General features: G+C 43.2%; 2 protein-coding genes across 9 annotated transcripts in view; both read left to right on the top strand.

The window, feature by feature from the left end:
* Positions 1-45,641, top strand: part of RIPK1 (receptor interacting serine/threonine kinase 1) — a 151,065-nt gene extending 105,424 nt beyond the window's left edge. The window contains exons 9-12 of one of the 2 annotated variants that reach the window (XM_033934845.1): positions 10,760-10,850; positions 23,865-24,467; positions 26,670-26,813; positions 44,737-45,641. In XM_033934845.1, coding sequence (XP_033790736.1) covers positions 10,760-10,850; positions 23,865-24,467; positions 26,670-26,813; positions 44,737-45,035 — 1,137 coding nt within the window. In that variant the 3' untranslated portion in view covers positions 45,036-45,641. The remainder of the gene's footprint in view (positions 1-10,759; positions 10,851-23,864; positions 24,468-26,669; positions 26,814-44,736) is intronic. The other variant, XM_033934846.1, reaches the window with a different exon arrangement.
* Positions 45,642-73,624: 27,983 nt separating this feature from the next.
* BPHL (biphenyl hydrolase like) lies at positions 73,625-142,966 on the top strand. 7 transcript variants are annotated; one of them, XM_033934838.1, is made up of 7 exons: positions 73,625-73,753; positions 92,272-92,395; positions 97,240-97,406; positions 107,503-107,656; positions 114,235-114,366; positions 131,744-131,867; positions 142,472-142,966. In XM_033934838.1, exons 1-7 carry the CDS (start codon positions 73,661-73,663, stop codon positions 142,557-142,559), a joined length of 882 nt encoding a protein of 293 aa, XP_033790729.1. In that variant the 5' UTR covers positions 73,625-73,660; the 3' UTR covers positions 142,560-142,966. The 7 variants fall into 7 exon arrangements, 6 of the variants coding, with proteins under 6 accessions (XP_033790729.1, XP_033790731.1, XP_033790730.1 ...); XM_033934840.1 differs by lacking the exon at positions 73,625-73,753 and adding an exon at positions 75,301-75,448 and having other exon boundaries at positions 92,272-92,375; XM_033934839.1 differs by lacking the exon at positions 73,625-73,753 and adding an exon at positions 75,354-75,448 and having other exon boundaries at positions 92,257-92,375.
* Positions 142,967-144,179: the final 1,213 nt, after the last annotated feature.

The raw sequence follows: 144,179 nt of genomic DNA, 5'->3' as shown, positions 1-144,179 counted from the left end.
AAGAATAAGATATTTTAAAAGAAGAAGTCATAGCAGCTATTAAAGTTTTATCGAAAAACAAATCAACTGGTATCGATGGTATTCCAATTGAATTAATAAAAAGCTATCATGACCCTCACTCGACTGTGTCAATAGATTTGGAAGGAAAAAACATGGCCAATCGATTGGAGAAGATCACTGTTCATACCGATACTGAAGAAAGTTAATGCCAAGGACTGTAATAACTACAGAACAATTGCATTAATTCCACATGCCAGCAAAATATTGCTGAAAATAATACAAGAACTACCCAAAGTTCAGGCTGGTTTCAGAAAAGGTTGAGAAACAAGAGACATTGCCAATGTTAGATGGATTTTGGAAAGACATAGAACATAGAAACATGATGGCAGGTAAAGGCCAAATGGCCCATCCAGTCTGCCCATCCACAGTAATCATTATCTCTTCCTCTCTCTAAGAGATCCCATGTGACTATCCCAGGCTTTTTTGAAATCAAACATAGTCTCTGCCTCCACCACCTCTACCGGGAAACTGTTCCACGCATCTACCACCCTTTCTGTAAAATGTATTTCCTTAGATTACTCCTGAGCCTATCACCTCTTAATTTCATCCTATGCCCTTCATTCCAGAGCTTCCTTTTAAATGAAAGAGATGCAACTCATGCGCATTTACATCATGTAGGCAATTAAACTTCTCTATCATATCTCCCCTATCCCACCTTTCCTCCAAAGTTTACAGATTGAGATCTTTAAGTCTGTCCCCATATGCCATTTTAGTAGCTTTCCTCTGGACCAGCTCCATCCTTTTTATATCTTTTTGAAGGCGCGGTCTCCAGAATTGTACACAATATTCTAAATGAGGTCTCACCAGAGTCTTATACAGGGGCATCAATACATCCTTTTTCCTACTGGCCATACCTCTCTCTATGCACCCGAGCATCCTTCTAACTTTTGCTGTCACCTTTTCAACATGTTTGGTGACTTTAAGATTATCATATACAATCACACCCAAATCCTGCTCTTCTGTCGTGCACTTAAGTTCTTCACCCTCTAAACTGTACCGTTCCCTTGGGTTTTTGCAGCCCAAATGCATGACCTTGCATGTCTTAGCATGTCTTAGCATTAAATTTTAGCTGCCAAATTTCAGACCATTCTTCATGTTATTCACACCATCCTGGGTGTCTATTGTAAATTTTGGTATCATCTGCAAAGAGGCAAATCTTACCCGACAGCCCTGCAGCAATATCGTTTATAAAAATGTTTAAAAGAATAGGCCCAAGAACAGAACCTTGAGGCACATCATTGGTAACATCCCTTTCCTCAGAGCGATCTCCATTGATCATGACCCTCTGTCGCCTTCCACTGAATCAGTTCTTGATCCAGCCCAAGGGCACTCAGTTTATTTATTAGATGTCTGTGTGGAACACTGTGAAAGGCTTTGCTAAAATCTAAATACACTATATCTAATGCACTCCCTCTATTCAATTCTCTGGTCACCCAGTCAAAGAAATCGTTCAGATTTATCTGAAAGATCTACCTTTTTTTTTATAATTTTATATTTTATTCATTTTCACATCAAAGATCAAAAAGAGAAAACTTTGATACAGGCAACAAAATACATTCAGGAAATTATTATCAAGACATAAATTCCAGTACAATGATCATAGTCCACGTTAAGGGAGAGTGGAATCATACACAGTCAAGGGTAGTTGAATTAAAGAAAAACTAAACTCAGTCATATTTGCATATGCCTCAAATATACAGGGTTCTTTGGTTAATTACATTAGGGCCTAAGTAGTTATAATTATAGAGGGGTCAGGAGCCCTAATGGCAGCCTTACCTTCCAAGAAAAGTTGCAATTGTTCTGGATCATAAAAGATATACTTATTTGTTTGGTAGGTAATACAACATTTATAAGGAAACCTAAGTTGAAAGGTTGCTCCCACAGCCAAAACTGACTGACGAAATGTCAGAAATTTTTTACGTCTAAGCTGCGTCCACTTAGAAACATCAGGAAAAATTGCAATTTTGTGATTGTAAAATTCAACATTCTCAGTTCTATAATAAAGACGAAGAAGAGCTTCTTTATCTTGTAAGAAAACAAACGTTACTAACAAAGTGGCTCTCGCTGAAATCTCAATCCGTGAAGATTCTAACATCCCAGTGAGATCTAATTCTCCGGGATGGATAGTTGTCTTGTCCTTATCCTCTTCAACTATATTAAGATAATATAATTTTTGCAATGGTGGCATATTTGTCTCTGAAAATTTCAAAACTGAAGTCAAGAAAGAGTGAAAAAGTTATCTCGGTGATAGTATTCTTGATACAGGAAAATTTAAAAGTCTCAAGTTTAAATTTCTATTTGCATTTTCTAAATTTTCAATTTTCCTGATCATTAAATTTTTTTCCTTCATTTGAGAGTTTGATACAAGTTTTATTTCAGAGACAGTCTTCTCAATGTTATCCATTCTAGTTGATTGTTGTTGAATTTTCTCTTCACAATTATTAATTTGAATTGCAGTTTGTTGAGTTGAGGAAATAAATTGGGAGCATACCTGGTGAAGGCTCTCCATGGCTCCCCACAACGCCTCCATATCCACCACTTTCGGCTTAATCAGGGGTTTCAGAGGTTGTAGTGGAGAAAAGATTCCATTTCCCACACTCGTTGCTCCCTGAACGCCTCCTCCTCCCTCTGCCGATTGCTGGTAACCCGGCATAGCTTGTTCCACCTCCGGGGTCAAAGGCAGCATCATCGGGTCCAACAGGGATTCACTCCCCGACGTCTCCCGCTGACCCGCAGAACTGCCCGACATCATCCCGGGACGGGGAGGGATTACAGGACCCAGCGAGCTCAGCGAAAAATCACTGTCCAGTTCCGAGGTCTGCCCCCCTCGGAAAGCGGATTCGCCCTGACCAAATGGAACAGCAAAAGCTGTTATTGCTGTCTGGCGTGTTGTCGACGAGGCAGAAGAAGCCGGGAGATCACTCCTCTGTTTACCCCTGCGCTTCGGCACTCTTTTGATATGGAAACCGGTAAGTAAATCTCCAAGGTAAAACTAAGAACACCGATGGAAGGGGAGCCTCTTACAAAACGTCTGTCCCTGACGCCATCTTGATTCGCTCCCCCTGAAAGATCTACCTTTAGTGAATCATGTTGCCTATGGTCCTGTAATCCACAGGATTCCAGAAATTTCATTCTCTGTTTTAAAAGCGTTTCCATTAATTTGCTTACCACAGAAGTCAGAGCAAAGAATACCAAAAACCCCTATACCTTTGCTTCATCGACTACAGCAAAGCTCTTGACTGTGTGGATCACAGTAAATTATGGAGAACTCTAGTGCAAATGGGAATACCCAAAAATATGACTCAGTTGATAGAGAGCCTATATGAAAATCAAGAAGCTGCAGTGAGAACTGAATTCAGCAACACTGATTGGTTTCTAATAAAATGTGGCATCAGGCAAGGATGTATCTTGTCACCTTACCTGTTCAACCTGTACGGTGAAACCATCTTCAGAAAAGCAAATTTGGAAGAAGAATGTATCTGTTTCAAAGTTGGTGGCTGAAATATAAACAACTTGTGCTATGCAGATGATACAACGCTCATCACCAGTAGCAAAGAAGACATGCTGTACCTACTGAGAAAAGTCAAAGCCGAAAGTCATAACATGGGATTAAAACTGAACATTAACAAGACGAAGATCATGAACATGGAAAATGATGGAAGATTTTGAGCTTGAAGTTGATAGAATAGAAGTTGTAAAGGATTTCAATCTCTGCAGAATAGCACTTGGTAGCTCTTCAATGAAAGCTCTAGACAAAGTATTTAAGGCAAGGAGGTAACACTCCAAACTAAGATCAAACTTGTCCATGCACTCATTTTCTCAGTGGTCAGTTACAGGAAGTACTGTCTGTTAGTATAAGTCAGGTCCCATTATTTGTATTTTATATTTAACCGTCTGATTAGGCGGTATAACAAATTTTTAATAAACTTGAAACTTGATGCGAAAGCTGAACACTACGGAAACAAGACAAAAAGAATATTGACTCATTTGAGCTTTGGTGCTGGAGAAGAATTATAGGTATGCCTTTGACCACCAGAAGAACTAACAAATCGATTCTGGAAGAGATCAAACTGACAATGTCACTCAAAGCCCAAATGATGAAGTTACAACTGTCTTATTTTGCGCCCGATGCGGAGAACTGGAGAGCCTGAAGTGGCAAGTCAGACTCCTGGAGGGCAGAATATTGGAACTGGAGGCACTTCAAGCAGGGGAGAGGGAGACAGAGATGCAGAGAACGTCCAGACAGAGGAAGCAGAGGACAAGACAGAAGACACCATCGAGGAAGAAGTCCGAGAACTGGAGAAGTTCATAGAGGAGGCATACAGGGAGTCCATGGAAAATCACTAGCAACAGTGGAACTGCCGAAAGACACCTACAGAGAGTGTGGACCACCCGACAGACAACCACCAGGAAGAAATGGGTGATACAGTAGCAAGAACGAAGGATACGGGCCTGCGGCAGGAGAGATGGAAATACACCAGGGACATGGACCTGAGGCTGGAGAATCAGGAGAAGATAGAGAGGACAGCAATCATCGTGGGCGACTCCATCATCAGACAAGTTGACAGCCACATAGCAGGAGGAAGACTTGATCGGCTGGTGACCTGCCTACCGGGAGCCAAGGTAGAAGACATAGTGAGCCACATCGACAGGATCCTCAACAGTGTGGAAGAAGAAGATACGGCGGTGGTGATCCATGTGGGGACGAACAATGTGAACAATAGGAACTACAACAGGGAAGTACTGAAGGACCAGTTCCGGATGCTAGGAAGGAAGCTGAAGACCATAACGCAGAGGATAGCATTCTCGGAGATCCTGCCGGTACCCAGGGCAGATGAGAAAAGGCAGATGGAGCTGCAAGCAGTCAATGCATGGATGCGGCGCTGGTGTGAGGAAGAAGGATTCCAATTCATGCGCAATTGGACAACGATCTGGAGGAAGAGCAAGCTCTACAGGAAGGATGGACTCCACCTCAGCAGAGATGGAACGAGGCTACTTGCAAGCAACATCAAGAGAGAAGTGGACAAGTTTTTAAACTAGGAAGAAGGGGAAAGCTGACAGTCGACAGAGAGAGAGAGTCGGTTCGGGAACCGGTATACCCAGAGTATACAGTGCAAGAAGATAGAGGGAAAGACTCATCGGATTACAGGCAAGAGAGATCGAAAAGGACACAAAAGGGAAGGAAATGCAAGAAAGGAAAAAGCTGCAAACTCAAGGGTATGTACACAAACGCAAGGAGCCTTACAAATAAGATGGGTGAATTAGAAGCCATAGCACAAAAAGATAACGTTGACATCATAGGCATCACGGAAACATGGTGGACTGAGGAAGACGTCTGGGACACTGTGCTACCGGGATACAAACTATACCGCAGAGACAGAGTGGCTCAAAAAGGTGGGGGCGTTGCCATATACATCAAAGAGGAAATTGAATCTGCTAGAGAGAACACGCCACAACTGATGGATAAGTTAGAGTCTCTATGGGTCAAAATTCCAGGAACAAATGGCCTGGAAACGAAGATCGGCGTCTACTACCGACCCCCAGGGCAGTCCAAAGAAATTGATGGAGAAATGACAGATGAGATTAAACGCAACTGCAAGGGAGGCAACACAGTTATCATGGGTGACTTCAACTATCCGGGAATAGACTGGAACCTAGGCACCTCCAGCTGCATTAGAGAGACCAAGTTCTTGGATGCTGTAGGCGATTGCTTCCTGGAACAACTTGTCAAGGAAAATACTAGAGGAAATGCAATTCTGGACTTAATTCTAAATGGCCTGCGAGAACCAGCACAAGATGTAGAAGTAGAAGGGACGCTGGGAAGCAGTGATCACAATATGATCCGCTTTGATCTGGATGCAGGGGAGAAACATCGGTCCAAAACGACAGCCACAGCACTGAACTTCCAAAAAGGGAATTACGAAGGGATGAGACTCATGGTAGGGAAGAAGATTAAGAAGAGGATAAGCACTGTAAAAACGCTAGAGCAAGCTTGGTCCCTTTTTAAGGACACAGTCACCGAGGCGCAAAATATATATATACCGCGTATCAACAAGGGATCCAAGAGGAAAAAGAACAAAGAACCGGCGTGGCTCACTAGAGGTGAAGGAAGCGATCAGAGACAAGAAAACTTCATTTAAGGAATGGAAAAAGTCAAAAATGGATGAAAACTGGAACAAGCACAAACAACATCAACGCAGGTGCCATAAGGCGGTAAAAGGGGCCGTTCTTTCGATATATTAAGGGGAAACGACCCGCAAAGGAAGTGGTGTGACCGTTGGATGACCATGGAATAAAGGGAGCACTAAAGGAGGACAAAGCAATCGCTGACAAACTGAACACATTTTTTGCATCTGTATTTACCAAAGAAAATGTACACAGCATACCGGAACCCATCAGGCTATATGCTGGAAACGAAGACGGAAAGCTGACGTAGGGCTAGTCTCAGTTAGGGTGCTGGTCTTAGACCAGAGGGCCCCCGCGTGAGCGGACTGCTGGGCATGATGGACCACTGGTCTGACTCAGCAGTGGCAATTCTTATGTTCTTATGTTCTTAGATCACTGGAGAAGGATATCATGTCTGGGAAGATCAAAGGAAGAGGGCGACATGCAATCAGATGGCTGGACACATTGAAAACAACCATGGGAATGACGCTGGGAGACCTTTCCAAACTAGCACAAAACCAATTTCTTTTTAGATCTGCAATTCATCAAGTCGCTAGGACTTGAGCACAAGTTGATGGCACATAACAACAACAATGCGTTACAGCTAAAATCTTTTTCTGAAAACTAGACTAGAACTAAGGCTCATGTTGTTAACTGAGGTATGGAGGAAAGTAGGCTCAAGAACAATGTCAGGAAATAATTTTCCATTTAGAAGGTGGTATGTTTGAGAGGCCCAGAAATCTAAAGGCTCACCCAAACATAAAAAGCATTTCTTACAGATATGGGATTGCTACAGCCAGCATGTGAACTATTTATGGTAAGGAATAGGAGCCCATTGATTTAATGTTCTTCCTGCTGTGGGATTGGTGAGGGTATTTTAGAGGAGGGAGGGTTTAAGGGTAGTTTATAAGCTTTCTTAGTAGTGGAATTTATTCTTTGCCACTATTGGCTATAAGAAACAAGGCCTTTGGTGGCCAGCAGTGTTCCCTCTAAGCGGGCGGGTGTTGTGAGCAAACTTTTTTCACTGTGAGCTAAAAATATCGGGCGCCAGCAAGTTATGAGCCAAATAAATATGTTGCTTTCTACCACAGAACTTCCTTACGTTTGTATGGAATCTATCCCCTTTCAACTTTAGAGAGTGCCCTCTCGTTCTCCCTGCCTTAGCTACTAAGTCTATTCCCTTCAGTACCTTGAATGTTTCTATCATGTCCCCTCTCAATCTCCTCTGCTCAAGGGAGAAGAGGCCCAGTTTCTCTAATCTTTCGCTGTACGGCAACTCCTCCAGCCCCTTAACCATTTTAGTTGCTCTTCTCTGGATCCTTTCGAGTAGTACCGTGTCCTTCTTAAAGTACCAGTGCTGGATGCAGTACTCCAGGTGAGGGCGTACCATGGCCCGGTACAGCAGCATGATAACCTTCTCTGTCTCTTCAGTCCAGCATCTGCCCCTTCCATTCACTGTCTGTCTTTCCCTGCCATCTCTCCTCCTGCCCCCCCCCCACCCCCCAATTTGGTCTAGCATCCATCATCTTCCTTCTGTTCCCCTCATGGTCTGGCATCTCTATCCTTCCCTCCCCCCTGTGGTTTTTAGCATATCTCTCTTCTCATTTCCTCCACTCAGATCTGATCATTCTCTGCTCTCTCTTCCCTTTTCTTCTCTGGTCTTCCTTCTCTATTTTCTGCCTCCATCTAAATTAAATTCTTTCTTACTATTTAGTCCCGTTTCCCTCTTTTCACTGTGTCTACACACAGCTTGTCACCCCTTTCCCTCACCCCTCCATTATCTTACTATTTTCTTCCCCCTTTATTTATCTCCTCCTTCCATCCAGTGTGTGTTCTTTCCCCACTTCCATTCAGCATCTGCTCTCCCTTCTCAACTGACATCCATCTGCCTTCTGCTCTCTCTCCCTTCTTCTCACTTCCATCATCTGTCCCCTTCTCTCTCTCTCTCATCTCCTCCATTCCATCATCTGCCCCTTCTCTCTCTCTCTCTCTCTTCCCCCCCCCAACTTCCATCATCTGCCCCCCTTCCCCTCACCTTTGTGGGTCACTTTCTTTCCCCTGAGGGTGGCTCATGTCACAGGGGAAGCTTTGGCCGAGCAGAACCGCTTGATTGATAGTGGAACTTACTTGATTGATGTCGATGCTGGGGCCCGTTGCCGTTTGAAGGAAAAAAAAAAAAGGTGGAAAAAAGGAACCTGTAAAGGCGAGAGGAAGGGAAACCTCCAGGACAGCTGCTTTTTGCCCTCCTTCAGCGGCCCAAGAGTTCAGACCAGCAGCGGCAGCTCTGTATGCTTTTAACTTCGGCACAGAGCTGCCCCTAATCAATAGTTTAGCGCGGTTTCATGAGGCAGCCTCGGGGCCTTTGATAGCCGGCCCGCTTCGATGATGCGATGTGGGCCGGCCTAGCAAAGGCCCCGAGGCTGCCTTATGAAACCGCGCTAAACTATTGATTAGGGGCAGCTCTGTGCCGAAGTTAAAAGCATACACAGCTGCCGCTGCTGGTCTGGAGGTGCGGAGACAAGGCAGGAGGCAAACGCGGTGGAAGGCAGGAGTCCCGGCGAAGGCAGGAGTCCCGGCACAGCGACTGCAACAGGAAGTTGCAAGTCAGCTGACGCCGGCCTTTCGTTGCGGCGGGGACCGAATCCTTCGCGGACCGGCAAGATTTTGTTTGCGGACCGGCGGTTGAAGAACTGTGCTCTACACTGTGTGCGCTGTGACGAGAAACTTGTGCGCTGCGAGGTAATATTTTGTGCGCCAGCGCACCCCAGCGCAGCTTAGCGGGAACACTGTGACAGTCATGAATTCTTATTGGGAGAGAGGAAGGTTTTTTTTTTAGTGGGATACATAGGGTTTAGGGGGTTTGGGTATGTTTACAAGTCTTTTTATTGATACTAATGTTTGTTATAATAGTTGGAAAATACTTAATAAAATTGTTTGGAAATAAAGAAGCAGCTAGTGGGAGAAGAAAAGAAAGGGAGAGGGTCTCTTAAAGAGTGTATTGGCTGAGACGCTTTATGAACACAGGCAGTGTTCAGGAATTCCAAGCAATTAAAATCATAATTATTTTCAATTTCAAGATCTGTATTCATTTTTCATTGTTATATAGTCTTGTGACCCGCAGCATGGTAAATAACATTTGAATTATCTGATAGTGTCCTAAATATTTATTTTTGATGTACTAAGTGAAATTACTGTGGAAATTTTGACATTCTTTGTATAATTTTTTTCCTGTCATGGACTATTTATAAAGAACTAGTGTTTAAGCCCGTTACATTAACAGGTACTAGAATAGATGTGTAGATTTAGGCATTTCTTTCTTTCTTTCTTTCTTTCTATCTATCGTTCTTTCTCTCTCCCTGCCCCCTTTCTTTCTGTCTGTCTTCTGTCTCTCTCCCTGCCTGCTGTCTGTCTTTCTTCCTGTCTCTCATTACCCCCTGTCTGCTTTTCTTTCTGTCTGTCTCTCTCCTGCTGTCTGTCTTTCTTTCTGTTTCTCTCCCTGGCCCCCTGTCTTTCTGTGTGTGCATTTCTTTATTTCTGTCTCTCTCCTTGGCCGCTATCTGTCTTTTTTTCTTTATGTCTCTCTCCTTGGCTGCTGTCTGTCTTTTATTCTTTATGTCTCTCTCCTTGGCCGCTGTCTGTCTGTCTGTCTTTCTTTCTGTCTCTCTCTTTGGCCGCTGTCTGTCTGTCTTTCTTTCTGTCTCTCTCTTTGGCCGCTGTCTGTCTGTCTTTCTTTCTGTCTCTCTCTTTAGCCGTTGTCTGTCTTTATTTCTGTCTCCTTGGCCGCTGTCTGTCTTTCTTTCTGTCTCTCTCCTTTGCCGCTGTCTATCTGCCTTTTTTTTCTTTCTGTCTCTCTCTTTGGCCGCTGTCTGTCTGTCTTTCTTTCTGTCTCTCTCCCTTGCCGCTGTCTGTTTGTGTGTCTTTCTTTCTTTCTCTCTCCCTGGCCCCCTGTCTTTCTGTGTGTCTGTGTGTGCATTTCTTTATTTCTGTCTTTCTTTCTTTCTCTCTCCCCTTAATAACCTATCATACTGCCCTCCTTCTCCCCCATCTCAAATTACAAAAACACTTTATTATGCCACTCTGTCATTCTGGTGCTGAGTGCCCTGATGCTGGTAAGCAGTGCTGTTGCCTGCGGGGCTCCTAAAGATTTAGCGGCTTTCCTCACTATACATCTCGTCGTATACGTTGAGGATCACGGGCTGGTTGGCCATCCTCCTTCCCCATGGCTTCTTTTCCCGTGGCTCCTTGATTCAGTGCACGGTCCTCCTCATTGGCGAATACCTTTAGTATTAGACGGAGTGAGGGTGGGAGGGGGGAGTCGCCACCGTGGTGTTTACCACTTCAAACCTCGTGCCTCCACAAGAAGGAGCCAGAAAACCGCCGCAAGCAAAACGCCACAGGCTCCTTCTACTACTCATGCGGGGCCAAGGAGCTACGGATCAGGGATGCAGGGATCACAGAGTTTGAAGTGCACATGCGCGCTTAGGGTTTTATTATAGCAGATTATTTAGGATTTTGTTTTCTTTATACCTTTCAGTTTGCGTACCCAAGCCCAAGGGACTGTGTGGTAAGAATGGAGTCTCTCCATTTGGACTGTGTCACAGAATCTCCTTCCATCTCTGGAACAGGTAATCAGGTTTTTAGTTGTTACCCACAAGTAAGCCTCTTACACAGATTACATGCCTGCATACCAAGCCACTCCTATTTCAGGCCCAACTGCACCAACAAAATGAAATTTACTATCATTCTTACTAACTTAGAAATATAATTGGAAAAAGCAGAAAGAGGAAATTAGGCAACATATTTTTGGAATGTGCGAAAGTGTCACAATTGTTGTGTAGTCACTGTTGTATCTTTTTTATTGTGGGTCTATTTTGACAATTGACTTACAATCCAGGAACACATTTTGCATGTTGTTCAGGGAGCATTCATGCAGATGCGGGTGTTTCTAGGGTAAAACCGATGCTATCAGCAATGGATTTTCAGACAGTGATTCAGAGCCTTGTTATTAGATTTTTGCAATGCGTTGTTTTTAGGCATTGCTAAATCTAAAATACGGGCTCTGTAAGTAGTACAGAATACGGGCAACAAGAATGATCACTGGGGTATCTTGATAGCAGCATATTTCCCCAGTTGAGTATAAAATCTTGACAATTATGCATCAAGTAGTATATGGAGAGGCACCTTGGTATCTGACACACGTCTTGAGGAAATATTTACTATTTCGCTCTTTGTGATCACAGTCAGCAATGAGGTTATCTCTTGAACAAATACATGAGATACACTATAAGAAAACATGGGTGGCAGCAATTTCAGTGGCAGGTCCACAGCTATGAACTTCCCCAAAAGGCTCTTTAAGATAATGCCAAAATAATAATAATAACTTTATTTTTGTATACCGCAATACCACAAACAGTTCAGAGCGGTTTACAGAGGAAGAGACTGTACACAGACAGCAATGTTACAGAAAATATTTTCAATTACATTATTAAGCCAAGAGAGGTTAGGTATATCCAGAAGAATATCAGAGATACAACAAGGCAGGAAGGAGTCAGAGAAATTTATCAAAGAGATAGGTTTTAATTAATTTCCTGAAGGATTGGTAGGAGGGTGTTTTTGAAATGAGGGTGGTTAGGCATTTATTCCATTTGCCTGCTTGGAATGACAGTGTTCTATCAAGGAATCTCTTGTAGATACAGCCCTTCAGGGAGGGGAAGGCAAACATATTGACATTGTGTGTGCAAGTGGTGCTTGGAAATACAAAATGGTGCGACAGGTAGATTGGGGATGAACCCGTGATGGTTTTGAAGCAGAGGCAGGCAAACTTGAAGATGACCCTTGCCTCCATCGGCAACCAGTGAAATTTTCTGTAGAATGGGCTTACATGGTCTGACTTTTTGAGACCATAAATGAGACAGACGTCAGTATTCTGGATGATTCTCAGACTTTTGATGGTTTTCTTAAAGGATCCCAGGTATATGATAGTGCAGTAATCTAAGGTGCTTAAGATTAGAGACTGAACCAGCAAGCGAAAGTAGAGGAAGTTGAAATAGTGTTTGATGGTACGGAGTTTCCAGAGGGTGCAAAAGCATTTTTTAACCTGAGCATTGGTATGGTCTTCAAAAGTCAGGCATCAGTCCAGGATGACTCCAAGGATTTTGGTGGTAGGATTGATTGGTTAAATTAGCCCATTTAACTTCAAAGAGGTATTCGTTAGCCTGTGGTTAGGACTTGCCAGGAAAAGCTTGGTTTTTTCAGGGTTCAATTTTAGTTTGAATTGTGTAGTCCATTGCTCTACCTTATTGAGAACAGATGAGGTGAATTGTTCAGTTTCTTGTGTCAGTGAGGTTATGGGGATGATAATTATAATGTCATCTGCATATATGAATGATTTCAGTTTTAAGTCAGATAACATATGTCCCAATGATGCCATGTAGATGTTGAACAGAGAAGGAGAAAGAGGGGAGCCCTGTGGAACTCCGCAGGGATTGCACCAAGATTGGGAAGAGGTTCCGTCGCTGTGGACCTGGTAGGTGCGGTTTTTTAAGAAGCCTGTGAACCAGGTTAGTACCTGTCCAGAAATGCCAATAGAATCAAGGCATCTGAGCAGAATGTCATGGTCGACAAGGTCAAAGGCACTGCTTAAGTCAAACTGAAATACCAGTATGCTTTTTCCCAGAGAAAACAGATGGAAGAGGTGATCAGTCAGCAACGCTAAGACGGTTTCCATACTGTAGTTTATGTGAAATCCTGACTGAGAGTCATGTAGAATGTTGAACTTCTCAAGATTAACTAGACCTTACATTAGTTTAAGGAAAAGAGGTATTTTAAGCAATGGGTCTGAAATTGGAAACCAAAGAGACTGGTTCCTTGGAGTTTTTGATAATAGGAGTCCCAAGAATGTGGCCGAGTTCCAACGAGAAGTAGCCAGTGGACAGGCAAAGAGAGACCCAGGTGAAAAGTTCAGCTTTGAATGAGAAGGGAACTGTTTCATGATAATCAGAGGACAGTTGTCTAGTAGGCAGTTGGATTTTGCGTATTTAGAGTAGAGCTTGAGAAATTGGTTCCAGTCTGGATTTTCGAAAAGATTCCAGATCATGTCAGCAGTTGAGCCTTCATTTCCTAGAGCAGACAGATTGATTGATAGGTCTGTGCTAGTAGCTACAAGAGATGTTTTCAAATTACGAATTTTTGTGGCAAAGTAGTCGGCTAGTCGGTTTGCAGCAGAGGTGGGAGATCTGTGTGGGAACGTTTATGTAGATTAATATCAAACAAGGAATTGACTATTCTGAAGAATTCTTTGCTATTCAGCGAAGGATAATTAATTGTTTGGGAGTAATGTTTACGCTTTTCTTTAATCATTGTTTTGTACTCTTTAACTTTTAATTGCCAAGTGTATCTGTCATTATCTTTTCCTGAAACCTTTTAAAATATTATTGAAAACTTACTTATTTGTTAGGGCATTCCATTAGACTGAAGGATTATTTTTTTCAGTAGATCCTTATGGTTGATTTGAGAAGGTTTGTAATTTTGTGGTGTGTTAATGTCTTGTTGACTGGATTTATGTACAGTAGAATCTCAGTTAACCAGTACTCGGTTAACGGATACTCTTACCCAACCAGCAAAAAAATAGCCAGGGGGGAAAAAAATCCCCCAAAGCTGCAGTGGCCCTGAGCTGCGAACCCCCCTCCCCCCATTGAGCCCCAAAGCAGTAGAAGCAGTGGCAGTCCTGAGCTGTAAACCGCACTTCCTCCTGACCCAATGCACCAGCGCAGCAGCAGTCCTGAGCTGCAAATCTAATCTAATCTAGGATTTGTGGATCACTCTGTCTATAAAGGTTCAAGGCGATTTACAATTACATTTGAATGCAATCTAACATTAAGTGATTACAGTTGCATATGAGCTCAATCAAACATGGAGAGATTACAGAAGAAGACGTGAATGAAATTACAGTGAGAGGAGCACATTCAAAACAAGAGCTGAATATGCGGGGAGCTAACAGAGTAAACGCTGCAGTAATCTACAGACTCGGAACCAAAAGAGGAGCAAGAAGTCATTGGGATTCTGCTGAACAGAGTAAACGCTGCAGGAATCCCTCCCTCAATCCCTGAAACAGTAGAAGTGGCAGCAGTCCTGAGCCGCAAACACCCCCTCCCTCATACCCTGAAGCATCAGCGCAGCAGCAGTCCTGAGCTGTAAAACCCCCTTCCCTCCCTCCCTCAAGCCCCAAAGTAGCAGAAGCATATGGCAGTCATGAACCCGCAAATCCCCTCACTTCTCCCTCCCTTACCTGAAGCGGCAGCCAGTCAGCAGGGGGCAGAGCTCAAAACAGGCTGCTCGTATCCAGCCCCAGCAGGGCCTTTCCTCTGACACATTTACAGATCAAAAAGATCATCCTAACTAGTATTATATACTGTCTGTAGTCTCTTCAACAGCCCCTTGGCACATCCCACTATACTATATTACAATAATTCATCAAAAAGTATAAGTGATTGAACTATAATTGCAAACATTGCTATATCAAAATATTTACTTACTGCCTGCAGTTTCCTTAAAGGCCAAAAGCTTTCCTACTAACCAATTTAATCTGATGTTCCATACTCAATAAATTATTGAATTGAACTCCTAAATTTGGGGTTTTGACCTGTTCCTGGGGTTATTTGGGGCGCTTCATTGGATAGACCGCATCAACTCTAGTTTCTTAGATATGGTTGAATTTATTAATTTTGGGATAGTAGAGCTTAATTGAACATTGTCCCAAAAAAAATTAGCCTCCGAGGGAATATATTTATTTATTTATTTTAAAAATTTATATACTGTTTAAACCTAAACGGTTTACATATCGCTACATACATAATTCAGTAAGACAAAATCAAACATTAACATATAATCATCGGAAAATCACGTAAAGTGCCCATCAAAAGAACAATCGCAAAGATCATTTAACAAATAACTGCATTTTTAATAGGTTTCTGAAATTACGAGATAGAATCATACTGCTACCACTACATATAAAGCTAGGCCTGATGAAACAATTTGTAAAAACTTTGAATAAAGACTGTTCGTGCATTGAATACATAGCGCATATGTTACCTGAACTTACAATGGAAAAACTGAAGGCAGGAATTTTCGATGGTGTACAGATCAGACAACTTATAAATGACCCACATTTCATAGCACCAATGAATGAAATCGAATCATGTGCATGGTCTTCATTTGTTCTTGTGAAAAACTTTCTTGGCAACAAGAAGGAAGACAACTACACACAATTAGTAGAGAATATGTTCTTTCAGTTCAACTAGCTTGGCTGTAACATGAATGTTAACCAGTCCATTATGGCCACTAAGAAAAAAGTTGGACTATTTTGGAGTAAATTAAGTGGATAAGAATCTAGCTTACAATAGGACTTAGCATATTTATTGAACAGCCTTTTTACTTCTTGATTGGTTGCTACCTCAAAAGTGTTCCAAATTCTATTTACAATATCCATCAAACTCTGCTATGAAATTTTCTAAAACCTGCCTGTATGTTGACTGCTAAAAACACATCTGTATTTTGCCTTTCTCTGTAATCACCAGAATTAGTGTTATTTTACTGGAAGGACACGGGGGAAACAGGAGAGGATTATGCCAGTTTTTGATGCCATGGTCTGAAAACATCTTTAAAATATCTTCTCTTTGGCAGCTCTGAAATAGAGACCTATGATTGAGTCTCAGTTGAAAAGGGAACAAAGAGTAACACCATCTCCTTTTTCACAAAAAAATACAACAGTCATTCCTTTAAAGTGGTGTTGCACTAAGTGGATTCATTATGATGTATTGTGTTGGCTGAAGTTTGGAAGAGGATAAGGGGTACGCCCTCAAACTGTGTTTCTTGGTTTGGTTTTCTTCTTGGCTCAGCTACTAAGCCCTGGATTTTGGAGTGTGGCTGTGCAGGACACAATGACTAATAGGATTCTGCTATAGTGATGTGCCACCCTCTTATCTTTCCATATCATGTGGGCCAGGGAAAGAGTGAGTGAGGGAATAATAAAGCTTGGAAGAGAATGGAGGAGAAAGAATGGAATGTTTCATAAAAGAAGAGAGAGAGAGGGATGTTGTGCTGGAGTTCACCACTAATCAAAGAGGGATATTGTGCCAAAGCTGTTACCACCAAGTGAGGTGCTAATTTCCATTTCTGCAGGAAGCATTAGAATCAGTGCTAACTCATTTCCCCAAGCCAACCACTTACTTTGTGACTACTAAGGCTTTAGCAGGTGGGCAGGCATAGAGTAGATTAATATGAATATGTTCCTTTGGATTCACTGATTTCATGCTCAACATGTGATCTTTGGGGTTTTCAGTCAAAAGGCAGGAAGCACCACATGTAAATGTAGCCTTGGGGGCTGAGGAGCAATTGATTGCTGAACTTCCAAGGTTTGGGTATTCAAGTGGAGGTGCAGCTCATAGTGCCTTTCTGGATGTAGAATTGCTATTGTATTTCACTCTGTGAGTTCCGGATATAAATGGGATCTGGGAAGGGGGAGTAGGAATATGATCTTTGCCTGGAAGTGTAGGGATTTAAAAAAATGAAATGTGAAATGAATCTGCTTAGGAGATATGAGGAATTGGTGAGCCTAGTCTGCAGGGAAGGGGTGCTGATCAAACTGGAGTAAGAGGGAACCTAATAGAGAGGAGGAGGAATTAGTAGGGAGCAAGGCAGGTCATGTCAGGAGGAATTATGGAGCAGAGAAATAGAGAATAGGGAAATAGAGTAGATATGCAAAGGGAGATACTAAGTACCCTACTCAAAACAAAAGTCCCCACCGATCAATTTGGCGCATCAGACCATAACGGGGAGTGCCCTTGCGGGCCGGCGAGTCCAGTGTTCAGGCAAAGCGGTTCCTCCCTCAAAAAAAAAACAAAAAACAACAAAAGTCAAACTATGCATTAGGAAAAAGTAGTAAAGAATAAAAAGATGAGTAAAATAAGACATTACAGCGGGGAGGGACTGAGAAAGAAGTGGAGATGGTCTGAGAGAACAGAAGGTATATGGTGTGCACAGGTTAAGTAGAGAAGAGTGACTAAATTGAGGACTGGCTGGGAGGGGGAGAATATGGGTTGGATAAATAGGCCAGGATAGACGGGAAGGCATAGTTTGAGAGCAATGTAGATGGGCTGGGAATAGGATAGTAAATTGTGGCAATGAGTTGGGGTTCAGGAGGAAGAGAGACTAGTGAAACTTAGTGCTACCTCTAGCATCTCTTTTATTCACAAGCAGAGAAGAACATGGGGATGAAATTTGTCAACACTAAAAAAGTATTGAAGATGAAAAGTGAGGCAGTTTAGAAACTCCAACAACTAGAGGCACTGCATGTAATGATAAGTAAAAAATGAAACATATGCTGTTTTCTAGTCTTTATTTATTTTGAAGAAAGACAACAATACAAGTTACATATAAATAGAATTGATGGCTTATATGCCACATTACAATCAGTGAGGTTCGTAGTTGTTAATGAAATTTGTCCCCATCTTTATTCCCACTCTGTCCCTGCAAATTCAGACTCCATCCCCACCACAGTACAAAATCTCATTTGTACAAAAAGCAAGTGTGACAGAGGTTATGAAACCCTGTCACTTCCCCTACTTGACACTGCTTCTCAGACTCAGAATAAGCCTCAGGAAAACCTGGCACTCCCCCTCCTTGCTAAATTGTCTCACAACCACAGCAGCCTTGAGAAAGAGTTTGCCTCAGGGAGGGGAGAAAAGTAGGAAACCAGGAAGCGACTCAGGGGGGAACTTAAAAGGCTGAGCCAGACCCAGGAGGAGAGGTGTTAGAGGGAATCTGGGAGCTGGAGAAGCTGGTTGGAAGGGCCTGGCACTGATAGAGTTTGTAAAAGGTAAAATTCTACTGCATGTAAAAATCTGCCTTTGCATTTGTTCTAGTGCCTGCTAAGACCTGGGACCAAATGCTACCTAACTGTTTCATAAGAACATAAGCAATGCCTCTGCTGGGTCAGACCTGAGGTCCATCGTGCCCAGCAGTCCGCTCACGCGGCGGCCCAACAGGTCCAGGACCTGTGCAGTAATCCTCTATCTATACCCCTCTATCCCCTTTTCCAACAGGAAATTGTCCAATCCTTTCTTAAACCCCAGTACTGTACTCTGCCCTATTACGTCCTCTGGAAGCGCATTCCAGGTGTCCACCACCCGCTGAGTAAAGAAAAACTTCCTAGCATTTGTTTTGAATCTATCCCCTTCCAATTTTTCCGAATGCCCTCTTGTTCTTTTATGTTTTGAAAATTTTAAGAATCTATCTCTCTCTACTTTCTCTATGCCCTTCATGATCTTGTAGGTCTCTATCATGTCTCCTCTGAGTCTCCGCTTTTCCAGGGAGAAGAGCTCCAGCCTCTCCAATCTTTCAGTGTATGAAAGGTTTTCCATGCCCTTAATCATTCGTGTCGCTCTCCTCTGGACCCTCTCAAGTATTGCCATATCCTTCTTAAGGTACGGTGACCAATACTGAACACAGTACTCCAGGTGCGGGCGCACCATTGCCCGGTACAACGGCAGGATGACTTCTTTTGTTCTGGTCGTAATACCATTTTTAATAATACCCAACATTCTGTTTGCCTTCTTCGCGGCTGCTGCGCATTGCGCCGTTGACTTCATTGTTGTATCCACCAGTACACCCAAATCTCTTTCAAGGTTACTTCCCTCTAATACTAATCCCCCCATTTGGTAGCTGAACATCGGGTTCTTTCTCCCTATATGCATGACCTTGCATTTCCCTACATTGAATTTCATCTGCCATTTATTCGCCCACTCCTCCAGTTTGTTTAGGTCCCTTTGTAGGTCCTCACACTCTTCCGTAGTTCTAACCCTTCTACAGAGTTTAGTGTCGTCCGCAAATTTTATAACTTCACATTTCGTCCCCGTTTACAGGTCATTAATAAATACATTGAACAGCAGCGGTCCAAGTACAGACCCCTGCGGAACTCCGCTCGTGACTTTCCTCCAGCCCGAGTAGTGACCCTTCACTCCAAACCCTAGAATAAAAACTGTTTGGGGCGTGTCAACCCCTAAGGAGAACAAGATTTGTGTTTGGGAAAAGTCTGGGGAAAAGCCTGTTTCTTTGAAGAACCCAAACTTATAGGAGCCTGTGAAGAAACAGGCTCTGCACTACTGTCTAATTAGAGTGTTTTTCCTGAATGCCCAGAGTGTGGTCTGTCTGTGCAACCCATCTCTTGAGCACGCTGCCCAACTCTGTCACAGCAAGTAATAGTCTTTTATCCAAAATGATGGAGTTAGTGCAGTGGCGTTTGAGTTTGTGGGGATGGGGACAAACTTTGTTCCCATGTCATTCTGTACCCACAAGTTCTTCTTGTGTGTGTGACACTTGCTGTGCTTTTCATTTAAAGACAGCCTGGCCTTTTGTGTTCAGAATCCATTGACATTTAATTTCCTTTATATGAACTTGGTAACTTGTACCAAGTTGAGCACCCTCAATCATTTTGAAAAATTGGCATCTATGCATGCATGTGCTTCTCCTTGATATACAAATATGGTTATTCATTGTGGATATCCTGAAAACCTAACTGGCTGGGTGTGCCTGAGGACTAGGTTAAAGCATTGTCTTGCATTTAACTGCATACAGCATTGCAGATTTTGAATGTGGGAGGAAGGGGTATGAGCAGGATTATGCATCAATTTTATTGACCTTGATTCAATTTTTACAATAGTCACAGTTTAATATTCCTTCATTACTTTGCAGAGTACTGAGCCTATGTGAAAATAAATAAAGTATCTAACCCCAAATAAACATAAATTTCCTGTAGGTGTTCAAATAGATGTTAAAGAGCATGGCTCGATGAATAAATCAAGAAATAGTACACAATATTGTAAGTGCATAATCTAAATATATATATAATAAAACCCTAAGCGCGCATGCGCACTGTTATCTGCGTGTTCTGTTTTCCGTGAGCTCCGGCAAGTAGGAGTGCTCATGTGCGCTTAGGGTTCTGTTTTCTGTGCTGTTGTTCGGTCTGGCCTGCTCCCTGCTCGCCTTGCCGTAGTGTATTTTTAAGTTGAAAGACGCGGCAGTGGCTCTTCTCACGATCCCCGCCTGTGTTGGACTTCTGACGCAGGTGGGGATCATGAGAGGAGCCGCTGCCGCGTCTTTCAACTAAAAAATACACTACAGCAAGGTACGCAGGGAGCAGGCCATACCAAAGCTTCAAAAATCCCAAGGCTTTACAAAGGTGAGCAAATCCACTGCCTGACAGAGGGCTCCGTTTTGAAGCTGTGGCTCTCATTGAACTGCCAGTTGGCCGGCTCCCTTGCCGGAGTTATTTTTCAGTTTACAGGTGCCGCCACGGCTCCTCTCACGAGCCGCACCTGCGGCAGAAAAGACTTCTGATGCAGGCGGGGATCGTTAGAGGAGCCACCGGGGCACCTTTAACTTAAAAATAACTCCGGCAAGGGAGCCAGCCAGCGGGAAGAGTAGGGGGGATGGAGAAATCCTGCTGCTGCACAGGGAAATGGAGGGGGAGGGAATGCTACGGCTGCTGCACAGGGAAGTGGGGGAGGGAAAAAACTGCTGCTGCACAGGGAAATGGAGGGGAGGGAATGCTGCGGCTGCTGCACAGGGAAGTGGGGGGGAGGGAAAAAATGCTGCTACACAGGTAAATGGAGGGGGAGGGAATGCTGCTTCGGCTTCTGCACAGGGAAGTGGGGGGAGGGAAAAAAATGCTGCTGCACAGGGAAATGGAGGGGGAGGGAATGCTGTGGCTGCTGCATAGGGAAGTGGGGGGAAGGAAAAAATGGTGCTGAACAGAGAAATGGAGGGGGAGGGAATGCTGCGGCTGCTGCAAAGGGAAGTGGAGGGATGGAAAAAAATGCTGCTGCACAGGGAAATGGAGGGGGAGTGAATGCTGCGGCTGCTGCACAGGGAAGTGGGGGAGAAGGAAAAAATGCTGCTGCACAGGGAAATGGAGGGGGAGGGAATGCTGCAGCTGCTGCACAGGGAAGTGGGGGAGAAGGAAAAAATGCTGCTGCACAGGGAAATGGAGGGGGAGGGAATGCTGCAGCTGCTGCACAGGGAAGTAGGGAGGGAGACAGAAAGACAGACAGACAAAGGGGGCCAGGGAGTGAGACAGACAGAAAGAAAGACAGACATATATTCTAGCACCTGTTAATGTAACAGGCTTAAAGACTAGTATATCCTATATAATAAAAGGCTAACTCGCGCATGCGCAGTTCTATTTGCGTGTTCCGTGCGCTGTAGGTCTGTGGCCGAAGGAGTGCGCATGCGCGCGAATACGTCACCACCCGATCGCCTCCACAAGCCGGACCGCAGCCAGACGACGTTCTCCGTTTCTCCTGTCGCCGTCGCCGATCTCCGTTTCGCCTTTGCCGCCCACCCCCTTCTCTTCACGCGGGCCCGAATGGCGATTCCAGCAGCGTGTACATCAGTCTCCACACGCTGCTTCGGGCCCTTCTGCCCTGATTTGCTCTGCCGCGTCTCTGATGATGTCATCAGGGACGTGCCAGAGTAAATCAGGGCAGAAGGGCCCGAAGCAGCGTGTGGAGACTGATAAAAGCGCTGCTGGAATCACCACCTTTGTAGTCCGGCCCGCGGGAAGGGACAGGGGGGGTAGAGGAAACGCTAATGCTGCTGCACAGGGAACTGGTGGGGGGGGGGGAAGGGAATGCTGCTTTGGACGGACAGACAGACAGAGAGAGGAAGGGAAACACAAAGAAAATAAGAAATACACAGGGGCAGGTGCTCTGGGAACTGGTGTGGGGGGTGGGAAATGGAGGGGGATGGAATGCTGCTTTGGACAGACAGAGAGAGGAAGGGAAACACAAAGAAAATAAGAAAGACACAGGGGCAGGTGCTCAGGGAACTGGTGTGGGGGGAGGGAAATGGAGGGGGATGGAATGCTGCTTTGGACAGACAGAGAGAGGAAGGGAAACACAAAGAAAATAAGAAAGACACAGGGGCAGGTGCTCAGGGAACTGGTGTGGGGGGAGGGAAATGGAGGGGGATGGAATGCTGCTTTGGACAGACAGAGAGAGGAAGGGAAACACAAAGAAAATAAGAAAGACACAGGGGCAGGTGCACAGGGAACTGGTGTGGGGGGAGGGAAATGGAGGGGGATGGAATGCTGCTTTGGACAGACAGACAGAGGGAGGAAGGGAGACATAAAGGAAAGAAGAAAGACACAGAGTCAGGGAGATACACAGAAAGACAGACAGGCAAAGGAGGCCAGGGACAGAGACAGACAGAAAGGACAGCGGGAGCCGCGTCAGGAGGGGTGCGGGATGCGGCAGTGGGAACTTTTCCAATGGGTGCAACTGGGCAGCTGTCGGGAACCTCTGATCAGGGGCAGAGCAAGGTAAGAGTATCATAGGGATAAGAAGGAGGAGGGAGGATAAAAAAGGAAGGGATGCCTACTGCTGGACAGGGGGAGAAGGAAAGAGATGCTGATGGACAGGGGAGGTGAAGAAAAAACAACGGAGGACTAATGTTGGACAGGGGGAGAAGGAAAGAGATGCTGATGGACAGGGGAGGTGAAGAAAAAACAACGGAGGACTAATGTTGGACAGGGGGAGAAGGAAAGAGGTGCTGCTGGACAGGGGGGAGGTAAAACAAAGGGAGAAGGGCTGCTGCTGCATAAGGAGAGCAGTGAAGGGGTGGTGGTGGACACAGTGGAGGTAAAAGGAAGGGAAAATGGACAGGGGGAGCAGGCAAGGGGTGGTGATGGACAGCCAAGGAAAAAGAAAGGCAGAAAGAAAGAAAGCGGCTAAGGAGAGAGAGAGAAAAAAAGACAGACACACACATATGTTCTAGCACCCGTTAATGTAACGGGCTTAAAGACTAGTATATATATATATTTATATAACGTTAAGAAGTAACAAAAGACTTAATCACCAACAAAAACAAATCGCCAACAAAAATGAAAAAAAAATCTTAAATGTTCATTAAATCATAAATGTTTAATAGTGAACTCAGTATTAGGGTCCCCACCAATTTAGGTAGAGTTCACCCCCATGGTACTATAAATGGCTCATTGCAATAAACAAAGGCCACCAGACCACCCTTTTACATCATGTTACACATGGTGACAGCATTGACCTTTTCACTATTTTATAAGTGAAGGTCCGTGGAGAGGGTAATACATTCTGAATGATAACATAAAGATTTTTCTACCACAGAAGACCTAAGCCAATCTACCGCTTATCTATCTCTGCCACCTGGCCCTTTTAGTAGGGTATATAAAACTGTTTCTGGACCAAAAGTTGATCTAAAACCAGATTGAAAAAGGTCTAAACTATCTGCTTCGTCCTAAATATTTTGAAAGTAGAATTATCAAATGGTTGGTCTATTTTCAAAAAGAAATACGTATTTGAAAGGGGTTTGATTTTCAGGGTAGTTTGGCTCTAGATAAGGCTCTTAGAAGGAAATGATTTACTACCTGGGTAGTCCTAATTGAATTCCTTATTTGAATAAGAGTGATCTAAATAATGGGTTCTCTTATTTGGTTCTGTTGAATACTATATTATTTTATTATAATGTAGATAATATATCATTTTAAACTTGTTTGCTTTTGATATTGAAAGGTTTATTATCAGGAGCCCTTATTTTTGTGTCCTTTCAAGTTGTAGATGGGCCACAGTCTCTCCACAGTTCCCCAGGTTTGGCGGTGGATGCTGTGGATGAAGCCTCTTTTCTTCCCTGTGCTCCAAATGAACCAGAAGAGAGTGAGATTTCTGAGGAAGCTGCTCCTTCAAGCTTGGAAATAAAGCTGCAAGATGAGCTTGGCTATCATCAGCATGGCAGCCGCATGGACCAGCTAGAAAACAAGCAAGACAGCAGCATAGCCAATGAAAGAAACCGAAGAGTATTTCATGAGATGGCTTCAGTAAAACCTACTCCTGCAAAGAGCCAGGAGTTGCATAAGAGAGTCCCATTCAACCAGCATGAAGATGCAAGAGCCACAAGCAGCCCCATGTATAAAATGCCAGATTTTAAAGAAGAGTTGTTTAACCAACATCCACATTCTTCAGAAAACTTGGGCATAAGTTATTGTGCAGGTGACATTTCCAGAACTGGGAATGAACCAAGGGGTATTTCAGGGACAGCAGGAAACATACATTCGTTCACACCTAGGACAGCCGACATGACCAGCATTCCTAAACATCCAGTCCCTGAGTCATCAGGAGGAGCACAGCCATACAAACAGACCTTGCCAGCTGTACCAGGTATGCCACTCTTTCTTGTCTTAAGTAAAATATTTCATTACTACTGAAAACAGCAAATAGAACAAATTTGTGACTGTTTCTGGGAAAGGTGACTAAAATCAACAGAAACAAAAATTTAGGTTTTTAATGATTTATGTTGGAGCAAACAATTTTTTTTCACATCAGAGAATAGGGTTTGGACTATTGTATTACAAAGTTACTGAAATCCAAACATGTAACTTTTCAAACTGCTTATGGACCCTTGACCTGAAAAATCAGCAATTGTCAACATTTTGGATGTATTACTTTAGTCACTTTTTCCTAGTGATGGTCACTCAATTAATTGTCTTTAATAAACAAATATCTGCTTTGGTTAAGATGGGGTTTGCTACCCTTCATTTTTTCCATTATTTGTATAACTTTAGATTTCTTGTCTCTTCACACTACATGCCAGGCACTTTTGATTTCTCGCATTGATTACTATAACATAATTTATGCAGGGCTACCAAAAACTCAGATATGTTGTTTGCAAACCATGCATAACTCCACAGCAAGAGTACTCTGTAAAGCCAAAAAAATTTGACCACCTTACTCCTTTATGTAGGCTCCCTGTCACTTATCGTATTTGGTTCAAAATCTTCATCCTGACTCAGAATTTTCTACTCAGATGAACCATTATACGTGGCATCTTTGATCACACCTTACATCCCTTCCATATGCTGTGATCTATTGATTCTAACAAGTTGGTTCTACCCAGCCCAAAATTTGCTTCTTATGGAATCAACTCATAACTTGGCTTTCTGGTGCAATGTGTCTAGGAGTCCTGAATGAGAGGGTTATGTTCCTAAACTAGTGCTGCCTGATTCAGGAAAAAAATTTCAATTCATTCCAGTCTGCTGAATCCATTTTTCGATTCGATTTTCCTGCCCAGTTGGGTGTTTGTTTGTTTTTTCAAACATCCGGGTGGGTTTATTTTATAGCCTCTTCACCCCCTTTGCCTTCTCCTAACCACACTGGCGCTGTGGTATAAACAAAATAAACAAACAAAAAAGACTTTTCCTCTCTGTTAAATCCTAGCTCACGTTTGTGGTCTAACAAAAGCTCTGGCAGGATACACATTTCAAATCTGACATATTGTAATCACAAAACAGAAAATAAAATTATTTTTTCTACTTTTTGTTGTCTGGTCATTGTTCAAATCTTGTTGGTCCCAGGCTCTGGTTGTCTTCTGATAGCTTGCTTGCCAGGGTCTCCTTCTTTCTTCTTTCTCCATGCTAACCATCCATCTGCCATTTCTATCCTCCCCTTCCCTCCCCTGGAGGTCTGGCATCTTTCCTTTTTTTCATCTCTATCTACAGATCCACCTTTTCTCAACTACCCTTTCATCTAGCATCTCTCCCTTTCTGTAACTTTCATCCCTAAATCCTATTGTCCACCATCTCTCTCCCTCTCCTCTGTTTTTAAATCCCTTATTTCTTCCCCCCAAAGTCCGGCATATGCACATCTCTTTGAACCCCCCCCTTCCTTCCCTCCCTCCCTCCATGTACTTCTACACCAGGACCCCCTCCCTTGAATGTCTGCACCCCCCTGAAGGTTCTTTTTTGAATTTACCTAATTTCAGCAGCCTGCCCTGCAGAAGTTCGCTGGCTCTCTAGCGATCTTTGCAAGCTGCCATATGTCGTCCGAGTTGTCTTCTCTCTGCCGCGGTCCTGCCCCGCCTCTGATGTCAGAGAAGGGGCGGGACCGCAACAGAGAGAAGACAATTCGGACAACGTATGGCAGCTTGCAAAGATCACTAGAGCCAGCGATCTTCTGCAGGGCAGGCTGCTGAAATTAGGTAAATTGATGCGGAGAAGCCGGACAACAGCGGGGAAGCCACTTCCCAACTGACCCTCCCCACTCGCCCTCTAAAGCAGGAGCGGCAGGCCAGCAAGAGGCAGCACTGCCGCTCCTACTTTAGGGGGGAGGGTCAGTCAACGAATCGGGAGTTGTAGTTTTATGTTACATTTTAAGAAAATAATATTAGCAACAATGTCTTTAACTGTGCCTGGTGAGCAAGATTAAAATGACACATTGTCAGCAAAAAATCTATTTTTATTAAGCTTGTTAGAGAGATCACATTTTCCTTTCGCGCAGTAATTTTTGGGTTTGTTGGGGGGGGGGTTCTTAGAAACCTTTTTTTGAGCAAAAATGTTTACTTTGCTTATCTTTATATTTACACAGAAGAACCTGTAACTTATACTATTTCTGAAGGTAGTTATATCCAGATCGGAAACTACAACTATATGACTGTAGCAAGTGACTTGCCTGAAACCACAGAAATCCCAGAAAACAGCTATACACATTATAAAACTCTTGGCATATTTGGTAAGGAATTTATTTATCTTTGTTTAGAGAATGTCTATGCTTTAAGAATTTGTTTAGTTGAAATTACAAGGTTGTATTTATTCACCAAGGACCAACAGGCCCAATATATTCACATGTGGATGACATCATCTGACGGAACCCATTGGGCTCTGTTGGATTACGTCACCCTCATGTGAGAATATTGGACCTATTGTCCTTGGAGAACACCTGGTACAGATCAGTAACTTCACTTTTTTGTTGTTTTATTCTAGTTCTAATTTGTTTAATTTACTAATTAGTCTAGTAGTATTGCCTCCTATGGCCTAAAATTTATGCACACATCCTCTCACAAAGTGTGAAAATATCACTGATCTATTTGTAGCTCTGAGAACTTTGAAGCTGTTTCAGTATCTATTAGAATCCTCCTATGAAACTACAGACCTATTTTCAGTGTAAAATTATTTTCCTGAAAGTGAAAACCAATAAAACAAGTCTCCCAAACCTGTCTCTGACCCCATAGCTATTCAGGATATCCACAATGAACATGCATAAAGGAACCCATATATATATATATACAGTACAGCTTTTTTAGTAGTTGCTATGCATTCTAACACTTAACGACTGAACCATGTGGCTTGCTAATAATAGGTATGTGTCCTTATTCATAATGGTGAAGAACCACAGCAATATCTGTTGTTTTGAGACTGTGGCACCCCTGTAAAATCCATTTTTTGGAATCTGTTGACTACTGCTTCTCAACCCAGTCCTTGAGGCACACCAAGTCCCATCAGGTTTTCAGGATATCCACAATGAATATGCATGAGATAGCAAGGAGGCAGTGCGTGCAAATTTATGTCAACATTTCTCATGTATATTCATTGTGGATATCCTAAAAACTCTGATAGGACCAGGTATGCCTCAGGAACTAAGTTTAGAGCAGTGTATCTCAAACTGTGTGCCTCCTGAGATTTTAGGCGTGCAGCGACACACTGGGGGGGAGGAGGAGAGGCACCGGTGAAAGGCATGTCCTAAAGGCAATCAGCCGGCACCTCTCCTCTCCGTGCTCTTCCCTGCTGGCACCCCCCACTGGCGACTCAGAGCCCGTGAGGGGCCTTCGCACATGCGCAGATGTCAACATGATGACGTCATGCATGCATGTCATGTCATCACAGTGACATCCGTGCACTTACAGATGCCTCGAACCAGAGCCACTAGGTTTAGTGTGCTGCGGCTTGACAAAGTTTGCAGGACACTAGTTTAGAGGCAGTGCTCTAAAGGCTGGATAAATTATTGCATTTGGTTTCATTTTGTTTTGAGGGTTTTTTAAACCAGTGGAATGTTTAGAACTGTTCAGTTCACACCACTTTTCACCTGCTTTCCAGGTCAGAGACACACACATATATATATATATATGCAAGTACACACATATAGAAGGGTTAGACTTGCTTTTTCATCCTTGTTATTATTTTCCTTGAGCCCTCTAATATAGCCTGTTTCACACTCGATATATCTTTCTTGGGGAGGGAAGGGTTTCCTGCTCCAAAGTTGGTTCCCTTCCATTTGTTTCATGGAGAGTTATTTCGCCAAGCAGAATATTTATTATGGATACAGTGCGTTCTTATTATTTGCGCATTCCCACTGCATGATTTTGCATATCCACTGTTACATCCATTGTGGCCAATATTCCCCATTCGCGCTGCTGTGTTTGTGTATTTGTGGTCCTGCTCTTAAAAAAAAAAAATCTGCTTTCATTTCACTTCGTGAATGGCGTTCGCTTCCAGATATGGCCCCCATGTGTCCAAAGAGTGAATTACAAGCATCTACAATGCTATCCCATGCAGGAACTTAACCCTATTTTCTCAATAGGATCCACTGTTCACTTTCTGCGATTTTGAGACGTAACATATACTGCTGGAACCTCACCCAAAGACTCATTGTGAGTGAAGTAAACACGCTGTCTTTGGGGGCCCGGAAGCTTTCCCTCTGCTGCTACTTCTTCTCCCCGCAAAGGCAGGAAACAGTAGCAGTATAGCTGGGAAACATCATGTCACCAAAGCTGTTGCTCAGGTTATAACTTCTGTCTCAGAGGGAGTGGTTCCATGTGCAAGCTGTCTTCAGCTTGAATCCCTCATGAAGGAAGTAAAGGGAGAGGAGGTGGCAAGACTGAGAAGCATCCGTGAGAATGAGAGGTACATCAATGAAATGCTTCATGAGGCATCAAAGATTTCCAGCAGTGGGGAAGAAGAGGCCGTGCTGAGAGAGGACAGCTGGTCTCAAATTACGGGATCCTGTAGGATTGATACTGTGTCTCTACCTGCCATTGAACGGAAGAACCGGTATGCAGCCCTGGAAGTGGAGGAGATGAGAATATCCCAGGGAGAGAAAAGACCAAAGCTTGAAATTCCCAAAGTTATTGGATCTGTGACCACCAGGAAGTGTAAGGTACTGGTGTTTGGTGATTCCTTTCTGAGGGGTAAAGAAGCATCCATCTGCAGAACAGACATGATGTCCCAGGAGGTATGCTGTCTGCCTGGTGCCAAAATCTAAGATATTATAAAGAGCTTGCCGAGACTCATCGAGCCTAATGACTATTATCTGACGCTGTTCATCCTTGTTGGCACTAATGATACTGCTAGGTACCCCTCCAAATGTATCAAAAGTGACTTTGTGGCTCTGGGAGAAAAGGTGAAGCAGTCAGGTGCGTAGGTGGTATTCTTGTTGAACCTCCCTGTCGAGAGTAAATGCCAGGGCAGAGAAGATCACATCCTGGAGATGAATGCATGGCTGCATGGATGGTGTCGTTGAGAGCGTTTCAGCTTCCTAGATCATGGGTTGATTTTCCAAGGGCTGGTGATCAGGGATGGTGTGCATCTATCAAAGAAGGGAAGACGTTTTCAGCAGTTGCAGCCACAGCAAACTGGCTAACCTACTGAAGAGGGCTTTAAACTAGAATCACTGTGGCAGGGTGATCAAAGCCCCCAGGTGAGTATAAGCCCTCGTGTAAGTGAAACACTAAATACCTCTACACAGATGGTAAAAGGGGGCAATGTCTGAAAAGCAATACTAATGCTCGAAGTATGGGAAACAAGGTTCTGTTTCTAGAAGCTGTAATGGAAGAGGCTGAGTTGGATTTAGTGGCACTCACAGAGACATGAAGAACCATGACTGGGATACACAGTAGTTATACCGGGCTATAATCTGTTTAGGAAAGACAGGGTAGGAAAAAAAGGAGGGGGGTGATGTTATATGTTAAAGATCATATTAAATACAAAAAGAAAATATAAACGAGAGAGAAAAAACATAAAACAAATTCTCAAAAGAACACAGTCCAAATAAAGAGAATTTAAATAAATTTCTTATGAACTAAATTAAATAATTAATTATAACTAAATTATAATAAATTATAACTAAATTAAATAATTAATTATGTGCTCAGTGACGTGAACATCCGAATATGCCAGTAAGGGGCTAAAAGATGTTCAACTCCTTACATCATTGCACAGCCCTCCCTACCTCCATTATGAGAACATAACTTAGACAATATACATGTACTAGTATTTTAGCCCGTTACATTAACGGGTGCTAGAATACTATTATTTAGTACTATTATACTATTATTTAAATTCTCTTTATTTGGACTGTGTTCTTTTGAGAATTTGTTTGATGTTTTTTCTCTCTCGTTTATATTTTCTTTTTGTATTTAATATGATCTTTAACATATAACATCACCCCCTCCTTTTTTTCCTACCCTGTCTTTCCTAAACAGATTATAGCCCGGTATAACTACTGTGTATCCCAGTCATGGTTCTCCATGTCTCTGTGAGTGCCACTAAATCCAAATCAGCCTCTTCCATTACAGCTTCTAGAAACAGAACCTTGTTTCCCATACTTCGAGCATTAGTATTGCTTTTCAGACATTGCCCCCTTTTACCATCTGTGTAGAGGTATTTAGTGTTTCACTTACACGAGGGCTTATACTCACCTGGGGCTTTGATCACCCTGCCAAATATATATGTCTGTGTGTCTTTATTTCTGTCTCTCTCTCACTCCCGCTGTCTGTCTCTCTCCCTGGCCCCTTTGTCTGTCTATCTTTCTGTGTCTCTCCCTGCCCCTGTGTCTTTCTTCTTTTCTTTCTATCTGTCTCTCTCCCTGCCTCCTATGCAGCAGCATTTCTCTCCCACCACTTCCCTGTGCAGCAGCCACAGCAGCATTCCCTCCCCCCACACCACTTCCCTCTGCAGCAGCAGCGTTTTCCCTACCCCCTTTCCCTTCCCGCGGTTTGGCTGTCTCCCTTAGTCCCTTCCTGCCCCCCCTTCCCTTCCCGCGGTCCCGACAAACCTTCCGATTCCAGCAGCATCTGCAGCATTCTACACACGCTGCTTTGGGGCCTTCTACTGCCCAGCAAATCAGGGCAGTAGAAGGCCCCGAAGCAGCATGTGTAGAGTGCTGCAGACGCTGCTTGAATTGGAAGGTTTCAGGACCCGCAGCCCTTGCCGGACCCGAAGCGAGCTCTAAGGATTTTGGGGTATTTTACGCGGGCCCAGCCGGAGCAGGAGGAGAAGCCTGGGAGCCAGGAATTAAAGTCCGTTGGAGGAGGGGAGGAGAGCAGCTCCTCTCCCTTCCAGCTCCGGTCCGGCCCCCGCTGACAACGCCCTGGCCAGTTCACACTCCGAAGCCGCAGGAGACGCGGCACTGTACGGCCTCTTCTTTCTGCTGCCACGAGTATGGGCCATGCGCACGCACACTCCTACCTGCGGATCCCTACAGCGCATGCAGGTGGGAGTGCGCATGCGCGCTTAGGGCTTTATTATATTAGATAGTAAAAAATTACTTAGCTCAATAGATCTTGTAAGTTCATAGAAGTTCTTGTAATTTCCAAGCCGGTGGGAACTGATGCAGGAAGTGCAATGGCGTTCTTAATCAGCTGGCATCCAAAATTTGTATGCTCCCAAATACCCCAAACCACAAAAGGTGTACAAAATAAACAGTCCAAGAACCAAAAAATGTAAAAAATAAATTACTTCAAATCCTCGTCAAGGTCGCAGTGTTTTTTGCACATTTTCATTTCTTTAAAAAAGACTTTAATTTTATTTCTTTTGTCATGGCAGGGCCTGCTTTGCGGCCTCTGCCAGCAGGTTTCGATTTTGCTGAGGCCATCTTTCCGTCTATGTCCAGGCCGGTCACAGGCTTCAAGAAGTGTAGCCGTTGCCAGCGCACAATCTCCCTCACTGACCCACATAGGTGGTATATTCAGTGTTTGGGACCTGACCATCGTCCAGAGTCGTGTGTTTGCTGTGCTACCCTTCAACCTCAAACCCGCAAGCATTGTCGAGTTCAGGTGGAGAAACTCTTTGGCGGTATGGATCCCCTTGCCCCGGTCTTAACCTCGCATCCAGTCAGACTTACAGGGGTTCTGCCTTCTGCCTCAACCTCGGCCTCGTCTTTGATCAAGCCTGCCTCGTTCGACAGGGCCTCGTCCTCGAGTAAATCTGCTAAGTCTTCTCCTGACGAGAAGCTTGCCTCGCTGCCTCCCTCAGGTCAGGTGCCAGCAATGGTTATCAAGCTGCCTAAGAAGCATGTCTCCAAGTCGAGTCGTACTTTCTCGGAGACAGTTGCTACACCAAAAGTGCCAGATCCTTGAGTCTCGCAGTCACTTTGGAGGCTCTGATCCAGACCATTTTGGATCATCAGTTGGGTAATATACTTGCCAAACATACTCCTGCCTCGACTCTGCTTCCTGCAGTCCAGCCTGAGCACTTAGCATAACACCTGGAGTCGAGTCCTTGGCAGGGCCTCGAGCTGAATCTCCTCACGGTATACAAGGAGTCGAGTCCTTGGGAGTGCCTCGAGAGGATTCCACACTGATTCTTTGCAAGTGTCTCATCTGGAGCATAAGCACACTATTCAAGGAGCCGAGTCCTTGTCAATGCCTCGAGATGCCTCGACATCAAGAGCTCAATCTCTTGTGGTGTCTCAATCTCAATCTCCAGGCCTCATTCCTCACATAAAGCATCGCCCTTCCCAAGGCATAGGGCAAAGACTCCTCGACTTTCTTCTCAGCAAGACCTGCCTGGTTCGAGGCATAGTTCTCCACATCAGTCGAGGCATCCATCGAAGCACAGATCCTCTTTTCGAGACATGCCTCGTCTCTTTACACCTCGAGGCTATTCGAGGCTCTCTACTCCGAAGTCGAGGACACCACCTCCATCTGCTTCTCCTGCGAGGGATTCTTCTCCCAATAAGTCATCTTTACCTGCATATTCAGGTCTCAGATGTGAGTCCTCCAGGGAATCTTCACCCTCGTTCTCTGCTCTTCGAGGCGCTTCGAGGTCACCTTCCCCTCGAGGTTAGCCTACCTTGGAACAGATATCCTTTTCTTCTTTCCTACATCAAATGAGTAAGGAACTCAATATTAATTTGGACTCTGATTCCAAATACACTACTGAGCATTTAGAAAAAATGGATATGTCTCGACCTCCTGCGGAGTCTCTTAAAATACCCATACCCATTAATAAACTTCTTTCTCAAACTTTCAAGAAGAACCTTGAAACACCTTATTCCATTCCTGCTTTACCAAGCAAGCTAGAATCCTGTTACAGAATGGTCCATTGCAAGAGCTTCGAGAAGTCTCAATTATCCCATCAATCCCTTCTCATGGAGTCCTCTTTGAAAAGGAACAACCCTTCCAAGGTTTATGCCACTGTCCCTCCTGGAAGAGAAGGCAGGACCATGGAAAAGTTTGGTCGCCGTTTGTATCAGAATTCTCTGATGGCAACTAGGGTTTTGAATTACAATTTTTTCTTCATTTCTTATTTCAAGCATTTGGTTGGCACACTGCCTGCATATTTCAAATATGTTCCTCAACATCATCTTGCAGGTTTTCAGAATACCATTACCACTCTGAATCAACTCCGCATGCATCTCCTTCAATCTTCCTATGATGCATCTGAGCTTTCCTAGAGGGTCACTGCCTTCTCAGTGGCCATGCGCCGGCTTGCCTGGCTTCACACTGTTGACATGGACCCTAATCTTCAGGATCGCCTCGCCAACATTCCTTGTCAAGGCAATGACTTGTTTGATGATTCCGTCGAGGAAGCCACTAAGAAGTTGTCTGAACATGAGAAGTCATTTGCTTCCATCATTCGTCCTAAGCCTAAGCATTCCACCTCTAAGGGCTTCAGGCGTCTAACATCATACCAGCGGCGTTTCCCACAGAGGGCTGCTCCTTATACCAGAGTGCCTCCTAAGAAACAACCACAGCAAGAGAGGCAGCAGAAACCTCAGAATCCTGCTGCTCCTAAGGCTTCTCAACCTTTTTGACCGTCTAGTACATAGCATGACCTCCATTGTTCTGTCTCTGTCCTCTCCCCTTCCCATTGGAGGTCGTCTCCATCATTTTTACCATCACTGGGAGATGATTACATCAGACCTCTGGATGCTGTCTATCCTCAAGGAAGGATACTCTCTTCATTTCCTCCAGATTCCACCAGATCTTCCTCCAAGAGAGTATCCTTACAAGCCATCCCAGATCGCCCTTCTTCTTCAGGAAACTCAAGCTCTGCTTCATCTCTGTGCCATCAAGGAAGTTCCCTTGGAACAGCAGAGCAGGGGGTTTTACTCCCGTTACTTCCTGGTTCCGAAGAAGATGGGCAATCTGCACCCCATCTTAGATCTCAGAGCACTCAACAAATTTTTAGGCAAAGAAAAATTCTGCATGTTGTCTCTGGCATCCTTATATCCCCTTCTAGATCAGAACGATTGGTTATGTTCTCTAGATTTCAAGGAGGCTTACACTCACATTCCCATTCATCCAGCCTGGCGACAGTTCCTCAGATTTCGGATGGGAAATCTGCATTTCCAATACAGAGTGCTACCCTACGGCCTGGCGTCTCCCCAAGGGTGTTCACCAAGTGCCTGATGGTGGTGGCAGCAGCTCTGCGGAGCCATGGTCAAGAGGTATTCCCGTATCTGGCTCATCAAAGCTTCATCATCTCAGGGGGTTATTGTAGCGACCCAACAGACTATTTGGGTCCTTCAAAATTTGGGGTTCGAGGTCAACTTCCTCAACTACAGCCCTCTCAAACATTGAAGTTCATCGGAGCTGTCCTGGACACTATCCAGCTCAGAGCATTCCTTCCTCAGCAACGTCAGAATGCTCTCCTTTGTCTCTGTCACAAAGTGTCTTCACTGCCAACAATTTCAGCAAGACACATGATGGTTCTACTAGGTCATATGGCATCTACCATTCACGTGACTTCTTTTGCCAGACTTCACCTCAGAATTCCTCAGTGGACCCTGGCATCCCAGTGGGCGCAGGCTTGCAACCCACTCTCTCAACACATCAAAGTGACTCCTTAATTAAGACAGTCTCTCCGTTGGTGGATGCTCTCTTCCAATCTCTCCAGAGGTTTACTGTTTCAAACACTCCCTCATCAGAAGGTCCTCACTACAGATGCCTCGACCTATACTTGGGGGGCTCATCTCGATGGTCTCCGTACTCAAGGCCTTTGGTCCAGCATAGATCGTCAGTGTCACATCAATCTGCTGGAACTCAGAGCAATCTTCAGTGCTCTCAAAGCTTTTCAGCATCTTCTTCACAACCAGATAGTCCTCATTCGAACAGACAACCAAGTCACCATGTATTATATCAACAAACAGGGAGGAACTGGATCTCTCCCTCTTTGCCAGGAAGCTCTGAAGATTTGGAATTGGGCATTATCCCAGGACAAGCAGGCAGCATATTCTTGACTGAAGGGTGACGGCACCGACGGAGCCCCGGTACGGACAATTTTAGAGTGATTGCACTCTAAGAACTTAGAAAGTTCTAGCTAGGCCGCACCGCGCGTGCGCGAGTGCCTTCCCGCCCGACGAAGGCGCGCGGTCCCCAGTTTCTTAGTTTCTGCGGAGCTAAGAAGACGCGTGTTTCCAACGGTTGTTGGATACTCTTTTTTCGCCTTCCCGCTCGCGTATTTTTTCTCGTGAATTTCTTCACGTTTTATTATTTTCTTTTTTTCTTGATAAAATTAAAAAAAAAAAAAAAAAGTCTATTTTTTTTAGACTCTTTTCGGTCGGCCCCGGCGGGGCCTGTTGGCACCATCGAAGCCTCGGGCTTCAATTTTGCTACAGCCATTTTTCCCTTCATGCCCCCTTCACCGGATTTTAAAAAGTGTCAGCGGTGTGCACGCCCTATTTCTTTATCCGACCCGCACAAGTGGTGCCTTCAGTTTTGGGTCCGGACCATAGGGCAGAAACATGCACCCGCTGTAGTTCTCTTCAAAAGAGAACTTTGAAGAATCGCCAAATTCAACAGCGGATTCTTTTCGGTACCGCTATGGAAATCCCACCAGCATCGACTCCGGCAACTTTCTCTAAATTGACACCGGTGATTTCGACACCGCAAGATGTATCGTCTGTGTCGCACCCTGTAGGTAAGCCGGCTAAGAAGCCATCCCCTACTGTTCTTGGCCCGCCAGTCGAACAAGCAGTGAGCCAAGTCCTGCAGACTGCGCGCCGGACCCGCAAACGCTCCACTCCCATAGAATTCACTGTCTCTTCATCGGCATCGACTTCGCCTGAGCGTCGAGCTGCACCGCAGGTACCGAGCAAGAAAAAAGCGGTACCGGTGCCATCGGGATCGTCTCTGGATGAGCGTATAGCATCCATCCTTCAGGTCCAGCTTAAGGAGCAATTACAACACCTGCTCCTGGCTCTGCTAACTCAGAACCTTCCGGTGTCGGTTCCCACTGAGCCTACGGTACCGATCGTCGACCAGCCTATGTTGTCGGCATCGACGTTATCGGCACCGCTTAAATCTGCCTCTTCCATGTCTATGCCTATTTTATCGGCAGAGCCGAAGTCTCTTCGACGTACGGCTCACTCGGCCTCTGATCCGGTACTGCTCTGTGACACCCGTCCCGCTTTACAGTCACCGGGTACGGTGTCGATGCGTTCAGGCAAATTGGTACGCAAAACTAGGCATACCGATTCCTCTACTCCTCTATCTCAGGGCCGTCTTCCATCGGTATGTGACCCTGATTTATGGGATGACTCCGATGATCCCCTCGGTACCGAGGAGGATTTTTCATCGGATGAGGCTGACCCATTGGTGCAGGATCCTGCTAGTAAGCCAGAGCACTCTTCCTTCACTAAATTTCTGAGGGAGATGTCAGACACCCTTTCTCTCCCCTTGGAGTCTGATTCTAAAAAGTCAAAAGCATTCCTGGAGGCTTTGGACTTTGACCAACCTCCCAAAGAATTCTTAAAGTTACCCCTTCATGATATATTAAGGGAAACTTTTTACAAAAATCTGGAAACTCCTCTCACCATTCCAGGAGCTCCAAGGAAATTGGAATCACTTTATAAAGTAATTTCTATTCCAGGGTTTGACAAACCTCAGCTTCCACATTAATCTTTGCTGGTGGAGTCAACCCTAAAAAAATCTGCAGGCTCTAGTGTGTATGCCTCTGTCCCTCCTGGCAGAGAGGGCAAGGCCATGGACAAATTTGGTAAACGACTTTACCAAAATGCTATGCTGGCCAACCGTTCAGGTAACTATGCGTTCCACTTCTCCTTTTACCTGAAACATCTTATCCAGCAGATGGCCACTTTTCAAAAATATATTCCTGACCGCAAGCTTTCGGCTTTTCAACAATGCACTGCCAGTCTCTTGCAACTCAGGAAGTTTATGGTCCGTTCCATCTATGACACTTTTGAACTTACATCCCGAGCTACTGCTATGTCTGTAGCGATGAGACGATTGGCATGGCTTCGCGTCTCAGACCTTGATGTGAACTACCAGGACCGCCTTGCCAATGCTCCCTGCCTGGGTGATGAGCTGTTTGAAGAATCTCTGGATACCACCACTCAGAAGCTTTCTGCTCATGAGACGAGGTGGGATACTTTATTGAAAAACAAAAAGAAACCCCCTCCTCCTCGTCCTTTTAGACAGCAAACGTCGTATCAGAGGCGTTTTTCTGCTCGGCCGACTCAGCCTCAGCCTCCTCAGCCTCGGAGGCAATGGCAACAACAACAAGCTCGCCAACAACAGCCGCCTGCCATAAAGCCTGTTGCTCAGCCTAAACCGACTCAGCCCTTTTGACTCGCTTCTCCAGGGCATTGCCAGTCTTCCTCCCTCATGTCCTCTTCCACAGCCCATAGGAGGTCGACTAAACATTTTTCTGACTCGATGGGAAATAATCACCACTGACCAGTGGGTGCTCTCTATCATAGCCCACGGCTACTCCCTCAATTTTCAGACTCCTCCGCCGTTAGGCCTTCCAAAAGAGTCTGCTTCCAACAAGTCTCAGTCCCTCCTTCTCGCTCAAGAGGTTCAATCCCTCCTTCTTCTCAATGCCATCGAATAAGTTCCTCAAGATCAGCGAGGTCAGGGTTTTTACTCCCGGTACTTTCTAGTTCCCAAAAAGACCGGAGACCTCAGACCTATATTAGATCTCAGAGATCTCAACAAATGTTTGGTCAAGGAGAAGTTCAAAATGCTCTCTCTTGCCACCCTCTACCCTCTTCTCACTCAGGGCGACTGGCTATGCTCCCTCGATCTAAAGGAGGCTTACACACATATTCCTATCCATCTGACATCCAGGCAATATCTACGCTTTCTCATCAATCAAAATCATTATCAGTACAAGATGCTACCCTTCGGTCTGTCCTCCTCTCCCAGGGTATTCACCAAGTGTCTGATTGTGGTAGCGGCCTATCTCCGCTCTCACCATTTTCAAGTCTTCCCTTATTTGGACGACTGGCTGATCAAGGCTCAATCTCCTCAGGCGGTTCTGCTTGCCACCAACCAGACCATTCACTTCCTTCAACTGTTGGGTTTCGAAATCAATCTACCCAAGTCGCACCTCATTCCGATTCAGCGACTTCAATTCATTGGAGCCATTCTGGACACTGTTCTGATGAGGGCGTTTCTTCCTTCCAACCGCCTTCAGACCATCCTTCATTTCTGTCAGCAGGTGTTTCAACAGATTACCATCTCTGCAAATCATATGATGGTGCTATTGGGGCACATGGCATCCACAGTACATGTCACCCCCTTCGCACATCTCCACCTGCGTACTCCTCAATGGACCCTAGCAACCCAGTGGTCGCAAGCGACGGATTCTTGCTCACAACACATATCTGTGACCTCGTCTCTTCAACAGTCGCTTCTTTGGTGGTTGACATCTTCAAATCTATCCCGAGGTCTACTGTTCCATCTACCTCCTCATCATTTCGTGATCACCACAGATGCATCCCCTTATGCCTGGGGAGCTCACTTGAACGAATTCCAAACTCAGGGGTTTTGGACAGTCCAGGAAAAGAAATACCACATCAATTTCCTGGAACTCCGAGCGATGTTTTATGCCCTCAAGGCGTTTCAACATCTTCTCTTTCCTCAAGTACTACTCATTTGCACAGACAATCAAGTTGCAATGTACTACATCAACAAACAGGGAGGGACGGGCTCTCGCCTGTTGTGTCAGGAGGCCCAACGGATTTGGTCTTAGGCGACAGCTCGTCATTTATTCCTGAAGGCTGTCTACATTCAAGGGGAGCAGAATTCCTTAGCGGACAATCTCAGCAGAATTCTCCAACCTCACGAATGGACTCTCGACCCCTTGACTCTCCAGGCCATTTTCACTCAATGGGGCACTCCTCAAGTGGACCTTTTTGCAGCTCCTCACAATCATCAGCTGCCCCTGTTTTGCTCCAGACTCTACTCTCCTCACCGTCTGGCACCCGATGCATTTCTCCTGGATTGGACCAATCTCTTCCTTTATGCATTTCCTCCTCTACCGCTCCTGCTGCGGACGTTGTTCAAGCTCAGGAGGGAACAAGCCACCATGATTTTCATCGCTCCACGGTGGCCCAGGCAACATTGGTTCTCCCTTCTACTTCAACTCAGTTCCAGGGAACCCATAATTCTTCCACTGTTTCCTTCTCTGCTTACTCAGCATCAGCAGACCCTTCTACATCCCAACTTACAGTCTCTGCACCTGACAGCTTGATATCTCTCGGGCTGACTTCGGCTCACTCACTCCTTTCTCAGCCTGTCCGTTCTATCATTGATGCTTCCAGGAAACCGGCCATGCTTCAGTGTTATCGGCAGAAGTGGTCTCGGTTTTCTTCCTGGTGTCTTTTGCATCACCATAATCCCATGTCTTTAGCAGTGGGACTGGTGTTAGACTATCTTCTTTCCTTGTCTGACTCTGGTCTCAAATCTACTTCTATCAGAGTTCATCTTAGTGCCATTGCTGCCTTTCATGAGCCAATTCATGGAAAACCCCTCTCGGCTCATCCTTTGTTTTCTAGGTTCATGAGGGGCCTTTTCAATGTGAAACCACCTTTCAAGCCCCCTCCTGTGGTCTGGGATCTTTCCGCTTTAATGAAGCCTCCTTTTGAACCTTTGGCCACAGCACATTTCAAATTTCTTACTTGGAAAGTGGTCTTCCTTATAGCTCTCACTTCTGCCAGAAGGGTCAGTGAGTTGCATGCACTAGTGGCCGATCCACCTTTCACTGTTTTTCACCATGATAAGGTGGCTCTCCGTACACATCCAAAGTTTCTCCCTAAGGTTGTGTCTGACTTTCATCTTAATCAGTCCATTGTCCTACCTGTATTTTTTCCAAAGCCTCATTCTCATCCAGGAGAAGAGGCTTTGCATACCTTGGACTGTAAACGTGCTTTGGCTTACTATCTTGAACGCACTAAACCTCACAGATCATCTCCTCAACTATTTTTGTCCTTTGATCCTAACAAGTTGGGTCATCCTGTATCTAAACGCACTCTATCCAATTGGCTTGCTGCTTGCGTTTCTTTCTGTTATGCTCAGTCGGGCCTGACACTGGAAGGTTCTGTCACGGGCCACAAAGTTAGAGCTATGGCAGCGTCTGTAGCTTTCCTCCGCTCCACTTCCATTGAGGAAATCTGCAAGGCTGCTACTTGGTCCTCAGTTCATACTTTTACATCTCACTATTGTCTGGATGCATTCTCCAGACGGGATGGACACTTGGCCAATCTGTTTTACAAAATTTGTTTTCCTAATGGCCAACCTTCCCTCCATCCCTCTTTTTGTTAGCTTGGAGGTCACCCATCAGTCAAGAATATGCTGCCTGCTTGTCCTGGGATAAAGCACAGTTACTTACCGTAACAGGTGTTATCCAGGGACAGCAGGCAGATATTCTTGCGTCCCTCCCACCTCCCCGGGTTGGCTTCTTAGCTGGCTTATACTAACTGGGGACCGCGCGCCTTCGTCGGGCGGGAAGGCACTTGCGCACGCGCGGTGCGGCCTAGCTAGAACTTTCTAAGTTCTTAGAGTGCAATCACTCTAAAATTGTCCGTACTGGGGCTCCGTCGGTGCCGTCACCCATCAGTCAAGAATATCTGCCTGCTGTCCCTGGATAACACCTGTTACGGTAAGTAACTGTGCTTTCCTTCACAACACCTTCCTGAAAGCTGTCTACATTCAAGGAGAGAAAAACTGTCTGACAGACAAATTGAGTCATCTTCTGCAGCCTCTCGAATGGACACTCAATTCCTCGCCCTTCCATCACATTTTTGCTCAGTGGGGAACTCCTCAGATAGATCTCTTTGCATCTCCCCATAACAACAAACTGGATTAGTTTTGCTCCAGGATATACTCTCCTCACCGCCTCGAGGCAGATGCTTTCCTTCTGGAGTGGACGGCTCTGTCCCTCCATTCCCTCTGATTCTCAAGACTCTTGTCATACTCAAACAGGAGCATGCCACCATGATTCTGATAGCTCCTCGGTGGCCCAGGCATCCTTGGTACTCCCTTCAACTCAGCACCAGGGAACCTCTGCTTCTACCAGTATTTCACTCTCTGCTTACACAGAGTCAAGGGTCTCTACTTCATCCCAACCTGCAGTCTCTACACCTGACAGCTTGGTACCTCTCCACTTGACTGACTCTCTACAGTTGTCTCATTCTGTACAGGACATTTTAGAGGCTTCTAGGAAGCCTACCACTAGATAATGCTACAATCAGAAATGGGCTAGATTTTCTGCTTTCCATTCATCACAAGGAGACTCAATCTACCTCCTTGTCTTCAGATTTGGAATATCTGTTCCATTTGTCTCAATCAGGCCTCAAATCCATATCCATTCGAGTCCATCTCAGTACAATTGCTGCTTTTCATCAGCCTATTGAAGGGAAACCCCTTTCTGCTCATACTGTGGTTTCCAGATTTTTTTCAGTGTCAAACCACCTCTCAAACCTCCTCCAGTGGTTTGGGATCTCAATGTTGTTCTTGCTCAATTGATGAAGCCTCCTTTTGAACCAATGGATAAGGCTCATCTTAAATATCTCACTTGGAAAGTGGTTTTTCTCATTGCTCTCACGTCTGCTCGCAGGGTCAGCGAGCTACAAGCTTTAGTTGCAGACCCACCTTTCACGTGACAAGGTGGTCCTCCGTACTCATCCTAAACTCCTACCTAAAGTGGTTTCAGAATTTCATCTCAATCAATCCATTGCACTTCCAATGTTTTTTTTCCAAAGCCTCATTCTCATCCTGGAGAAATAGGTCTTCATACTCTGGACTGTAAGTGTGCAAAGAACCAAGCCACACAGATCTGCTCCTCAACTTTTTGTCTCTTTTGATCCAAACAAGTTGGGACATCCGATTTCCAAGCGCACCATCTCCAACTGGTTAGCTGCTTGCATCTCTTTCTGCTATGCTCAGACTGGACTGCATCTACAGAGTCGAGTCACAGCCCATAAAGTCAGAGCCATGGCGGCATTAGAAACATAGAAAGATGACGGCAGATAAGGGCTACAGCCCATCAAGTCTGCCCACACTGTTGACCCTCCTTATTAAGTCTAATGACCCCCTTAAGTATAATTGTAACTACTGCCACTCTACTGACCCGTTCTTTCAAGTCTGTACCCTGGAGACCCTATCCCTTGGCGTGACCCTCGTAGGGATCCCACATAGGTATCCCATTTATTCTTGAAGTCTGAGATGCTGCGTGCCTCGATCACCTGCACTGGAAGCTTGTTCCAATGCTCAATCACTCTCTCTGTGAAGAAGTACTTCCTGGCGTCACCACGAAACTTCCCTCCCCTGAGTTTGAGCGGATGACCTCTTGTGGTCGAGGGTCCCTTCAGAAGAAAGATATCATCTTCCACCTCGACCCGTCCTGTGATGTACTTAAATGTCTCAATCATGTCTCCCCTCTCCCTACGCTCTTCGAGAGTGTAGAGCTGCAATTTGCTCAGTCTTTCTTCGTACGGGAGATCCTTTAGCCCCGAGACTATCCTGGTGGCCATCCGCTGATTTACGGTAATGTGGCCTCCAAAATTGCACACAGTATTCCAGATGAGGTCTCACCATGGTTCTGTACAATGGCATCATGACTTCAGGCTTCCTGTTGACAAAGCTTCTCTTGATACAACCTATCATCTGCCGTGCTTTAGATGAAGCCTTCTCCACTTGAGTGGCTGCTTTCATGTCAGCACTGATGATTACTCCTAAGTCTCGTTCTGCCATAGTCCTGGTTAGTATAATTTCTTTATAATGTCACTGGGGTACTAATAGTTAAATATTAGTGGAAGTCAGAAAAATATTAGAGTTCAAATAAAAGAACTGTCTTCTCATTCAAATTGGTAACCAAACTTCAGGATTGCAACCGTCACGTTTGAAAGTCACTCAGAGGTATAGAGTTCTTCAAGAAGAGAGTTGCGCCCTCTAGTGATGAACCAAAGTATATTTTTCAGTCGTTGCAACTTTATTAGTTCTGGTTATGCTCCAAGTTTGATTACAAAAGTAAATAAATAAATAAATGTCTTTACAGTCTTTCAAACATTTGTATGAAAATACTTTGTTTTTTCTTATCTTTACAAATCTTTTCAAATGAACATCGCTCTGTGAGAAAATTGAGAGCAGCTTGATAATTCAGTTTATAACAGGTTCGGGGTCTCTACGTGGCCCCGTTTCGATTCCTTCTTCAGGAGACCCTATTGTATGTAAATTGAAAAACCTTTTCAATGCTGATAGAATGCTTCAAGTTTGCGATGTGGTAACATCGTCAAAAGAACGCTGTCGGTTCTGTGAATTTAAACTGTCAGAGAAAACATAGCATCAGCTGTCTGGTTTAAAAGAGTACAGGGGGAGGAGTCCTGGTTAGTAGCTTTCCTCAGATCTACTCCTAATGAAGAAATCTGTAAAGCTGCCACTTGGTCCTCGGTTCATACTTTCACCTCTCATTATTGTCTGGATGCTTTTTCCAGACGGGATGGCTATTTCGGCCAGGCAGTGTTACAAAATTTATTCTTCTAAATTGCCAACACTCCCACCATCCCATTCTAGTAAGCTTGGAGGTCACCCACATGTTGAGAATAGGCTGCCTGCTTGTCCTGGGATAAAGCACAGTTACTTACTGTAACAGGTGTTATCCAGGGACAGCAGGCAGATATTCTCACAGCCCACCCACCTCCCCTGGTTGGCTTCTCTGCTAGCTATCTGAACTGAGGAGGCATGCGCGCACCTGCGTCAGGTGGGAAGGCACTCACGCATGCGCGCTGCGGCAGTCGTGAACTTTCTAAAAGTTCTTCAAGCAAGTCTGCTTGCGAAGCTGTCCGCATCCGGGCTCCGTGGATGACGTCACCCACATGTTGAGAATAGCTGCCTGCTGCCCCTTTCTAACACCTGTTACGGTAAGTAACTGTGCTTTATACTAATGCATTTTCAAAGTATTTTGAAATTATGTAAGGGGTTCCATGTTTTCCAGACACTGTGTAGATCTGGGTAAGCTGCTATATGTTTTCTTCATTGTTTATTTAGAATGACTGTTTCAAGTTCTTATTCACACTCATTAAATATTTGGGTAGGAAAACATTTTAAAGATATTGTTGAATTTCAAAGATTTTAATTTCAGTCAAACAGTGTAGGACCTTTATATCCTGTGTTTATTTTGTGTTTTTGCAGACTGCATCACTGTAGTAACCAGACAACACCTGGATCTTATCAGGAAAAACTTGTCAAAAAACTGGAAAACATGTGCACGCAAACTGGGCTTGAGTGAGCCAGAAATTGATGAGATAGATCATGATTACGAGAGGGACGGTCTGAGAGAAAAGGTTTACCAGATGATGAATAAATGGATCATGAAGGAAGGCTCCAAAAATACCACTGTGGGAAAGCTGGCGGTAGCCCTCTATGATTGCCAGAGAACAGACCTTCTGAATTCTTTGATAGCCATGATTCAGGGACAAGCTGAACTATAGATATTAGACTATAAAATTATATGAGATGTGTTTGAGGGTTCTCTGCAGGCTTTGCAGAGCAATGTGAAATGCACATTATGATCCTAACTTTGGACCCTCAGAGACCATGTCCTTAAATACCATTTCTCTTAAGGTGGTATAAATCATGACTGCCTGTCACATGGAACTTGATTTCTAATTAAACTCTTTGCAAGACCATGTCGACTTTCCCTCTTGGAAAAGAATCCTAGATTAATACTCTATTCTGTTGAACTTTGCACTTTTTGCCCATCTTATTGCTTCAAAATAATTGCTAAAAACTGCTTAAAGTTAGATGGGCATCCTTACATAGCTGAAAAGATCTATTTTGGCTTTTAAAGACTTTCGTACTACAAGTTTACACTTCTTAAACTTTATTTTGTTATGAAATGGACAGTGCTTTTATAATGACTTGTATTGATTCTTTGGAAAGGGGGAGGCTTGTACTTAGCATACCTGTAGCCTTTTTAATGCTAATGTCAAAAATCTCCAGCTGGTACCTGAAGACTAAATGATGATGTCATCTTCCTAAGGATGTAATTTCAGATGTCCCTTGCTTAATTTTTAAATAAATAAGGCTTTACAGTAGATTTGTCTGTGAAGGAGGTGGGCACGTTCTGCTTTCAAGTAGTGTTTCAGAGTTCGAATGACAGACTTGCAGCTTTTGGGAGCAACTAGAGCAGGGATTAAAGTGGATAAATTCAAGTTTTGATATGTCGCCTAATCGGGCTTCAAGGCGGTTTACATAGTTAAAAAGGGGAAACATAAAAAATGTATACATAATCAATAGGACAGACAGCAGGTAGTAATGAAATGCATAATAAAACAAAGATAAAAACTGAGATGTTAGAGAAAATGGGGAAGAACTACATTATTTAAAGTGAAAAGAGGAAGTATGGAAGAACCAGGGGGAAGGGAAAACACAGAAACCAGCAATAGTGTTGGTCTAAAATGCATGTAAAACATCCTTATATGCATTTTAGACTTGCACTATTGTCTGTTTCTGTCAGAGGCACCCAAACAAAAAATTTATACGGGACTCCTCAGTGAGATGGATGGAGTCTGGAAATAATTGTAGGGTGAAAAGTCATTTGCATTCCATGTTCCTCAGCTTGCAGGAATATGTTAAAAAAAATTACCCGAGTTTGTCCGTCAAGCCCCTTCCCTTCCCTTGTTTAAAAGCAGACTGAAAACCCACCTTTTGATATAGCTTTCAATCCTTAACCCTACTCCTCTGCCCTCCAACCCAGCCAGCTGATTAACCGTTCCCCTTAACTGTATCCATGACATCTTTGTTTGTCTGTCTTGCCTGTTTAGATTGTAAGCTCTTTAGAGCAGGGACTGTTTTCATACTCTTTGTGACTCTGTACGGTGCTGCGTGCGTTCGGTAGCGCTATAGAAATAATAGTAGTAAAAAAAAAAAAAATAAGACAGGTTAGAGAAATATAAAAGCAAATCAAGAAGTGATAAACATTTAAAAGTAATTTAAGGACCAGGTGAGAGAGATTTTGGATTGAGGGCCAATTCCATGTTGCGCTCTGGAGTACTCGCTGCCTCACAAAGCACTGACATTTGTGTTCTCTCAGGGTTTCCAGGTCTCGCTGTGCAGCGAGACCCAGAAACCTGCAATAAGTGCTGACATTTGTGCCTGAAAAATGGTTCAGGAAAGATGGTTTTAGCTACTGTGATGACCAGGGATATGTGTAGAAGGATAAGGGTTATTACAAATGGGATCGTATACATGGTCTATAGTGCTGGTGCAGGTTAGGGTGATACAGTGTCAAAGGAACAATACAGATGAACCTTTTTGCATCCTGCCTAATTTAAATAACTCCAGTGATCCATTTGGCAGAATTGTTATTACTGCCTCTGATGCAGATTTAATATTGAAAACATGACAGCCTATTAGGAGTGATAAAGATTTGTGAATTCTGCTGGCTGCAAGAATGAATTGTATTGTTTATCTTTTATGGAAGGATATATTTATGTTCAAATAATTTTATACAATTATTTGCACTTTAAACAACTACGAAGGTAAATCAAAAAGTAAAGGCAAAATGCATCTAATGGCTTTTAACAGAAGTAACTGTGCACTTGAACATATCACTTTTCCACATAGTCCCCATGCAAGATGATGCATTTGTTGTATCGTTCAACTAGCTTCTGCCTTCCTGCAGAGAAGAAGTTTTTCAGCTGCTCCTGAAGCCAGGTGAGCACTGCTTCCTTTTCTTCATCATGATCTTTTGCTCTCCGGGTTGCAGTGATGCACCCATGTCTCGTTATGGGTGACAGTTCTCTCCAGAATACCCGGATCTTCTTCATACCGTCTCAGGAACTGGGTCGAAACCTCCACACACTGTTACTTGTGCAGATCAGTAAGTTGTTTGGGAACCCATCGTGTGCAGAATTTCCTGTATCCCAAATCTTCATGCATTATGACAAATGCAAATCCATAGCTGATATCCAAATCTGTGAGATTTCAGACACCATTATCCAACGGTCTTCCCTAATCAAAGTATCTGCTCTGTCAATGTGCTCTTGTATATGCGATGTTTATGAATGACCTTCATTGGTTACACCTTTTCTTCCCGCTTTAAGCCTTTTTACCCACTCATAAACCTTTAGTTGATTCATGGTGCTGTGTTCATACTGAGTCAATATCCAGTGGTGAATTTTCACAGGTTTCACTCCCTCTGCCCAAAGAAAGCACATTTTTCGATGATGCAGTCTTGCAATGGAGCATCCATGTTTCTAACCTCATGGCTTTTACACAACTAAAGGCCAACGTGGACAAACTATCCAAAAGGTAATGTACGAGTACATATGTTGCATTTCATTAGCTCCATTTTCGGTTTATCGCATAACTTAACAATTGCCTTTCATTTTTTATTTCACCTTCATCTTTATACAACAAACACTCTCTTCCCCCAAAAAAACCCCCCCCCAAAAAATAAAAAATCCTCACCCCAGTCTGGAAGGATATATTTTTGTGCACCCCGCTTACTTTAGTGCTGTTCGTTTGTTATTGTATAATAAATACTTCTGGTGGAAATGTACCACTGCAGAATTTGCACAGCATTCCAATTCAGTGCAGGTATGGGCAGCAGTGGCTCTGCTCAATCTCTTTTTCCCTCCAGCACTAAGCTCCTGTGGCAAGAAGAGAAGGCAGTGAACTTCTGTACTGCAGGTCACTTCCTCCTCCTGTGCTGGCTTAAACATAACTGTTTAGGTGAACTGAATCTTAACACAGGAGGAAGAAGTGACCTATTGTGAAGCAGGTAACTTCTTCTTTGTGGAAGCGGGGAAGAGAGCATTAGCAGAGCTCTTGCTGTGTCTGAAAATGAGAAGAGGCCAGACAAAAGGTGAGTGTGCGAAGGGAGATTAGGGCAGAGTAAAGGGGTGACTGTGCCATGGGGGTTAGAGCAGCAAATTGAAGGCTTGCCATGGGGGATGGGGAGGAAAGATAAGTGATAGCTAGGGAAATAAGTAGAAAGAATGAGAGTTTGGGGTATGGGAGAAGATTTTAGGGGCAAACAAAATTAATGGGTCATGTTGGGATTTTGAGGAAGTCAGAACTGCAGTTGGAGTGAGAGAGAGAACTGAGGAGGCTGGAGCCTGAGAAAGGAAAGGCAGGAAGGGATTTCAGGCCTCATGATGGAGGAATTCTTTGCAAAACACAACAAATAAACTTTGCAGAATTTTAAAATATTTTGTGCAGAATTCCACCTCTCTTGTGTATACAAACTGCTCACCCCTCACTTTCAAAAATGGATGAGATAAATAACAGAGGCCTGAAAAGAATAAAAGCTCAATAATAAATCAGACAGCAAGCAAAAGCAGAAGTGAGAGAGATGCCATTGGACTTCATGTAAAAATACAAGAGCAAAAGAAAATAAAAGGGATATGAAACATGATCTTGGAAGAGGCATATGTGCAAATGCTGGGCATCTTAATGAAATGACAGTTCTAGTGCAAAAGGCATACGAGTCTTGAATCAGTGGGTTAGTTATCTCTGCGAGTTTGTGTAGAAGGTATCATCTACATTTTTTGGCTCTACCTCTGCTGTATCTTTGCATTCTGCTCTGCTCCTCAGTTTCTCCTACACGCGAACTGAAGGTGTGTTTCTGATCTGCTGTGCTCAGTTTGTTTTCACTATATCATGCCTCTATATAGTGTATATTAACACACGTGGGGAATCTCAGAATGCCACCTGTATAATAAAATGCGCTACAATACAGCATGGCAGCACTTGTCACCGACTCACCCAGTCGTGTGACTAACCTAATCTACATTCTTTTTATTAAGATTTTATCATTTTTTGTCGTTTATAAATATAATTTCCTACTTTTATTTACCTATTCAATAAATATTTTAAGAATGCCATATCAATTATTTCCTCATATTAAATATTCTTCAAAAGAGTCAATTCATCACTTCATCATAAATTTCCTATATGCCTCTTATCGTTTTCAAAGTCATATTCTATAGTTTCATTGGTTTTCATATTTTCATTAATTTTCATTCCCCTGAATATCAAACACTTTGAGGGGCATAATAAAAAAAAAAAGTCTAAGTCCCCTTTTGGCCTAAAGCCTTAAACATTGAAAGTAGAAGAAGGGAAAATGTCCATTATCAAAAAAAACTTCCAAAAGGAGGTTTTTTTGATAATGGCCTGCCTCTACGTTCAGCTGTGAAACACCCAGACAACCACTACGTCTAAACCTATACCATATAATCAACCTAAAAAAAGCCTAAGCCCCAAACATCCAAAACAAGGGCTTTTAGGCGAAGGAGGAGCCAGTCCTTCGCCTAAAAGCTGGATTTTGTAACCAGTGCCTGTCAAAAACAACACTGGTTACAGAATCTATCCCCCCCCTACAACGATCCGGGCAGGAGGGAGCCCAAGCACTCCTGCCCTGTCGAACTGCAACCCCCCTGACAACATCAGGGCAAGAGGGATCCCAAGCCCTCTTGCCCGACGATCCCCAACCCCCCCCCCCCCCGCCAAGTCCGATGGGGCCAGGAGAGAGCCCAAGCCCTCCTGGCCTGGCGGTCTCCAACCCCCCTCCCCCCACACGATCCGGCCAGGAGGGAGTCCAAGCCCTCCTGGCCTGGGGACACCTAACCTCCACCCCCCACTAAAATACGGGCAGGAGGGATCCTAGGCCTTCCTGCCCTCGACGCAACCCCCCCTATGACCGCCCCCGACCCCACAACCCCCCCACCCCCCATACCTTGAAATCGTTGGCTGGACGGACGGGTGCCAAGCCCGCCCATCTGGCAGGCCAGCCATCCCAGCCGGATTGGCCAATGGTGGCTCAAACCCCGCCCACTGGTGGGGCCTGAGGCACCTGTGCCAACCAGAATAGGCTCAGGAGCCTTAGGCACCTCCTGTGGGTGGGGCCTTAGGCACATGGACCCAACCCAGCCCATGTGCCTAAGGCCCCACCCACAGGAGAGGGCCTAAGGCTCCTGGACCTATTCTTTGATAGGACTAAAGGAAAGAAAGTAATCAAGTCAAGTTTCAAGTTTATTATGGGCCTTGATAAATCGCTTAATCGGATATTCTAAGCGATTTACATTTAAAATTTACAATGTAAAATCAAAGAACAATAATAATGCAATACATAATAATACATACAATTTAAATAATGGCTAAAATATTCTAAATTTAAACAATATAAAACACTAGGAAGGGAGGGATGAAATATAATTTTAAAGTAAAGAAGAAACATTAAGGGCATATACAAAAAGGATAGACAGTAATTAAAACATGTTCAACCAAATGATTAATTCATGAAATATAAAATTATGTAGAAAAGGCATCTTTAAAAAGAAAAGTTTTTAACTCAATTTTAAATTTTCCAAGGTCTTTCTCCTCCCGTAAAGAAATAGGGAGGGCGTTCCATGTTTGAGGTGCCGTACAAGAAAAAATAAGTTGTCTTCTTGTATTAATAATTTTTAAAGATGGGATCGAAAGCAGATTTTGTTCACTAGAACGTAAAATTCTCTTTGCAGAGTATGGAATCAGTAATCTATATAAAAAAGCAGGGGTCTTATTAATTAAAGTTTTAAAGATAATTAAACATAGCTTATAAGTGATTCTGTAGTTAACAGGAAGCCAATGAGCCTCTTTGAGAAGTGGTGTTACATGATCAAATTTTTTAGAGTTATTTATTAATTTTATAGCTGTATTCTGGATAATTTGTAATCGTTTTATTTCATATTGTGCAATTCCTTTGAATAAAGAATTGCAGTAATCAAGTTTAGAAATCACCAAGGAGTGAATCAATATAGTGAGTGATTTAGCACAGAGAAATTTCGAGATAGACATCAGCGCTGACATCGGGAAGACTTCCGGTTGGCTGTGTGCTGCGGCAGGGCAGGTAGTGAAAGGCAGTGGCGTACCAACGGGGGGGGGGGGCGGGGAGGGAGGTCCACCCCGGGTGCAGCCTTAGGGGGGGTGCACAGCCGGCCAGGTCCCCTTACCTTTGTGGCGCTTCCCCCGACCGACCGACAACACTTCAATACTCCAGCTGCTGTAAGAAGGTAATTTAGATTTGCGGCTACAGGGCAGGGAGGTTTGTCGGACCGGGCCTGTTCTGTTGTCGGGCGGGCAGGGAAGCGCCACGAAGGTAAGGGGCAGGGAGAGAGAAAGGGAGGAAAGGTGGAGTGGAGAGGAAAAGACGCTTAAGGGAAATGGGTAAAACTGAGGGGGAAGAAGGACGCTGAAAGCATTGGGGAAGACAAAGGGGTGGAGAAGGACGCTGAAAGCACATAGGGAAGACGGGAGGGGAGAAGGATGCTGAAAAGACATGGGGAAGATGGGGGAGGGGAGAAGGACGCTGAAAGGACATGGGGAAGACAGAGGGGGGAGAAGGACACTGAAAGGACATGGGGAAGTTGTGTTGGTAAAAATTTATAAACATTAGAGGCTCTGGTAGAAACCCGTTTACAAAGTATATATTCTTCCCAATTAATATTTCCAAATTAATAAAGTCTTTTTGCTTATTTGTAAATGGGTTTCTACCAGAGCCTTTAATTCAGTAGCATAATTAAATGAAATAACTATTTCTGAAGTTTAAAGGGACGGGCAGGGACGGAAGGGATTCCTCGCGGGGACAGAGTGGATTCCTCGAGGGGACGGGTGGGGATGGAGGGATTCCTCATGGGGACGGGTGAGACTTTGGCGGGGACGGTTGGGATTTCTGTCCCCGCGCAACTCTCTATTCTGCATACAATGCAACACCACAGAAACAGCAATGCATCTCCCCTAAAGCAAAAAAATAAATAAATATAATTTTTTTCTACCTTGTCTTCTCTGGTTTCTGCTTTCCTCATCTTCTTATCACTCTCTTCCTTTCATCCACTGTCTACCCTCTCTCTTCTCCTTCTATATGGCATCTTCTCTCCTTCTATTCCCCTTCCATCTCTTCCTTCACCCCCATTGGTCTGGCATCCATCTTCTTCCCTTCCCTCCTCCAATAGTCTGGCTCTCTCCTCCCCTTCCCTCTCCCACACCCCCATGGTCTAGCATTTCACTCTCTCCTCTCCCTTCCCCCCACTTCCATCAGCATCTGTCCCCTTTCTTTCCCTCCAACCCAATTCTATCCAGTATCCTTCCCCCTTATGTCTATCTCCCCTTTCCCTGCACACCAATTCCATCAGAATCTGCCCCTTTCTCTCCTTCCACCATCCTTCCATACCACCCTGACCCCCTTTTTCACCCTCCACCACCCTTCCATACCACCCTGACCCCCTTTCTCACCCTTCAGTACTACCGTGACCCCCTTTCGCATCCTTCACCACCTTTCCATAGCACCTTGCCCAACTTTCTCTCCCTTTACCACCCTTCCATACCACTCTGAACCCCTTTTTTTCCTTCCACCACCCTGCTATGCTCCTTTCTCTCTCCATCCACATCAACAAGGTCCTACGATGGCTGCTTCTGCTGCCTCTGCTCCAGAAGTGGTAAGTGACATTGGAGGGGGGTGGGCCAGCAGATGAAGGGAGTTGTGGCAAGGTCCCGCGATGACTGCGGCTGCAGGTCCACCCCCCTCTGACGTCATTTACCTCTTCCGGAGCAAAGGCAGTAGATGCAGTCACCGCGGTGATAAGGCCCGATTATGGCCGTACACACTCTGTCATTTGACAAGCAGATGCATACGGGGACAATATCTAAGAGAAAACAGACACCTATTATCTCTCAAACATGTCCGCTTTATTGAATATTCTGTACCTCCTTTTATATCATTTTACATGGGTAAGGGTCGTCAACATATGACGTAAATGCAAACCATATCACATGGTAAATGCAAACCATAACAGATCACATGCAACTTTAAAAGAAATAACAAATCTTTTACTTATCTAAGACCAAAGTCTAGAGGTGCTTTGGCCAGCAGAGTCTTATCTAAATTTTCTTACAAATACAGCTAAGAAAACAATTAGATTCACTTTACAACAGAATAAGAAAACACATCTCCAGCATATAATGGCCTTGTAATATATCAGCAAGAGAAGGCAAACAATGTCTGGATTAAACATAGCATAAGAACACACATCTTTTCAAACATAGATGTCCTTACATTATTACAGAGAAGGAAAAACAAACAGGGCCTGGTTTTCTTACAGCTTCAAAACACATTCTATGGAAAACTACAAGACGTGTCCCTTCAATCCCCTCTTATGTCATGTAAATGACATCATAAATGTACAGCATGAGCTTGGAGGGAGAGATATTCCAAATATGTCTCTCGAGGAGGGGTTTTAGGAGCTGTAATACGAATAACACAGCGCATGAGCAGTCGAAAAATTACATAAGAGACAAGAATGCAGATAATAATTGAGATTATAACAATAAGAAGGTCTTTTACCCAGCCCTGCATCCAACTAAAATACTGGTCCCAAGGATGAGATAAACCAGAGTTACGTTTGAGCTCAGCAGAGAGGTCTGCTAATTTCTGAATGGCCATAGTAACTTTTCCTGTAGGACCTGTATTGTCAGGAATAAAAGTACAACACGATAAAGTACTGGGAAGAATTTTACAAACACCCCCCTTCTCAGCTAAAATCATATCTAGGGCCATACGATTTTGAAAAGCCATCTGAGAAGTGGGGCCTAACTGATCAGCAATACCTTGCAAGGCATCTCTAGAGTAATTCACAAAGCGTTGCTGATTATAATAAATGTAATTAATCCAATCAACATTCTTATTGATAGTAATAAGGGGAATAAGGGATTCAAACCCAGCCTTAACCTGGTCTCGGGCCTTCATCTGGGACCCCTCTTGGGACCCCTATAGCATCTATATATACATGTGGATCAAAACTACCAAAGAGATCACGTCTATGTCGAGACAGAGGAGAGGAAGAAAGTGAATAGGAAGGGTGCCCTTCAGAAAGGATATGCAGAGGCATAATAACCTTAGCTAAAGCACACTGGCCTATCCACTGGCTGGGTAGCTTAACACGGAGCCTAAAGTCTCCACAGAGCCAGTAAATATCACCTAGGGTGAAAATCTGATGCTGTAACAATGGGGCATACCTATAATCCAAGACAGAACAATAACCTGGGGGAAAGTTGCCCACAAAACTACCCTGTGTCAAATTAGAAACATGACATGTGTAATTACCCTTATAGATAGTAACGGCTATGTCAAGCTTTTTCTGTCCTGGCAACAAAGGATATTTAGAACGCCACAGCGCACAAAGGGGATCGGTAAAATTAGAGGAGATATTGGTAAATAACCCAAAAAAGCATGGTTGGATACCAGGAGGGAGGTACGGTTCCTAGATGGGGTCTAGCTTGAGCACATATTTAACAATTACTCTTATTATGTTGATCAGCAGTGAATTTCATCCATTCTAACCAAAGGTTACGTTCTGAAAACCCTACCTCAACAGCCATAGTATCTTCAAAAGTGGGATTGGCAATAGCCATCATGTCAGTAAGTTTATTGAATGTAGGGGCCAGTGGGTTAGTATTTTTGGGGCCCCCACAAAATAGCGGGAGAGGATGAGTGGAGGTAGATCCCGTAAGAAAAACTGATGGGTCGGATAGCTAGATCCACCCTTAAACCATATGCCCATAATGTACATACCTTCATCAGTAGGTCTAGGGTTGTCAATAGTAAGAGAAAGCTTAATAATTTGTTCAGGAGCCCTTCTCCTATAACAGTTTCCAATCTTACGAAGGGTCAAACGAGTAAGCAGAGATTTACCATTTTGATCCACTTTTTTTAGAGCACTTTCTGGTCTATAAGCCCAGTCAGTGCCAGTATTCCACCCTACCGCTCCCCAGGATGCACACTTATCCCCCCAACGTGAGTCAGTAACACATATATATATATATCTTTAGTTTTAGGAATCTCTGAGGACCAATGGCATAGCCTTGGGATATCAATTGATGAGCAGTCCATAATGTCACAATACTCAAAGGAGAAGGTGGCAACATGCACACTACTGGAATTATACCAAAAGGTAGTATACTGTCTATCTTTCTGAATTCCAATTGAAGGACAGCCTTTGCGAGGGAGTAGTCCAGCTTGACGTCTTAGTTGCAAAGAGGTGCCGGGGGTGCTGTTTACAGATGAGTACATTGTTGGAGTGTCATTTACAGATGGGTATGGGCAGAAAGTGTCGTGAACCCAGGACACATCATCCCTGTAGACACAGTTAGAAATGATTCATACAGGAAAGATAAAGTTGGTGGAATGCTGTGATGAGATCATCATGTTGTTCCTCTGAAGGGAGTGAAATCTGCGCAGAGACGGCTTGCTTCTGGGGTTTTAGGTTAACCCTCTTCAAGCGACTTGCGTGGATCCAAACAGGAGACTCCTCAGTGAGTACAGCGGTCCTGGTCACAGCGATCACAGTAGTGGGAGGGCCAAAGGGGAAATCCGTCTGCTTCCGATCCTTGAAAAGCTTCTGGATGATGACTTCATCACCAGGCCGGAAGGAATGGGTAGGAGTCTGTGGAGAGAAAGGAGAAGTGCAAGACACAGTTCTTTCAACATGCCCTAATGTTTCATTGAGCTTCCGAACATATTCTTGTATCAAAGGAAGATCACTACTCTCAACTATGGAGGGTCTGTCTACCCATGGGGCGGGGAAAGGTCGTCCCATGAGAATCTCAAAGGGAGAGTAGCCAGTGGTGCAGTGAGGCTGCATCCTGATTTCAGCTAAAACAATAGGGAGGAATTTTTTCCAATTTACAAACGTGCCAGCTGTGGCTTTCCTGATTTTGTCTTTAATAGTCCTATTCATGCGTTCGACAATACCAGAACTCTGTGGGTGATATGGAAGATGAAATTTCCACTCAATACGGAGTGCGGTAGCTAAAGCTTTGCATACTCTGGCAGTGAAAGCAGGACCATTATCTGAATTGATGTGTGTGGGACATCCCCACCTAGGGATGATTTCACGAAGTAAAATGTTCACCACAGTCTGAGCAGTTTTATTTGTAGTGGGAAAGACTTCAGGCCATCGGGAAAACATGTCAACAATAACAAGAGCATAATCCTGGCGGGTCCCAGTGGCATGAGGAATGTGAGTAAAATCAATCTGTAAGTGTGAAAAAGGAGAAGTGCGGTAGGTAAGGTGCTGGTGTGGTGCTTTATGGGGTATGTTGGGATTAGCACGGAGACAAGTTAGACATCGAGCTATATATGTCTGTATCAGGGAGCGAAGGTCAAGAATGAAAAAATCACTGGCAAGGAGCTGGAGTGTCGAGCGAGCACTACGATGACCAATGCCATGATATTGAGCAATGAATAAGGGGGAACTAGCGGCTGGTATACAGGGTTTCCCCTCTTTGCACCAAAGTCCGTCCGAAGGGCGGGTTTGGGCACCGGCTATTTGCCAGGCATCAAGTTCAGAGGGGGTAACAAAGGATTGAAGCTGGGAAAAAAGAGAAGAAGGGGGAAAAGCAGGAGGAGAAAGAAGAGGAAGGAGGGGGGACCAAAGCAGCTTGTTTAGCAATGCGGTCAGCCAGAGCATTACCTCTGGCAACTTCAGTCTGAAGGCCAGTGTGTGCACGACAATGAAGAATAGCAGCAGGCAGGAGTAAAGCGGAGAGAAGATCCGAAACAAGGGAAGAATGAGAAATAGGCTTACCATCAGCGGCCACAAAGCCGCGACGCTGCCAGATAACACCATGGTCGTGTACAACACCAAAGGCATATTTAGAGTCGGTATAAATATTAACACGTTTACCAGAGAAAAGGTGATAGGTGCGAGTAAGAGCAATGAGTTCAGCAGCCTGTGCCGAAAGATAGGGGAGGGAAAAGGCCTCATGGATGATATCAGGGAGTTCAACCACAGCATATCCTGTGTGGAAGGTGTTGTCACTAGGACGTAAGCAAGAACCATCAACAAAAATGGAGGAAGCATCGGGGAGAGGGGTAGAGGACAAATCAGGGCGAGGGGAAGTGTCTTGATATATCAGAGAGACACAGGAATGATCAGGAGGAAGCGCATCCTGTTCACCCTTAAGACCCAAAAGACCATTTAAAAGTAGAGCGGGGCCGTATGTCGGGGCAGAATATCTGATGGTGAGATTGGGATTAGAAAGGAGGATGACCTCATAACCACTAAGGCGCTGAGCTGACATATGCTGGGTAGGAATATTGCGAAGGAGGGCTTGGACATCGTGAGAAGTATGAAGGGTAGTGGGGTGACCAAGGGTTAGAGGAGTAGCCATCTCTACCACCATAGCACATGCAGCTAGGGCCCTCAAACTGGAGGGCATGCCTTGAACTTGAACAGGGGTAACTTTAGAAAAAAAGGCAACAGGGCGTAACTTACCGCCATGATCCTGAGCCAGGACGCCCGCCATAGTTTTACAATTGTCACGAGCAAAGAGATGAAACATTTGATCATAATCAGGAAGACCCAAACAGGGGCTAGAAACCAAAGCACATTTCAAATGTCCAAAAGCGTCCAACATTTCTTTAGTCCATCTGATAAGATCAGTCATTTCAGGACCTAGGGTCTGTCTCAAAATCTGGTCATAGAAGGAACAATCAGGGATCCATTGGCGGCAATAACCAATCATACCAAGAAAAGTAAGCATGTCTTTTTGAGTAGCTGGGCGAGGCAAACCCAGAACAGCAGCAATGCGAGAAGTGCTAATTTTCCTCTGACCATGAGACAGGACAAAACCCAGGTATTCCACTTCAGATTTACACCATTGTAGTTTCTTTCGTGACACCTTGTGACCACACACAGACAACCATTGTAAAAGGTGCAAACTATCAGCCTGACAGGTCTCCTGAGTTATGGAACACAAAAGAAGGTCATCCACATATTGAATGAGGACAGAACCATGGGGGGCAGTCCATGGCTGTAAAGTAGCCCGCAGGACAATGGAGAAAACCACAGGGGAATCAACATAGCCCTGGGGCATTCTACACCAGGTATACTGCTGTTGCTTAAAAGTGAATGCAAAAAGGGGCTGGGTGTCCTCGTCAACAGGGACAGAAAAAAAAGCATTCTTCAAATCAATGACTGAAAAAATATGAGCTGCAGGTGGAATGGAGGAGAGTAGAGAAGGGACATCCGGGACAATGGGTGCAATGGGAATCACCAAAGCATTAACAGCCCTAAGGTCTTGAACAAAATGGGGGGTGCCATCAGCTTTGACAACAGGATTGATGGGCGTATTGTAGGAAGATATGGTGGTTTTAATAATACCAGAGGAAAGAAATGAAGCAATTAATGAAATCATGACTTTCTCCTTCTCTTGGGAGATCGGGTACTGCTTAATGAAAACAGGAATGAGTGATTTCAGAGAAGCACGATAGGGGGTACATGAAATAGAGCCTACATCAGTGTCAGTAGAAGCCCAGACCGGAGAGTCTGGGGGAAGGGCAAAAGTGTGTCAGGGCAAGTAGAAAGGTAAAGGGTGGACAGAGGGCGAATGGGAATAACGGAGGAAAAGACATGCAAACCTCCTATATCATCTGTAGTGAGCTGAATGAGGAGAGGAAAAAAAAGATCTCGACCAAGAAGGCTGACAGGGCAATGGGGAATAATAAGAAAGGAGTGCTGAAAAAGAGTAAAGCCTGTATCGGGATGAGCTACAGACAGGGGTGTAGTACGATAGGATTTAGTCAAAACCCCATTAATTCCCATAGAAGGTTCAGCATTCATGCGTGGGCCCCGATAGTAATCCTCACTGATGGTGCTACAAGTGGCACCCGAATCTACAAGAAAAGGCACTGGACTCCCTTGTACAATAAGAGATATCATAGGAGAATCCTTAGCAAAGGCAGAGACCAAAGTGAATGCTGGGGTGTAAACCTCCGGGCCCCTTCATTGGGGAGTAGGGGGGGCTGTGCCAAGAGATAGGAAAACGAGGAGAAGTGGCAGATGGTCTCACAGTAGAGGGAGGGGTAGGCACCACCGGTGGGGCGGACTGAACTGATAATGCGGGGGGTCTGGGATGAGGGCATTGATTAAGCCAGTGACCAAGGTCCCCACAATTAAAATATCCAGTACTTCTGGATGGATTATTACCACCTCGACCGGAGACTGGAGCCCTCCCCCTGCGAAACCCGTGACCCCTTCTTCCACGAGAGGTAGACAGGTGCGGTCCCCAGGTGGGTAGCTGGCCCTGATGCAGGATTTCCCGAGGTTTAGAGATCTCAAAACAACCTGCTGCCTCTTTTTCCATTAATTTATTTTGAAATTCAGCACGAGAACTAGTGGGTCATTCTGAAATCATTTGTTTGACCAGAATTTGCAAGGGAGAACGGAGGTTAGAAAGGAAAGTCTGAATAAGTAGGGAATCCATATTTGCATGGGAACTGAGACCCGCCTCTTGGGTCCAGGTTCCATAAATCTACAACAGTTTCACCTGATTTCTGTTTGCAGGCTACTGCAATAGGAAGGGAAGATCGAGACTTAAAACACCGATCAAGCTCTGCCTGTAATTCATTCCACATAACAGCATTTCCTGCTTCAGTATTAAGTCTATAAGCAGTAGCTGTGACAGTAGCAGGCTCTAAAACACTAATACTAGGGACGTTAGACCAGTCCCAAGGGGAACTGTGTCCAACAATGCCATCTATAATAAGGCACATATCTTCCTGTGTATAATTTCGACCCTTGCATGCTCGTTTTAAATAGTGAAAAGTCGCACTAGCAGAGACAAGAGGCTTGGGGCAGTGTTTAATAATCTTGTTAATGTCTTCTAACTCAATGGGTTTCTTCAAAAGAGTATCCCCCACTGTGAGAAAGGGCATCTGTTCTTGCATCAGCTCCTGTACTTCCGCAACCCTTTGAGTACCGCTACGAGTGTGGAGGGGTGAAAAAGAGATTATCGTCCCCCGAACAGTGGGGCTGGTCGTGGATACAGTGGGAAATGTAATGTCTTGGGGCAAAGTGTCAGCAACCTGTCCTGATGCAACTGCACCGGACAGGACGGGAGGTGGAGGAGGAGGAGGAATAAGAGTACTACCGATAAGGAGGTCAATATCATCCTTAGATAAAGAGAGATGAAGTTTAAGAGGAGCACCGGGTGAAGGAATTTGTAAATGATAAGGAGGAGGGCTAGCAGCACAGATAGATTGTTCTGCAGCATGTAATTGAGCAGGGGAAAGAATGGACAGCTTGGATGTTTTATCTTTAACAGTAGCTGACCAATAAGGAGCATATGTAAGCCAATTAATGCCTCCCCTTCTCATATATTCTTTGTCCCAGTGCGGAACCCCTAAATAATATGGCCATGCCTCATGATCCCCCAAACACAATCCCTTTATCATATCCATATGAAACGTATCATTTGCCCCATCTCGGGGAAACGGACTCGAACTATGAAGTCCTTCAGTCCAACCAGCCATATTATCTATCCAAGGATCAATAAGATAATATCCAGTGTCACATACACGGGCAACATAAGCCTTACAAGTCTCAGCTTTCTTAGGGGGTGGAGAACCTTACTACCGTTCTGACCCATTACAAAAACAATATAGCAATGCAGGAATCCCGCTTATCTTACCTTATAAGCGAGATACAGAACAGTAATATACAATATAGTCTTATACTCTATAAAATCTTATCTCTAAGCAAAAGAAAAGAAAGCGATAGAAGAGAGAAAGCACGTACAAAAAGTGTTAACCCCACAAACGACAGAGTGCGCAGGCGGCTCTATAAGTAATATTGTTCTTCCCGAAAGAACGATAGGAGTTTTTTTTATTGTTATAAACTCCGCTATAGACTTCCCAAAAATCTATATTTAACAAATAAAGGGTGGGAACAGGGCACCTAATACCCGTGAGTATTAAAGAACAGAATTCAAAATTCAGAAATACTCACAAAATACCGGTGATATCAACGTCCCTCCCGGAGGAGCCCCCACTGATAAGGCCCGATTATGGCCGTACACACTCTGTCATTTGACAAGCAGATGCATCCGGGGACAATATCTAAGAGAAAACAGACACCTATTATCTCTCAAACATGTCCGCTTTATTGAATATTCTGTACCTCCTTTTATATCATTTTACATGGGTAAGGGTCGTCAACATATGACGTAAATGCAAACCATATCACATGGTAAATGCAAACCATAACAGATCACATGCAACTTTAAAAGAAATAACAAATCCTTTACTTATCTAAGACCAAAGTCTAGAGGTGCTTTGGCCAGCAGAGTCTTATCTAAATTTTCTTACAAATACAGCTAAGAAAACAATTAGATTCACTTTACAACAGAATAAGAAAACACATCTCAAGCTAAATCGGAGGAATCCGGGGCAGCGCAGAGGAAAGGCAAGGTCGGAGAGGGGAGGAAGCCAAACCGGAGAGCAGAGGGGAGATAGCTGGATCGGGGTAGCGGCGAGAGGTAGCTCCGCCCACCCCCACCGCGTCAGAGGTCGCGTCGGAGCCCGGGCCGCCCCTTTAAAAGAAGGGGGGCCAATGGCGCACGGCCGTTCGGCGAAGGCGAGAGCGCCTTCGCGAAGGAGCCTTGAGAAGGAGCCCAGGCAGCCCAGCAGCAAACCTAACTTTAACCTAAAAAAATATATATATATATATATAATTTCTTCTCTCCACTTCTTCTTTCTCTACCCTTTCAGCTTCTTATTCTTCTCTCTTTCTCTACTCTTTCAGCTAGCTGCACGCCGGAAACCACTCTCAACCACCGAGGGACCATAGGAGCAAGGAGAAAGAAATGGAGGCTACAGGAACCCAGCAGAGCTACCCAGTTTACTGCATCGAGTGTCATATGTATGACTACCTCCCCTCCGGGAGGCGGGCATACATATGCAGTCGATGTCAGGAGCTGTATAGCCTGAGGATGGAGGTCGGCAGACTGAGGGTCAAGGTCCAGGAACTGGAGGGACTACGCAACACAGAGGAGACGAGCTGGTCAAACAAGGACACAGACGGAGCAGGCCTCATTGTGGACCAGGTGAGGGACCTCGAGAGATTCATCGAGGAGGCCTATAGGAAGGTGGAAGGAGAGGACCAGCAGCTGTACAGACAGATGTCGGCAGACGAGACCCAGGATCCACAAGGCGACACCGGGGAAGGACCTAGCGGAGGAACCACACAAGAGGAGGAGACCGTGACTCACCGAGACCCCGAAGGAGAGACACCGCACTACACAGAGGACACGGACCTGAGACAGAGGAGGTTGCTGAGGAAAGGGAAGTCTGCTATTGTGGTGGGAGACTCGATCTTGAGAGAGGTAGATAGTCACATAGCTGGAGGAAGGGAGGACCGGCTAGTGACTTGTCTCCCAGGGGCCAAGATACGAGACGTCACTGATAGGATCGAGAGGATCCTGGACGGAGCAGAGACAGAGGAGACTGCGGTGATAATCCACGTCGGAACGAATGATGTGAGCCGGAGGAACTTCAGCATGGCCACGCTGACTGACCAGTTCAGGGTCCTGGGACGTAAACTGAAGCGGAATACCCGGAAGATAGCATTCTCAGAGATCCTGCCTGTACCGAGAGCAGATGCAAAGAGGCAGGCAGACCTCCAGGCTGTGAATACATGGTTGAGGAGATGGTGCCAGGAGGAGGGCTTCCACTTTGTGAGGAACTGGACATCATTCTGGGAAAAGAGTAGGCTCTACCGGCGGGACGGCCTGCACCTGAGCACAGAGGGAACTAGACTACTGGCCACCAATGTGAGGAAGGAGATCGAGAGGGCTTTAAACTGAGGAGAGGGGGAAAGCCGACAGCTGATCTGATGTTGACGCTTCGGACAACAGTATCCAGAACAGATGCTGAACGGGCTGACTGCATAGAGGAAGTAGAGAGACCGATGGATCTTATGATCAGACATCGAGGGAATCAACAGGTAAAGGGAGCTTGCTGGGAGGAGACTAAGGGGCATGGGGACACAAGGGGACTGGGTGGCACAAGGGCGAAAACGGAGGGCAATATAGGGGTGACACAAGGCGAGGGGGATCAAACAGAGGCCAGGGCCCAAGAGGGGGCAAGAAAACCCGGAGGAAAAGCGGGGAAGTGGGGTGACGGGAATGTGGGGAAACTGAAAGCTACGAGGGTAAAAGCTGAGGGCAAAGCAGAAATACAGGGAACAGGAGAGGCGGCCCAGGTAAATGCAGAGGTGGAGGAAAAACGACGGGACCTGCGATGCTTTTACGCAAATGCAAGAAGCCTCACGGCCAAAATGGGTGAACTAGAGGTCGTGGCCAAGGGGGAAGACCTGGATATAATTGGAATTACAGAAACATGGTGGACAGAGGAGAATCATTGGGATGTAGCGCTGCCGGGGTACAAACTCTACAGAAGGGACAGGACCCACAAGAAGGGGGGAGGCATAGCACTATATATAAAGGACTCTATCTACTCGGTCGGGATGGATATGGCAACGAAGGCAGAGGGGCTGGAATCGCTATGGGTCAAATTGCCAGGAAACAATGGTGCAGGCATAAAACTGGGGCTGTACTATCGCCCACCTGGTACACCGGAAGGAGTCGGACACGACTTGGAAGCTGAACTGAGACAGGAGTGCAGGACTGGAAGTGTGACAGTGATGGGGGACTTCAACTACCCGGGGATAGACTGGAGTATGGGTCACTCCAACTGCACTAGGGAAACAGGATTTGTAGAAGCTGTGAGGGACTGCTTCATGGAGCAACTGGTCAGGGAACCGACGCGAGGGAATGCTACTCTTGACCTCATCCTGAATGGATTAGGGGGGCCTGCAAGTGGGGTAGAAGTGGGAGGACCACTAGGCAACAGTGACCACAGTGCGATCAGATTCACATTAGAAAGGGGGACACCCACAGTAAGGAGGACCGCAACAACTGCGCTCAACTTCAAGAAAGGGAACTATGTTGCTATGAGGGAAATGGTGGGGAGGAAGCTCAAAAACATCTTTAGGATGGAGACTGTGAAAAGCGCCTGGACCCTATTCAGGGACACCCTGCAGGAAGCACAAAGAAGGTACGTCCCCAGTTTCAGGAAAGGCTGCAAGAACAAGAGGTCAAAGGACCCAGTTTGGATCTCAACAGAAGTAAAAAGGGCAATAAATGACAAAAAAGTATCCTTCCGGAGATGGAAAAAGGACCCAACGGAGGAAAATCACCAGGCGCACAGGAATTGCCAAAAGGAATGCCACCGAGAGGTTAGAAAAGCAAAAGGAAAATACGAAGAGGGGCTGGCCAGGGAGGCGAAAAACTTCAAGGCATTCTTCAGTTACGTAAAGGGGAAGCGACCAGCGAGAGATGAGGTGGGGCCGTTGGACGATGGGGATAGGAAGGGAGTGATTAAGGAGGATAAAGAAATAGCTGAGAGGTTGAACACGTTCTTCTCGTCGGTTTTCACGAGAGAAGATATATCTAATATACCGGACTCAGAGGAGCTCATGAGTGGGGAACAGGCTGAAAAAGTGGAGCACATAGAGGTAAGTAAGGAGGATGTCCTCAAACAGATAGACAGGTTAAAATGCGGCAAATCACCGGGTCCGGACGGGATCCACCCAAGGGTTCTGAAGGAACTAAGACAAGAAATAGCGGGCACAATCCAGCATGTTTGCAACCTATCCTTAAGAACTGGAGAGGTACCAGAGGACTGGAGATTGGCGAATGTCACACCTATCTTCAAAAAGGGATCGAGGGGTGACCCCGGGAACTACAGGCCGGTGAGCCTGACTTCAATTATAGGGAAGATGGTGGAAGCTATAATCAAGGACAGCATTTGCGAGCACATTGAGAGAAATGGCCTACTGAGAAAAAGCCAGCACGGATTCTGTAAGGGAAGGTTGTGCTTAACGAACCTTCTGTACTTCTTTGAGGGAATAAGCAGTCGGGTGGACAATGGGGAACCCGTCGACATCATTTACCTCGATTTCCAAAAGGCTTTCGACAAGGTTCCACATGAAAGGCTGCTTAGGAAGCTGTGGAACCACGGGGTGGGAGGGGATGTGCACAGATGGATCGAGCACTGGTTGTCGGGTAGACTGCAGAGGGTCGGAGTAAAGGGCCAATTTTCTGACTGGCGGGGAGTCACGAGCGGTGTGCCACAGGGATCGGTGCTGGGGCCGTTACTCTTCAACATATTTATCAATGACCTGGAAAAGGAGGCAAAGTGCGAGGTTATAAAATTTGCAGACGATACCAAACTGTGCGGCAGAGTTAGCTCCAGGGAGGAGTGTGAGGACCTGCAAAGGGACCTAGACAAGCTGGAAGACTGGGCAAACAAATGGCAAATGCGCTTTAACGTGAAAAAATGCAAGGTCATGCATATAGGGAAAAAGAACCCGTTGTTCAACTACAAAATGGGGGGGGGGGCATTGTTGGGAGAAAGCAGTCTTGAGAGAGACTTGGGTGTGCTGGTGGATGCATCACTGAAGCCATCTGCACAGTGCGCAGCGGCCTCGAAAAAAGCCAACAGGATGCTGGGCATCATAAAGAGGGGCATAACAACCAAGACGCGGGAAGTCATCATGCCATTGTATCGATCGATGGTGCATCCTCATCTGGAATACTGCGTTCAATATTGGTCGCCGTACCTCAAGAAAGACATGGCGGTACTTGAGAGAGTCCAAAGGAGAGCAACGAAACTGGTAAGAGGGCTGGAACACTGCCCATACGCCGAGAGGTTGGACAGGCTGGGGCTCTTCTCTCTGGAAAAAAGGAGGCTCAGGGGTGATATGATAGAGACCTTCAAGATCATGAGGGGCATAGAGAGGGTGGATAGGGACAGATTCTTCAGGCTGAAGGGGACAACAGGTATGAGGGGGCATTCGGAGAAACTGAAGGGAGATAGGTTCAAAACAAATGCAAGGAAGTTTTTCTTCACCCAAAGGGTCGTGGACACTTGGAATGTGCTACCGGAGGAAGTGATCGGGCAGAGTACGGTACAGGGATTCAAACAGAGACTGGACAGATTCCTGGGGGATAAAGGGATCGTGGGATACTGAGAAAGTATAGTGGGATACTGGGATACTGAGAAAGTATAGAAACCCAACCAGGTCGTGCATGTGCAAGACCGGAGGCCTAGGACTTCGATGGGAAGATAGGACTCTTCAGGAAACCAAGGTGGCATGGGGGCCCCTTCTGGAGATTTAGACAGGTCATGACCTGTTTGGGCCGCCGCGGGAGCGGACTGCTGGGCGTGATGGACCTATGGTCTGACCTGGCGGAGGCACTGCTTATGTTCTTATATAATGGCCTTGTAATATATCAGCAAGAGAAGGCAAACAATGTCTGGATTAAACATAGCATAAGAACACACATCTTTTCAAACATAGATGTCCTTACATTATTACAGAGAAGGAAAAACAAACAGGGCCTGGTTTTCTTACAGCTTCAAAACACATTCTATGGAAAACTACAAGACGTGTCCCTTCACGCGGGACCTTCCTGTACTTCAGCGCAGCTGCCGACTCTGCTCCGGAATAAGAACAGCAGCCAAGCTGAGGTGCAGATGCCATTTAGAGTTACATGGAAGGTTCTGGACCCAGCCAGCTATGCACCCCCCCTAGTGCTGGTACCCGGGGCGGTCCGCACTCCCCCCCCCCCCGCCCTTGGTACGCCACTGGTCTATGGAGCTGAAACAAGAAAAAAAAATCACAATCCAGCAGCACACTCCTTTTTAACAAGCAGATTCATTAAAAATACACATTACATACAAATCACACTATTTGCAACTTCATATAAGAGCTATACCCAAGTACATCTGAGTTACAAAGTTCTGGAATGCAGTTAATTATAAAATGAATTTACAGCTCTCATCAACTAGATAGCTTTACACCCATCAACTAGATAGCTTGATACATTCATTAAAAACGACAGCTTTTTAAACTCTTAAAAGCAGTTTTTCATTTTCATGCAGATTGACATAAGCATAACAAATAAAACCATTTTTCCTTCAGTTTGCATAGTTTGAAGCATCTTGAAAGCACCAACATTTACTATTAGTATTCATTCTTTCTGGTTTTTCCTATGTTCCTCTGTACAAGGTGAAAAAAAAAATACCACATCATTGTAAATGTTTATAAGCTGCCAGCCTGTCTCTATCCCAGTGTATACCAGGATAGGGAGAGAAAACAGTAATATTTTAAAGCTGTGATACAGAGAAAGAATAGCTGATCATTTACATAGAAACATGATGGCAGATAAAGGCTATCTAGTCTGCCCATCCACAGTAACCATTATCTCTTTCTCTCTCAGAGAGATCCTACGTATCTATCCCAGGCCCTCTTGAATTCAGACAGTCTCTCTCTCCACCACCTCTTCCGGGAGACTTGTTCAGCTACCATCACAATTGTCATGCTCCAGGATATTGTCACTATCAGGATTTTTTTTAATGGGAATTATTTTATACAGTGGCGTAACAAGGGAGATTGGCACCCAGCATCGTCCCCCTCCCCCCTCTTTTTGAGTGTCCGCCCCCCACATGCCTCTTGAAATGTTCGTTGACACAAGCAGCATCTTCCATCTGCTGCTCTCACCAACCTCTTCCCCCTTCTGACATCATGTCATGGTCCTGCGACCAGGAAGTGACGTCAAAGGGAGCAGAAGCTGGCACAATCAGCAAGTGCAAGACGCTGCTTTTGCCAGGGAGTGTTTAAAAAGGGTCAAAACTGGCAAAAAAAACAAACCTGTGAGTCCCCAGGGGTGGCCCCTTTGTACCTCCTGGGGGCGGGTCTACTAGTATCTTAGAAACTTTGTCGACGAAGAGGCAACATCCTCGCACGCAGGGCTGTTCCGGTACCTTCCGGCCGAGTCCCTCCTTTCAATGTAACTTTCAGAGGATATTGTGAATAAGCATGTAAGTTTTCAATCAGCTTCTAGTCAGTCTAGTGGTGATGGGAATAGTGATAAAGACTCTCAGGGTAGTACAGCTGGGGAACGCAGCTTCCGCTGTGGTGGCTGGAGAGGGAGAGGAAAAAAGGGTTGGGGGAACAGGGGGTTCAATCAGAATCGACATGTAACTTGTTCATACAAGAATCAGTAGTGTTTAATTTATCTACTTACAGGTTGAATTCTGATGAATTGTCCCTTTTTCAAAGGGGCTCTCTCATTTGTCCCTGTAAAACACTCTAACTCTTTCCAGGCTAGGATTGATTTGGAGAAATTCATACAGAAATTACAGATACAATCCTGGGGCTTCCCGGGTTAAAACTTCTACTTGGAATCCCCCTGGTCCTTTGGATTCCCCTTGGTCCTATAGTTTTTGCCTTTAAAGAACTGGTGCAAAAAGATATATACACCATTGAAGAAAACCTTAGTACTGTACTTGATACATAATTTAACTTATCAAGAGAAATTGGCTCTGTAAAATTTTTTAAAAAGGAGCCGTCTGTTGTCATTAGAAAGGCAGACAAAGGTGGGGGCCATGGTTAATTTGAATAGCAGTGATGTAAATAAATGTTTGAAACAACTTAGTGATGTCACTACTTATAAGCTACTGCATGATGATCCTTCAGATTATATTATTTCTCTCACCAATAAAGTACAATTGATGGAATGAAAAAAGGTTTTGTATCCAAAAAAGAACATGGATTTTTGAATTAGAGAGCTTTTCTGGTTCTGATTTGTTATATACTTCCAAAAATCCATAAGTCAGGGACTCATCCTCCAGACCATCTAATTGTTTTAGACCGGGATTCATTATTAGAAAGGTCCTGCAAATATATTGATACCTTTTTACAACTAATGGTATCTTCTATGTAAAAAATGGTGAATAAACAAAGTTGAAGTCAAACTTCTGTAGACTTGCTAAACTAGAGAAAGCTGTCCCGTATTGGGTTCTACTGAATGATATCAATTCTGAGGACTTTGCTTGTCCTCTGAGAAATCATATATCAAGATGTCAGTGCACTTACCTCTAAAAAGTCAGCAGGTGGCAGCGTAATGTTAAACATGGAACAGAGTTTAAGCACAGAATAGTAATATAAATAGGATTTCTGATTCTAGAGGTTTATAAATTGTAAATTTAGGTGTCTGTTTTCAAACTAAGTGCTTTGGGGGACACTAAAATTGCTGTTGTTTTAATTTATATTCCTCTCATCTGCAAGTTCAAGTTTCAAGTTTTCAAGTTTTATTAATTTTGATATATCAACCATCAAGTTAATATCTGGCCGGTTAACAATAAGTTTAAAAGAAAGAGAAACTGAAAGAATTAAAAATATTGTGTGTATACAAATAACTTTTACAGGACAAACTAGACAGTGAGGGTAGAGGGGAGGGGAGGGTGAAAGTTACATATTTGAGAAGAAAAAAGGAGATAGTGGGGTTTGGATAAAAACATAAAAGGAAGGGTCGCTTTGTCAAAGCGGTTTGTTGTTGATAAGTAGAAAAAAAAGATGATGGCTCTAAGTGTTAGCGAATGCATCACGAAATAGGAAAGTTTTTAGGCCTGTCTTAAATTTGTCGAGTCGTGGTTCGTCGCGGAGTTGCTGTGGTAGGGAATTCCAGAGGGTAGGAGCAGTTACTGCGAAATTTACTTTTCGTGTATAGTAAAAATCTTTTATGGAGGGGATGAAAAGAAGTTTTTGATCAGTTGATCTTAATGTGTGTGGGGAACATTGGGGAATGAGAAGTTTATCAAGGAATGAGGGCAGATGAGAAAGTTTTATTTTAAAGGAGAGTAAAATGATTTTATAGGTGATGCGGTGAGTCAATGTTCTTTTTTTAAGAAAGGAGTGACATGGTCATATTTGCCTATTTTATAAATAAGTTTTATTGCTGTGTTTTGTATTAGTTGTAAGCGTCGAATTTCTTTTTGAGGAAGACCATTGAGAAGAGAGTTACAATAGTCGAGATGAGAAATTACTAATGAATGTATCAGGATAGTGATTGAATTGATCTCTAGGACAGAAGTTAAAGATCGAATAATACGTAATTTGTAGAAACAAGTTTTGACCACTGAACTTATATGATCGTGAAAGGTAAGATCCCTGTCGATGTTAACACCTAAAAGTTTTATTTTAGTGTCCATTTGAATTGGTGTAGATTTAATTGAGATATTGTCCAGTAAGAATTCTGTGGTTTTGATTGGAAATAGCAAGCTTCGGGATTTGTCTAGATTGAGGGAGAGTTTATTTGTGAACAGCCAATCATATATAATGTCTAATTTGTTATTTATGTCTTTTATGTCAGAAATGTTTGATGAATTGATTGGGTGGAGGAGTTGTATGTCGTCAGCGTATGCGAAAATGGTAAATCCAATGGATTGAGCTAGTGTAAGGAGAGGAGATAGGAAAATATTAAATAGTAGTGGGGATAGGATCGAACCTTGAGGGACACTGTAGGAGTGTGTTGTGGCTGCAGAGGTAGCAATGTTTACACGAACTATGTTGTAGCATTCGTTAAAAAAGGATGTAAACCATAAGAGAGCTGAACCCGAGATACCGCAGTCTTTGAGTCTATTGATGAGAAGAGAGTGATCAATGGTGTCGAAGGCTGCTGCTAGGTCTAGGGAGATAAGAACAGATTTTTGATGGTCATGGTAATATAGAATGGTTGAAATAAGACCTAATAGCGATAGTTCTGTTGAATGGGATGAGCGGAATCCAGTTTGACAAGGATGTAGGGCATGGGTTTTTTCGATAAACTCTGTGAGTTGAGAATGGATGATTTTTTCCGTTAATTTAGAGATCATAGGCAGATTAGCGATGGGGCGGTAATTTCTAGGTAATGAGGGGTCTAAATTGTGTTGTTTGAGTTTGGGAAAAATAAGGGCTGTTTTCCAGGCTTTGGGTACGGTACAGTCGGAGAGAGATTTGGATATCATTTCTGAAATGAATGGGCCGAAGAAAGAGAAAAATTTGTTGAGAATGGAAGGGGGGATACTTTCCATGGTATTGTTGGATGTGTTTAATGATTGTAAGGTAAGATGGAGATTTACTAGTGAGGGCATTTTGAAATTTGAGAGAGTGCTGAAGGAAAGTTGTAAAGAGTCGTTGGAGTTTTGAGAAGAGGAATCAGGGAGTAATGGTCCGAGATGAGATCTGATATTTTTAATTTTAGTGTCAAAGAAAAATGATAGTTCATCTGCGTTAGGTTGGGTAGAGGGAGGTAGATTTTTTTCTTGGAATATTTGGAGAGTGACTGGGCTATGTTAAAGAGATTGGAAGAGTTACGAGTGGAGGTAATGAGTTTTGAAAAATATTCTTTTTTAGTTAGTTGAATGGTTTTTTTTATAATGGGAAGCTTTTTCCTTGTACGTAATGAGTAAGTTATTGAGTCGGGTTGTGCGCCATTTGTTTTCAATGGAACGAAGTTGTCTACGGAGTAAGGCCAGATTTTGGTTGAACCAAGGTTGTTGTTTTTTATGAGTTTGTTTTGAAGATGAGTGTATTTCGACTTGAGGTGCTAAGGAGTCTAATAGTGATTTGGTGGCGGTTTCCCAAAGTGAGAACTGTTCTGAGGTAGAGAGAGTAGAGAAGTCTTCAAGGTTTAAATCAAAAGAAGATTGGATTGCAGACAGGGTTAAATCGTTGGTCTTGCAGATATAGTATTTGTTCTGTTGTTGTGTTTGACTGGTTGAAGCTGGGAAATCTTGGTGCCATGTAATCAGGGTGTGATCGGACCATGGTAGAGTATAGAATTGGAAGTTTTGGAAGAGATGTTTATTCAGTGTGGGACAAAGAACCATATCTAGAGTATTTCCTGCGGAGTGGGTAGGCATTGAAATGAGGGGAGATAATGATAGGTCGGAGATTAATGTTAAGAATTCAGAAGTATTAGGATGGTTAGGGGAATTAAAATGAATATTAAAGTCTCCTAGTATTATGGAATTAGGGTAGGCAATGTTAAAATCTGATATGGTAGAGATGAGTGATGAGAGTGATATTTTTGTTACTGGAGGGGGGAGGTAGATAAGTAGGAAATTAAGGGAAAGGGAATGTTTTATGGAAAATTGAAGAGTTTCAGAGAGGGAATAGAAGGTTAGGTTGGAAAGATTTGGTTGGAGGGAAATGGAGTTGTGATAAATGACTGCTAAGCCTCCTCCTTTTTTATTTTGACGGGGCTGGAAAATTGCCTTGTAATTTAGAGGGCAGGCTTGGGTTATGTAGGCTTCCTCTCCTTCAGTTAACCATATTTCAGCGAGGCATAGAATTTGTAGATGATGTTGGATAATGGTGTCATGAATCAAATGGTGTTTACTTTTTATGGCTCGGACATTTATCAGGCCTATATTGAGTTTTGTTGAAAGGTCATTAGTGTTGAAATGATAGGTTGGATTAGGATTGGTAGAGATAGGAATATAATATCTTGGTTGAATTTCAGTTAGAGCAGTATAGAGGTTTTTCTTTGGGGGTCTATGGCCCCATATAGTAGGGATAGAGGCCATTGGTTTGAAATTAAAGAATTGAGGAGTGGAAAGATTGTTTTGAAGAGAAGTATAAGGTAGAGGAAGAGAAGATATAAAATAGTAAGAAAGGAGTAGGATTCTAAGAAGGGGGCAGAGATGATATAGTGTTCTTATGCGGGTAGTATTGAGAAGGGAATAAAATATGGCAAGAAGTAGCTGCATGAAGGAGCGCATAAAGGAGCAGGACCTGCTCCTTAGGTGCGCTCCTTTGCGGCGTGCGCCGCAAGGCAGGCAAATAAGTAGATGACTCTACCGGTGGTGGTAAGTGGGCGGACTTGTTGGACAGTAAGAGAGCCTGTTGAAATCAGAAAGGGCAAACATTAGGGATTAGTGAGAAATTGGAAAGAGGAAAGAAAGAAGTAAGTATATTATTGTTAAATGAAGGCACAAACATAAGACTTACAAGGAAGAGAATACGTACAAGCAAAGTGAACAGTGAATATTCGTTAAAAGCAAAGACAATATTATGTATTTAACACAATACTTAACTGTTTAAATAATAAATTAAATTTAAACTAAAGACAGTTAAAATGATTAAAAATAATATGATAGCAAAGTGATCCAAAGTATAAAAGAATAGAACAAATGAGAGGAGCAACGAAGTAAAAACCAAGTGGAGAGGCTGGTAGAGTTGTTAGGCAGGGTGATGTAAGTCAGCATGCATGCAGACTACAACCTACACTGCCAATAGAGAAAACCTATTTAAATAAAGCATGAGTCCTACCCCCTATCTCCCTAGTGTCTACAAAGAAAGGCGCCTGAGCCAATTAGGGCCTTAGGCTCCTCCCTGTGCATCACATGATGGGGTGGGGCTTAAGGCCCAGGCAGACACGTCACTGGAGTCGGGAGGAGCAGGAGGGACTGAGCATCCCTCCTGCTCCCAACTTTCAGGTATGGTCAGGGCTGGGGTGAGTCACGTGCCAGTCGGGGGGTAACTCGGTTGATGGCAAGAGGGAGTTGGCATCCCTCCTGCCATATTTGCACGGACAGGGAGGGCAGCATCAGGTGGTGGCAGGAGGGAGTGGGCATCCCTCCTATTTGTGGGTTGCCGGGGGGGATTGTATTTGTCAGGGGGGCCCCTCGGCCGTTTTTTGACAGGTCTGTCTGTCTTTTCTTTTTTTATGGGGCAGAAATTTTGCATGTGTACCCCTCCCTATTTGTTCTTCCTTTACACTTCTCCCTCCGTATTCACTGTGATAGGGGATTAACAGAACCACAAATACAGAAAAACCACAAATAACTTTTTCATGTTATTCGCTGTTTTCTATTAAAAACCATAGTGAATATGGTGAAACTGCGACTAACACGGTGGGAGACCTGGCCTGTTCCTGAAAGAGAGGCAAAACACGGTGAAGAAAGTGCTGGGAATCAGTGATTTTCTCTGTAAACGCTTGGAATCAGCGATTTCTCTATGCAAGCTGATGTAATTTTTTGGGGGGAGGAGCCAGCAAGCTAAAAACCGTGAATAATCAAAACCGCAATTGCTGAAACTGCGAATACAGAGGGAGAAGTGTACCTGTTCTTCTGTACTATATTTTATTGTAGTTATTTCCCTTTTCTTCCCTGATTGTTTAGTAAGTCTAGTGTACTTTTGATTGTATTTGTTCATGGCTGTGAATTTCCCTATCACTTAGATAACTGATAAGCATTCATATCAAATTTTAAATAAAACTTGAAACTTATAACTTTTGGAGGACATCTTCAGCTTACAGAACCCGGGTTCATTAGCTACCATTGATGTTTTGATTTTGAAGATGCTGTGGAGATAGTTGTCTGGCTTGAGGACTCAACATTGAACAAACCTTTTGACTGTATCTAAGGAGAAGTAATTTCCATTGCATTTAGTACCCTCAATCAGGCCTGGATTAAAGGGTAGGCCTAGTAGGCACTTGCCTTGGGCACAAAGCCAACAGGGGGCCGTGTCAGTGTGCTGCTTTGATGATTGGTTTACACCCCTGGCTCTCCCGACTCCTCCCTGCTGCTGCAAATTAATCTGTGAAGCACAAAACAGGAAGACCCAATATTCCACAGAAGGAGCAATCCAAAAGTAAAACTGGATGAACACAATGTTCTTGCTTTTCCTTTGTTCCTTTAAAGATATCTTCGGGCAATGGTAAAATAGGACACATCAAACATGTGAAAAAAAACAACAACAAACTACCGTGTCACGGTCGCTGAATCGGCGAGTCCGATTTCCTCTTACAACAAATCGATTCGCCGAAGTGAATCTGCAGGATTAGCCTAGGACCCATCAAATTGCTCAACTACAGCTTTGTGTAGAAGTGCGTCGGTTGCACCGTTGTGCCTCTTGCTAGCCCTACTCCAGTTTCTTAAGGCCGTGACCATGAATAGTAAAAAAAAAAAAAAGTTATAAACTAGAGGCGGATGCAGCCGTGGTACGAAATTGGACAGTCTATCCTTGCATACGAGCAGCCTCCCAGTAGCCTTTTTACCGCCCCTCCGCTGCCGGCAGGGGGCGGGGCTCGCCAGGTCTCTACATTCCAACATGGCTGCAGCTTCTCGTCGCCTCCGCACGATCCTCGGTGCAGTTCAGCGGCCGAGACCCGCAGCGCTTCTTAATCACCGGTAAACGCTTTCGGGGAGGGGAAGAGGTCGCTGCTGCTTCTGCAGCAGCAGAAATGCATCGGGAAGCCTCCAGCTGCTCGGGATCCGCACGGAGGGGGCCACATTCTCAGCCCCCCCCCCTCCATGATACTTTTAGGTTCCATAATGAATCAGATGGGGGATGTCAGAAATACTGGACGGGTATAATATCTGCTTCTTGAACGAGCATAGCAAGGGATCTTGTTTTTTTGCACAAAGTTTACATAGAGAGGTAACTGGGTTATTTCACAGTGCACTTTGATGTCACCTGAACAAACAAGACTGAATTCAGATTCACATAGGTGGGTTGTGAAGTAACTAACAGGGCAAGCTCAGGTAAACTTTTTGCTGTGTGTTCTGATCCCTACCATTCCCTCACAGTCCAGTATCTCCTCTTCCCCATCTCCCCCCCAGGGCAGGATTAACCAATAGGCCAAGTAGGCACGTGCCTAGGGCCCAAAATGTTCAGGGGGCCCGATGAAGGAGGGCATCAACATTGTTTTTTTCCAAACGGCGATGGGCCCCTCCAGCATCGATCAGCAACATGCCCCCCCCCCCCGATTGGCAACATGGACCCCACCCCGATTGGCAACGCACCCCCCCCCCATCAACGGAAAGTAAGACAAGCAAGCAAAGCGGGTAAGAAAGGCAACGGGAACTGTAATTGTGCAAGCGGTGCTGCTTGCCCAAAGCTTCCCTCTGACGCAGCTTCCTGGTTCCGCCTGGGCGCATGGTGGGGCGGAGCAGGGGGCCCAGTGTATTTGTGTGCCTAGGGGCCCTTGACAAATTAATCCTGCCCTGTCTCCCCCTCCTTCAGCATCCCTCTTTGCACTCCTCCACAAGTGGCCAACATCTCCCCACCCCTTTCTCTTCCCTACCCCCAACATTTCTTCCTGCCCTCCAACCTATGTCCAATTGCAGATCTATTAGCACTACAATTGTTACAGCTTGTTTTGACTCTGATTTACAACATCCCACACCCAAAGGGCTCAAAGGGTTTCTTAAATGTGCTGTGCTCATGGGCCTTAAAGGCATCCTCACTAAATGGGCTGCACTCGCCAGCCTTGTTTACTCCCACTAGAGAATGACACGGTGGCGGTTTACCCGCGGCCACCGCATTTTAGCCGCGGGTCACCCGCCGAAAACGGGGAAGAAAACTAGCAGTTGCTGCGGCGACGGAGACAAGGCCATTCACCGCCCGCGGGGCGGTGAATGGTCTTGTCTCCGCAGTGAGGTATCAAGGATCGCGCAGTCCCCGCAGCCACCGCCCGCCCGCCCGTAGCATTTAGCCAGCTCCCTCCCTCCACCTCACCTTAAATTTCGAGTTTTCCGGCTTCCTTTTTTCCGAGCCGCACGTGTTCAAAAATCCGTGCACGCGCGGCTGCGCGAGTCAATCAATCTTCTCCTCTGACGCAACCGGAAACAGGAAGTTGCAGGAGAGGAGAAGTTTGATTGACTCGCGTAGCCGCGCGTGCATGGATTTTTGAACACGTGCGGCTCGGAAAAAAGGAAGCCGGAAAACTCGAAATTTAAGGTGAGGTGGAGGGAGGGAGCTGGCTAAATGCACGGCTTTTTGAACGCGTGCGGCTAGGGAAAAAGGAAGCCGGCAAACTCGGAACGAATATAAGGTGAGGTGGAGGGAGGGTGGGGGCTGCTGGACCATTCTTCATTACTTTGCCATACTAATTCCATTCTATGTTAGGTGCCACGGACTCAGATTCCAGTCCTAGCGATGATGAGTTAAAGATCCCAAAAGAAGCCAACTTCTAAATCCAGTGGTTAGAGCTACACTACACTCCTTGTGACCCTGGGCAAGTCACTTAATCCCTATTGCTTCTGACACAATGGGCAGTTCCAAAGACCAAGACTGGCCAGTGTCAAAGACAGGATGCTGAGCTTGATAGACCCTTAGTCTCCACTGTTTTTAGTGATCAACAAAGTTCTATGTTTCTATAATCACCCTAATTCTGTTATCATTGGACTAGATATTCAAAATGATTTAAATGGCCAGGACAGGCTCCTGGCTGTTCAAATCATCTGTCCAGGGCTAACCAGGCATTTTCAATCTTCATGTTCAGCCCAAATGGTGTCACACAATTCAGCAAAAATACCCAATGTTGTTCCTCATAATTTAAATATTGCTCATAGAAGGAACAACATTGGGTATTTTTGCAAATGGAAGTTGGAGGGTTAATTCCCTTGAAACAGCCAATTGAGTGAAACATGAATTCATGCTGGGACACAAGATAGGTTGAATTTGTTTTGAATTTAAAAAGAAAAATGATCAATGAAGAATACTATAATGGCAAGAAAATATAATGATAAAACAGCAACTAATTTTGCCTATTTTTATATATTAAAAAAGTACTACATAAGGTGAATGTCCATATTGCTGTCTGTTGTTCTGCTGAGCACTGGCATTGAAACAGCAAAATGCATTTATTGCATACTTGTCCTCTGTTGCAAACATTATGGTGGTATATTAGTTGTGTTAATAAAAATTTATAAACAAAGCCCTGCCAGCTGAACATCTCTTTCTCTAGTTCAGCAGCAGGAACTTTGATTTATAAGAATGGAATATGCTAAATATTAGAGTACTAAGGCTTATATGGATGCTGCGGGGACGGTGACGGGGCGGTGAATGGGATGGCAGTGGCGGTGACGGGGCGGTGAAAGGGATGGCAGTGACGGTGACGGGGCGGTGAATGGAATGGCGGTGACGGGGCGGTGCAGAGGATGGTGGGCCGGGGACGGGGCGGTGACGGGGACAGATTTTTTCCCCGTGTCATTCTCTAACTCCCACTGACTGGTGTTCTGCGATGCTTCATTTTTTAATGATGGAAAGCATGGGCCTGTCTGATTGGGACTCCGGGGGTGGGTGGGAAGCGTGTTGCCTACTATTTGGGAGCCCTTTATGAGCATGTTGACCTCTATCATAGCTGGTTCTTGGCTGGCCAGTTTTGATTTTAGTGATGGTACCATACTGCCCCATATCATCCCCACAATGTATGAGGGTGGAGGGTGGATAGATTTTGTGATGGTTCAGCATTGTTGACATGTTTATGCCGATACTATTTTGTGTCGTGTCTACTTCATTTGCAATGCTGTATTCAACATTGAACATCTGAATAAATATATTTGAACAAATAAATAAATGATTTAAAAAAAACTTTAAGGCCCATCTAGGTTAGAGTGAGAGCAGTAGCTTAATGGTTAGTACAGAGGCCTGGATTGTCTTTCAGGCATGAGTGTAGAAAAGAACCTAAACTATGTAGTGTATGAACAGGAAAATGCATGTCTATTAAATGTTTGAAATGTTCTTTGATGCCAGCAACAATGGATGAATCTGTTGCAGTAATAATAATAATTTATTTTCTTAAATACTGCCCAACCAGCAGTTCTGGGCGGTTCACAACAGAAAAAACTGAATCATTTCAGTGAAAAGTACATACAATTTTATAATGACATTACTACATGCAAACATCAATATAACATTGGTTAAAATATAGTTCCAAACTGTTATTCTTTTCAGTTCATTCATTGGCTTGTCCCACTTTTGAGGTCTTCCAATGAAACAGTTTCTACACTTATCTGTTTGTGTATTTAATGCGCATGTGTTGGCGTCTCAAATTTACCGGCACCATTTTCATGAAAATTGTCACTTAAGCTGAGAACAGTGAGTACTACATTGCTTTGAAATATTTGTACAATTAAAAGTTGTTCCGTGATTGCTCCGCTCATTCTCTATTCTTTATAGTTTTCATAGAAAGACCCCCGAAGAAGCCATCAACCGTTGGCAAAACGGGGCCCGTCGGACAAATAAAGCATAGCACTGCTGAAAGCACTTTTTGCACAGAGGCACTTTTCTACATAAAGTCTAAAGATAAGTGAAGTATTTATTTAACATATCATTTTATTGACTCCAATGCCTTAAATAATGAGTGAGAGAGTTGGGTCGATGAATGAGAATCCTTCCTGCATTACCATCTTGGCGTTCATATATTGAACGTTGCAGGATTTCTGAGACCCTTTCTCTCAACTATACCACAACCTTTAAGTTGGTTTAGAAACGTGTTCTTCCAATTTTCGTATATTCATACATTGAGGTTTCATTGAGCCTTGTTTTACATAGTTCACACTACTATTGATTATGGCTACTAATGAATGGAAAACTGTTTTCAGCTTCTCAGCTGAGCGGGCTGGCCCTTTGTTAGCAGTACCGACTCAGTTTGACACTTTACAGTCTGGGACTATAAATTCCAATGCATTAAATGACATCACCAAATCTTTTAAAAGTCTGATTGGTTTAGAGACCAATAGTGGTATCCTCATAGAATATTGTAAATTAGAACGAATTCCTAGAGGTCTCAGGGTATCCAAAGCACCTCAAATTTTTAAGGAGGATACTGAATTTGTGGACACATGGAATCGTATATTGAACAAATGTTCTCGATCTCATGCTACTCATTATAGAACGGAGTATGAAAAGCATTAATGATCATAAGAGTCAACTTGACAAACAAATTCAAGATTTAAAAGCCTCTTTGACAACAGATGATTTTGATTCCCAACTCAAAAAACTTAATGATAATATGGACAAGTTTAGGGAAAATCTGAAACGTAATAAACTTAAAAAGTTTAAAAGAGATGAGCAAGACTATCTTAACAACAGAGTGTATGCTTGGATGATTAAGGACATTACTGCTCAAGGTCAAATCAGCACTAATAAAAGCATGTCAGACCTCTCCACCTCCTCTTCAGGTACTAGTACTACCAGTCAACCTTTTTTAAGGGGAGGTTTACCACCTCGCAGAGGAAGAGTCAGAAGACAAGCAGGCAATCAAAGATCGAGACCCCGCACCAGATCGCAGACATCAGGCCAGTGGTAGTAAATTTATCCGATAGAATTTTGACACCTCAAGAGATTTCTGTCTAAACAATGGACTGTCTTTTGTACCATCCAGCAAATTTGATTTCTTTCAATTTAATATTGATTTAGAAAAATTTTTGCGTAAATTGCAATTACAAATATTTTTTGCAGATCAAGAAAAAACATTAGATAGATCAATAGTAAAATTAAAATCTACTTGGTCTCCACCAATCCCGATTGATCCACTGGTCAACGCTTTTAAACAATGTATTTTGAAAGATATTTCATCCTGGTGTATGGATAAACGGAAATTTCAAGATAATTTATCCATGGAACAGAAACTATCTTTGACTGCCCTCAAAGAGGACAAAACTATTGTCATTAAAAGAGCTGACAATGGTGGTGCTGTGGTAGTTTTGAACAAAACTGATTATCACGCAGAAATTTGTGAACAGCTTAGTTGCAGCGAAACATATGAAAAGCTAAGATTGGATCCTACAACTTGTTTGCAACGTACCATTCTTAGAATTACCAACCAAGGTTTGATTGATGGTTTTTCAACTAAAAATGAGCATAGTTTTTTGAATAAACCATTTCCGACCACAGGAGTATTGTATACCCTTCCCAAAATTCATAAAGATTTGGATCACCCTCCAGGCCGTCCAATTATGTCATCCCGGGGGTCAGTACTTGAACCATCATCCATTTTCATTGATCAATTTTTGAAGTGGGAAGTACTTAAAATACCATCTTACATCAAAGACACAACTGATTTTTTAATCAATCTCTGAAATCGACAAAGAGGATTTTCCATTCATTTTGGTCACTTTTGATGTCAAGTCCCTTTACACATCTATCCCGCTACAAGAAGCTTTGACAATAGTCAAACACACACTGGAATCACACACAGGACCAGCACTTATTCTGACTGAATTTTTACTCACTTTAGCTCTGTTAGCTATGACAGAAAATTTTTTTCTATATAATGGCCAATTATACAAACAAAAATCAGGAGTGGCCATGGGAGCTACATTTGCTCCCTCAGTTGCTAACCTTTTTATGGCACATTTTGAATCAGAATGGGTGGCTCATTCTCCTTTTGGGAACAAATTATTCAAATGGTTTCGATTCATTGACGATATTTTTGCACTATGGAAAGGTTCCAATGAAGAATTGGATCTATTTTTTCAGTGGTTGAACTCGTGTAATGCAAACATACAGTTCACCATGAACAATTCCTTTGATTCAATTTCTTTTTTAGATCTAAATATTCGTCAAGTTTATGATCATTTTGAAACTGATACGTACACGAAACCGACAGACTGTAATACCTTTTTAAATTATCGGAGTTGTCATCTGCCGAAATTGAAGGACAGTCTTCCGTTTTCCCAGTTTCTATGTTTAAAAAGGAATTGCTCTTCGACAAGAACATTTAAAGCCCAATCTAAAGTACTAGCTCAAAAATTAAGCAACCGTGGTTATCCCGATGCTGTTATTAAACGGGCTTTTAAACGTGCTAAATATCTGAACCGAGACCTTATCATGCATAGCACTAGTAAGAAGAAGGATGATAGTAATCAAATTCTCACTTTTGTTATGAGATATACAGTAGATGCTCAAATTCCTGCTTCAATCGTGAAAAGGAACTGGAAAATTCTACAGACGAATCCTCTGTTTCAAAATGTAGCACTAAGATTAGCATTTACAAGAGAAAGAAATTTAAAAGACATTCTTTGCCCAGCTATTTTTAATATGCAAAGCACAGATAAAAGTAATATCTTACCCAGCAGTTTTTCCAAATGTGGTAAATGTAGTATATGCGCATCCACAATACAAAGAAAGGATTTTTCCAACCCACTTGATAATAAAACCTATCAGATCAAGCATTTTTTGACTTGTGATTCCAGTTTTATAATTTACATTATTTCATGTCCATGCAAAAAATTTTATGTGGGCAAATCAATTCGAGCATTCCACACAAGAATGTGCGAGCACAAATCAAATCTCAAACGTGGCATCATCACTGCACCGATAGTGGAACACTGTTAACTTATGCAACACACTTTCAGTCAATTACAATGTTGGTGCATTGATAGAGAGCCGTCCAATATCAGAGGCGGTGACCGACAAAAGAAGCTGTTACAACGAGAGGCGAGATGGATCTACAAACTTAATACACTAACACCGAATGGATTAAACATCAATATAAGTTGGAAAACATTTTTTTTGAAACAAAATGATATTGTTAATAAAAATTCTTTTCTGTTCATTCATTGGCTTGTCCCACTTTTGAGGTCATCCAATGGGATAGTTTCTACACTTAGCTGTTTGTGTATTTAATGCGCATGTGTTGGCGTCTCAAATTTACTGGCGCCATTTTCATGAAAATTGTCACTTAAGCTGAGAACAGTGAGTACTACATTGCTTTGAAATATTTGTACAACTTAAAAGTTGTTCCGTGATTGCTCCGCTCATTCTCTATTCTTTATAGTTTTCATAGAAAGACCCCCGAAGAAGCCATCAACCGCTGGTGAAACGGGCCCCCAGGGCAGGATTAACCAATAGTACTGCTGAAAGCACTTTTTGCACGGATGCACTTTTCTACATAAAGTCTAAAGATAAGTGCAGTATTTATTTAACATATCGTTTTATTGACTCCAATGCCTTAAATAATGAGTGAGAGAGTTGGGTCGATGAACGAGAATCCTTCCTGCATTACCATCTTGGCGTTCATATATTGAACGTTGCAGGATTTCTGAAACCCTTTCTCTCAACTATACCACAACCTTTAAGTTGGTTTAGAAACGTGTTCATCCAATTTTAGATAAAAAATAGTTCAGCCTTGAGCTTTAGTTTCAGCGTTTAAACTGGAGGATATTAGTGTTGTGTTTCTGGATTTTTGCTCCAGTTCCTCTTGATTTTTCTTTTCAGTTCTGGTGGTATTCACAAAAGGTTCTTCTAAATATAGAATCTTTTGTAAAATATTGTACCTATAAGACCAGGAGTAGAGAATGACACGGGGATGTGTACCTGTGATTATCTGTGGGGCGGGGATGGGGGCAGAGCCCGCAGGGACAAACTTTGGATTTCAATGAACTACTGTTAAATGACATCCTTTGTGTCTTGTCTTCCATCTGCAATGTCCTTCCATCATGTGCCCAGCTGCTCAAGCGTTTTACTGTTACTGCAACAGATACATCCATTGTTGCTGGCATCAAAAAACATTTCGAACATTTAATAGACACTTATTTTCCTGTTCATCTACTACACAGTTTAGGTTATTTTCTACACCTATGTCTGAAAGACAATCCAATTACCTTCCCAGATGATTTAAAAATATAGGCAGCTGAATCTTTGAGAATGGTATACCAAAACCAGATTGAAATGGAAGGCTTTATTTGTGATTTATAAACAGTTGTACAGAATATTGTTACTTTTTATACTTTTATAAAAAAAGATTTAAATATAAAATCACAAAATCTTCTTTATATTTTGTATTTCCCCATGATTTTACATGGGCCTATTAACCTGTAAATCGCCTTGAACCAGTTCTGGAAAACTGTGATTAAGAAATCCTGATTAGATTAGATTAGGTTTGTGCAAATGAGGACAGAATCCGCAGGGAGAGGAAAAGGTGGAGACAGAGACGGAATCTGCGGAGATAGGGCGTGAATGGGGCTAGAGATAGGGCGGGATAGGGCGGGAATGGTAACACACACTTACCAACATGCACAACTGGTGCTGATATCTTACAAATATAGAAGCGGAAAAAGCAGCACAAACCTGGCACTTCCATTAGATATTTAAGTGTTACCAATTAAACAGCGAGGCCACAGTTTTTATTTTTCTTCATTCTGAAATCAGAAATAAACAGATTAAGGAGAATTACTCCCTTACATAACAAAATAAGAATTTCCATACTGGTTCAGACTGAAGGTCCTTCTATCCTGCTTCTAAGTGGCCAAACCAAGGCCTAGATTCACTAAGGGCACAGATCGGATCTGATCCGTGTCCGGGGGCTGATTCACGAATCCCCCTCATGCAAATGAGGGCGATCGGAATCACGTCCCCAACCGACCGCCGGGATACATGCGCATCTGTAGATTGTCTGCGCATGCGTCGAAGAGCAGCGACTTTAAAAAAATTTTTACTTTTACTAGCCCAGCGAGCCCGTGGTTTTAACCCGGTTAAAACCATGGGCTTGCACTGTGGAGGAAAGCCAGGGCAGTACTTGGCAGAGAGCAGGAGAGTCAGGGACTTTTTAGCAGGAAAGGGGAATAACCTGCTAAAAAGCTAAGTTATTAAGTTACTGACTTATTGATTACAAATTTAGTAAAAAGGAATATTAATTAAGAAGAAAAGTCACATATGTTAAACTAATGCTATGTTGGGAATTATGAAGAACACCACCACCGTGAGTTATATTACTCGGGTGGAGGTCTGAACTCCCTTATAGTAATAGCATTATATGTTATGCATAAGAAGAAATAAAAGTGGACAAATAGCAAATTCATCGCTATTGTAGCGGATGTTGGCACTTTCAACTATGCCTGACATATCATCTAATAGACAGTTCTTGGGTGTTGCCTGTCATTGCTGGCCATGTATCCATCCAAGATATGCCCAGATCTGATTCAGATAAGACTGGATAGGCTGACTCTCCCAAATGCTGTTTATATGGAGACTCCTTCTGGCCACATTTATGACAGGTTCCATGTGTTGGGAAACCCAGTTTTATAGTTCTTGCTGGATGGATATACATCTGTGTAAGAAATTAATGTAAGTCCTGAAGCTGTATACTTTCTGCTAAGGGTGGGCCTTCTTGCAAACTCTTAAGGAAAATCTCAAAAGTATAGTCCTCAAAGTTTCTTGTCCATCGGGTTACAGTTGAAGTTAAATGAGTTCTTTTCAAAGGCTTCTTTATACCTGCCATAGTATCATCCTACTAATCCTTTAGTTACTGCAGGCAACCCCACACTCCTTGCCAGGCTCTGCACCCTGTCCCCCCTCCCTGCCAGGTTCTGTAACCTGTCCCCCCTCTGGTGGTCTAGTGGTAGGCTGGAACAGAGGGATCCGTCCCAGCTGACTAACAATTTTTTTGCACACACACACCCCCCCAGTACTTTTATAAATTCTGGTGGCACACTAGGCAGGAGTGAGCTTTTCACGCTACAGCTTGGGCCCACGCCACTCCCTGAATGGCTGCCATCATGTTTCTATGGCGGCAGATGCATTGAACAGTCTCCCGGAAGACGTGGTGGAGATAGAGACTGTGTCTGAATTCAAGAAGGCGTGGGATAGGCATGTGAGATCTCTAGGAGAGAGAAGGAGAAAATGGTTACTGCAGATGGCAGATGGTCTGCAGTAACCATTTTCTCCTTCTCTCTCCTAGAGATCTCACATGCCTATCCCACGCCTTCTTGAATTCAGACACAGTCTCTGTCTCCACCACGTCTTCCGGGAGACTGTTCAACGCATCTACCACCCTTTCTGTCCGGAGTCTATCACCTCTTAACTTCATCCTATGCCTTCTCATTCCAGAGCTTCCTTTCAATTGAAAGAGACTCAACTCATGCACATTTACGCCACATAGGTATTTAAACATCTCTATCATATCTCCCCTCTCCCGCCTTTCCTCTAAAGCAGGCATGTCCAACAGATCATGATCTACCTGTAGATTGTGGGGGGTCCTGCCCCACTTGGATCCATCTCTCTAGCTGTTCGCTCCGTCGCTAGGAGAGAGCTCTTGCCGACAGGTCATCTGCCAAGGGCTTGCCGCTGCTGCTGATCCATTGCCTGTCTTTTTTCCCTGCCTCCGTGAATCTTACCTGCGGGCATATTTGGGGCGTTTGTTGTTTTCGTGGGTACCCCAAGGGGCTGTTGACCACGCCTAGCGATGATACACCACAGGCCTGGCGTCATACCTGGTGTCCTGCCTTTCAGAATCACCCATTCCTGCCTTCGCCCAAACACCCCTTAGAAGTGTGTTATATACTGGGTGATATCCATTCACCCGGGCTTTAGCTGAATACACTTACCGTATTAGTTGTGTCATGTGCTGGTCATTGTCGTTTTACAGTTCGCTTTTGTTAAACGTTTTTGGGCAGACACAACAAAGTGTGAAGACTTTGGTGATTTTGGCAGGCTTTTCTAATTTTGTTTGAACTTGCCTATGCCTTGTCTTCAAATTGGATCAAACCACTGTGACTTTTGCTTGCCTCTGCAATTTTATTTTGCCTAGCCTTTGCATTGATTCTACACTGCAATTTTATTTCACATTGCCTTTGCGTTGATTCTACACTGTGTGCAAAATTTATTAAATCATGTGTTGTGGTATTTGAACTTGTTTGGCGGTATTTGATTTCATCTGGTTTGATGGACAGGTGTTTGAGTTTTTTTGATGATTGTTTGGTGGTATTTGATTATTGGTGCCAGTGTGATGAATTCATATTTTTACTTTTTGAATTGCATGTATGGTTTGGGCATCTTCAGTCCTTGTATTGCACATCATCCAGAGGTCTTCAGTTCCTGTTGCCCTTTAAGACTTTGGGACACTGACAGTTTTGGACCAGATTCAGCCAGTGTTTATACTAATTTAGCAGATTTGGCCTTCTTACATCCAGCCACCCCAGTATAATGAAGATGAGTGTTCCAAAGAAGAGCAAAAACTAAACTAAAACTTAGTTTTATAGAACAGGTCATCAACCAAAAGGAGTTCAACTCAGTTAACAATAATGTAATACATAATACATAAACTTGACAAGGAAAGAGACTAGAATAGTTAGTTTCCAAAATGTTTAGCAAACAAAAAGGTTTTCAGAGCTTTCTGGAATAAAGCAAAAGAACTTAAACTTCTTAATGTAAACAGTAAAACATTCCAGAATTCAGTTAATTTAAAAGCAAAAGAATGACTAAATCTCTTGAAGGTTCTGTTTATACCACTGAGAGAGGGAAATGTAAGTTTTAATTTTTGAGAACTTCTGACACATTCCAGTCTAAAGGAACCAAAGTGATGAAAATGCCAAATAAGATCTTAAATGCAATACAAATGCACTTGAATTGAATTTTGAGATACACTGGGAGCCAATGTAATTCCCTGAGCAGAGGGGGGTCACGTGATGGAATTTACTCTTACCGAAAATAAGCTTAGCTGCAGTATTTCGTCTTAGTTGAAGTCTCTGCGGACTGACCTTTGAAAGACCCAAATACACTGAATTGCAGTAATCCAGCTTTGACAAAATGATTGATTGAACCAATACTGAGAAATGTTGCCAATGAAAGAGTACTCTCACTCTTCTCAGAACATGGAGGCTGAAAAAACACTTTTTTACAAGCAAACTTAATTGTTCCAAGAATGTAAATGAAGAATCAGTGACAATACCCAATATTAGAGAGGAAAACTCAATTTTCAGCAATTCTCCTGAGTCTAAGATCACAGCAGAAGGAAGAGAGTGTAACTTTGGGACAATCCATAAAAGCTTAGTCTTGGCAGCATTTAATTTCATTTGGACCATCGTCGCCTAGGACCGAAGTTTGGCAATACAATGGTTAACATTGGGTATCAGATCATCGAGCTGTGGGTCGACCTCAAGTAATATTAAAATCTACCGCCTCCTAAAAAGGAGGCAGTAATGGCTAGCGCATTTGGAAAAATTTAATGTGCGCGATTAGGCCCTAGCACACCTTTGTAAAAGGAGCCCTTGATTTTTATGGTGGTAGATCACCGGCACTTTTGGCTGGAAAAAGTAGATCACGACCTGTTTGAAGTTGGACATGCCAGCTCTAAAGTATACAGATTGAGATTTTTAAGTCTGTTCCCATGCGCCTTATGACGAAGACCACATACCATTTTAGTAGCCTTCCTCTGGATCGACTCCATCCTTTTTATATCTTTTTGAAGATGCAGTCTCCAGAATTGTACACCATATTCTAAATGAGGTCTTATACAAGGGCATCATTACCTCCTTTTTCCTACTGTTCATGCCTCCTCTTATGCACCCTAGCATCCTTCTAGCTTTCGCTGTCACCTTTTCAACCTGTCTGGCTACCTTAAGATCATCACCAGATATCCCAAGTGGTAGTAGTAAAAATAGAAACAAAATAACACTCACCACTTCCACCAGAAAAGAGCCTATGCGCAGTTGTGTAATCACAAACTAGAGTAATCAGCGTAGTATCTTTGCTCCTTGCTCCAATCATTGGCCAAGAGTCATACATTCAAGGTACTTCTGAGTTTTTGAAGAAACTTGAGGGTGTGAGCCCTGATCCACACTCGTTATTAGTTACTATTGATGTATGTTCTCTTTACACAATAATTCCACAGAATGAAGCACTGGCTATAATTCAACAAACTTTAGATAGAAGGGTTAATCCAAGGGTACCCACAGACTTTATTTGCAAGTTGGCAGATATTGTTCTCCATGAGAGTTTTTTTATGTTCGAGGATCATCTTTTCCATCAAAGATCAGGGATTGCGATGGGCATTACTATGGCCCCCTCGGTTGCCAACTTGTTTATGGATAAATTTGAACATGATTGGGTATATGGGTCCCCTTTTTTTAAGGATGTTAAGGTGTGGATGAGATATAGAGATGACATTTTTCTTGTTTGGAATGGGGGGTTGGACACCCTTTTTATGTTTTTTTTCTATCTGAATATGTGTTATCCTAAAGTTAAGTTTACTAATGCTTATAGCCCTGCTCAGATTTCATTCTTGGATGTTAACATTATGGTGAAAGATGGGGCTTTTTGCACAGAAGTGTATATTAAACCGACTGATTGTAATTCGGTCCTTCATTTTTCGAGTGCCCACCCTATTTCTCTTAAAAGAAGCTTGCCATATTCTCAATTTTTAAGAATCAGGAGAATATGTTCCTCCATTACTGAGTTTAAGGCACAGGCTAATGATTTGAAATGTACATTTCTTCAAAGAGGGTATCCCCCCCAAAATAGTTTTGACGGCCTATAAAAGAGCTCTCTACAGTCAACGGGATGCTCTGTTTGCCCCTAAACGTTCAGTAGATCAACAAATGGGGGAACAGTGTATGACTTGTGTGGTTACTTATTCCAGTAAAAGTTACCAAATAGTTAGATCTCTTAGGAAACATTGAGATATTTTAAAAATATCGGGGACGTTTAAGGACTACCATTTGAGGATTGCATACCGTAGGAACCGCAATCTTAAAGAGATCCTGTTCCCCTAAATTTTGCCCATTCAATCTATAGGGGAAACAACGCATTTGGGACATCAGAAATGCGGATCATGCCAAATGTGTGAAGTTATGTTATGTACTGGGACATTCTGTAATCCGAGTGATGGGAAACAATATATTTTGAAACATGATTCTGATTGCAAAACATCGGGGGTAATATATGTAATACAATGCCCCTGTGACAGTCTGTATGTAGGACAAACTTTGAGAAAACTAAATATCCGCCTCACTGAACACAAAAGCAATATAAAAAACCGTAATATAGGGGCTCCCTTAGCACAACATTGCATTGACTTTAACCACGAATTTACATCTTTAAAGGTGGTGGTAATTGAAGTTATGACTCCGGGGGTGCGAGGGGGCGACTTTAGACGCTTCCTGGCACAATGTGAGCAGCGCTGGATCCACAGGTTGGATACTTTGAGCCCGATGGACTTAAATAAAAACATGGAGTGGCAACACTTTTACTAGATATAAGTGGATTATTCCTTTGGTAGAATCTATGAATGAATGTGGTGGAAGGAGTTATGTCACGAAGCTCTGACGTTGCTACGTCGTCTATTGAGCTTGTATAAATAACAGACGCTGTCGCCATTTTAGGTTGGTTTGAAAATCTTGACGGCAGAACTCAATGCTGTAAGTAACACTGTGTGTGTTTGGAATAGGTTCTAGCTGTACAAAAAGCTAATTTAAATTTTTTAATTTGTAGAATTAAATTGTAGCTGGATGCCGCAGTGCTGGCCCTGAAGCAGCGGACAAGTAGTGAGTCCGCAAAATGCTGGCCGCATCAGCATGTGTAGCGATAAGCACTGCTTGAAGAGCACGTCCAGAGACAAGCACTTTTTGAGATAAGTACTTCGTCAATTTTTTCAATATTCTGGAGAAGTGCAAATGATTAAATAATAGTTATGGGAGTGGAACTGCAGAGCTACTGCTGTGAATTTTAAAACGTTGAAAATTTAAAAACTCTTAAAAATTTATAAAAAAACACAAAAAAATATATATAATTAAGTTATTAAAGATTATGTGTGTTTTAGTACGATTCCCTCTTGGCAAATGATTGGAGCAAGGAGCAAAGATACTACGCTGATCACTCTAGTTTGTGATTACACAACTGCGCGTAGGCTCCAGTTCTGAGGCCTGAGTAGTGAGTTGCACTTTTCTGGTTGAAGTGGTGAGTGTTATTTTGTTTCTACCTTAAGATCATCACATACAATCACACCTAAGTCCCGCTCTTCTGTCGTGCCCATAAGTTCTTTACCCCCTAAACTGTACCGTTCCTTTGGGTGTTTGCCGTCCAAATGCATGACCTTGCATTTCTTAGCATTAAATTTTAGCTGCCAGATTTCAGACCATTCTTCAACCTTCTCTACCCAATTCTCTGGTCACCCAGTCAAAGAAATTGATCAGATTTGTCTGACAAGACCTACCTCTAGTGAATCTACCGGATTCCAGAAACTTCACTATTCTCCGTTTTAAAAGTGTTTCCATTTAATTTGCTTACTTTAGGAATCAGATCAAAGTCATAGACAACCTGGGAGACTACTTTGAAGGATGTTAACAGTTAAACAGTTTGTACTTGTTCATGTACGCCGTATGCTATAATAAAACAATGATTTCAAATGTCATGGGTTTTTTTTTTTGCTTCTCCCCTACCAGAAACACTTGCACTAAATTCTTATCTGGTGGCAACATTAAGAAATATATGTCATACACTTTCAAACGTATTTATTAGATTTCCAGTGTTAACGCATTTTCAAGAGAATAAAAAAAATAGTTGCCATGACTTATGAATCAACCCTCATACATAGGACGTTTTACATTGGCAGAAGTACATTTTTGCATTTTCTTTATGGGTTTTTTTTGTTTTTTTAATCATATATGTATTTTATTCTGTTCCCTGCTTGAATTATAAATGCAGAATGCAACTTTAAAAACTACATACAGTGGTATATTGGATTACGAGCATAATCCGTTCCAGGAGCATGCTCTTAATCCAAAATGCTCGTTTATCAAAGCGAGTTTCCCCATAGGAAATAATGGAAACTCGCTTTGATGCGTTCCCCACCCCCCGAGAACCAGCATTGCTCCCCTCAAAGGCCCCCCCTGCAATCAGGCACCCCCCCCTGCGATCCGGCACCCCCCCTGCCTCGAACTGGCACCCCCCACCACGATCCGACCCCCCCCCGCCACGATTAGGCACCCCCCCCGCCACGATCCGACATCCCCCCTGACACAATTGGGCACCCCCCCGCCGCTTCTTACCCTCATCTGGGCACTCTTGAAAATCGGCCTCCTCGTCTGCTGGGCCTTGAGCATCTGAGCATGCTCAAGGCCTGCGAGTTAACGTACTGAACGTGAACATGAACTCGCAGGCCTTGAGCATGCTCAGATGCTCAAGGCCCAGCAGACGAGGAGGCCGATTTTCAAGAGTGCCCAGATGAGGGTAAGAAGTGGCTGGGGGGGTGCCCAATTGTGTCGGGGGGGTGCCCAATCGTGGCGGGGGGGTCGGATCGTGGCGGGGGGGGGGGGTGCCGGTTCGAGGCGGGGGGGGCCGGATCACAGGGTGAGGGTGCTCGTAAATCAAGCCATGCTCGGTTTCCGAGGCACCGATTTTGCAAATGTTTTGCTCGTCTTGCAAAACACTCGCAAACCGGTGCACTCGTAAACCGAGGTACCACTGTATATGCTTAAATAAATGTGCTAAGTGTTTGTGGTTTCAGAACGTCTGTGACATCTGCCAAGACAGCAGTGAATGGAGTTCAGCTGCATTATCAGCGCACAGGGACAGGCAGCCATGCGGTTCTTCTGCTTCCTGGAGTTCTAGGTCTGGAATTTATTTATTTGGTAATTCTTGTCTGCATCTTATCGTTTATAAAGAGCAATTGCCCTTATATAGGGATTTCTGCTAGGAGTCCATTAGTAGAGGTCAGATCTACCATTTTGCACTCGGAGCATTACCAGGTTGGGAGTGAAGGGGAACCATTTCAGTCCTGCACCACTAGACTCCCAGATTGAAGGGTTAGGGTATAGGGATTTTGCTTTTGGAGTCTGCTCTGAGAGGGCTACAAGTTTGGAGGGTCTGCTTTTGTTGGTGGTGGTGGGGAAGGGGGTGTTTGGAGATTGGATTGAGAGGGAAAGGTTCATGGCTATATTACTGGGCTCGGACTATAACAGAGGAAGTAGGTTTAAATCATCAAAACCAAAGCAGCACCTGCCTATAAACCTGAAACCAAAGGAGGAAATGACTACAAAATATGAAATGCAGATCACTATGAAGATGTCTCAGTGCTAAACACCCCACAAAGAATAAAAGTTCCTAACCAGGGGCTGCAGACAAAATAATTATAGGCATCCTGCTGTGGAGATAAAAAGCCATGAGGCATAAAAAAAAACTCCACCAAACTTAATTTCCTGACTTCACTCCAGGTTTTAAGTAAATAGTCCAAAAAGCAAAAGGTCAACAACAAACAATGACATAGCAAGGGAAAAGTTGGTGCCCAGGGTTGAGGCACCCAGCATTGCCACACCATATGCCCCCGATCCACACTTTACTGCCACCCTGGCATCACCGTACCCCTTACCCCATCCCTTACCTCTTCAAATTCTCACCGGCAGCGACCACATTGGCTGTGCCTGCCTTCTGATGTCACTTCCTGGTCCTGTAAATAGAAAGTGAATGCAAAGGGAGGAATGAGACCAGCGTGAGTAGCAAATAGAACAGACTGCTTGGTGCCAGCAAAGATTTGAAAAAGGGGGCAGGAGTGCCTTTCAGAGACCCTTCCTATCACCACTTTTGGTGCCCCACTCCCTTACAATGACACTGACAACAAAATAGCAACTCCAGGAATACTGCAGTAGTACACACTTCAAAGTGTAAAATGATCATTTATCTTATTGTCTCAGGGGTGATTCATCAGTCCTAACTTCCCAAAAGTTACTTAAGTGCTAAAGATTTTGGCTCATTATAGGCAGGTCTTGTTTTGGTGTCTTACTAGGCTGCTAATTATAGGCAGGATTCACTAAACCTCCAAACTGCACGATCCATTTCCAATTGCATGCTGGCCGACTGATTCAGTAAAGGCCTGCATGCAAATGGGGACATCGTTAGCACACCCCCTACACACCCTCTACCCACAGCCAGAGCGATCCCTGCTCATGCGCATACCCTGACAGTAGTGACAGAAGAAGCAACCTCCTGTCACTGCTGTCAGGGCTCATCCCAGCCCAGATCTCTCTTGCCTGCTCCTGGACTCTCCTGCTCTCTGCCGCCATTCCCTGCAGTGCAAGCCCGTGGTTTTAAAGCTGGCTTGCACTGCGAGGAACGGCAGCAGAGAGTAGGAGAGTCCGGCGAGCAGGGAAGAGAGATCGGGCACTGGCCCGACACACCAGCCCTGCTCGATACCAGCCCTCGCCCTCCTCCCTGCACGGCCCACCCACCCCCATCACGAAAAAGTTGGGAGCAGGAGGGGTGCTCGGTCCCTCCTGCTCCTAGTCCTCCCACCCTCAGGCCCACCCCTTGTCAGCCCAGGCAGTCGGGCCCAGCCCACCCACCCCTAACTTTAAAGTAGTTGGGAGCAGGAGGGGTGCCCGGACCCTCTTGCTCCTACAACTATCTTCGGGAGCAGGAGTAAAGTCTTCCTGCTCCTGCTGCCCGGGGCCACCGCTGCACAATAGCGGCCTTAGGACCCGCCCCGGCGCATCATCTGATGTACAGGGAGAGGCCTAGGGCCCTGATTGGTTGAGGCGCCTCAGGCTCCTCAGCCAATCAGGGACTTCCTTAGGGAGTAGTCTAGGGAAGTCCCTGATTGGTCAAAACAATGGCCAATCAGGAATTTCCTTAGACTCGATCGCTTGGCTATTTTGCATGGGGTTTTACTAATTTGCATGGGACGATCGGATCGCTACAGGCGTTAGTGAATCGGGTTGGAAGGAAATCTGGTCGTAAAGGGCTCGCAAACTGATCGGAACACAATCAGTTTGCTTAGTGAATCTAGCCCTATGTGGCTGTACTTAATACCATCTCTTGATATGGCATTAAATGTAGCTGTGCTATTAGCCTGTGGCACCGACCCACGCACTAGCTGTCAGCCAAATACTCCTCTGCTCAACCCATGTCATGCCCATAACCCACTGTATCATGTTGAGCAGCTAGTGTGAGTTTTTACCATGCTGACTGGTTTTAATACAAAGTAATCATTAGCACAGATTTTTGCTAACAGCTGTCATGTGGTAAAATCACACAAACTACTTCACACAGATTACTAAACATATCTGTAAGTGTCTCCCTAGACTTTCAGGTAGTGAGGTAAAGACAATTCCACAATTAAACAAGTGTTCTGACCCTTCTAAACTCTCAGCTTGTGACTGTTTTTCTGTTTGTTTGCAACAGGCATGTTGAAAATTACAAATAAATAGTAATTATGCATTAAAATTTGCATACTGATGTCATATTTAACTTTGTACCATGCAGTTTTTGCAGCTTCTGTTCACTTAGAGATTCATCAAAACATACAGTTTGACCAGGGATGATTGCATTTTGCACACAGCTGTCTGGAAATGTATCTATATTTATATCTGTCTATCTGCAGGGTGAGGCAAAGAAGTAACCCCCTAGAGTAGTGGTTCTTAAAACTGTCCTGGGGGACCCCCCAGCAGGTTGGGTTTTCAGGATATTCCTAATGAATATGCATGAGGCAGATTTGCATGCCTGTCACCTCTATAATAATCAATTTATATACCGCAAGGCCGTAAAGTTCTATGCGGTTTACAATAGTTAAAAATAACAATAAAAGAAGTTGAATAAAACTAAAAAAGTTAAAAGCCAATAATTAGAGACACTAAAATGATCAAAATAGTGCATAATAAAATTTTTATGAATTAGCTGCCTAAATACTTTGAAAACAGATATGTTTTTAGATGTCTTCTAAATTCCCCATAAGTGTCAGTAAGCAAAAGCAATTGTTCTAAATCCTTACCCCCATAACACTGCTTGATATGAAAATAGATTTTGATGATGTTTTTTAAGTTTAAATCCTCTAACAGATGGAAAAACAAAATTCAGATGCGAGTTTCTCTTATGTCTGTTGGTTGCAAAAGAGAAAAGCTCAATTATATATTTGGGAGCTAAACCAAAGAAAGCCTTAAAACAGAAGCAACCAAACTTAAACTTCACCTGCGCCTCCATTGGCAGCCAATGCAGTACTCGATAGGAGGGCGTTACGTGATCGCATTTCTTCAACCTAAAAATCAGCCTGACCGCTGCATTTTGTACTATTCGCAATCTATTATATGCAAATCTTCCTCATGTGAATTCATTAGGGATATCTTGAAAACCTGACTTAGGTCCCCCAGGACGGGTTGAAGAACCACTGCCCTAGAGTTTTTTGTCATTTTCTGAGCAACTGTTTAATCTTAATCTGTGTTGATGTTACTGACATTTTAGGGTTACTACCTAGTGATTTTTGTGTGTTAAAAATATTCGAGATATAAAATACAGTAAAATAACATAACTCAAACCAATACAATTAACAATGTGTCTGGATTTTGCAGTCACTGAATGCTCAAATTGGCTGATTATGTTAAAGGTGCATTCCGCATATCAATTACAGACAAGCGCTGCTTACAGATTTGTGGTTAGCAAGGACCCTAGGTGCTGGAAATGTAGACCAGGGTTTTACAGGCCTACATTTCCGGTGCCTAGGGTCCTTGCTGAATTGCAACCAGGGCACTGCCCTTGAACACACCTACTTCTGGGCTTCAGCATCACATGGCGCCAATAGGCATCATGGACCCAGGCGTTGGTCCTGGAGGTTGCCTAGTGGCACCTAAGTTTTTTTTTATGAGTTTTTTAATGGAGCAATTATCGGGCCACTTAAGTTAGGCACCAGTAGGTACGATCTAGGTGATTGTCAGAACCTAATTTTCAGCAACATTTTGAGAATCCTGCCTAAAGACGCTACCCCTAGTTTTAACACAGGCCTTCAGTTGCTTTGGGAAGTTCTTAACAGCCTTGTCGATTGGTCCCTGTGGTAGACTGTCCCAGATCACCAGCATCTTTTCCTTTAGTCCAGCAGTTGTTTGCGGCTTTGGATGAAGCGTGTGATAGGCCTCCAGCATTGCTTTCCCAACAAAAGACTATGTCACTGTGATGTCATTAAAGTAAGTTGGTACCCTGTGAGGGTTTGGTTTTTTTTTTTTTCTTTTTTTCAAATAATGGTAGTTTTACAGTGCAAACATTTTTGAATACGCATAAATTGCTGGGAAGTCATACTAAAAAGTCTTTAACTTCGCCATGATAATCTCATTCCACCTTGGCATATACATGTAGATAGTAGCAACCTAGAACTGTAGATAGAGTGGGCTGTAAATTTCTGAGAAAACAGAAAAAAAAAAAAACCCCTAGGATTTTTTTATTTTTTTTTGCCTCACCCTATCTATATATCTAGACCAGTGATTTCTAAAACTGTCCTGTGGGAATCCCAGCCAGTCAAGTTTTCAGGATATCTGCAATAAATATGCAAGAGATAGGTTTGCATATCAGTGAGGAAATACATGTAAATTGATCTCTTGAATATTCTTTGTGGATATCCTGATAACCTGATGTTCCCCCAGGACAGGTTTGGAAATCACTGATCTAGATATATAGATAGATAAGTTGATATGTGCTTTTTTTTTTTTTTTTTTTGTAGGGAGCGGTCAAACTGATTTTGGGCCACAGCTCAAATCACTTAACAAGGAACACTTTACAATAGTAGCCTGGGATCCACGGGGATATGGGAACTCCATCCCTCCAAATCGGGATTTCCCTCCAGACTTCTTTGAAAGAGACGCCAAAGATGCTGTTGACTTGATGAAGGTAAATCTTCATGTCTTAGTGTTGCAAAGTTTCTGAGAGAACTCTGAAAACCAGATAGTTGAGAGATGGAAGGTTGTAATATTCATGTGATAAATTAATAAAGGCAAGTAATCTTAAAAATTATTCCTGTCAATGATAAGGGATGGGGGGATAGAGGCAACTCCTGTTTGCAGGGGAGGGAAGGAGACAAACAGGGCAAAGCATATATTTTCAGCTTCCTTTTTTTTTAATTAGAAAGTTTTAATTGAATGTAATACACATAACAAAGAATATGGAACAATCAAATAACAAATATGATACAAAGAGATTTTCCCAAAACCATCAAGCCCACATTATTGAGAGAAGACTGTTTATTTCAACTTCAAAAGTAAACAATAAAGGCAAATAAAAAAGAAAAATTTTCCAAATGGGACAAGCCAGACCCACGAGGAATTTTCTTTAAACTCTCAGCACTAAAAATTTTCAGCTTCCACCAAAAACACACATCGGTTCTGCTGAAACCATGGCCGTAGCCTTTTGGCCATAACTGAAACCAGACAGAAAAAGAATTTGGGCCCAGTTTCAGTCACCATAACCAAAACCGAAATTTGGATTTGTACATGCATCTGCCTACACACTATCATTATAAATATTCTCACCTAAATCATCTCATGTGCAACCTAAAAAAAAAGGGGGGGGGGGACAAAGGTGGGCCTGGGGCATTTCAAAAATTGAGGACAGTCATATAGAATGCCGCAGAGGCGTATCCAACTTGCATGCCAGTATTTATGTCCGGTTTCAGCAGGCATTAAGTCCTGGTGCTCAAAGTTAAACACAAGATTTGCACTAAAGCAGAACACCCTTTATAGAACAGCGAGACTTTTTCCTGGTACCTTTTACTGATTCTGGCCCTTAATGTTTAAGTTGACTAAATACAAACCAGTCTGGGTTGCACATGAGATGATTTAGATGTGCATATTTATATGATGGTGGGTAGGCAGACGCATGTTCAAATCCAAATTACGGTAATACAAATTAATGTTGATTATTGACACTTAATTGGCTCATTAACTAATTAATTTGCATCTGGCCTGTGTGTGCATCCAAATTTGGGCAAATTTTATGGAATCTAGGGGTATATTCAGCCACTGCATAAAGATAGTTTATGGGGTCAAATGGGAAAAAACTTCTTGCTTTCTTTGGCTTCATTTCCCCAGATAAAGTTTCTGTTTCTAGCTTACAAAAGACATGTAAGCCACGCCTTGGGAGCCTTGAATGTGGGAAATAGCATACAAAAGGATCCCCAAACGCAGAATGAAGGAAATGCCAGTTCTGGTTTTCCATGAAGCATATTTTATACAGGAACAACAGTTTCAAGCTAGTAGATTAGACTCTCCCCAATGTTTGGAATGCAGTGGAGTAGTTAATAACATGAAGAAGGACACAGTACTACTCAAAAGTGTCCAGAGATGGTTAAGGGGCTGGAGGAGTTGCCGTACAGTGAGAGATGAGAGAAACTGGGCCTCTTCTCCCTTGAAAATAGGAGACTGAGAGGGAACATGATTGAAACATTCAAGATAATGAAGGGAATAGACTTAGTAGATAAAGATAGGTTGTTCACCCTCTCCAAGGTAGAGAAAACGAGAGGGCACTCTCTAAAGTTAAAAGGGGACAGGTTCGGTACAAACATAAGGAAGTTCTTCTTCATCCAGAGAGTGGTAGAAAACTGGAATGCTCTTCTGGAGGCTGTTATAGGGGAAATACCCTCCAGGGATTCAAGACAAAGTTAGACAAGCTCTTGCTGAACCAGAACATACACAGGTAAGGTTAGACTCAGGGCACTGGTCTTTGAACTAAGGGCATGAGCGGACTGCTGGACACGATGGACCACTTGTCTGACCCAGTAACGGCAATTCTTATGTTTTTCATGCTTTCTGAAAATTTCTTGCAGTTCATCATTTTTCTGGACTAAAATCGTGTGGGTCATTTCATGTCAAGTGGTCCATCTCAAATTCCATGAAATTTTATGTCGATGGTCTAAGGTCTTAAAAACTAAGCCGTGCAAAATATTAGACTCAGATATGCATTTGCTCGTGAACTAGAGCATCTGATTTGAGGGGTACTCTTGTTAGTCTGCGCGTGACTGGAACCAAAGTGGCTACTTTCAGCATCTATAGTACATAAACTTAAACTGATAGAAAGCTCAGATTGGGCTTATCTATACAGTTTTTAACTGAATTCAGATGTATTGATGAAATTACCCAAATTAGATTACTTTTTCATTATTGTCCAGCAAATTGGCCCAAAATATTCATCACACAAAATGAGGCTCATACTTTGGTCATCAATAACTTTGAAAAATATTTTATCAAATGCCTCATAACTTTACAAGTACACCTCCCCCTCCAGATTTGCAGATTTCCCACTCCCACTCGCGAATTCGTTTATTCATGATTTTTTGCCCCTTGTTTTTTTAATGGAGAAACGCTGCCCTGGACATCCCTCAGACCTTACCTGGTGGTCTAGCGGTGACGCAGGGCAGGAGCAATCTTCCTACGCTTCTGCCCCGTGTAGAGCCATCATCAAAATGGCTGCTGTAAGTTCCCGTCACTGCTAGACCACCAGGTAAGGTCGGGGACACAGGAGGGAGGCGGGGGTGGGTCAGAGCTGGCCCCAAAAATTATTCGCGATTTTTCCTATTCACGGGCTGGCTCTGCTCTAACCCCCATGAATATTGAGGGTCTGCTGTATATTAACCATGCTGATTTCTATGCATATATAAATTATGGGCTGTCCAACAAAATACGGCATGGTAAAAATGTCCTCATGAACTTGTGACTTAATTTTGCCTTGTTTTCAGGGCAAAATATCTCCATGTGGGCCATCTTAAATTTATTTCCTCTTTATACCACAAAAAGAGCCTATTTTCTTTTACAAAGGACAATGGTCGACATCTTACTGCCAGATCTTCTATGGCTTTTAAAACTGCCTGAAACACAAACATGTTCCGTGATGCATTACACATTGTGAATATATGTTGTGTTCCTGCTACAGGTTCTCATCATCCTTGTTTGGTCCATGGTGGCTTTGCCACTGCAAGTTCATGAACTGGCAACCCCATTGCCTAGGGGGGTCAAACCTGATAGCCAGTGAAGGCCAGCCACGGGTCAGGGATCAGTAGTCACCAAATAAATGGAACGTGAATTGAATCATCTCCCCAAAAGTGGGTTTTTGCCAGTGATTCCCAAGCCAGTAAATGTGGGTTTCCCGGGAGGAGCACTTTAGCAAGGGTCGTACAGTGGCAGGTACAGTACGACATTCTGGGGGAAGAGCAAGCTATTCAGGAAGGATGGACTCCACCTCAGCAGAAACAGAACGAGACTACTTGCCAGCGACATCAAGAGAAAAGTTTAGAGGCTTTTAAACTAGGAAGAAGAGAAAAGCCGACAGTCGACCGAGAGAGAGAGTCGATGGTTCAGGAACCAGTATACCTGGAAGATACCATACAGGAAGATAGAGGGGAAGCCTCACCAGATCGCAGGCAAAACAGACAGAAAGGGACACAAGAGGAAAGGAAATGCAAGAAGGAAACAGGCTGCAAACTCAAGTGTATGTACACGAACACAAGGAGCCTTAGAAATAAGATGGGTGAATTAGAAGCTGTGGCACAAAAGGATAACGTTGACATCATCGGCATCACAGAAACATGGTGGACTGAGGAAAATGCCTGGGACACAGTGCTACCAGGATACAAACTATACCGCAGAGACAGAGTGGCTCAAAAAGGTGGGGGCCTTTCCATATACGTCAAAGAGGTAATTGAATCTACTGGAGAGAACATGCCACAACAGACAGATAAGTTAGAGCAGTGGTTCCCAAACCCTGTCCTGGAGGACCCCCAGCCAGTCGGGTTTTCAAGACATCCCTAATGAATATGCATGAGAGAGATTTGCATATAATGGAAGCGACAGGTATGCAAATCTCTCATGCATATTCATTAGGGATATCTTGAAAACCCGACTGGCTGGGGGTCCCCCAGGACAGGATTTGGGAACTACTTAGAGTCTCTATGGGTCAAAATTCCAGGAACAAATGGACTGGAAACGAAGATCGGCATCTACTACCGACCCCCAGGGTAGTCCAAGGAAATTGATGGAGAAATGACAAGACGAGATTAAACGCAACTGCAAGGGAGGCAAAGCAGTTATCATGGGCGACTTCAACTATCCGGGGATAGATCGGAACCTAGTCACCTCCAGCTGCACTAGAGAGACCAAGTTCTTGGATGCTGTAGGCGATTGCTTCCTGGAACAACTTGTCAAGGAAAATACAAGAGGAAACTCAATTCTGGACTTAATTCTAAATGGACTGCAAGGACCGGCAAAAGATGTAGAAGGGACACTGGGAAACAGCGATCACAATATGATCCGCTTCAACTTGGATGCAGGGGCGAAACATCAGTCCAGCACCATGACCACGGCACTGAACTTCCGTAAAGGGAATTACGAAGGGATGAGATGCATGGTGGAGAAGAAGATTAAGAAGAGGATGAACACTATAAAAACGCAAGAGCAAGCTTGGTCCCTTTTTAAGAAACGGTCACTGAGGCACAAAATCTTTATATACCGCGTATCAACAAGGGATCAAAAAAGAACAAAGAACGGCGTGGCTCACTGTAGAGCAGGGATCTCAAAGTCCCTCTTTGAGGGCCGCAATCCAGTCGGGTTTTCAGGATTTCTCCAATGAATATGCATGAGATCTATGTGCATGCACTGCTTTCAATGCATATTCATTGGGGAAATCCTGAAAACCCAACTGGATTGTGGCCCTCAAGGAGAGACTTTGAAATCCCTGCTGTAGAGGTAAAGGAAGCGATTAGAGAAAAAAAAACTTAGTTTAAGGAATAGAAAAGGTCAAAAACTGATGAAAACTCTAATAAGCACAAACAACATCAACACAGGTGCCATAAGGTTGTAAAAGGGGCCAAAAGAGATAGATCAATCTACCTGCTTTTAAATATCAGCAGCAGTGGGAGAACAACTGCTTTTACACCTAAGCAGCATTGGGACCAACCGCAACTACCAAGAGCCCATAGACCAGATCATGACAGGAGTGTGAGCTCCACACCTCCTGCAGTCCGCTAGGAAGATCAACTGCTTTAACACCTAAGTAGCAGCAAGACCAGCTGCCTATAATAGGAGCCCTTGCCCCGATCCAACCAGGCATGTGAGCTCCTCCCCCAATATCCCGTTTAAGAGATCAATCTACCTGCTTTAAATATCAGCAGCAGTAGAAAAACAACTGCTTTTACATACAAGCAGCAGCGAGACCTACCGCAACCACCAAGAGCCCACAGACCCGATCCTGCCAGGAGCGTGAACTCCTCCCCCTGCAGTCCATTGGAGAGATCAATCTGCCTGCTTTTAAATATCAGCAGCAGTGGAGATCAACTGCTTTTACACCTAAGCAGCAACGAGACCAGCCACAACCACCGAGAGCACACAGACCCGATCCTACCAAGAGTGTGAACTCTTCCCACCCTGCAATCCGCTAAGAAGATCGACTGTCGGCTCCGGGCGGCTTTCCCGCAGAGGAGAGAATCCTGCATTCACCGTGGGCCTCATCTGGGGCAGCTTCCTTGGAGCGGATGGGGCACGGGCAGTGTGTCTGGGAGGGAATGCATGGATGGGAGAACATCGCAGGGGAGGAGACATAGGCATCCTGGGACTGTCGGCCAAGTCTCTTCCCTGAAGAAGCCCTTTCTGGAAACTTCAATCGCTCCTCCTAAACTTACTTGCTCCACTTCATCACTGACGCTAACCCATTCTGCTTCTATTCCTTTCTCTCCTCTCTTCTACCTTCCAAGTATTTAGATCAATGCTGTCTTGTTATTTTATTTTTCCTCTAACTCTACTTTTCACTTCTCTATTACCCTCCAGGTACTTTAGTTAGATTGTGAGCCTTCGGGACAGTAAGGGAATTTTTCAAGTACCTTTCTTATTTCTAATCTTAATGTATATTTTCTGTAAACCGCTTAGAACCTAACGGATGTAGCGGTATATAAGAAATAAATTACATTACATTACATTACATTACTACGAGGAAAAATAGCCAAGGAGGCGAAAAGCTTCAAGCCATTCTTTCGATATATTAAAGGGAAACGACCTGCGAAGGAAGCCGTTGGATGACCAAGGAATAAAGGGAGTGCTAAGGGAGGACAAAGCAATCGCCAACAGACTGAACACATTTTTTGCTTTTGTATTTACTGAAGAGAATATACACAACATACCAGAACCCATCAGGCTATATGCTGGAAGCGAAAATGGGAAACTGACAGATTTAATGGTCAATCTAGAAGAGGTATGCAGGCAGATTGATAGGCTTAAGAGTGATAAATCCCTGGGACCAGATGGTATTCATCCAAGGGTCATCAAGTAACTAAAAGGGACTATAGCTGAACTGCTTCAGCTAATAGCCAATCTGTCGATCAAATCGGGAAAAATTCCAGAGGACTGGAAGGTGGCGAATGTTACGCCGATCTTCAAAAAAGGTTCGAGAAGAGACCCGGGAAACTACAGATCGGTGAGTCTGACATCAGTACCGGGAAAAATGGTAGAGGCGCTGATAAAGGACCGCATCATTGATTACCTTGACGGACACGGTCTGAAGAGGGCCAGCCAGCACGGTTTCAGCAAAGGCAGATCTTGTTTGACAAACTTCTATCTGGGAGTAAACAAGCAGATAGACAAGGGCGACCCGATCGACATTGTATATCTGGATTTCCAGAAGGCGTTTGACCAGGTTCCGCATGAACGACTAATTCAGAAAATTGCGAGTCATGAAATCAAAGGTGAAATACGTGGATAAAAAACTGGCTGGAGCATAGGAAACAGAGAGTGGGGATAAATGGACATTACTCGGACTGGAAGAGCATCACCATTGGGGTGCCGCAGGGCTCGGTGCTTGGACCCGTGCTCTTCAACATCTTTATAAACGATCTGGACATAGGTACGACGAGCGAGGTGATTAAATTTGCGGACGATACGAAGTTATTGAGAGTAGTGAAGACGTAGGGGGATTGTGAAGATCTGCAAAATGACATAATCAGGCTCGAGGAATTGGCATCGACATGGCAGATGAGGTTCAACGGGAATAAGTGTAAAGTGATGCATGTCGGTAACAAAAATTTCATAAATGAATACAGAATGTCCGAGGCGGTACTTGGAGAGACCGCCCAGGAAAGAGACTTGGGAGTTCTGATCGATAAGTCAATGAATCTGTCCACGCAATGTGCGGCGGCGGCAAAAAGGGCGAACAGAATGCTAGGAATGATAAAGAAGGGTATCCTGAACAGATCAGAGAAGATTATCATGCCGCTGTACCGGGCCATGGTGCGTCCTCACCTGGAGTACTGCATCCAGCACTGGTCACCGTACATGAAGAAGGACACGGTACTACTCGAAAGGGTCCAAAGAAGAGCAACTAAGATGGTTAAGGGGCTGGAGGAGTTGCCGTACAGCGAAAGACTAGAGAAACTGGGCCTCTTCTCCCTCGAGCAGAAGAGATTGAGAGGGGACATGATCGAAACATTCAAGGTACTGAAAGGGTATAGACTTAGTAGATAAGGACAGGTTGTTCACCATCTCCAAGGTGGGGAGAACGCGAGGGCACCCTCTGAAGTTGAAAGGGGATAGATTCCGTACTGCTTTCATTGTGTGCTAATAGATCTCATGCATATTCATTTGGGAAATCCTGAAAACCCGACAGGATTGCGGCCCTCGAGGAGGGACTTTGACACCCCGTCCTACAGTGAGTACAGTGAGAAGACTGTACAGCTATCCAGATGCAATAATGACAAAAGTGGAAGAAATATGACAAACAATAGAAAATGTACTCACCTAGAACAAAATTAAAACCAAAAATAAAAGTAAAAAATTTTGTCATTTTATTTTATTTTTTTATAGAACTTCGACTTGGGAACCATAAATAAACCCATCTGAGTAAGAAACCCACATTTACTGGCTTGGGAATCACTGGCAAGAACCCACTGGGCTTAAGAACCCACCTTAAAGATTCTTTTGGGGAGATGATTCAATTCACCTTTCATTCATTTGGTGAATACTGATTCCTGACCTGTGGCTGGCCTTCGCTGGCTATCGGGCGTGACCCTTAGGCAAACTGATTTTGGGCCACAGCTCAAATCACTTAACAAGGAACACTTTACAATAGTAGCCTAGGATCCATGGGGATATGGGAACTCCATCCTTCTAATTGTGTTGCCAGTTCATGAACTGGCAGTGGCAAAGCCACCATGGGCCAACGCAAGGATGATGAGAACCTGTAATAGTAATCCAACATAGAAGGTCTGGCAGCAAGATGTCGACCATTGTCCTTTGAAGAAGAAAAGATGTTCTTTCATGTGGTATAAAAAGGAAAAAAAAAATCTAATATGGCCCACATGAAGATATTTTGCCCTAAAAACAAGGCAAAATTAAAGCACGTTATTGAGGGCATTTTACCATGTCATATTTTTGCAGGAACTCTTTCTGAACAGTTCATAATTTATATTTGCACAGATATCAGCATTGTTAATATACTTGTAAAGTTACAAAGCATTTGATAAAAATATTTTCAAAGTTATTGATGACCAAAGTATGAGCCTCTTTTGCGAATAATTTTTTGGTCCAATTTGCTGGACAATAATGAAAAAAGTAATCTAATTTGGGTAAGTTCATCCTTATATCTGAATTCATTGTCAAAAACTGTATAAATAAGCCCAATTTGAGCTTTATACCAGTTTTGGTTTATGTACTGTAGTTACTGAAATTAGCCACTTTGGTTCCACTCAAGCGCAGATGCTCTAGTTCAGAATCAAATGCATATCTGAGTCTAATATTTTGCACAGCTTAGTTTAAAACCTTATGCTATTCACATATAAAATTTCAAAACTGGACCATTTATTGTGGAATAACCCATAATCTTCTTGGGTTCTTCAACTGGTCAATGGATCATCATGGAAACAGAAGAGTTATTTGTAGATATGGTGGGTAAATTAAGTATAAGAGGCTTTGAGGCAAAATTATTTGTTCAGAAAGCAGAGATGGTGGGGAAAAAGTGAATCCCTGGATAGCCAAATAAACTCCATATCCTCATGATCTGGGAAGTCAGAGAAGCACATCTCACTGCTAAATGAAAGAAATACTGTACTTCCTTTCTGCATATTTTATGATCTATAGTTTATTCAGACTTGCTGTATTTCCTTATACCAACTCATGGATCAAAATGGTCAATAATAAGTCAAATAATGGTCAATAATAAGCATCAAAAAGAATAGAAAGGAACTACAAATGTTGGACAAAAGCACAATCGTTATTTGATCATACCAAGGAGAGAGAAGATTTGGAAGCCAAAGGAATAGGGGGGTAAGGGATGGAGGAAAGGGAGGTCCAATAGAAGAGATACAGATTGGTGATCAGAGACCTGATTGCCCTATACTTATACATTCATTTGTCTCACAGCCAGAAGCTTAATTCTAAATAATTTTGTTTAGTCTGTTGAGAGAACTAATGGTATTATTTTCAGCAGGATACCCACCAAGGGATTTTAAGCATGGTGGTTATAGGGGTGAGGGGATGGGATGAGTAGATTGATTTACTGTTGTAATGAAGTAGGGATTATAAGAAACAAAAGTCCTTGGGATTTTTTTTGTATAAAATTATCTCTGGTTTTTGACTTGAAGGTTTGTGGAAGTTGGGTTTAGGTGAGAGGGGATTGTATCATTTGTTATCTTTGGCTGTTATTCTATTGATTGCTGGTAAAAATCAATAAAATTGTTTTAAAATAGAATGACGATAGTTGGACTAATGATTGAAAGGTTTAAACAATGGCAAGAGCCTTCTGATTTAATGTCTTCTTTCCTAATTAAATAAATTACCCAGTTATCAGAACAGAGAGACTTTATTGATCACATTTTTTTATTTTATTTGGTTGGTTAATTTCCAGGATTATTATTTATGTATAGCATATGCAAGTGTTTAGAAGTCTCTGGATTGCAGCTTAATGTGGGTTCATAGTTTGTTGATCTGTGAATCACATTTCTTGGTCTGTCACCTTCTAGGTCTTGAACTTTAAGAAGTTTTCTTTGTTGGGATGGAGTGATGGTGGCATCACAGCACTGATAGCTGCTGGAAAATATCCATCACTTATCCACAAAATGGTTGTGTGGGGTGCAAATTCCTATGTCACTGAGGAGGACCTGAAAGCATATGATGGTAAGCTCTGGTAGTAGTAAATAGAAAAACTGTGACCTAGCTCAGGAAAAGATATCTCAGCCATTCCTGAGGCCACTGTTCCCTTGGGTTTTTGAAGTCCAAATGCATGATCCTGTATTTTTTAGGATTAAATCTTAGCTGCCAAATTCTAGACGTTCCTTCAAGCTTTGCTAGGTTTCTCCTCGCTTTGTCCACATCTTCAGTAAAGTCTATCCTGTTGTAGATTTTGGTTTCATCTCCAAAGAGGCAATTGGTCTAATGACAGTTCATCTAACAGACAATTGGTCTAAAATACAAAGAGCTACATTCTGTAAATGGCGCTTAAATCGGCAGGCACTTTGAAAAATGGTTTCGGCCGCATGTCGATCATGCTTAAGCGATGTTTACAGAATTGCATCTTACGGCGCCTATCACAAAACTTAGGCGCTGGAAATGTAAGCCAAGATTTTACTGGCCTACATTGCAGGCGCCTAAGTTCTTTTCAGAATCAGTCCTAACGGCGCTTATCTTTGTCTCCATTTCCAAACACACCCATTTAGGCATTAGACACTGCTAGGTGCCATGCGATAGGCACCTACCTGTTATAGAATAGGTAGGTGTCTTATCAGCCAATTAAATTTTTTTTCCAATTATGAGCTTGTTAATGTAGATACTGATTTAGGCGTCCTTTATAGAATCTGACCCAACATGTCTAATGGGTAAGTTGGTCTGTGGAAAGACAATTAGTCTAATGATATAATTAGTCTAATGGCTCAATTGGTCTAAACAAAAGAGGAGACAGGATACTGATGCAAAAATCTCTGGAATTTTGTAAGAAAAAAAACTACGGTAACCTCATGAGTTCCTGTGGTCTCATGAGGTTGTAGTAGCAACCATTTCCATTAGTGGCTCTACATTGGGCAGGAGTGTAGGAGGATCGCTCCTGCCCTGGTTCACCACTGTACCACCAGGGCACGCAAGGCAGACCTTTTCAGGTGCTGGAGTTGGAAAGGAAGTGAGATTGTGCAGAGCCAGCCGGGACAGGGGAGGAGGTCACTCCTGTCCCTGCTTACCGCTGGATCACCAGGCCTCAAGTCAAGCTTGGGGGAGATCTGCAAAGGGTTGGGGAAGGAGCAGGGACAACAGGACAGGACACAGTAGAGGTTGCTCCTGTCCTGGCTCACTGCTGGACCACAAGGGCTCAACGCAGACCTGGGGGATGTCTGCAACAGGTCAAAGAGGGGGCGGAGGTACAGAGCTGGCAAGACAGGAAAAGGAGGGATTTCTCTGGTTCCGGCTCACCACTAAACCACCAGTATATGTACAGTACTTAAATATAACCCCTCAGTTAATACTCAAGTCAACCTTTTCCCCCCCTTTTTTGGGAGAAAAATGGATATCTCAGTTTATATTTGAATCAGTTTATATTCGAGTATATACAGTAGCATACAAACTTTATGAAATAAGTTAATTTTATAAACTTATATATATGTGTTTGTGTGTGAATAAAGTTAATATAAGAAAATTAAAAAGCACAAAAGTTTGTCAATGTTGTCCTAAAAGTGCAGATTGTGGGTAATGTCACATAGAAAATCCTGAATATTATGGGAGGCTCACTGTGCAAAAATGGACAAAATACAATCTTCAAGGCTTCCTTCATCATTTTCCTGTTGGCTTCAAGGGTTAATGCCTTGATTAGATTAACAGTATCTCCTGCAGTCAAATGTAAGACATTGAAAACATAACTAATCCAAAACCATCTCAATGTCCTTGATGTTCCTTTAATTTTCTTTTAAACTTTTTTTTTACTTTTTATAGGCCTCAGACTAGCCATTAGGTGCCATGCATTTCTATGGTCACCAAACAAACTTATGGCAATGGCATCCTCATTAGCCCCATTATATATTTTTTCACATTTTTCTTATTTAAAGTGCTCAGTGCTATTTTTCTTTAGTGTCTCATATAACTAATTCTTAAAATTATTATAACTTAATTGACTTATCTTAAGTCAGTCTTGTCTCATACTATCATCGGGAAGAGACCTGTCATTCCGACATGTTTCGCCTTCTGGCTGTTTCAAGAAAGGTCCCCCCTTTTCAAACTTGTTCGCACTATCCCGATCTGTATAATGCTTCTTGAGATAAGATTAGATTAAAGCATTTGGAAGGAAATTCTAAAACAGGCGCATAAATGTGGATTCCTTATTGATGCTGAAAATAATTGTTAAACGCCGTTAGAAACCACAAAAAATGGCACAGTTGAGGCACCCACTGGCGCCTAAATAAAAGGCACCGGAATCGCACCTACCTAGGCACTTTAGGCTGCTGAACATCAAAGTAAGGTGTGGCCAACGCTGGAAGTGGCGTTAGGCAGCCTACGTAGGCATGATTCACACAAAGATAGGTGGCTGAAATATAGGCCCAGAAAACCCTGGCCTACATTTCAGCCATCTACCTTTGCTGGGGGATCCTGAAACTAGTCTGCAGCTTGCAATCAGCTGATCATGGCAGGGGAATCCCCGATTAGCAGAGTTGGCAGGACTTGCTGAAATTGCAGCTTCGAGGAGTCCTGCCAGTTCAGTTAATTAGGGGAGATTCCCTTGCTGCAATCACACCCTTGCTGTGGTGAGCAGAAGACCCTCTCCAATCGATAGGAAGGATACCCACTCCCTTCTGTCTAAGGACACCTCCCCTACATCCACAATCAGCAGGAGGGATGCTCACTTTCTCCTGCCTGAAGGACACCCCCCATACTGGAAGACCAGCAAGAAAGATGCCCACTCCCTCCTGCCAGCAGGCCTGCCTCTTCAAAATGGCGGGCCTTCCACTTTCTAGTTCATCCTGGGAGGGGCCTAAGGCCCTAATTGGCCCAGATGGGGCCTTAGACATCTGAGATGCATTCCCTCCCCAGTGCATCCCAGGTGCCTAAGGCCTCACATTTCCCGACAGAGGGAAGGATTCCAGGTCAACTGCGGGCTGCACGTTAGTGATTGACCATTCTTTATTGCTTTGACAGCTATGAAGATAAGTACTTGGCTGTATGTAACTTATATGTAAGAGTGGAGTTTTTTTGAGAGACCAATGACTTTGATAAGCTCTACTACAGGACTTTGATGTACTGAAATATACAGCAAATTCATTATCTGAAGTCTCTGTTTTTCTCCACTATTCTGAGTGGTCTGCCTCTTTGTTTGATACAGTGGTCTTTGATCTTAGTTGTCGTCTTCTACTATATTTTGTTTTAAGAGTGCCTCTTGTTCCCGTTGGAAGAAATAAAAGTTGGAGTTGTTTTTACAATTACTAGATTGGTCTGCTTCTTCTCAAAGAGAGAGGGAGACAGTGTGAAGAGTGCTTGCGACGGCCTTCCAGCCTGGTGCTGGTCCCGGCTCACGGTCCTACGTCCAAATTTGTGGGTGCTATTGCTGAATTGGGCCCCCTGCTGGCAATATGACTTCCTTCCCTCCTCCCCCCCCAAGTAATCTGGCATACTATACCGCCAATGTTAAGCAAACAATCAAAACCCATAATAAACATTCCTTGAAAGTTGCTTCCTAGGGAAAGAGTCCTAAGCTATGTTAAGTTTCCAAGTTTTATTAATCGTTTGATATACCGCCCATCTCGGTGGTTCACAAAACACTATGTAGAGAAAAGAAAAGGGAAATCATAATCAGACCGTGCATGTTCTCTTTACTGAATGCTTGGAGGTCTCACCTGTACGCTGCTTCCAAGAGCAAGAAATAATAAAATGTTTTCGCAAAGAAGTATGGTTATGGATTCCTTTTTAAATCTTTGAAAGGGTGTTTCCATTTGTAAATAAAAAAAGGAAGCTTATTTCATAGTGAAGGTCCAACAACAGTAAAATTAGAGGAATATATAACATCAGAACAGACCTGTTGGAAAGATGGTACTGTTCTCTTCTGAAATGATTGCAAAATGCATGTAGGGTATTAATACACAGGATAGGAATAAGTGAGACCCTAAATTTTCTATTTTATGAACTAAAGTTAGGATTTTGGGCAATCAGTGTTCCAATATAGGCTTGCTTATTATACACTCCTCCTTCAATATTCGTGGGGGTTAGGGGCAGAGCCAGCCCACAAATATTGAAAATTTGCGAATAACTTTTGGGCCAACTCTGACTTACCCCCGCCTCCCTCCTGCCTTCCCTCCAGCATCCCGGACCTTACCTGGTAGTCCAGCGGTCTTTCGGGGCAGGAGCAATCTTCCTACATTCCTGCCCTGTGCAGGTCACTCATCCAAAATGGCTGCCATGAGTTCTCATAGTCTCTCGAGAAGGAGGTGGGGTGATCCGGTTTTAGGAACTCGCAAATAATCGAAATCGCGAGTCCTAAAACCATGAATCGGGAGGGGGAATTGTATCTATATTTAGGGATTCTGCCAGGTAATTGGCCACTGTTAAAAAACAAGATACTGAGCTGGGTAGACCCTTTGTTTGTTCCAGTATGGTAATTCTTATTTTAAAAGATATAAACCAACTAACAGCTTCCAGCCCCTGTGACTACCCAAATGTGATATTTCAATACCTAAAGCTAAATCAGGATAAAGGTAAAAAAACAAACGGATGTATGGAACAACACAAAGTAGGTCAGCTTATCCTGGGGAAAAGGGTTCAATGCCCATTGCAGCTCCCTGTGACACTGAGCAAGTCACTTAACCCTTCATTGTCCCAGGTATAAAATTAGTGCTTGTATATCTGAAATAATAAAACGCTAGCCGCGCATGCGCACTCAACTGCGTGATTCCATTTTCCCTGATCCGACATGTAGGTCCGTGGCCTTGCAGGAGTGCGCATGCGCGACTCCCCAGCCTTGGCAACACAAATCGGAAGACGCTGGACAGACAACCCCTGCCCTCTCCAAGCCGGGACCGCAGCCAGCCAACGATCGCCTCCACAGCCCGACGACTCCCCCCTCCCGCACCAACCGCTGCCGCTCCTGTTTGAAGCGGCCTGATGAGGTTCGCGAACGGCTGTATTGAACCTCGCAGGCCGCTCTCCACATGAAGCATGTTCCCTCCGACGTGATCGCGTCAGAAGGAACATGCAACCATATGGAGAGCGGCCTGCGAGGTTCAATACAGCCGGCAGCGGCGGCAGGAACCATGGATGGATGGGAGGTAAGAACGGGAGGGGAAGCCAAAAAAGGGCTATGGAGCAGGCAGAAAAGGGAGCTATTTTGGTGGGAGGGTTGTGCTGAGTGCACGAAGCAGGCAGGCAGGCATTGCACAACAGGGGGAGAGGCAAAGGGGGCTGCTTTGGGGGGATGGTTGTGCTGGGGGCCAACAGCAATCATGGGGGGAACAGAAAAGGGCCACGGATCAGGCAGGCATGCCACAACAGGGGGCCAGAGGGAGAGCGAAAGGGGGCTGCTTTGGGGGGAGGGGTGTGCTAGGGGCAGACAGCCATCAGGGAGGGGGGGGAGGAACAGAAGGGGGGCCACGAAGCAGGCAGCCATTGCACAACAGGGGGAGAGGCAAAGGGGGCTGCTTTGGGGGGATGGTTGTGCTGGGGGCCAACAGCAATCATGGGGGGAACAGAAAAGGGCCACGGAGCAGGCAGGCATGGCACAACAGGGGGCCAGAGGGAGAGCGAAAGGGGGCTGCTTTGGGGGGAGGGGTGTGCTGGGGCAGACAGCAATCAGGGAGGGGGGAGGAACAGAAGGGGGGCCACAAAGCAGGCAGGCATTGCACAACAGGGGGAGAGGCAAAGGGGGCTGATTTGGGGGGATGGTTGTGCTGGGGGCAGAAAACAATCATGGGGGGAGGAATAGAAGGGGGCCATGGAACAAACAGGCATTGCACAACAGGGGGATAGGGGGCTGCTTTGGGAGGAGAGTTGTGCTGTGGGCAGACAGCAATTATGGAGGAGAACAGAAGGGGGCCACGGAGCAGGCAGACATTGCACAACAGGGGGAGAGGGAAAGGAGGCTGCTTTGGGGGGATGGTTGTTCTGGGGGCAGAAAGCAATCATGGGGGGGGAATAAGGGGGCCACAGAGCAGGCAGGCATGGCACAACAGGGGGGCAGGGAAAGGGGGCTGCTTTGGGGGGATGGTTGTTCTGGGGGCAGAGAGCAATCATGAGGGGGGAACAGAAAGGGGCCAAGAAGCAGGCAGGCATTGCACAACAGGGGGAGAGGGAAAGGAGGCTGCTTTGGCAATCAGGGAGACAGACAGAAAGAAAGACGCACAGACAGGGGACCAGGGAGAGACACAGACACAAAGAATGACAGACAGACAGCGTCCAGGGAGAGAGAGAGAGACAAATAAAAAACAAAAAAAGACATACAGATATCTACTCTAGCACCCGTTATTGTAACGGGCTTAAACACTAGTAATATATAAACTGCTTTTAATTGTAATCACAGAAAGGTGATATATCAAGTCCCACCTCCTTTCCCTTTTTCTCCTAGAGGTGTTTTACAGAAAAATCTAGAATGGTGTGTAATCCTGCTCTGATGTAAGAATGCACCACTGTAAATTCTGTTTTTAATTGGAACATGATGATCAGTATGAAGAAATCAATTAAAACATGAAAATCCTGTAAAATGGCCTCTTTCACATATTTCCTGTCACTTTTCACAGCTATTCGTGATATTTCAAAGTGGAGTGAGAAAATGAGGAAACCCTTGGAAGATATGTATGGAACAGAATATTTGGCTAAAACCTTTGATACATGGGTTACAGGAATAAGTCAATATAAGAATAATCCAGATGGTAAGATTCATGAAAAATTAATTTGGTGTAATAGTAGGTGTAGATGAACCAGTGTGGAGAAAAGACTGTAAGTGCTGCTTTTTTTTTTGACAGTGGGGTTAAGTGGTGACATTTTGGTAGCTTTAAAGTAATTCTCAGTAAGTTCATTCACATTTTCCTGTGATGCAGAGAAAATAGCTTTATGAAGCTTTTTATTTTAAGCAACAATAAAGAAAGTGAATATGTCATTTTTCAGATGTGGGATGAGTTGTAACCAGCTTTATTTGCTGTGTTACCTGCCATGTCATCAATGATCATGGGGCTCATTTTCAAAAGAGAAAAATGTCCAAAAAATGGCATAAATTGATATTTGAAAAGTCCACATTGTCATTTTTGAAACACATTTTTTTAGATTTTCTATGTTGTTTGTCTGAAGTGCCTCTAAATCTCACGGGGGTGTATTGGAGGCGCATTTGGGGTGGGATTAAGACGGACTTATGATTTGGATGTTTTCCTGCAATAATGAAACATTGCAGAAATCATCCAGGGCAAAACTTGGACGTCTGAGGATAGACCTGTTTCAATAAGTGCCAATAAGAGCATAAGAATAGCCTTACTGGATCAGACCAAAGATCCATCAAGCCCAGTAGCCCATTCTCACGGTGGTCAATCAAGGTCCCTAGTACCTGGCCAAAACCCAAGGAGTAGCGACATTCCATGCTACCGATCTAGAGTAAGCAGTAGCTTCCCCCATGTCTTTCTCAATAATAGACTATGGACTTTTCCTCCAGGAAATTGTCCAAACCTTTCTTAAAACCAGCTTTAAAAAGGTGTCCAAACTGACCAGATGACCACTGGAGGCATGAAGGTGTGGCCCTCCTTACTCCCCCAGTGGTTACTGACCCCCCCCCCCCCCAAACATACACTGAAAGATGTGAATGAAACAGTACATATCGGCCTATATGACTGCTTCAGATATTATGGCCAGTCCTATTAGAGCAGCAAGCAGGTCTCTGGAGCCTAGAGGTTACCGTAATGCAATGGACTAAATAGGGGACCTAGGCCCATATCCCACTGTAACTAGTACATTTGTAGTGGAAAGTGTGAGCCCAACTAAAACCTAGTATACCTACATTTAGGCGACACCTGCAGGCATAAGAGATATTGGGGAGGTATATAGTTTACAGTAGGTTGTGGGTGAGTTTTAGAGGGCTCACCATACAGTGTAAGGGGGTTGTGTGTGAGATATTTACCTGGTACCTTTTATGTGCAGTGCCCCTCTGCTCTGCTGGGATGTCTATGTGGACAGTCTACTAAGAATGTTGGCTCTTCCTACATCCCAATGGTTGGTTTTTATGCATTTTTCATTTGGACATTTTTTCCCCCAAAAAAACTGGTTCAAAAAGATAGGCACACTAAGGAGAAACACATCTAGGAAATAGCCATTTTCCAAAAAAATTTTGTTTGAAAATGGTAATTTTCTCCACTGTATTTTTGGACATTTAGATGTCATACTAAAAATGCCCCTCTATATTACTTTGCCAGTTCTTTAAATGCTTTCTGATTATGCATGTAGGTCAAATCACATTTACCATTTAAAATACCTTCATAAATATATTTTTTAATTAAGAGTTGAGTAAGTATTCTTTTTGACCTATATTGTCATTTTAATCTGCTTTTGGTTTTATGAGGCAACTACTACTGCTTATTTCCATAGTGCTACAGGATGTATGCAATGTTGAACACTAAACACACATGAGACAATCCCTGTTCAACAATCTGTTCAAGATGGACAAATAGTGGAGAAAGGAATGTTTTATCAATACCAGAGAAAATTAAATATGTTTTTTATTCAAAGATGCCTTTGAACTCTAAATACGCTTTCCTTATCCTGTCTCTTTTCTTTCTTTTAACAGAATCTTAACAGCACAAAATGTGTCTTCCCCTTCCTTTTGTTTGTCCCTTGTTTTTTTTCTTAACTTTATTATAGTTCCTTCCTCCTTTGTCTTTAGTTTGAAAATATCTGTGTTTTAAACTAATGTACCCCTATTTTTATCAATATTGTACTTTTGCCTAGAATTTTGATAGGCATGTAATCAAATTTTAAATAAACTATGAAACTATGATCAACTAATCACAGTTGTAATCTTTAATCTACCCTTGATTGTATTTATTGAATCTCAACTTCTTGATCAGTGGTGCATTTAACTCTCTGGCTGCCTGCTGGCCCCCTTCAGCAAAGGTGCGGTGTCTTGGAAGGGTGCCCCCCCCTAGATGTCACAAAACCCAAGTGCCCTAAAATAAGGATGGGGGTCATGCAAGATCACTATTTTCAGTAACAGAAGAGGGCTTCCAGTGGTGGGGCAGCTGTACCTAGGCAATTGCCTATTCTGCCTAGTAGAAAAACCACCCCTGTGCATGAACATAATCCCAGACTGTTGCAGATAATTTGTTGGTCTTTCTGGTGTTTGACTGCGTTGTCATTTTTTTTCCATACGTCTTATTGAAATTTTAACATGTTATATATACATAACAATGAACCACATAACGTAGATACATATAATTTTGAAAATATATATAAAAGTATCCTGCAAGGAAATTATTAAGGCTTGGATTCTCTAAATGGTGCCAGATGGCACCCAAGCTCAAAAAAATGCCATTTAAATAACGTTTTTAACAGTTTCTCAAGGCGCCTAAAAAATCGGCACCAGAATCACTCCTCCGTAAGTGCTTTAGGCCACCTAATGTTACTGTAGGTATAGCCAGTGGCGTACCAAGGGGGGGGGCGGTCCGCCCCGGGTGTATGCCCAAGGGGATGCACAGCTGGCCACCCACTTGGGAATAGGCTGCCACCGGGGAAAGGCTGCCACTGCTGCCATCGGGTAGGAAAAATTATTTTATTTTCAATTTAGTGATCAAAATGTGTCCATTTTGAGAATATATATATGCTGTCTATATTTTGCACTATGGCCCCCTTTTACTAAACCGCAATAGCGGTTTTTAGCACAAGGAGCCTGTGAGCATCGAGAGCAGCGTGGGGCATTCAGTGCAGCTCCCTGTGCTAAAAAATGCTATCGTGGTTTAGTAAAAAGGGAGGAGGTATATTTGTCTATTTTTGTATAGTTGTTACTGAGGTGACATTGCATAAAGTCATCTGCCTTGACTTCTTTGAAAACCCGCGGAATATAAATGATAATTAACATTTTCTCTGCGTACAGTGTGCTTTGTGTTTTTAAAATTTTATTGTTGGTAGATCATTTTGACTTGGCCACGAAGGTAAGGGGGAGGGAGGGAGGGGAGCTGCTGAAAGATATCTAGTAATCCTTGCAGGCTTGACTGTACAGGGAATTATTTTTGTAAAATCATGTTTTGTTATGTGACTGGCATTATTTAGACTTTAATTTCTATGAATGAATAGAATGAAAATGATATAAAATTACTTGCTTGTTTTTATGTTCATGCGCTGAAGGAAAGTGGCGAGAGAGTGGGCTGAGGACGCTGAAGGGAAATGGGGAAGAGAGAGTGGGGAGAAGACGCTGATTTATAAATTGACAATTGTACAGAATATTGTTTCTTTTTATACTTTAATATAATAAGTTCAGTATAAAACAATTCAAGGCTTGTGTGGATGGAATCAGGTGGTTTGTTGGGATGGGGACCGAGCTTACTGGGATTAGTCCAATAAAATGGTATTTTCTTATTTCTCATTGTTTTATTTTTATTTGTTAATTTGTAAAGTGGTGATTGTTATGTATCAGTTTTTTCAAATTTACATCTACTGTCTTTATATTTTGCACAGTATTAGAGGACATGTATTACTGTTTTTGTGGTGTTGTGGTGTTGCATTGTATGCAGAGTCTGGTTTCTTGCAGTTTAGTTTAACTTTTGTCTACATATTTCCATTTGTAGGTTGTGATTATTCCATATTGGCGAGGGTGTATCTGTCTGTGTGTATGAAAGGGACATGGCTTTCTGATAGCATCGACTGTACAGGATCAATTGACTGTGCAGGATCTGGCTTGTTTAGTTTTACAATGTATGTGTTGGTATTCTAGTGCTCACTGCAGTGTTTAAGATGCTGCCTTTTTCTAGGTACACTCTTGTGCTATATGTGGATTGTTACTAAAAATCATATTTTTCATATAGATGGGGGGGTGTCAAAAAAAAATGATGGGCCCCGGATGTCACATATGCTAGGTACGCCACTGGGTATAGCTAACGCCAAAAGTGGCATTAGGTGGCTTAAAGCACCTACAGAGGTGTGATTAACATCAAAGGTAGGTGCCAGAAATGTAGGCCTGGAAAACCCTGGCCTACATTTCCAGCATTTACCGGTGCCGGAGGTGTGATTCTATAACTGACATTATCGCATGATTGACACGCGATTGGCAGCTGCTTTTAAAATGGCCACTGACAATGGCACCGGTTAGAGAATTGTATATACTATACAAGGGAGTGCTGAAAAATGCTCAGTCCAGCCAAGAAGGGTATACATGGAACCATGAAACTTACAAGTTATTTAACATATTCATCCTTAAATTCAACACACTTTGCACATTATGCTCTATCTCTTCTTTTCTTGATCCTCCCTCTAAAAATATCCTGATTCACTCTCTTGTAATTTCAACCATAGCCTACTGCAATGCTCTTTATCAAGGTATAACCCAGAAAGAAATCCGCTGCTTACAACTATTGCAAAATACTGCTGTCAAATTAATCTATCATGCAAAAAATTGGGCCATTTTAATCCTCTCCTCTGTAAAAGCACATTGGCTACCCATTACTCATCACCTCACCTATAAAATACTACTCCTCACCTTTAAAACAAAAAACTCTAAACCAACTGGCATTCAGAGATAAACTATTGATCCCATACTCATCATCCAGGGCCCTTCGATCTAACAATCAAAACCTACTTTTCATACATCAATACATGAACTGTTTTACGATACCACTCGCAAATCCATTTTTTCAGTCAGGGCCCCTTGTGGAATGCCCTTCCATTAGATCTTCGATTAGAGAACTCTCTTGAAAAATTTAAAGCTAAACTTAAAACTTTTCTCTTTAAAGATACCTATACTCTTTAGTACCAGTTCTCGTTTCTCAAACCCTCAACTCCCGTGAAGCCTTGAAACACCAAATGCTTCTTTTGAAGCAATCCCCACCCTAAATGTCTCACCACGCCCCATTTACCTCCCTTTTTTTTTACAAATTTTACTTCGATGTATTTAAAAACTTCCCCTCCCCAACTTCCCTTTTGTTCCATATACGTCAATGTGAACCTGTCTAGCATTTTTAATATTTGATAAGATATTGCTTTTATTTACTTTTTTTAATTGCTTTTTAAAATCTCATTGTACACCGTTAGACACTTGTTTTGATAGACGGTATATAAAAAATAAAGAAACTTGAATCACTCGAAAATTGTCACCCTTTCATTCTTTTTAAGGTTTGGAAACAGAAAATAGTCAGATGGAGCAAGATCTGATGAGTACAGTGGATGGTCTATGCACTCAGTGGCGTAATAAGAGGGGGCAGACCGCCCTAGGCACGTTTGTGGTGAGAGTGCCGTCACATCTCCTCCCACCATGTCACACTCAACGCCCTCCTTCCCCCCCCCCCCTCCATACCTCTTCAAATCTTCATCAGCTTGAGCAACTTCACAGGCCTACTGCTCACAATGGCCTAGCTCCCCTCTGAAATCAATTCTGGGTCGCGGGGCCAGGAAGTGATGTCGGACAGAAAACCAATGCCAGGGAAGGAACGGGGGAGTGGAAAGGAGGGCGCAAGGGGGGTGTCATCACCCCAGGTGCCTCCTACCGTCGCTATGCCATTGTATGTATTGAAACCCCAAGTGCATCAAATCATCCATCGTTTTGCCAGCTTTGTGAACAGGTGTATTGTCTTGCAAAAAGAGAACTCCTTTCCATTGCTTCCCTCTCCTTTTCTTTTTTCAATGCTTCCCTTAATCGGCACAGAAAGTTACAGTAGTATTCTGCATTAACTGTTTAGCCCCTTGGAAGATAGTCAGTCATTACAACACCTTCCTGATCCCAAAACACTGTGGCCATGACCTTTCCTGTTGACTTTTGGGTCTTGAATTTCCTTGGCGAACATGAGTGCTGCCATTGCATGGACTGTTGTTTTTTTCTCAGGATAATAATGGTGTAACCATGTTTTATCAACAGTTCCTAGTCATTCCAAAAAATTGCCACCAGCTCGCTAAAAATGCTGCATTATCAACTTGGAAGTATCCACTCAACGTAGTTTCTCGTCAGCATTCAAACATTTGGGCACCCACTTGGCTGACGGCTTCTGCATACCCAACTGCTCGTGGATTATACACCCAACACATTCCCTGGATATCTATAGTGTCTCAGCAATTGTTTTAGCCAATCTGTCAAAATCAGGTCCTGGACATAGCCAACAATTTCATGAGTTGACACCATTTGAGACCTCCCAGACCTTGCTGCATCTTCGGTCTCAAAATCTCCACACTGAAAGTTTTCACACCACTTCTTCACTGTGGAGTATGATGGGCATTTGTCATTCAATGTTTGCATCACCAAAGTAAAATAAAAGCATAGAAAATAGCTTTGGAAATCTGACCAGACTGCAAAAGCAGCTGCTAGCAGGATGAAACGCATCTGGTATTCACTGCAGAAAACAAGCTGAGGCGGCACCTGGTGTTCCCAGAGCATGAGAATTACTGTGGAAATTCGGATATCTCTAGAAAAGCTCTAGAAAAATTGTTTGTTGAGTTGACACAAGATGACGTCATCCTTGTGTGAACTGTAGTCTATTTTCAGGAGCAAAACTTAATTTGTAGACAAAAAAGAAGTGGATATGTGGAGCCATAGAATTGGTCAGACCAGGGGCAGGAGCAACAGGAGAAGAGGGGCTGGAGTAGGAAGCAGTGTAACTTTGCTTTGCTCCAGACTTACCCCCTTCCCCTGCTCTTCCCTGCAGTCTGCCTGAAAGGAAGGAACTGGAGCATGACACTCCTGCTACCCTGGCTCTATTATCTAATAGCTGCTTAGGAGAAATTATTGTCCTTTAGCAACAGAAAATAGTTTGATCAAAGACATATTAATACGTGGTTGGAAAGGGATGATTCTGCGTGACTGTTTCATTGCAGGATATTTCATCGCAGCCTCGCTGAAAAAGCTATAATGAATTGTCCCATTCCGTTACATTATATCACCTCATCCACTTCATAGATCTTTTTTTTTTTTTTCTATTAATCTTTATTCGTTTTTAAAGCTCACAATAAGTGTAACAAATAATACATTCATTTATACTTTAACATCACTTAATAAATCTTCAAATTCTAACTCGCATCAAATAACCCCCCTCCCTTATACCCAACAGTTATTCATAAACAAAAGAAAACATAAAATATTCCCACCCACCCCACCCTGGACGTGTATGAACAAAAGGTAAAAAATTAATCTTTATTCTATGCAGTAATTTCAATCTTTACAGTATCTTGTTAATGGCTCCCAAATAACCTGAAATTTCTTAAAATTTCCTTGCTGCATGGCAATTATATTTCCCAGTTTGAAAATGTGACACAAAGAGTTCCACCAAAAGCTTTAATTCAGCCTATCCCAATTTTTCCAATTATTTGTAATCTGTTGTATGGCAACCCCTGTCATAATGAGTAGAAGCTTATTGTTATTAGAGGATATTTGGTTTTTGCCCTCATTGACATGCCAAACAATACAGTATCATAGGATAATGCCACTGGATTATCTAACAAATTATTTATTTGACCCCAAATTGATTTCCAAAAAGCAAGTATTAATGGACAATAGAATAACAAATGATCTAATGTCCCAGCTTCAAGATGACAGTGCCAGCATCTATTAGATTTAGAGCTAACTTCTGTAAACGAACCGGGGTCCAAAATGCTCCATGTAATAGAAAAAACCAAGTTTGTCTCATAGATGCCGACACTGTACATCTTATCCTCCAAGCCCAAATACGTGGCCATTGAGATGCAGTAATTTGATGCTTGATCTCAATGCTCCAAATGTCCCGAAGACCAGTCTTTGGTTTTTTATTTAAAAATCCAGATATTAATTTATACCACTGAGCGGCCTGATGTCCCAGGAAGTCCACCTGAAAGCATAAAAGCTGCAAACTATACTGATTACTGAGATTTTTCCATTCAGGGAACCCAACCTGAATGGCCTGCTTCATCTATAATTTTGTGATTTATTAAGACCAAATTTGTGTTGCAATTGTGAAAAATCAAGCAGCTTACCATCTGAAATGACATCATCCAAAGTACGTATACCCGCCATCATCCAATACTTCCAGATAACCTTAAATCCGCCAATTTGAATCTTGGAGTTCAGCCATAGGGTCTGATGAATTGATTTATGAACCGAAATAGGTGTTAAATTATTCACATATTTTAAGGTTTTCAATGTATCTACTAGGATTCTTCTATTCTACTAGGATCCACTTCATAGATCTGGTTATCCAATGTCAGCCAGACTCTGCAACCAACACCCATTGACGACCCAGTAAAACAAGAACCAAGGTGCCCTCTCCATGTTTCACTCTGACACCCCCGGCACCCTCCCCCCTCTGTTTCTGTTTCTTTCACTAGCGGTTTACTGCTGTCCTCCACTTCTGCCATCTTCACCCCCTCACTGCTCCGACATGCACTGTGGTATTGTTGGCACAGGTATGAATTTGATAGGGGGCTGGGGGATGACTGTGCTTGAGGGAGAGGTGCTGGATCATGGACAGGGAGAAGAGGGCAAAGGTAGGATTTGGGGGGGTATGGGTAGGACCCCTCTTAAAAAAACACAATTCCCTGCTTGAGGGAGAGGTGCTGTATCGCAGACAGGGAGGAGAGGGTGCGGGTAGAATTTTGAGGGGGGTGAGTATGTTCATCTCTTGATGTTTCATGGGCTGATTCAACCCTGAAATTGCCGCAATAAAATGGCCACAATGAATCATCCCAGGCCCTGTGTGGTTGGGGTAACTAACTAGTCATAGACCTAGATACTTGATAGAGGAGTTGTTTTCATGCCAGAACTACAAGTGGGGAGGATTTAAGTGTTTGTGTGGGGGGTGGGGAATGGATTACAGGGCAAGTCATTTAACTCTCCATTGCCCCCAGGTACTTTAGGTAGATTGTGCGCCTACCGGGACAAATAGGGGGAAATGTTTGAGTACCTGAATGTAAAAACCGCTTATACAATCTCCATTGATAGGCAGTATATAACTAACAAATAAACTTGGAATTTTGGTTCTCCCATCAAAGCAATAACAAGAGAGTTTGGAACTAATTTACACTTGGGCTGTTAGCTCAACAGTTCAGGAGGGCTGATTAGCCTAAAACTGGAGTAAATAAAATGAGGCCTTTATATTTTGCTTTTGGTATAACTGAATCGTGTTGTGATCCTCAGTGCTAAGCAGATTTTACTCCGAAATGCAAGAGTAGGAGGGCACTTGGGGAAAGCAATTTCAGGTGCTAGGCCATTGGGGAGCATGAAATGAGCTGGAGAAGTAGGGAGGATGATGCAATTGTGATGGAGTGGCAAAGCACAAAGTCCTTTTTAATCAAGACATGGGAGAAATAAAAACCTCCCAATCGGCATGTATGTCAAAGCAGCAACAAGATTAAAGTATAATACAATACAATAAAGATTTTTATATTCCACTGCAACAGAATTGTCCAGAGTGGATTGCAAAAGAAAGAGTTAGCAATATCTGGGAATTACAAAACAATATTTGCTGCTAAGAATGTAAGAACATAAGGGTTACCATACTGGGACAGACCGAAGGTCCATCAAGCCCAATGTCCTGTTTCTAATAGTGGCCAACCCAGGTCACAAGTACCTAGCAAGATCCCCAAAGAGTAAAACAGATTTTATGCTGCTAGAAAGAAGCAGTGCATTTTCACAAGTTCATCTTAATAATGGCTTATGGACTTTTCTTTTAGGAAATTATCCAAACCTTTTTTTAAACCCTTTTAAGTGAACTGCTTTTACCACATTCTCTGGCAAGGAATTCCATAGTTTAATTACATGTTGAGTGAAGAAATATTTTCTCTAGTTTGTTGTAAATCTACAAACAAAAGAAACCCACCAATTCCACAGAAGAAGGGAGAAGCCAGACATAAATAAGAAAGGAAAAGCTTAGTAGATTCACTGCATGCCCCCTAGTCCTAGTATTTTTGGACAGAGTAAACAAGCGATTCACATATACCTGTTCCCCCTCCACTCAATATTTTAGAGACTTCTGTCATATCTTACCTGAGTCTCCAAGCTGAAGAGCCCTAGCCACTTTAAACTTTCCTCAATGGGAAGTTGTCCCATCCTGTTTATCATTTTTATCACCCTTCTCTGTATCTTTTCTAATTCTGCTATATCTTTTTTGAGATGGCCAGATTTGCATATAATATTTGAGCTGCAGTCAAACCATAGAGCAATAAAAAGGCATTATAACATTCTTAATTTTGTCTTCCGTTCCTAATAATTTCTAACGTTCTGTTTGCTTTCTTAGTCGCCACTGCATACTGAGCAAAGGGTTTCAATGTATCCTCAACAATGATGCGTAGATCCTTTTCCTGGGCCATGACTCCTAATGTGGAACATTGCATCACATAGCTATTCCTCTTTCCCACATGCATCACTTTGTACTTGCTCATATTAAATGTCATCTGTCATTTTGATGCCTAGTCTCCCAATCTCGTAAGGTCCTCTTGCAATTTTTCAAATTACCTCACTAGTTATTCCCATCTCTAGATCATTTATAAATATGTTAAAAAGCAGTGCACCCAGCACAGACCCTTGGAGAACTCCACTATTTACCCTTCTCCATTAAGAATGCTGACTATTTAACCCTGCTTTCTGTTTTCTATCTTTTAACCAGTTTTTAATCCACAATAGGACATTTCCTCCTATCCCATAACTTTCTAATTTCCTCCAGAGTCTTTAATGAGGTACTTTGTCAAATGCCTCTTGAAAATCCAGATACACAATATTGGCCATATCTCCTTTATCCACGTTTATTCACCCCTTCAAAAAAAATGTAATGAATGGCGAGGCAGGATTTCCCTTGACTAAATCCATGTTGGCTTTGTCTCATTAATCCATGCTTATGTATGTGCTCTGTAATTTTGTTCTTTATAATAATCTCTACCATTTTGCCTGGCACCAATGTCAGGTTTACTGGTCTGTAATTTCCCAGATCACCTCTGGAACCCTTCTTAAAAACTGACATTACATTGGCCATTCTCCAATCTTCCGGTACCACACTGGATTTTAAAAGATCATTTACAAATTACTAACAATAGTTCTGCAAGTTCATTTTTCAATTTTATCAGTACTCTGGGATTTAAAACAGACCTTCAAAAATTTCTCTTTAATGGTGCTTTTCCTCATTCCTGAGTCATTACCCCCTTAAGTGCCTGAGTCATTACCCCCCTTAAGTGTAAAACCACTTCAAATGCACTCTTAACCACCATCTCACACATACTTATTACTAGCCTTTATTCTACCTCTCCTGTCAAACATTGTAATTCATTTTCTCCCTGTCTTACCTTTTTGGGCTAGATTCACTAAGCAAACCGATTGGTTTGCGACCTGATTTTCCTCCAGCCCGATTCACTAACCTCTGTCCTGATCATCCTCCGATCCGCGCATGCAAATGAGGGGGAACGGCATTCAAATGTAGGCAGACAGCGATTCACTAACCAAAAACTGCAACACCGACTGGGCTGGCTGATCAGCAAAGAAGCAACTGCTGGGGACCAGTCGTTCACTGCTTTCCGACTGCATCTCCTGCTCTCTGCCCCAACTTTGCAGCTCTGCCCCGTACTCTCCTGCTCTCTACCCCGGCCTTCCCCTGCAGTGTGAGCCTGTGGGTTTAAAGCGGATTAAAACCACGGGCTCGCTGGGCTGGCTAAAAAGTAAAAAAAAAAAAAAAAAGGTCGCTGCTCTTTAAGCATGCGCAGACCATCTGTAGATTGTCACCAACACTCTCAGGACAATGGGACAAGGAAATACTCTTGTGGGCCACTGCGGGCACCACAAGGAAAGGAAAAATAAAAGTTTAGTGCAAGGATTCACCAACAAGCTAGGTAAGTATTTGCAAAAACCATGACTGGATTTATTTTGTTCCATACAAGTAAATGGGCTGCTTCACTTGTCTGTTTACATACCAGTCATAACTTAAATGAAAAATAACTTTGTCAGGATTCTTAATCAAACAGTATAGTCTCAAAACCTTGAGTTTCAATCTCACCAACAGAAAGGCTTTAATCTCCAGTAGAAAAGGGCTCTGTATTTATCAGAGAGCCTCAGCTTGAAAGTTCTTTCATAAAAGAAAAGAAAACTAGCAAAAAGAAACAGTCTCTTCCTTTTGGTAGCCAAAACTTGGACTAATGCCAATGCAATGGCACTGGACTCCTTCAGCAATGGAAAGCGCTGACCAGGTGGTGTGCTCCACATGGTGATAATTGCCACCAAATAGGCCCACTATCCCACCTCAATAACATGGGGCAAAACCCCCACCACACTGGCAGGGTAAAGTCCAATTCCTCCAAAATGGAAAAGCAAACTAAACAATACAGCACAAGTTCTTTACTTCCTTGTACTTCCCTGCTTAAGACTCAACAAGGAGATTAAGGCACAGCTTCAAAAGGGAAAAACAGTCCAAACAAAACATAAGCTTTTATAATCCACTTAGGCAGTTTTTCTTATTCGCCTTGGAACAGCACACCTCCATGGGTTGGATTTCATTCTGGACCTCAGCACCCAGTTCCGGCTCTAACTCCATGGCTTGGAAGCCTTCACATGGATCAGGAGTTAACACAGCACCGGCTTCTGTAAACTCCATGCATTCAGGCGATTGGTGGCCCTGCAGAGCTCTCAGCCCTGAGCTTGGCTGCCAGTTCTTCAACTGCAGCTATTCCTCTGCTCTCAATCTTCCCCTCTCCTTCTTTAGCAGCTCAGACCTAAGGTTTAGGAACCTGCAGCCCCACCCCATACTCCCAGGTGCAGAGGATATCCGGTTACTAATCCTGGGATAGTGCGGGGGAAGGGAACACTGCAGCTCAGCCCCCGGGCTCCCTCTACTGGTCACAGCGGAACGTCAAGCAACTTGCCAGATCGAGGTTTAACCTGGTCAGACAGAAATGTCAGCTTTAGCAATAGGACTCATACTAGGACCAGACCTAGCAGGCACAACCTGCATATCACAAGATGGTCTGCGCATGCATCAGGATCACTACAGAGCGATCCAGGCGGTCAGTTGGGGGCATGATTCTGTAAATCAGTCCCCAGACACTGATCAGATCCGATCCATGCCCTTAGTGAATCTAGGCCTTTAATAATAATAATAATAATAATTTATTTTTATATACCACCTAACCAGCAGTTCAAAGCGGTTTTCACAATAGGTACTGAGCATACAATATAATAATAAAATCATACATAATAAAATTCTAAGGAACCTTAAACAAGCATTAAAACTAATGGAAAAAACCGCAATATAAACTAAAATAAGTATAGATTAAAAGTACATGATAATATGAAAATCAGTAATGTATATTATATTGTTTAAATAAGTGGGTTTTAAGATCTTTTCGAAACTGATAGTAAGTAAGAAATGGAGAAACAAGAAGATTCAAACATGAGTTCATTAATCCTGCTTAATCCCTGTTCTTCCACTCTTCCTTCTCTCTTCTATCGTATACTTTTTATTAAAATTATAAGCCGCTCAGACATGTTTTTGATGTGTGAGATAGCAAGTATTAAATAAACTTGGAAACTTGGTCTAGGCGATTTGCTACACTTCAGTTTGTTAAATTGTCTTATTATTTCTTCCAGGTTTACAGAGGTTTGTTTCAGTTTCTCTGACTCATCTACTGTGGCCTTTTCTTTCCTGTGTACCCCTTTTACCCCCCCCCCCCCCCCCCCAGTCATAGTGATCCAGCTGATTCTTTTACTTGCTTCTAATATACCTTAAAAAAAAAGGTTTATTATATGTTTTTATCTTCAATCTTCTTTTCAAAGTCTCTCTTTGCTTACATGAGTTGATAATTTTCTAAATAAAAAGGCTTTCAACTTTTTCTTAAACTTAAGGAGAGTGATTCATTAAGCAATGGTAAGGACTTAAGTTTGCATTATTTGGATTTTAATGTGACTTAAAAGACCCTAATGCTGCCTGACCTAACATACTGGTTAGGTAGTAATGACATGCAAAATGTGCAAGTGCATGTTTTATATATCATTACTATGCAAATACCCTAACGCGACTTGCGGATACTGTAAGTTGTGTTATGGCTCAGAAATAATAGTAAAATAATCCCAGCTATTTGCAGAAGCATCTGACAGCAAGAAGAGGGTCCCTCCAGTCCTTCCTGCAAACCCCTGACTATACCCCCCCTATAGAAGTCCTGTCCACCCCCCATGGACCAGGAAGTGACTTCAGAGGGAGAGCCGAGGCTGGCGCAAGCAGCAGGTTGGAACTGCTGCTCACGCCGGTGAAGAATTAGGAACACGGGTGAGAAGGCAAGGCACATGCATGACAGGAGAGCAGCAGGGAAGGACTGGGGGGTAGAGAGGAGAGGTGCCGGTATCCCCACTAAGACAGTGCTCGGGGCAATCTGCCTCCTCCCCCCAACCCCTTACCATTCCACTGGTCTCATGCGAGAACCGCTAGGATCCATGTTTCCGGCGGTAATGGCTCTATTTTCAGGAAGGGACCAGACTGAGGTGGAGCAACCGGATCTCACATCTGTCCAAAGACTCTCCCAGATCCACCCCTGCATCTTCCCCCTAGACCACCAATGCTCTTTAATAGACCTGTACAGGAGGGTGCAGGCAGCACTGGGAGAAAGGACCCTCTGTGTGGCCCAATAGTCCTGGGCTGCAGGAATAACACCCGTGAGGTGGCTCACCAGCAGCATTATTCTTGCAAGGCAGGGTTCAGCATCTGATGGTACCAGGATCTCGCAGGTTGCTGAATCCCATAGGACATTAAGGTGCAGTATAGAGTGATCTTTTACTGCACTTTATGAATTCCCTCTAAGTAACAGGTTTCTGATCATAAGGTAAAGCATTCTAACATTTTATAACCTGGTTTGAAAGCACTGAAAATTCTTTTGTATTTTATTCCTTTTTCTAATGGGAAATGTAGTAACAAATGAGTATATAACAGGGGTAGGGAACTCCGGTCCTCGAGAGCCGTATTCCAGTCGGGTTTTCATGATTTCCCCAATGAATATACATTGAAAGCAGTGCATGCAAAAAGATCTCATGCAGATTCATTGAGGAAATCCTGAAAACCCGACTGGAATACGGCTCTTGAGGACCGGAGTTCCCTACCCCTGGTATATAATATGTAAACCGCTTTGATTGTAACCACAGAGCGGTGGTGTATCAAATCGCATCCCTTTTCCCTCTCCCTTTCCATTTTAGTAATTCAAGTGGTCCTTTTCAAAGGAGGTGGTGTTATAAAGCGATTCAAATATCTAAGGACTAATCACAATGCCTTAGAGGCATATGAGCCCGAGTGAGCTATTTATAACTTGCCTACAACTAAGCGGCAGGCAATGTGTCTGCACAGTACGCATTGAAGTCTAGGGCTCCAAAATTGGCTTGTCCATTGCCTGCAACACAATGGGTGAGATAGGAGTTCTAGGGACGTGTCACAAAGGGGGCATTTCCAGCTTGGTCCAGTCCTGGCTAAGCTAGATGCAGTTCTAAATGTACACATTGTATATGGAGAGCCAGCACATTGCTAACAATAAAAGGGTGGTTCTGTTGAACTTTTGAGTATTGCACTGTAATGTTGTAGATAAATTTTTTGAAGTTCACTGTTACAAACAGGTATAAACAATAGGATGAAATGCCATAATTTAGCATCTGATTTATTTATTTTTTTTAAAAACCACCTTAGTGTAAACACCTCCAGCAGAAAAACACATGTATCTCAGTTCTCTCAAAAGGGGGAAAATTTTTACACCAAAAAGGAAGTTTTACATGTACAATGATTACATCATTTGCCTGAAACGGTAGAAAAAGAAAAAATCTTAATCTCTGTCTCTGGGTTTCTGAGCACGTATTACATCATTTTTTACAATGTGTAACTTTTTCTTTTTATTTCTTTACTGAAAATTTATCAAAACCAAACAAGCACAACTTGCACTGTAACACATTGTTGTAATATAAAACAAGGCAAACCTAATCAGCACTATATAATGCAATAATCCCCCCCCTATACGTTCCATGCAGGCCAACGATCACTAGTTAGAGTTTGTGTGTTGCCCTTAGAGTTTCGATGCTCTAAGGCTGTACTCCTCCTGCATACAGGATGCTGGCATCAGTTTACCCTCCACCAAAAATTGACCCAAGGAAACTAACCCTCCCGTGGCCCACGCCCGATATCTAGAATCAGTATACCCTGGAATAAAATCCTTTGCCACAACTACAATTGTTTGTCCAAAATATACCCTCCCATACCACAAGCGCAACGTCACTCCCAAAATGGGGTCAACATGAGATGCCATTGCTCAGATCTGACTCAAGGTAAGCCACAGAAGATGGTGTAAAGGAACATCCCCTAGAAACCATGCCTCCATTTGCACCCAAGTCTTCTGAACTTCCCGTCTGCCATGCTAGCACATAGCAAAGCTATGCAGCTAAATAATAATAATAATAAAATTGAGGAACCGCCATTCCCCACCCCACCATCCCTATCTCGCAACTGAAAAAAGCAATTCTCTCCAGACTCCTGAGGGCCTCCTCCTCCAAACAAAGGGGAAGGCTTTACGATTCAGGTCCGCAAAAAATGATTTAGGGAGAAGAATAGGCAGGACCGAAAATAGAGAAATTTTCGGAAAAAACCATCATCTTAAGAACATGCACCCTAACGAGCCAGGAAATGGGGATTCTCTCCCATCTATCAATGTGTAACTATTTTGAGAGAACTGAAATACAAGTGTTTTTCTTCTGGAGGTGTTTACATTGAGTTTTTTTGGGGAAAAATTTTATACTACCTCGGGCACAATATTAGTGATTTCTCCCCAATTTTTTTGCAAATTTAGCATCTGAACATTAGGCATATCCTTGGGCTTCGCATGCTGATGCACAGATGTCCTCTAGAGAGACAGCTAATAAGGAGCCTTCAGTTCAGGCCTTTATAATTGCTGTGTTTTCTTCCATGTTGTCTTTACTAGTTGCTGGCAAGTCTTGAAGGTTATTTCTACTTTGAGGTCATGGCAGGTCTTCTGTGACTTTCACATAGGTGATTTAGTTACCTCTGCATCTTGTCCCCATCTCTTCGTATGTGTCTATATTTTGAAATGCATCCCTTGATCGACTGAATCTCCAAAAGAGGTGTAACCTTTTATGCTGGTTCGCTACAGGTAACATTTGTCGGCATTGGCTGCCTGCTATCGTGTGTCCAACACTCATAATACATGGACAGAAAGATGCTCTGATCCCATCCTTTCACCCAGAATTCTTGCACAGGCACATTAAGGATTCACGGTAAGGTCCTCAAACCATGCTAAGCTGTATTAGTACCAGTGATCTTAGGTTGAAAAATTCTATTCCTTCTAACTAACCAATTTTAGACTTTTTTTTCTGCTGAGTAAAAGGAAAACAGCAACCATCTTTCACCTTCTCTATGTAATTTTTTTCTAATTTGTATCACTTATAGGTATCAAGAGTTGAGGGTTCCAAATTCAGTACCATTGACTGTGTAGTTTGGAAAGAAAGCCAGGTCATTTGGGGGTCTCTGGGGTCAAAGTTCAACATACTGACAAACACTAAGGCTCAGATTCACTAACCTGCCTGATTGGGCCCAATCTGGGCAGGTCCGTTGAATTCAGGAAAGAAAAATATGCAGATGGGGGCGATCGGAGGAATGCTCCCATCTGCCTGCACAGATCGCTGTTGTGCGATCCGCGCACCTGAGCAGAAACGCAACTTTTTTTTTTTTTTACTTTTTCCTTCGCATGGGTGGCTCTCCTGCTCCCCTCTTCCAGACAATCTTGCCGCCCAGACTCTCCTGCTCTCTGCCGTCTTCCATGCAGTGCAAGCCCATGGGTTTAAAGCGGGGCTGCAGCCCCACTTTAAACCCGTGGGCTCGCACTGCAAGGAAGGCAGCACGAGATCACTATAGTATGGAAATCATGCAGGGTAGAAGACAGAATCTGTGAATGTAAAATAGAAGAAAATAAGATATTGGAGTGTCTTGCAGGCAAAGAAGCAAGTTCCTGACGTTGGAACTGGAGTAAAGAAGAAGGCAGCTGAAGCAGGGAAAGCCTTGGACTGTAGGCTAAAAGATGGAGTTCCCTTTTCTGGGCTTAGGAGTTTCTTTTTGGACTTCGGCTTCTACAGCCCCTGACACAGTGAGATCGGGGCAGCAGAGAGCAGGGCAGCGCTGGAGAGTGGGAAAAGAAGGTCTGCTACTGGTCCCCAGCAGTCGCTTCTGGAGTTGATCGGCCAGCCCAGTCGGATCGTGAAATGTGTGTTGTGAATCGCATCCCTGCCTACTTTGCATGTGTTTCTCCTACTTTGCATGCACGGATTCGAAGCGGATCGCTGGAGAGTTTAGTGAATGGGGCCGGAGGGAAAATTGATAGTAAAGGAGTCACAAACCGATCGGTACACGATCGGTTTGCTTTGTGAATCGAGCCATAAGTGCTATTGATAGTTTATAGGTAGACTACATCAGGCTGTAGTGGTGGGGGGGGGAGGGGACAGAATTAATTTCAACATCGTTGACCTTCCTGCCCCGAATACCCTTTTAACTTCCTTTCTGTTGGATTCAGTTCGGCATATTGCTTAGAAAATGTAAAAATATGTCTAACAATTAGTAACAGAAATTTGTGTAATAACGAAAAGTTATCAGCTATTTAAAAGGTTTGTCTGGTTAACCAGAGTTAACAAAAGAAATCTCCACTTTCAAATTCTTGCTCTAACCATCGGTTGGTTATCTTTTATCTAGATCAGTTTCTCAACCCTCTCCTGGCCACTCAGGTTTTGAGGATTGCCAGTCAGTATGCACAAAATAGATTTTGATATGCTGGGTCTCCTATAGATGCAAATCTGGCTCATGCATATTTATTAAGGCAGTCCCAAAAACTCCACTGATTAGAAGTGCCTCCAGGAGAGGACTGGGAGATACTAGTCTGGAGAACTCGATATCCAGCCAACAGGTAACCATTTTAAACAAGAAAGAATGGAAGACGTGCCAAGGGTGCAGCTGTCTTTTAACCAGATAGCATTGAATATTCATCTGGTGGTTAAATCTGGTCAGAAAACCACTTCCAAAACGCCAGATGTTAGATAGCAAAGCAATAGGAGGAAATAAATAATATATTTAGACTTTCAGTAGAATAAACACACTAAAGCCATGTTTTTCAGCTTGTGCCTACCTCAAGGGTAAAATATGAGAGGCTAAAATATTTCTATAAAATTGAAAGTAAAAAGCAAAGGCTAATTAATCTAAAGCTTAAACTCTCAACTGATAAATCCATCTATGAAACTAAAGAGAAATTTTTGCCTTAACATCTGTCAGAGAAGCTTTCACTGCTGCCGTGTTCTCATCTCTCTCTGAAAGAAAAATGAATAAATATACACTTGTCAGCATAAGACAACTGAGCTGATAATCATTAATAAGTAATTGTGGGCTCCTTTTACTAAGGTGAACTAATGGATTTAGCGCACGCCAAATGCTAAGATGCACATGGGAATAAAATGGGCTATCTAACAACGCACATTAAATCTAAATAGCTTACCTTAGTAAAAGCAGCCCTTAAAAAAAAATACATCATAACCAAGTTTATTGAATAAACACACACAAAAACATACAAAAAGAACTGTGATCATCACACTCGCAAAACAACAAAATGAAAGCAGCAAATTACTCCAAGAATTAATATAACATAATATTTTAGGATAACTAGATAACTTTCTGGTTAGTTAAAATTAATATTACAATTGATGCAGCTATCACAAAGGTAAATTTGAAAATCTGTCTTGCTGTTCTGAATCAATAAAAACATGAGGATTTATTTATTTATTTAAAAAAATGACTATCCTGTTTATATACTAAGCGGGTTACAGTTGTCACATACATAGAAATAATAACAAACTCAAGTTCATCCATAAAAGTTAAAAAACAAATTAAATCAGATTACCATCATCTCATATTTAGCATCATAATTATAAAGACCCTCAAACATTACTTGAAACAGCTTCCTAAATTTTTATAAAACTACTGCATAAGAGCTTTATGATTACAGCAACGTACTACAGGTGTTGGCACCAGCTGTGCCAGTCAAACCTCGTAGTTCTTTAGCCTTCTGTTTTTTAAAAACAAAAAAACACAGAGAAGCTGAAATATCCAAACATCTACTTCCAGTCGAAACGGCTGTGTCCTCAGAAGGAAACTGTTATCAACATCAAGAAACATGTTGAGACACCGCAGCCATCTTGAAAGGGCAACTTCCTGTGGCGTTGCTCCTAGCAACCTGAGGCTGCCATAACAAGCTTTTCTCCAAAAACAAGATCAACTCGCTGTACAGCCAAAATGAGCTTAACAGCCCCATTTTGAATTAGCTAAAGCCATTTAAGGTATGAAAATACTTACCGCAAAGCGTGTTAAAGCATTTCATGATAACTTGTTTGCATACAATAAGGTCCCAATTCTATAAACGGCACCTGAAAATTAGGCACCGAAGAACACGGCACATAGCTGCTGTCAATCTCATCAGTTAGGCACCGTTTATAGAAAGGCGCCTAGCAGCAGCTAAAATAGACTTAGGCACCCCCTATTTATGCCAGGGTTTTCTTGGCCTAAATACTGGTACCTAAGTCCATATTAGGTGCTTACATGGAAAACATTCCCAAGATACGCTCACATCCACCCTTAGCCATACCAACTTTCTAATAGATGCCCCGGATTAGGCACCTATCTGAAACCAGTAGGTGCCTAATTAACAATTAATTTTAATTTAAGCCAATTAAGCTTGCTGTCTGTGCCAATTAAACTAATTACAAAATTAAGTTAGATGCTAAATCAATTAGCTGCGCCATTTTAGGTGCCTAACTTTAGGCATCTTTTATAGGATCTGGGCCTAAGAGTGTGGGTTTGTTTTGTATTTCTTTTCTGAAGTTGCATCCAGGAGAAGAGAATGGGCATGGGTGCACTATCTAGCTAGCGTTTTCTGATTACAGCACACTAACTGGGTAGCGCATCCATAGCACAGGAGCTCTTAGCACCTCCTTAATAGGACGTAGTAAGTGCTTCCCCATCAATGTTTTTCAGGCTACATGTGCTAATGTGAACATTAGCACGCAACCTGGAAGAGAAGTCCTGGAAATTGTCCTATTTCCTGGGTGCGCTTTAAGTGGACTTAACGTGCTGGAAAGTCTCATGTTAGCCTGTTTACTAGCACAAGCCTCGAACACTTATGATTGTAAAGTGTTGAGACTTGTGCAGATGAGGACAGAGCTCGCAGGAATAGTGCAGGGTCAGGGACAGAGCTCGCAGGGATGGCAAATTTGTCCCCGTGTCATTTTCTGTGCCTCAGTCAGACTGTCCCTCCCTAGTCAATAGCTGTGGGTTAAGAACACTGCTGAGGAAGGCCACTGTGAGGAATAAGAGTAGTTCTTGAAAGGATTAGAGGTTCCTGGCTGAGATGGGAGAAAATGCCGACTGATAGCAATTTTATGATTACAGTATATATCAGTGGTCTTAAACTCAAACCCTTTGCAGGGCCACATTTTGGATTTGTAGGTACTTGGAGGGCCGCAGAAAAAAATAGTTAATGTCTTATGAAAGAAATGACAATTTTGCATGAGGTAAATCTCTTTATAGTTTATAAATCTTTCCTTTTACCTAAGTCTTAATAATAATATTGTCATTTATAGCTAAAGAGACATATGATCAAGAAACTTTTATTTTACTTTTGTGATTATGATAAACATACCGAGGGCCTCAAAATAGTACCCGACGGGGCCACATGTAGCCCCCGGGCCGCGAGTTTGAGACCACTGGTATATATATTCCTATATTTATTTATTCAATTTTCTATACCGTTCTCCCGGGGGAGCTCAGAATGGTTTACATGCATTTATTCAGGTACTCAAGCAGTTTTCCCTCTCTGTCCCGGCAGACTCACTATCTATCTAACGTAGTTTATATTGGAAGGTGGCAAGAAAGAAGCCACTGCTGAAGAAAAGCCATATGATGTGACACCTAGGGGTATGTTTATTAAAGTGTGCTAGTAAAAGGACTTAGCACATGCTAATGTGGGACTTTCCAGCACATTCCACTCCACAAGAAAGGCTCCAAGATGGAGACAGCAAACTACAGACCGGTGAGTCTAACATCGATAGTGAGCAAACTAATGGAAACTCTAATAAAACACTAATTGGATAAGATCCTGGATGAGGAGAATCTACGGGATCCCCGTCAACATGGATTTACAAAAGGGAGATCGTGCCAATCCAACCTGATCAGCTTCTTTGACTGGGTGACGGGGAAGCTAGATATTGGGGAGTCCCTGGACATCGTGTACCTGGACTTTAGCAAAGCATTCGATAGCGTACCACACCGCAGGTTGCTGAGCAAGATGAGTTCTATAGGATTAGGTGACACATTGACGAAATGGGTTGGGAACTGGCTTGGAGGTAGGCTTCAAAGGGTGGTGGTGAATGGCACACCCTCTGAAATGACGGAGGTGATCAGTGGAGTGCCGCAGGGCTCGGTCTTGGGCCCAATCCTATTCAACATCTTTATAAGGGACTTGGCAGAAGGGCTTCGGGGTAAAATAACATTATTCGCCGATGACGCCAAACTAAGTAATGTAGTGGGCAAATGCACAATAGATGATGTTTCAATGCCCGACAACATGATGCACGACCTACTCCTACTGGAGCGCTGGTCTAGGTCCTGACAACTCAACTTCAATGCCAAAAAATGCAAAGTTATGCACCTGGGCAACCAAAATCCATGCAAGATTTACACCCTAAATGGAGAGATCCTAACAAGAACTGAAGCAGAACGTGACCTAGGGGTGATCGTCAGTGAGGACATGAAGGCTGCCAATCAAGTGGAGCAAGCTTCATCCAAAGCAAGACAAGTCATAGGTTGCATACGCAGGGGTTTCGTCAGCCGAAAGTCGGAAGTCATTATGTAATGTAATGTAATGTAATTTATTTCTTATATACCGCTACATCCGTTAGGTTCTAAGCGGTTTACAGAAAATATACATTAAGATTAGAAATAAGAAAGGTACTTGAAAAATTCCCTTACTGTCCCGAAGGCTCACAATCTAACTAAAGTACCTGGAGGGTAATAGAGAAGTGAAAAGTAGAGTTAGAGGAAAAATAAAAATAAAATAAACATTTTAACAAGACAGCATTGATCTAAATATTTTGGAAGGTAGAAGAGAGGAGAGAAAGGAATAGAAGCATGATGAAGTGATGAAGTGGAGCAAGTAAGTGTAGGAGGAGCGATTGATGTTTCCAGAAAGGGCTTCTTCAGGGAAGTGACTTGGCCGACAGTCCCAGGATGCCTATGTCTCCTCCCCTGAGATGTTCTCCCATCCATGCATTCCCTCCCAGACACACTGCCCGTGCCCCAGCCGCTCCAAGGAGGCTGCCCCAGATGAGGCCCACGGTGAATGCAGGATTCTCTCCTCTGCGGGAAAGCCGCCCGGAGCCGACAGTCGATCTTCTTAGCGGATTGCAGGGGGGGAAGAGTTCACACTCTTGGTAGTATCGGGTCTGTGTGCTCTCGGTGGTTGTGGTTGGTCTCGTTGCTGCTTAGGTGTAAAAGCAGTTGATCTCCACTGCTGCTGATATTTAAAAGCAGGCAGATTGATCTCTCCAATGGACTGCAGGGGGAGGAGTTAATACTCCTGGCAGGATCGGGTCTGTGGGCTCTTGGTGGTTGCGGTAGGTTTCGCTGTTGCTTGTATGTAAAAGCAGATTGATCTATCCAATGGAATGCTGGGGGAAGATCTTATATGTCTGGCTGGATCATGGCAAAGGGTTCCCGGTAGTGGCGGCTGGTCCTATTGCTGCTTAGGTGTAAAAAAGTTGATCTTCTTATCGGATTGTAGGGGGGGCGGATCTCACATTCCTGGCAGGTTCGGGTCTGTGGGTTCTTGGTGGTTGCGGATGGACTCGCTGCTGCTTAGGTGTAAAAGCAGTTGTTTTCCCAATGCTGCTGATATTTAAAAGCAGGCAGATTGATCTCTCCAACAAATTGTATGGTGAAGAGCATACACGTCTGGCTGGATTGGGACAAAAGCTCTCGATAGTGGCGGCTGGTCTTGGTGCTGCTTAGGTGTAAAAGCAGTTGATCTCCTACTTCTGATGATATTTAAAAGCAAGTATATTGATTTTTCCAACGGAATGCTGGGGGAAGAGCTTACTTGTCTGGCTGGATTAGGGCAAAGGGCTCTCGGTAGTGGTGGCTGGTCCTGTTGCTGCTTAGGTGTAAAAAACAGTTGATCTTCCTAGTGGACTGCAGGAGGAGGTGGAGCTCACACTTTTGGCTGGATCGGGTCTGTGGGCTCTTGGTAGTTGCGGATAGTTCCGCTGCTGCTGAGGTGTAAAAGCAGTTGATTTCCCACTGTTGCTGATATTTAAAAGCAGGTAGATTGATCTCTCCAATGGACTGCAGAGGGAGGAGCTCACATGCCTGGCTGGATTGGGGCAAAGGGCTCTTGGTAGTGGTGGCTGGTCCTGCTGCTGCTTAGGTGTAAAAGCAGTTGATTTTCCTAGCGGACTGCAGGGAGGGTGGAGATCACATTTTTGCAGGATCGGGACTGTGGGTTTTTGGTGGGTTGGTCCCGTTGCTGCTTAGGTGTAAAAGCAATTGATCTCCCACTGCTGCTGATATTTAAAAGCAGGCATATTGTCCAGGGAGAGGAGCTCTGCACTCTATGCTGCTGTATAGATCCATGGTGAGGCCCCATCTGGAATACTGTGTGCAATTCTGGAGGCCGCATTATCGCAAGGATGTGCTGAGACTGGAGTCGGTTCAGAGAATGGCCACCTGGATGGTCTTGGGACTCAAGGATCTCCCATACGAGGAATGGCTAAACAAATTGCAGCTATACTCACTCGAGGAGCGCAGAGAGAGGGGTGACATGATCGAGATGTTCAAGTATCTCTCGGGTCGCATAGAGACGGAGGAAGATATCTTCCTTTTCAAGGGTCCCACGACAACAAGAGGGCATCCGTGGAAAATTAGGGGAGGGAAACTACGAGCTGACACCAGGAAATTCTTTTTCACAGAAAGGGTGGTTGATCGCTGGAATAGTCTTCCAATGCATGTGATCGAGGCCAGCAGCATGCCTGATTTTAAGGCCAAATGGGATCGTCACATGGGATCTATTCACAGGGCGAAGGTAGGGGAGGGATCTATTCATAGGGCGAAGGTAGGGGAGAGACATTAAAGTGGGCAGACTAGATGGGCCTTGGCCCTTATCTGCCGTCTATTTCTATGTTTCTATATACTAAGTCCATTTAAAGCCAGGAAATAGGACAATTTGTCCCCATGTCATTCTCTGTGAGGCAGCTTTATTCTATAGTTGCTTGAGAAACATCATTTTCAGCATGTTTAGACCTTTGCTTCAAATTCATACAACAGTTTGATTTTGATCCTTTATCTATGAATATTGTGACTGGACGTAGGTGGACTCTATTTAGCCAATCGTAGGCCTTATTAAAGAAACCTTTGGAATCAGAACTAAATTAGGTTTACCATAGCAAAGGTTATGAAGTCTAATGCAGTCAAGAATTTTTGATTTCTTATGCTTATTGTTTTGAACTGTATTTGACAGTAGAATGTTAAATATGTACAAAGGTGTGAAAACTTTTACAAAGTGCTGTAACTTATCAAGAGCTTATACTTAGGTTTTTAACAATCTTTAATAAATTCTAGTTTTGAAACATCTGAAGGTGAAATATCCCTCTAAGTGCAGATAGTAATCCTTTGTATCTCGGCATTAACTATACACCTTGCTAAAGTCCACTGGGCTTGATTTATAGATGGTTCTCCCCAGTGACTTCATAACAAACCAAACAAGATGTGGAAACCTTCTTTGTTGTAGTGATATTATGTTCTGCTGCTAAGCAAATACATACAGGATTTCAGATCAGTATGTGTCTGTTATACTGAGCACTAAAGAGAGAAGGGGGTAATATCAGAAATCAAATATAATCTATCTAAAAATATATATACTGTATATGTATTTATCTCAAAACAATATATGTTTTTGTTAGTTTTTATAACTTCACAAGAGGAGGTGTATAGACCGAGGAAAGGAAAGGCAGGGCATCATAGAACAAATGGATCAGATCATAGGATCTCTTATAACCCACAGTTATTCCAGATCCACATCCTGGAGTTAAAACTCTCATTTGTCCAACCCGCCATCCTCAACAACTTGCAGTCAAAAGCACCATTGATAACACTAAAGTCTATGAATGTAGGTCAAATCACCCAGAAATGGCAACACTTATCATAAATGTCCCAGCTGGACTCCAGTGCTGGCTTGGCTTTATGTACTCCTGACGCTCATAAATCTATCCAAAAAAGAGTGTTTCGATCCCTCATATCTTCTTCGGGGGAGCCGTCACCAACATAAAAACTTATAAAAACATATATTGTTTTGAGATAAATACATATATATATTTTTTATTACATATATATATAATATATAATATATATATATATATATATTTGAAGTCAGTCAATTTGTACCTTTGCTTAATCTTTTGTAAACCGCATAGAACTTCATGGTATTGCGGTATATAAGCTGTTATTATTATTATATTCATTTTGTGATAGTACCCCCTTCTCTCTTTAGAACAGTGTGGGTAATATTCATGTTATGACCTTTTTTTTCTTTTGTTATACTGAGCACAGCTTAATCGTGGACAGAGCAGGGTTGTTGTTTTTTTAAGGATGTTCTGCTGAATCAGGTCAAATAATGTTACTATGGCAACTAAGAGACAACATTCACCATCCATTCTGGAGCAAAAAAGAGGTGCATATTATTTTCTCTGTAGCAGCTCCATTGGCTCCCCATTTTTTGGGTGGTGTTTTACTTTTTAGTTTTGACATTTAATTTGAAATTTAAATATGTGTCCTTGACATGGCACCCAAAATATTTAAAATAAAAGATGAAATGCTATCAACCATCTTGAAATATGAAATTGATAGAATTCTAAAGATACTGTTAGTACAAGGCCTAATCTTTTAGTAACTTTTATGCATGAGAGGGATAGCAATTTGATTAAGAAATTATATATATATATATATAATTTTTTTAAAAGGATAGTTTGATGTTGCAAAAGCTGCTTAGTTCTGTAAGTTGGTGTTTATAGCTTTAAAAGTTTTTTTTTATCTTGAGAGCAGCATTTTAAAAAAGTTTCCATGCAAATGTGTATAGACCTTTTCTAGGGAAAAGTTGTTTTCACTAATCCTGCACAATTAGATTTTTCTGGGTGAAAAAAATTAGTTCATTTATTTTTTTTGGGGGGGGAGGGGGAGACTATAGAGTAATATGGTAGGTCTATATGTGAGCGAGTTATTCCACATTTTTGTTTTCCCTTTTAATTCAAGGTATATATTCTTCAGTCTCTCCTAGATGTGGGCTGGTTGATATGTCAATATTTCCTTATTTTGTATTTCAAATGTATTATTTTCACTAACCTAATTAAAAAAAAAGAAAAATTGAGATTGATTTAGGAGCTAACACTGATGACCCTTTTAATGGTTGAAATATAACATGAGAGTGCCCTAAGGGGTGGCGGCACAGCTGTGGAACGTCCTCCCAACAGAGTTACATTCATAGCATGATGTGCTGGGTCTTAGGAGGGGTTTAAATAATTATTTTTAGAGTATTTGAAGAGGTTGAGATAGTTATAGATTTATATGTTTAAGAATATAAGATATTGCACTTGAGTGATTTTAAATGTTGCCTATCACCTCAAGTAGCTTGCTACAAGGTGTTTAAATAAAGAAAACATTGATTTGTTTTCTTTTAAATACTGTACATTGTATTTTATATTGTTTTTTCCAATTTGACTCTGACTAGGTTTCTCTTGGTTTTCAGGTTGCATCTGATACCTGAAGGCAAACATAACCTACATTTGCGATTCTCAGAGGAATTTAACAAATTAGTAGAAGATTTTTTGCTGTGAGCTCAAATGCTTTGGTAAAGGCCCACATCTGGATTTTAGCAAATATGGCAATCTTACAAAATATGGCTAAAGATGATGCACCAGACAGTATCAGTAAGGGAGCTAAGATTAGATAATGGAATAGAAAGCACAAGAGAATCGGAAAAACAGTAACACAAAAACCAGAAATGGCACTTCTCCATGTGATTGAAGTCTGATCTGGTGACCTGAAGTGTTGTTGTTTGGGACCATCTAATGATTTCTATTGCAATAACAGGCCTGATTTCTGAACTACTTTGCAGTTTGCCTGTTTTAAAAGAGAATTCTTACTTTTCTACTAGATTTAAAATCAAGCATGTGAAATAGGCTCCTTCTATTACCCTATTAACTTTTGCGCAATAAAAAAAAAGTGTACTTATTTTGGCCAAATGTGATATGTCTCTGACTGTAATTTTGTGCCATTGAATCAAGAAAAAGTTTGTTTGTCGGAATCCATGGAAAGTCTGCTTGTGAAAAGCACAAGTGTGGAGCTATATAGGCTGCTTTTATAATGGAATAGCTCTACCCTGAAGGTGGTTGCCTCTGAATATGAGGGTCACAGGTTTGAAACTGGTTTTGTGCACCAATGAGAGAATTGCACTGTAGAGAATTGTACCTCTGCAAAAGATAGGTGCCAGAAATCTAGGCCAGGGTTTTCCAGGCCTATATTTCCAGCGCCTATCTTTATCATGAATCGCACCTAAGCAGGTGCTGTAGGTCACCTAACACCACTTCCAGCATTAGCCACGCCAATAGTGACGTTCAGCAGCCTAAAGCGCCTATGTGGGCGTGATTCCGGCATGTATAATTTAGGCACCAGTAGGTGCTTTAACGGTGCTATTTATTTATTTTTTTTTGCCATTTTAAATGGCATGCATTAATTAATTTAGGCACCGTTTCTAGAATTTTCCCCCTTGGTATTTAAGCTTTGGAATTCATAATAATAGCCATTCTGGGTCAGACCAATGGTCCGTCTAGCCCAGTTTCCTCTTTCCAACAGTGGCCAATCCAGGTCAGAGTACCAGAGGATGTAGTAACAGCACTTATCGTACCTGAGTTTAAAAAAAAAAAAAAAGCTTTGAGCAAGTTCCTGGAGGAAAAGTCCATAGTTTGCTATTGGAATAGCCATGCATATTTATTGCAGAAACCTAAAAACCTGACTGGATTGCAGCACTGGAGGACCGATGTTAGACAACCCTGTTTTCTTTTCTCAGGTCTCCCTCTCCTTCCATCCAGTATTGAGTTTATTTTTCCCTGTCTTCTTGCCATCCACGGTCTCTTTTTTGCTATCCTAGCCTTTCTCTCTTTCTCTCAGCCCAATCCTCTTTCCATCAGGTGTCATTTTTTTCCTCCATCATCACCCTTACTATATCTATGGTGCTCTCTCCCATTAATGCTATACCTAGACTCGAGGGCCTCAGGCAAACCAGTGGGATCCTACGATTGGCTTTTCTCAAATCTTCTCCCTCATCCATTCCTAAATCATCATTTGGTCCTTTTCTAGGTCCCTTCCCCTCCCATGTTGCCTTCTCATATTTGCTTCCCTGCTTTCATTTCTAGTTTTCTGTCTCTATGCGTCTTGGACCTTCTCTCACTTTTCTT

Source organism: Geotrypetes seraphini, chromosome 2 (genome assembly GCF_902459505.1).
Source record: "Geotrypetes seraphini chromosome 2, aGeoSer1.1, whole genome shotgun sequence".
Taxonomy (NCBI): Eukaryota; Metazoa; Chordata; class Amphibia; order Gymnophiona; family Dermophiidae; genus Geotrypetes; species Geotrypetes seraphini.
Note: the sequence above shows the minus strand (reverse complement) of the source record. Positions and strands in the feature narration are given on the sequence as shown.

Bases quoted from the DNA above. Each gene is read 5' to 3' on its own strand.
- BPHL (XM_033934837.1), top strand. From the start codon at position 92,170: ATGTTTTGCTCGTCTTGCAAAACACTCGCAAACCGGTGCACTCGTAAA. The intron at 97,407-107,502 runs GTAAATCTTCAT...GTCACCTTCTAG, and splicing joins ATGCTGTTGACTTGATGAAG to GTCTTGAACTTTAAGAAGTT. The intron at 131,868-142,471 runs GTAAGGTCCTCA...CTTGGTTTTCAG, and splicing joins AGGCACATTAAGGATTCACG to GTTGCATCTGATACCTGAAG.